This window comes from Procambarus clarkii, chromosome 92, assembly GCF_040958095.1.
Source record: "Procambarus clarkii isolate CNS0578487 chromosome 92, FALCON_Pclarkii_2.0, whole genome shotgun sequence".
Taxonomy (NCBI): Eukaryota; Metazoa; Arthropoda; class Malacostraca; order Decapoda; family Cambaridae; genus Procambarus; species Procambarus clarkii.
The window spans coordinates 9371936-9516114 of NC_091241.1; the positions used below are offsets into that span (position 1 = coordinate 9371936).

Consider the following 144179-nt stretch of genomic DNA (forward strand, 5'->3'; position numbering starts at 1 on the left):
CTCTCTCTCTCTCTCTCTCTCTCTCTCTCTCTCTCATCTTCTCCTATTCATTTACAGTTAGTGACTGATAATCTCTCCTCTACAGTTTTCAAGAATTTTCCATTATGATACTTGATATTGGTTTCCTGTCTTATTTTGACAATGGAAGACAAAATATATACAGTATATATATATATATGTTGTCTGCCTGTCACCGGCAAGTCAGTTACATCTCATCAACAAGTTAGGTTAATGGGGGAAAATGTGCTCCGTCCTTTTGCAAATAATTTTTGCACCACACAGCTTATTCATTTTTTTTTTTTTTAAAAAAAAAGCTTATTCATTGCTAGTGCTTAACACCAGCCAATTGTTATATAGTTGTTACTGTTGCAGGAGTATTGATTAACATGTGATATAACTTGAGTGCTTCCTGCATACCCTTAAGCACGGGTGTCATCAACTTGTTGATGCTGGCAGCTTTCATCAACTTGCTTCTTTCTGAAGACGCTCCATGCAGTACTTAAATTATTTTCTCATTTCCCTGTGGTCTGCTAGCAGCCACACACACAGCCACTCCGTGACTGTCTCTTCACCGTCGTCCATGTCATCTGGCCGCGCCAGCAGGAAATCGACGGTAAAAAATGAGGGTTCCTGTCACGGTTGATGCGTTCTGCGGCAGATTTTCTTGGAGCGGAGGACGGACTGGCGAGGTAATGTGTCACCAGGTACACTCTCTCACATCTCCCTACACACACACACACACACTCCCTGCTGCTCTACTCCCACATATATGCCTCCCCACATCTGTATACACACACACACACACCACACACACACACACACACACACACACACACACACACACACACACACACACACACACACACACACACACACACACACACACACACACACACATATATATACACATACCAAAAGTCAGTCAGCACTGTATCCGACTCGCTGAAACCAAATCAGTTTGGTTTGATGGTCTCTCGTAGGGTCCAGGAGCAGCCAGCCGCTCAAGCAGCACGGGCGTACATTGCCAACATCTCTCATCAAAAGTCTCTGATCAAACTGGACTTTAAAAAGGCCTGTTAGATGGTCAGAAAAGGTGCAGTGCTTCGTGTTATATCACTTCCGTCCTCTTGACTCATTCGTGCTCGCATGCTACAGTGCCGACTCTGGTACTTTTTGGTGTATAGGAAATCACGTGAAATTGTCCAGCAAGATGATCCCAGAATTCATCTTCTTTTTCGTTTAGTCATGAAAGAAATCCCCCGAGAGTTTGTCCAGTGACTTCCTCATCTGCTTTTTGGACGATGGCACCATAGTTCACTGTAAAGATTCTATCTTGGAGGAAATCAGGAAAAGACTTTATCTTGAGGTTATCTTGAGATGATTTCAGGGATTTGTAGTGTCACCGCGGCCCGGTCCTCGACCAGGCCTCCACCCCCAGGAAGCAGCCCGTGACAGCTGACTAACACCCAGGTACCTATTTTACTGTTACGTAACAGGGGCATAGGGTGAAAGAAACTGCCCATTGTTTCTCGCCGGCGCCCGGGATCGAACCCGGGACCACAGGATCACAAGCCCAGCGTGCTGTCCGCTCGGCCGACCGGCTCCCGGTTTACGTAAAGAAAGATGGAACACATAATTCGTGACATTGATGCTGATAATGTATTTGTCTTCTCAATAGATGCCTACGCCACAATAGGCTAACTTGGCTAACCTGGCGCCTGACAGCTGGGTGGACAGCGCTTCGGATTCGTAGTCCTGAGGTTCCGGGTTCGATCCCCGGTGGAGGCGGAGACAAATGAGCAATAATCTTTCTTTCGCCCTGATGCTCCTGTTCACCTAGCAGTAAATAGGTAAATGGTAGCTAGACAGTAGCAGCTTCCTGGGGGATGTGTAACAAAAAGGAGGCCAGGTCGAGGACCGGGTCGCGGGGACGCTAAGCCCCGAAATCATTTCAAGATAACCTACTTTTTGAGATGGGCCCCATCTTACAAAATCCCAAAGCTTCAGGAATATGCCCTTTGTCTGAAGACTATGTTAGAAATCATTGTGAACCTTCCACTCAATACGCCCAACCACTTGGGCTGAACGGTAGAGCGACGGTCTCGCGTCATGCAGGTCAGCGTTCAATCTCCCGACCGTCCAAGTGGTTGGGCACCATTCCTTTCCCCTATCCCATCCCAAATCCTTGTCCTGACCCCTTCCAAGTGCTATATAGTCGTAATGGCTTGGCGCTTTTCCCTGATAATTCCATCTTCCCTTCCATCTTCCACTCAATACTTGAGGTGGAAGAAGACCCTACCGATCAGACTCGGTGGCTTTGGTGTTGAGGCTGCTACCCGGATTGCTGTTAATGAAATGATTATACATTGGTTAAGTTTAGATTTAGAAAAGCAAAAACTGGTCCGGAAATAGGATTGGAGATGAAGGGATCAAGTTACCTAACAGCTTCAAAGACTCTGGAGAGTTTGAAGCATCAGTTAGACAGTAAGATGAGTGGTTGAGTACGTGTGTGTAAATAGGAGCTGCTACACGGGAGCCACCAACATCTTTCCCGGAGAGTCCTGTATTCTAAGGTTCAGCTTCAACACCATCTGGATGTTCTCTTTTTAACAGTAAATGTCCTTCCTGCACTGACTATAGCTGCTACAACTGGATTTACACAGCAGCTGTGTTATGCTACAGCTGTATTTACACAGCAGCTGTGTTATGCTACAGTTGCACTCTCACATCAGCAATATTTTTGGTTTTCTCTTGGTTCAAATGGTTGAATATACAATTAGGGTTTTGCTACACTGTTACTGAACCAATACTTATATACCACCATCGACGACAATGTTACCCTGTTTATATGTTATAGGCCTAGTAGTAGTAGTAGTAGTAGTAGTAGTAGTAGAAGCAGCAGCAGCAGCAGCAGTAGCAAGACGATTGGTAATGCCTGTGAGTGTGTACCTGAGCGCCAGAAAGCCAACCTGTCACCCCAAAACACGCCCACGTGTCGTCTAGGTCTCCAGGGGCAGGTGATGTTTACATTTATTTTCGCGCGTTACCGTGAATTTTGATGATGTGGCGGGAGAGTCACGTGACCCCTGGAGGGGGTGGGAGAGACGGAGGGAAGGTATATAAGGCCCGCGGCGGCAGTCAGCTGATCACTCTGGTTGGAGCATCGGTGGCGTACACGTCGATCTGCGCTCTCAGCTACCACACCCGGGCAACACCTATTTCAATTGTACAATTAGTTTAATCACGTTTACTTTGAGTTAAACTTGTGATTATATCTGCGTACTACAGAAGGAGACCGGCTGCTGTGCTTAAGATCAATATATACAACTGCTGATCATTTATTTTGACGTTTGAAAGCCACTTTCTTCATCAACATGGTAAGTACATGTTTTTATTTTTATGGGTAGGTCTTGACGCGATAAACCTCACACACACCTCGCGGCTGAGTGGATAGCCCTCGGGGGTCGTAGTCTTAAGGGCCCGGGTTCGAATCCAGGCCGAGGCAGAAACAAATGGGCAGTTTCTTTCATCCTGATGTACCTGTTCATCTAGAAGTACCTGGGAGTTAACCAGCTGCTACGGGCTGCTTCCTGGGGATGTGTGTGTTAGAAATATATGTAGCAGACAGCAGACATTTTTTTTAGAGGAAAATAGATTGGTTAGAAAGGCGGGGTCCAAGAGCTAATAGCTCGATTCTGCAGACACAAATAGTAAACACATACAGGTTACGTATATATATGTGGACATTACGAGAAACTTCAAGGATATTTAACTAGCAGACATTTAAATGTGTTATCAGGAATGTTGAGCAGTGTTAAAGAGAGTAGGGAGAGCCATCCGGTGGCGTTGTGGACAGCTCCCCTCATCCCTCCCTACCCATACTGGCCCAGGTTTGACCCCCGGGGCACGGAGGCACAACTGGGCACCCATCCTAAATTGGATCGTTACCTGGCTGTAGCCTGATTGACGGGGCCTTGCTACAGGGAGAGTTACTAGGATATAAGGTTGCTACAGGGAGAGTTACTAGGATATAAGGTTGCTACAGGGAGAGTTACTAGGATATAAGGTTGCTACAGGGAGAGTTACTAGGATATAAGGCTTAAAATGAGCTGTATGGAAGAGATACCTCAAAGCATGATTGCGATGATTTCGGGGATCAATGTCCCCGGGGCCCGGTCCTCGATGTTAATTTAAGAGGACGCAGAGGTCATCTCCGTTCCTCATCTGTATAAAAATAAATGTATATATATTACCTGTCCACGCAATGCTGAGAAACTTGATAATTTATGTAATATACATTCATATATTTTGTTTACAATATAAACGTTGAAGTGAGAGAAGAATACAGTTGCGTGGAAAGTGATATGAAATGGGAATTACATCACAGGCCTGAATGAACTTCGAAAAGATGGTAATCTAGAATGAAATTGAATTCTGACGGTAGAAAGGCCAAGAGGTTGTTGATTTAGCGAAGGAACTTGTTAAATCAAGCTGGTTGAAGGGAAGGTGTGTGAAGGCTGGGTACAGAGACCGTAGAGTGGGCGTCCCATCCGGCCACCACCACCGGCTCCAACCGGCCACGCCCCGGGGAAAATGTAGCATCCTCCAAAAAAGACGAATCACCAACGGATTTTAAAACCTACCTAACATATCCTAACAACAACCTAACATAAATCTTGCGCAAACTAACATAAACATCAGCTCAGCTAAACCCAACCCAGCCTATCATCAGCTAACCGAAACGCTATACGTATTAGTGGCTTTAGGTATTCTATGTACTAGCTCCATCTATAAATCCAACAGTATGTTTGAAACTCATCTTCTATATATATGTACTTTTTACCTGAATAAAAATTTGAATTTGAATCCACCCTAACGTAACGGTATATCGGTTCTGACCATCAGAAAATGAGCTTTGTCGGACTGTGCGAATTGACCAAACCACTTTCTCCATGAATATACAGTAACTATGAATACTTGAGAGTATATTTTAATCTTGGATTGTGTTGAGGTTTAAAGTATCCTTGCTATTGTTGTGGTCTTAATAACCCTGCCATGGTTGATAAGGCTCAAGCCCAACCATGAATCAGACCACGCCCTCGTGGGGGTAGTGTTGTTACAGTGTTACTGGTAGTGTTAGTGTGTTACTGGTAGTGTTACAGTGTTACTGGTAGTGTTGTTAGTGTGTTACTGGTAGTGTTACAGTGTTACTGGTAGTGTTGTTAGTGTGTTACTGGTAGTGTTGTTGCAGTGTTACTGGTAGTGTTACAGTGTTACTGGTAGTGTTGTTAGTGTGTTACTGGTAGTGTTGTTGCAGTGTTACTGGTAGTGTTGTTAGTGTGTTACTGGTAGTGTTGTTAGTGTGTTACTGGTAGTGTTGTTGCAGTGTTACTGGTAGTGTTACAGTGTTACTGGTAGTGTTGTTAGTGTGTTACTGGTAGTGTTGTTGCAGTGTTACTGGTAGTGTTACAGTGTTACTGGTAGTGTTGTTAGTGTGTTACTGGTAGTGTTGTTGCAGTGTTACTGGTAGTGTTACAGTGTTACTGGTAGTGTTGTTAGTGTGTTACTGGTAGTGTTGTTGCAGTGTTACTGGTAGTGTTACAGTGTTACTGGTAGTGTTGTTAGTGTGTTACTGGTAGTGTTGTTGCAGTGTTACTGGTAGTGTTACAGTGTTACTGGTAGTGTTGTTAGTGTGTTACTGGTAGTGTTGTTGCAGTGTTACTGGTAGTGTTGTTAGTGTGTTACTGGTAGTGTTGTTAGTGTGTTACTGGTAGTGTTGTTGCAGTGTTACTGGTAGTGTTGTTAGTGTGTTACTGGTAATGTTGTTACAGTGTTACTGGTAGTGTTGTTAGTGTGTTACTGGTAATGTTGTTACAGTGTTACTGGTAGGTTAGTGTGTTACTGGTAGTGTTACTGTAGTGTTGTTAGTGTGTTACTGGTAATGTTGTTAGTGTGTTACGGTAGTGTTGTTAGTGTGTTACTGGTAATGTTGTTACAGTGTTACTGGTAGTGTTAGTGTTGTACTGGTAGTGTTAGTGTGTTACTGGTAGTGTTGTTAGTGTGTTACTGGTAAGTGTTGTTCCAGTGTTACTGGTAGTGTTGTTACAGTGGTTACTGGTAGTGTTGTTTACAGTGTTACTGGTAGTGTTGTTAGTGTGTTACTGGTAGTGTTGTTAGTGTGTTACTGGTAGTGTTACTGGTAGTGTGTTAGTGTGTTACTGTAGTGTTGTTAGTGTGTTACTGGTAGTGTTGTCTACAGTGTTACGTGGTAGGGTTAGTGTGTACTGGTTAAGTGTTGTTACAGTGTTACTGGTAGTGTTGTTAGTGTGTTACTGGTAATGTTGTTACAGTGTTACTGGTAGTGTTGTTAGTGTGTTACTGGTAGTGTTGTTAGGTGTTACTGGTATGTTGTTACAGTGTTTACTGGTAGTGTTGTTAGTGTGTTTACTGGTAGTGTTGTTAGTGTGTTACTGGTAGTGTTGTTACAGTGTTACTGGTAGTGTTGTTAGTGTGTTACTGGTAATGTTGTTACAGTGTTACTGGTAGTGTTGTTACAGTGTTACTGGTAGTGTTGTTACAGTGTTACTGGTAATGTTGTTACAGTGTTACTGGTAGTGTTGTTAGTGTGTTACTGGTAGTGTTGTTACAGTGTTACTGGTAGTGTGTTACAGTGTTACTGGTAGTGTTGTTAGTGTGTTACTGGTAGTGTTGTTACAGTGTTACTGGTAGTGTTGTTACAGTGTTACTGGTAGTGTTATGGTTTAGTGTGTTACTGGTAGTGTTGTTACAGTGTTACTGGTAGTGTTACAGTGTTACTGGTAGTGTTACAGTGTTACTGGTAGTGTTACAGTGTTACTGGTAGTGTTACAGTGTTACTGGTAGTGTTGTTAGTGTGTTACTGGTAGTGTTGTTAGTGTGTTACTGGTAGTGTTGTTAGTGTGTTACTGGTAGTGTTGTTACAGTGTTACTGGTAGTGTTGTTACAGTGTTACTGGTAGTGTTGTTACAGTGTTACTGGTAGTGTTGTTACAGTGTTACTGGTAGTGTTGTTACAGTGTTACTGGTAGTGTTACAGTGTTACTGGTAGTATTGTTAGTGTTACTGGTAGTGTTACAGTGTTACTGGTAGTATTGTTAGTGTTACTGGTAGTGTTACTGGTAGTCTCTCCCTCAGGCAAGAGGATGCCCAACATGGCCGCCTCTCCCTGCACTTCTAGGAATAACTGCTTCATAATTTGTTCAAAATTCTTCCCTGTCTAGACTTGTGTGTGTGTGTACTCACCTAGTTGTACTCACCCAGTTGTGCTTACGGGGGTTGAGCTTTGGCTCCTTGGTCCCGCCTCTCAACTGTTAATCAACAGGTGTAGAGGTTCCTGAGGCTACTGGGCTCTATCATATCTGCACTTGAAACTGTGTATGGAGTCAGCCTCCACCACATCACTGCCTAATGCATTCCACCTGTTAACTACTCTGACACTGAAAAAGTTCTTTTTAACGTCCCTGTGGCTCATTTGGGGACTCAGTGTGTAAGTGTTCGATCTGTGAGTGTACTTACCGTGATGCACTCAGCTAGATGGGCTTGTTTACTCTTGCTCGTGGCTTTAACAACTCGCGAGGTATTATCAAGAGTGTAAGGCAAGAGTTGTGGCCCCAAGAGTCACGTGGCTCCAAGAGTCACGTGGCCCTAAGAGTCACGTGGCTCCAAGAGTCACGTGGCTCCAAGAGTCACGTGGCTCCAAGAGTCACGTGGCTCCAAGAGTCACGTGGTCCTAAGAGTCACGTGGCTCCAAGAGTCACGTGGCCCCCAAGAGTCACGTGGCCCCCAAGAGTCACGTGGCCCTAAGAGTCACGAGGCTCACGAGGGCTCATCCCACCCAGGATTTAAGCCCAGTTTTTCGACCATTAGTTGTCCAGTGTAAAGACTTCTTATAGTATAATAATTTAAGACTATCGAATTAGCCTCGATCAGTTTCCCTGATCGAGGAAACACTGTAACAACACTACCAGTAACACTGTAACAACACTACCAGTAACACACTAACAACACTACCAATACAGCCTACGTTACCCGAAGTAAAGAAGTTCCTTTTGACCAGACCACACACTAGAAGGTGAAGGGACGACGACGTTTCGGTCCGTCCTGGACCATTCTCAAGTCGATTGTGACCGCACAATAAAGAAGTTCCTCTTGACTTCTCTTAGTCCCAATTGTATCTCCTCTTTCCATATGTTGTTTCCATATATATATACCTTGCCCTAAACGCTATACATATTAGTGGCTTTAGGTATTGTATGTACTACCTCTACCTATAAATCCAACATTATGTTTGTAACTCTGCATCTATGTATGAACTTTTACCTGAGTAACATTTTGAAATTTGGATATATATGCCACAAGCATATATGCAAATGAAAACTCCACACCCCAGAAGTGACTCGAACCCGGACCTCCAGGAGCACATTGCAACTGGTGTCACGGTGCCTTAATCCACTCGACCATCAGTGACCGCACAATAATTTAAGACCACTGATGGTCGAGTGGATTAAGGCACCGTGACACCAGTTGCAATGTGCTTCTGGAGGTCCGGGTTCGAGTCACTTCTGGGGTGTGGAGTTTTCATTTACATTATATATATATATATATATATATATATATATATATATATATATATATATATATATATATATATATATATATATATATATATTTGTCCAAATTTCAGGCAGTTCCCCAAATCTAGGTATAAATTAAAGACTAACGCAAGGGGACCACACAGTGGTGGAAGTGGGTCTTCTAGTACCCATGGAGAGATCTTGACAGGATCTGCGGCTTTCAACACATCCAGTTCCTCTAATTGTTTGCTTCCTTCTTCCTGTGTCACGTCTACTTCGATCTGGGGCAACGTTGATTCTAGCTTTTAAACTTCCTGGAAGCTTTTATTGAGTTCTTCGCACACTTCCTCGTGGTCTTATACATATATTATACATAATATCTTCTCTATATTTATTAACTTTTCTTCACTTGAGAAAGAAGTTGTAAAATTAACTCTAAAAGTTTCGTTGACCGGTTTTCGGTTCGAAAAGTTTCGAGGGAGCCGGTCGGCCGATCGGACAGCACACTGGACTTGTGATCCTGTGATCCTGGGTTCGATCCCAGGCGCCGGCCAGAAACCATGAGCAGGGTTTCTTTCACCCTATGCCCCTGTTACCTAGCAGTAAAATAGGTACCTGGGTGTTAGTCAGCTGTCACTGGCTGCTTTCTGGGGGTGGAGGCCTGGTCGAGGACCGGGCCGCGGGGACACTAAAGCCCCGAAATCATATCAAGATAACCTCAAGATAACCTGACCCAATCGTCATTTTCCCAGCTTCAAAGGAAGAGTTCAGGCGAATAAAATTTGGCTGTTGTTTTAGATTTAGCTAATTAGAACAAAATGTTATGTAGCACGGGCTATGGTGAGCCCGTAAACTATTTTGGCTGGAAGAGCCGAATATATAACCAAGATTGAGGTGAAGTATCACGCGAGCCAACAGGTCCAGTGCAGCTTACCAGACTGTTGTGTCCCCATGATGGCTGGGGCAGTATGTCGGGTGTTGTCTGACTGTGGGTGTGTGTGACGTGTCTCCTCCATCCCCCATCTTCTATTGTCGCTCTCTCTCTCTAATGTTTTAGTGTTGTTTGTGAGGGGTTATCTTGAGATGATTTCAGGGCTTTAGTGTCCCCGCGGCCCGGTCCTCGACCAGGCCTCCACCCCCAGGAAGCAGCCCGTGACAGCTGACTAACACCCAGGTACCTATTTACTGCTAGGTAACAGGGGCATAGGGTGAAAGAAACTCTGCCCGTTGTTTCTCGCCGTCGCCTGGGATCGAACCCAGGACCACAGGATCATAAGTCCAGTGTGCTGTCCGCTCGGCCGACCGGCTCCCTATCTCTGGTGATGATCTGATTGTGTGTATACAGACCTTAATGGGGCCTTGTTGTTTGTGCATTGTCCAACCCGTTCTCGCAAATTTAATAAGTCAATATTGACTTATTAAATATGTGCATAGGTGACATACTTAACATAATAGATGCCCTTAAAAAGATTCATAGAAAACACCGACCTTACCTAACCTTGTTAGTATTTTAAGATAAGCATCTTATTACTTCGTAATTACAATTATTACCTAACCTATAATAGGTATAGGTTAAGTAATAATTGTAATTACGAAGCAATAAGATGCTTATCTTAAGATACTAACAAGGTTAGGCAAGGTTGGTGTTTTCTATGAATCTTTTTAGGGGTATCTATTATGTTTAGTATATCACCTATGCACGTAGTTAATAAGTCAATATTGACTTTACGAATTTGCGAGAACGGGTTGCATTGTCACACGCCTTGAAGGAAATGTTGTCTTGTCTATATATTGAGATCTTTGGTACTGGCAGTCCCCAAGCGGGCATGTGTTGACATAGACGACCTTCGTCTTGTGCGAGGTGTTTGTTGTCAGCAGAGTTCTTCCTGGGGCCAGATTCACGAAGAAGTTACGCAAACACTTACGAACCTGTACATCTTTTCTCAATCTCTGGCGGCTTTGTTTACAATTATTAAACAGTTAATGAGCTTGAAGCACCAGGAGGCTGTTTATAACAATAACAACAATTGATTGGCAAGTTTTCATGTTTGTAAACTGTTTAATAAATGTAACCAAAGCCGTCAAAGATTGAGGAAAGATGTACACGTTCGTAAGTGCTTGCGTAACTGCTTCGTGAATCTGGCTCCTGGTCACGTTGGGGGCCGTCTTGCTCTTACAGTATATTATTAACTCAATCTTCTGGTTGGTGTCGTAGGAGCTACTTTTCTATCAGTAGTGTCTTTCAGGACTCTTTGTTTTGCGGGCCGCGGGAAAAGGAAGTTCCTGATGAATGTTTTAATAGGCCAGCATGGCGGCTGGCCTTCCTTTTAATGATCTCTTCGACATATCCGGTAGACTATCCTTTATTAATCACGACCTACGCTACCGAGCACCTCGTCAACCTGCTTGCAACTGGAGCTGTGTGAGAACACTGTTGACACAGGCACCGACAACACTCCACTTGTGTCACTACTAGCATTAAGGCACATTTTTAAGTTGGTTTCCTGAGACAGCCTATAGTCCCTTCCGAGACTTATCTCAGTAAGCTACCCACCTTCACTCGCCACTCGTAAGTGATTCTTAATAGTAGTTATAACAACACCAGTAATTATTAAGTTTATTCATAAATGTACAGACAATTTGCCATAATAATTTGTTCATGTAGACTATGTTACATGAACAAAAATTACAATTATGAGATGCATAATTATCCACCTTCACCGCCTCTCTTTCTTGCGGAAGAGAAAGTAAAGAGGGAGAAGAGAAATGGATAGATAAAGATAAGATTGGGAGGTAGAGAAAAAACAGAGAGAGCGTCCTTCCTCTATCGCAAGCAACACGCGTACATTTCTACATACATACATACATACATACATACAAGTGCAGATATGGGCTCAGGAATCTGTACACCTGTTGATTGACGGTTGAGAGGCGGGACCAAAGAGCCAGAGCTCAACCCCCGCAAACACAACTAGGTGAGTACATACATACACACATACATATATATATATATATATATATATATATATATATATATATATATATATATATATATATATATATATAAGAAAAAAGGAAACTGCAACTCCAATTTTAGCCAACCACAGTCACTCATATACATGTCTAACCTACGCTGGAAACAATGTAGCAACCCTGTGTATATTATGTTACCTTGGCTGCAATCAATACAAAGTTGATAACATAGAAATAGATGATAGGAGCCCTTCTTCAACCATTAATACTAATAATTATGTATAGTAATAATGAGACACAATTATTAACGCAATGCTAAGCTATGAAACGACAACGTTGTCAGAATTTGGCACAGGAGTCTAGACCGATGAGAGATAAGGTGTGGAGATAAGGTCATAGTGAGTGTGGTCATGTATGGGGTGATAATATGCAGGGTGTTGGTGGTAGTTGTTGTGGTGATGGTGGTAGTTGTGGAGTGACTGGTACTGATGATGTGTTATACATATATACTTACATACGTAACAATACATACACCCATAACAAATACGACAAGTTCAGCAACACCTGACAATTCCAAAGCTTCTATAAATGAATTAATACAAATTTTGATAGAGACACAGAGGCTGCAAGAACCCACACCACCTGGCAGATAATTACTAGTTAATTAGCAGTCCTTACTGCTAATTTCTTTTATAATGACGAAGGCGTCTGGAGAGGAAGAGCGTTGTTATTGTCATTAAATCCGCGTTGCACTTTCCCATTATACCTCAAAGTATCGCCATGGAGAGTATATTATTGCTATTTTGTTATTTGCAATAAACATTATATACCTATTTCTTACAAGGAAGAGGAGGAGGTGGTTGTGGAAAATAATCTGTGTCGTGAGAATGTATATACTTTTGTTAAAATGTTAAGGTTACGTGAGGTGGAAATAGTGAGTTAGCGACACGTCGATTCAAATTCACGCTCTGGGGAACCCCACTGTACTAATTTTTTTCCGTCCCCTCCTCTTCCTGCAACTTTCTTTGGGTTTCCATGTTCCGTGTTGCGCTCTGCTGGCTTATAACATGGCTGGAGGTTCAGTGGCATCTCTCGGGTGTAGCTTAACCTAAGAATGTTTGCTAATGAGAGAAACTCTAGCGGCTTTTGCTTCCTCGCTCTAGGTAAACAGTTGGTTGGGTGGCCCGGACTGGGAGCAGGAGTCAGGAGAGGGTGTGAAGTGTGTCAGTGATGTGTCTAGCAGCTGGATCTGCCATGCTTCTGGGGGGGAATGTGCACCGCTGTTACACTCCTCTGTGCAATGATGGTGTTTCTTGGTTTTGCTATTAAATAGGTTTCTGTGTAAATAAAATATAAATAAATAAATATAAATGTTTATTCAGGTAAGGTACATACATACAAGTGATGTTACATTAATGGATTGATATATAGATAGAGCTAGTACATACAATGCCTAAAGCCACTATTACGCAATGCGTTTCGGGCAAGAAATCAGAAATCTGTGTCGTCCATATTTCTTTATGGCTAAAAAAGGTTGCCTTTTTGTTTTAAACTAAGACTGTGGGTCAATAGAAATGTTGATTTCTTAATGAAATTGCAAGCTAAGAGCTTGAATAGTGTCAGCTCATCTTAAGTCTGACCCTAGAAACTAGTTTATTCTCTCTCTCTCTCTCTCTCTCTCTCTCTCTCTCTCTCTCTCTCTCTCTCTCTCTCTCTCTCTCTCTCTCTCTCTCTCTCTCTCTCTCTCTCTAACAAAGGTATTAAATCGCATATGACATAATTGAGAAAAATTATCTTTGCATCTGCAATAAAATATATTTTAAAATTAGGCAAATGCTATATCTAACATTCGTATTGAAGATATCAAATGTCGAAGGAAATGCCAAGTTTATCTCTTGAAAATTGTAATACTACTAAAAACACTAGTTTGTTTTGAGTTGCAATCTTCATATTGTTTTTTTATGAGTTACAATCTTCATATTGTTTTTATGAGTTACAATCTTCATATTGTTTTTTTATGAGTTACAATCTTCATATTGTTTTTTATGAGTTACAATCTTCATATTGTTTTTTTATGAGTTACAATCTTCATATTGTTTTTATGAGTTACAATCTTCATATTGTTTTTTATGAGTTACAATCTTCATATTGTTTTTATGAGTTACAATCTTCATATTGTTTTTATGAGTTACAATCTTCATATTGTTTTTTATGAGTTACAATCTTCATATTGTTTTTTATGAGTTACAATCTTCATATTGTTTTTATGAGTTACAATCTTCATATTGTTTTTTATGAGTTACAATCTTCATATTGTTTTTTTATGAGTTACAATCTTCATATTGTTTTTTATGAGTTACAATCTTCATATTGTTTTTTATGAGTTACAATCTTCATATTGTTTTTTATGAGTTACAATCTTCATATTGTTTTTTATGAGTTACAATCTTCATATTGTTTTTTATGAGTTACAATCTTCATATTGTTTTTTATGAGTTGCAATCTTCATATTGTTTTTTATGAGTTACAATCTTCATATCGGTGATTTTGCTATTGTCAGCCACAATAAAAGTAATATCAATAGATTTTAGATTTTCGTTTTGCCAAAGATGGGTTCAAATTAACAATTTTCTTTGCGTGGATATCTATAACATTCTTTATTTTGCTTTCCTCAATAACTTTCAAGAAGCAAAAGCTATTGAACAAAATCTTTTGTTCAGCTGGACATGTTAATACAGTTACAGCGACAAGAGTGATACTCTTAGGCAATTACACGCTCCAGGAGGTTATCTTGAGGTTATCTCAATTGAGATGATTTCGGGGCTTGGCGTCCCCGCGGCCCGGTCCTTGACCAGGCCTCATTGTTACACACCCCCAGGAAGCAGCACGTAGCAACTGTCTAACTCCCAGGTACCTATTTACTGCTAGGTAACAGGGGCACCAGGGTAAAAGAAACATTTTGCCCATTTGTTTCCGCCTCCACCGGGGATCGAACCCGGAAACTCAGGGACTACGAATCCGAAGCGCTGTCCACCCAGCTGTCAGGCGCAGGAGGAGGACGGTCTGTTCCCGCGCTTGATACAAGTATTGTATTTATGGAATCCGTCAGTCCGTCAAAAATTTGACGCATTAATGATGGAGTACCGTATTATTAACGTTTTCTATTCATCAACGTCGATAGGTTAGATGGGTTGCTTGGGTTCGTGTGTTTCTAGTTAGGTAAAATAGTTTTATTTTTACGGAGTGATAATAGGAGAGAACGTTTTGAGTTGATACGGAAGATAGGGTAGACCTGTATGAAACAAGTTATCAGTCTCCCTGTAGCTCGATCTGGCTATAGTTGTTAATCAAACTATGTTGTGTTGAACAAATCATCAAGGGCCGTGACGAGGGTTCGAACCTACGTCCAAGAGGCTCCCAGACGCTGCCTTAATCGACTGAGCTACGACATGGAAAGGAATGCTATGCTGTGTTGACTTGTAATAGTGTCATCCCAAGTATGCCTAAATCTTCCTTAGCGAGGCAGTATGAAACAGAATTTTCCCCGTCATTCTTCCCTTTCCTCACCTTCCCTACTTCCCTCTCCCCCTTCCCTCACACTGCCCCGCCCCTGGCAAGTGTTAGGTGGCGTTCCCAAGGTGGTAACCTGCCGCCACCTCCAACTCTTACCATTTAACATGTATCGAAAATACATTTTCTTAACTCAGATTCTCCCTCAGTCATTCTTCCCACACTCTCTTCCATTTCCCTCATTATCCCAGTCTCCCTCCCTCCCTCTCCGCTATTGGGATGGATAGGGAGGGAGGAAAGGGAAGGATAGGGGGGGGGAAGGGGTTTTTATGTAGCTATTTGATGACTTGGTAGAAGTCTAGCGAGACGTGTGGTGACAATGTCTAGGTGGGGAGAGTGGGTGTAGTGATGGGAAGCTGTGGTGATGGTGATGGGGAGGGTGCTGCGGGGTGATGGGGGGGGGGAGTGATGGAGGGGGGGGGGGTGCTGCGGGGTGATGGGGCGCCTTTCTCTGGGCAGCCAATGGTGGCCAAAATTTAGGATCTCTAGTTGAACCAGTGTTAAATGGCTGGCTGCATGAACAGCCATGAACAAATGGCTGGCTGTTGCCTTTTATTATTGATAGTTTTCCTCGAAGTGAACATTGTAACTGGGTGGTCCCATATTTCTGGGAGCCCATGAGGCGAGTGTGGGGGGCCCCACACCCCCGCCACGGCTGCCCGGGGCCCTAATAAACATATTAATCTAACGGCAAAAAAAGAGAGTGGTGGTAGGGAGCTTTTAGGAGAGCATAGGTGGATAGTGACCGCGCCACACAGGCTGGCGGATAGGGTGGGATTGATATATAGGTTGATATATATGTAGGGGGGGATATATGTCAGGGGAATAGGGTAGCAATGTGAACCATATTGCAAGCGAGTCTTATATTGTTTTATAGTTGCAAGATGGGCCAAAAAAACGGTAATTTATTCGAGCTCCCAAAAAGCCAGCATAGGCTCTCTTATCAGCTTCGAACTCCTCGCTGGTTGGCTGATATTTCACCTCTTGACCAATCACATAGCTTGGTATTTTTGTCACCTTTCCCTATTGGTTGAAACACGTCACGTGATGACACGAAGAAGTTACGTCCAAATGCAGTTAAACGCAACATTTCTTGCCATAGACCAGTCATTTTCCACACTTGAAATACATTATTCTTATTTCAAAGACTAATTACATGTAAGTCTAAATGAAATAGTGTCTTTACATTGGACTTTAAAATGTAAAGAGTTTGTTTTTTACTCTCACAAGTACTAGCCTAGCTAGTTATACACGTATATGATCACTCCAGTACTAGCCTAGCTAGTTATACACGTATATGATCACTCCAGTACTAGCCTAGCTAGTTATACACGTATATGATCACTCCAGTACTAGCCTAGCTAGTTATACACGTATAACTAGCTAGGCTAGTTATACGTGTATAACTATGATCACTCCAGTACTAGCCTAGCTAGTTATATTGGTATATGATCACTCCAGCACTAGCCTAGCTAGTTATACACGTATATGATCACTCCAGCACTAGCCTAGCTAGTTATACACGTATATGATCACTCCAGCACTAGCCTAGCTAGTTATACACGTATATGATCACTCCAGCACTAGCCTAGCTAGTTATACACGTATATAATCACTCCAGCACTACCCTAGCTAGTTATACAGGTATATAATCACTCCAGTACTAGCCTAGCTAGTTATACAGGTAAGGTAACTCGGTGCACAACGGTCTAGCAATACCGGTTGTACAAACTGCATTTTAGTTATTACTGCGTTAGTGCTGCCGTTAGTGAGGTTAGGCAGGCCGTGTCCACCCACGGAGACCCGCCCATCCCCACACGCCCACATCCACACGCCCACACCCACACGCCCACACGCACACCCACGCACGCCCACACCCACACGCACACACGCAGCGTGCATGGTTTATGCCCTTCGGCTCGAAATATAATTTCCGCTCTTCACGTTATTTTCTGGATAGTTTAAGAAAACTATCAACTGTTTTACTGAACTGTTCTGCTGGTTTAACATCAACTACCACTACACACATATATATATATATATATATATATATATATATATATATATATATATATATATATATATATATATATATATATATATATATATATATGTAGGTATATGTATATATGTATGTAGGTACAAGTGTATCTACCTACACTTAAGTGTAGGTAGGGAGCCGGTCGGCCGAGCGGACAGCACGCTGGACTTGTGATCCTGTGGTCCCGGGGTCGATCCCGGGCGCCGGCGAGAAACAATGGGCAGGTTTTTTTTCACTCTATGCCCCTGTTACCTAGCAGTAAAATAGGTACCTGGGTGTTAGTCAGCTGTCACGGGCTGCTTCCTGGGGGTGGAGGCCTGGTGGAGGACCGGACTGCGGGGACACTAAGGCCCCGAAGTCATCTCAAGATAACCTCAAGATAGGTACAAGTGAGCCTTAACAGCCTCTAGTTAACATATTGTCAAACTAAGGTATGATAATTAGCCAATTGCGAATCTTATATTGTCTTGTGTGTGCAGAATGAGAATCATTTTAGGCCACAATCTGTATTGTACCTAGATGAAGTTGATTTGCATATAGTGGAGAGTCTTGTAGAGCAATAGGCTTCGTTCTTGACTCATAATCTGGGATCCTGTGCTCGAGTCCCGGGAGAAACAGAAAGGGTTGGGCACGCTTCTTTTTCACCTTATGTGTATGTTTACTTTGCGTCAACAGGTACCCGGGAGTCAGGCAAGTGTTGCAAAGTTGCATCCCGGGTAAAGTCACTAATTCGACCTTGGGAAGGGGGGGACCTCGATACAAGCCTAAAGTATAATATACATAGCCTTCCTGTCCCCGAACCCAACCACTTGGGTTGGGCGGTAGAGCGACGGTCTCGCTTCATGCAGGTCGGCGTTCAATCCCCTACCGTCTACAAGTGGTTGGGGCACCATTCTTTCAACCCCCCGTCCCATCCCTATTATCCTGACCCCTTCCAAGTGCTATATAGTCGTAATGGCTTGGCGCTCTCTCCTGATCCCTTCCTGACCCCGACAAAAAATAGACGGGAGACATCTCCCGTCACGCAGGGAGCAGTCGCACCTCCACAGATCTCCAGTATCAGCTCTTGATACTGGTAATGGCTCAAAAGGGCCACCACTTACGGGCTATTCATGCCCGTGCCACCTTTTGGGTGGCTTATTCTTCATCAATCAATCATCAATCAACAAAAAATAATAATTATGATATTTCTGAGACAGGAGAGTCTCTGAGGTAGTGTCGGGGACGGGGTGCGCCTCAGTGGCTGAAACTACAATTCCTCTCCTGAATCTCTGTGGGATAGTTGCACCCAAGATGCATCTTGGTGCTACCATACTCTACTACTTCCTCGCCCCAATAATGGTTGGCGTTACCGGCGGTAGTTACCATGTAACCAGGCTCTTACTATTTAGAATTCGCGTTCCGCCACAGGCACCATTGCTTGTTAAGAGATCATTGAGATTGAGATCATTTGGGATTCATTTGGGATCATTTGAGATTGTTCTGAGATCATTTGGAGAATGTTGGCTCAAGCACCGTCCTCCTCGGCACCTGCAAGCTGAGGCAGCAAACTACCTGGGGCCAGATTCACTAAGCAGTTACGCAAGCACTTACGAACGTGTACATCTTTTCTCAATCTTTGACGGCTTTAGTTACATTTATTAAACAGTTTACAAGCATGAAAACTTGCCAATCAACTGTTGTTATTGTTATAAACAGCCTCCTGGTGCTTCGGAGCTCATTAACTGCTTAATAATTGTAAACAAAGCCGCCAAAGATAGAGAAAAGATGTACAGGTTCGTAAGTGCTTGCGTAACGGCTTCGTGAATCTGGGCCCTGACCACGAGGCTCCATAGTTGTTGTTACACACAGAAATCACAACAGTGTGATGCATCAAATGAACAAATCCACAAGGACCGTGACGAGGATTCGAACTTACGCCTGGGATGATCCCAGACGCTGCCTTAGTCGACTAGGCCACATGGTCCACGACTAGGCCACGACATAGTCCACGACTAGGCCACGTAAGTTCGAATCCTCATCACGGCCCTTGTGGATTTGTTCATTTGTTGTTTTAGATTTAGCTACTCAGAACGAAATGTCGAAGTAGCACGGGCTATGGTGAGCCCGTAGTTGAGTTCGGTTATAACCTTGTTACTGTCATGTTCCGCAGTAGCAACATAGAGTTATATACCGTGAGAGAGGATAATTTAGCCAGTTGTTCTCAAATTAGAGATTCTCCGGAAGTGAGAATTATTTTAACCGCTTCAATTATTTAATTATCCCAGTGATAATTTCCAAGAAATTGCATTTCTGTTATGTCCCATGGAAGCACTTCTAACTTGTATATGTTTGATTGTGTACAGGCGATGAGTCACAATAACGTGGCTGAAGTATGTTGACCAGACCACACACTAGAAGGTGAAGGGACGACGACGTTTCGGTCCGTCCTGGACCATTCTCAAGTCGATTGTGAATGGTCCAGGACGGACCGAAACGTCGTCGTCCCTTCAACTTGTAGTGTGTGGTCTGGTCAACATTTGATTGTGTATTACAGCAACAGCGTCTTATAAACTACCTCGTCATCCCATTACCAATAAATTTTAAAAATAAAAAAATTGGCACAGATTTGTTTTAACTACTTGACTTAACTTGAATTTTTCTAGAATAATTTTAGACTTAACTAGATTGGACTTGTGATCCTGTGGTCCTGGGTTCGATCCCAGGCGCCGGCGAGAAACAATGGGCAGAGTTTCTTTCACCCTATGCCCCTGTTACCTAGCGGTAAAATAGGTACCTGGGTGTTAGTCAGCTGTCACGGGCATGCTTCTGGGGGTGGAGGCCTTGTCGAGGACTAGGCCGCGGGGACACTAAAGCCCCGAAATCATCTCAAGATAACCTCAAGATAACTAGGCTGCTGGCCATTGTCTAAATAATTGGAATGGTAATACTTCTTTTAAAGAAGAAGATGATGAGGCTTCCAGGGCTGAATGAGGTTGTTCCAACATCTTGAGGGAGAGTACTGGTCAATACAGTGTTGCTAGATGGTGGTAGTCAACATGTTGAGACAGAGTACTGGTCAATACAGTGTTGCTAGATGGAGGTAGTCAGCATCTTGAGACAGAGTACTGGTCAACACAGTGTTGCTAGATGGAGGTAGTCAACATGTTGAGACAGAGTACTGGTCAACACAGTGTTGCTAGATGGAGGTAGTCAGCATCTTGAGACAGAGTACTGGTCAATACAGTGTTGACAGATGGAGGTAGTCAACATCTTGAGACAGAGTACTGGTCAACACAGTGTTGCTAGATAGTGCTAGTCAACATCTTGATGGAGAGGTCGGTGGTGTGTGCAGGCTTCCACAACTACCCAGACAATATATAATATAGCGTGTGTAAGCTTCTGCAACCACAGTGTAACTACTTTTTAAAACGATTTGGCGAGCGTTATGCCCTTGTTAGTGGGAAATGGACTCGACCTAGACTAGTAAGTTAGGGAACTAGCTTTCACTAGAGCCCTGGGGGGAGGTTGTGTGTGTGTGTGATTACCTAAGTGTAGTTACAGGATGAGAGCTATGCTCGTGGCGTCCCGTCTTCCCAGTACTCTTTGTCATATAACGCTTTGAAACTACTGTCGGTTTTGGCCTCCACAAACAAATGTTTTTTTTCGTACCTTTGTTTGCTTAGTCTGAATCTGTCTTCTTGTTCCTGAAGTTGCCGGTCTCATGCAATTCCTTTGTGAATTTGGTCGATTCCTTTGATCATTTTGTAAGTGGTGATCAGGAGACCTAGAGCCAGGAGAGTATAAGATACTAGAAGACGAGACATGAGATGAGGGGAGACTACGAGAGAATGTTGTTGTTGTTAAAGATTCGCTAACTGGAACAGAGTTCCAAGTAGCACGGGCTATGGTGAGCCCGTAGAACGAGAGAAGGTTGGCGTGATCTTCAGTCCTTGAAGGCTTTGATTGGTTGAAGAAATACCGAGAAGATCGCCTTAACTTTTCCTTGCTTGGGGGTCATTCTGAAGGCTGTTGTTGAAATGTGTGTAATCATCTATTTGTGCTTGCGGGGATTGAGCCCTGGCTCTTTGGTCCCGCCTCTCAACTGTCAATCAACTGGTGTACAGGTTCCTGAGCCTTCTGGGCTCTATCATATCTACACTTGAAACTGTGTATGGAGTCAGCCTCCACCGTGTGTGTGTGTGTATACTCACCTAGCTGTGCTTGCGGGGTTGAGCTCTGGCTCTTTGGTCCCGCCTCAACCGTCAATCAACAGGTGTACAGATTCCTGAGCCTATTGGGCTCTTATCATATCTACACTTGAAACTGTGTATGGAGTCAGCCTCCACCACATCACTTCCTAATGTGTGCTGTGTGTGTGTGTGTGTGTGTGTGTGTGTGTGTGTGTGTGTGTGTGTGTGTGTGTGTGTGTGTGTGTGTGTGTGATGTGTGTGATGTGTGTGTGTGTGTGTGTGTGTGTGTGTGTGTGTGTGTGTGTGTGTGTGTGTGTGTGTGTGTGTGTGTGTGTGTGTGTGTGTGAGAGAGAGAGAGAGAGAGAGAGGTAGTGGCGTTGTGGGCGATGTAAGTATAAGCCTCGCTTGGTCAGTCATGTTAAGAGCAATCTGAACTTGCCAGTAACTGGATGGGTGATCAAGTGGAGACCTCAGCCTTGGTCAGGAGAGCCTGTACCACCAACTCATGGACTGCTTGCCCTCTTGTGAGGGAGGAGTGAAGGTGCGGATATGGTCAGAGATAGTCGTGGCTTCCTGTCCCCGACACACACACACACACACACACACACACACACACACACACACACACACACACACACACACACACACACACACACACACACACACACACACACATATATATATAACATGGTTAATATCAACTACGTTACACTATACATGTTTTAATTTACGAATTTGTAAATGCAACTTTGTATTGTGCGCGGCCACACAAGGGCGGGGATGGCTTCATTAGAGTCCAGCTTAACAATACAATAAATAACATTCCCGTATAGAAGGAACACTTGAGGCAGAGATCAGACCTGCATTAACGACTGTCAGTGTTACTTACGAGTTCCGTGGCACCGTGGCACTGTGCTCCCATCAGACGCTGGCACGGCAGGAAGGTGGAGAGTCAGTAATTAGAGCAATGCTACTGGACAAATCCACAAGGGCCGCGACGAGGATTCGAACCTGCGTCCGGGAGCATCCCAGACACTGCCTTAATCGACTGATTAAGGCAGTATAAGTGTGCTACTGGACAGTATAAGTGTGAGGAGAATGTAGTAGACTTGAGTGTGACGAAGGTAAGGAAGGGTAGGCAGAGGGTAGGCAAGTGGTGACCAGTTGTGGGTCCCAGTGTGACTTGTGAGGCGGGGCGGGGGAGAGGAGGGGGAGGCGCTGGAATGTACACAACCTGGGCAATGTTGAAGGTCCTCTGGTGGCTGCCACACACACTGCTGCCGTGTGTGTGTTGTTAACACACAGCCTCTGATATACCTCTTCCTCCGCCCTGGTAGGGTTGATCTGGGCGCCACCTTTCACTGTGGTTCAGGTCCCTCAGCGCCAGGAGAAGTCTTCCTGTGTAGGCGATGAGTCACAATAACGTGGCTGAAGTATGTTGACCAGACCACACACTAGAAGGTGAAGGGACGATCACGACGTTTCGGTCCGTCCTGGACCATTCTCAAGTCGAAAGAGATTTGAGAATGGTCCAGGACGGACCGAAACGTTGTCATCCCTTCACTTTTTAGTGTGTGGTCTGGTCAACAAAGTTTTGCTGCCTACGTCTCTACTTTCCTCGTGTTCTATTCTAAGAATATTTCAGTTTTTGTTCTTCACCTATATTAAGAATACCAGCGGGTCCAAGAACACTAGCGGACCCAAAACTGGGAGAAAATACACATTGAAATCACAATAACCTGATCGATCTGTGAGAAAATCTTTGGAGCAGGAAGATGGGCTCGAACCTGCCAGACTTTGTATAGTTTGCTGCTGATGTTATACTTTTGATGTGAGCAACACTTATACATGCTCCTAAATCCTCCCACCTCTCTTGATTCATAATACTACCAACCGTTTATATATTAGTGCTCTTCTCGTCTCACTCTTCCTCTCTCCATTTTCTTTACCTTGCACTTACTAGGGGGTGAACTCTAGAAGCCATTTGTCTGTGGGGTCAACCGCTGGATGGAATGGACTGATCTGAGGCCGAATTGGGATGAAATGAACATAACCTGAGAACGAATTGGTGTAACACACACTTAAATCTTAAACTACTGGAACACCTGTTACATTAAATGACGTACTTGTCATCATCTAGAGTATGGGGTAATGGCATTAAGCGCAGGTTGAGTGATCCCCGGCGCTTATTGACCTCATTAGTCGGGGTGAGCATTGTGGCTTTACCACGGTAATGCTCCCCACGACGCCTCCAGCCTCGGGAGCATTGGTCTCTACCACCACCACCGCCGCTGGCGGAGATTCGATTCACTGCTTCGAAACACTAGCGTGGCACGCTGTTCAAAGTCACGTCGGAGTGCTTGACCTCTGTGTGGCTGTCTGTGCTGTTGAGGTGCTGCGTTGTGGCTGTCTTCTGTGATGGAGTTCTGCTGTCTGTTTAGATCTCCGTGTTGTGGAGTATTGCTTTGTCTGTGTTGTCGAGTGCTGTTGTCTGTCTTGTCTGTTTAGATTTCTGTGATGTAGAGTGATGCTGCCTGTCTGTTTGGCTGTGTTCTGGAATGCTGCGTTCTGTCTGTGATGTGGAGTGCTGCTGTCTGTCTGCTAGGATGTCTGTGTTGTGAAGCGATGCTGTGTGCTTATGTCTGTGTTGTAGAGCGCTATTGTCTGCTTGGCTGTCTGCATTTGTTGTGGAGTGATGTCTGCCTGTGTGTCTGTGATGGAACACTGCTCTCTATTCTTGCTCAGCAGTGTAAAACAACAGTTTTAAACATAAATTTAAAATCATATATCATGCTAAATACTTGATAGGTGATTCCAACCTGTCCTCACGCTAGGCTCGCTAAAGCGGCGGCCGACCAGGAAGACGCATTCATCAGTTTTACAGCCCGTCCACAATGGCCATATGGTCGTTAATCCAGCAGCCAAACCCCCAGCTGTTTATGAATGAAAAACAGTTTACACACGACTCACAACTGATGACGTTCGAACACTTCCGGAACAAGTGCTTCGCTGACGACTTTTGTTCGAACCACAACGCTGTAAATGCTTCACCCATGTACTACAAATACAAATAATCGCCAACAGAACCTAAACACCTAACCTAATCAGTGCCTAAATGTATGCTATTATATAACAATATTAATTTATATTTGAGAAAATTACTATTTTCAATGAAGTGGATGCTAATGTTGATGAATGCGTCTATGGAGTCGAGAGATGGATGGAATGGACTTGGCCTTAGGACGGGTGTGTGGGGGGGGGGGGGGATGCTGCCGGGAGGAGCAGAGCCTGAAGATGGGTTGAGAGGTGTGTTGACAGGTGTGATGGTGACGTGTGATGGTGACGTTTTTACGTCACCATCACACGTCTGGTGATGGTGACGGTGGTGTTGGTGGTGGCACAACCATCACAGCATATTGAGATAAAGCATCAATTTTGGTAATTGGCTTCTATAAGAAGAACTCTTACCTTCGGTACGGTACTTGTGTCGTCTGTCGTAAGCGGAGGTTTTGTGAATACCATCTGCGTGTCGTTTGTAGGTATTTAGGCACAGTCGGCGTGTCCCAGACAATGTGTTTAAATGTTTTATTATATATTATTCACTGGAGTCGTCACAAGTTGCCCCAGATAATGATAGATGATGTGGATGGCCCGGGTGATTACGGGGCGGCGTTCGAGGCCCGGAACCCACCATGACTGTAGCGACTAGTGGCTTTTGGCCCCTCACAGATTCCCGCCGGGGTGAGGTGTCTCTTGTAGGTGTGGAGGGCGGTGTGTGTGTGTTGTGTGTGTGTGTGTGTGTGTGTGTGTGTGTGTGTGTGTGTGTGTGTGTGTGTGTGTGTGTGTGTGTCTGTCTGTGTGTGTGTGTGTGTGTGTGTGTGTGTGAGTGTGAGTGAGTGAGTGTGAGTGTGGTTAAGACCTGTGGTCTAGACTAGACCTCACTAGTGTGACGTCACGCCTTCCTCCATGACTCACGCTTACACTCATGTCTTCGTCTGTACTTAAGACGCACTCGCCTAGACGCACTCACCTAGATGCACTCACCTAGATGGCCTTGCAGAGGGTCGAGTGTGTGTTCTTACCGTGGGTTAAGCCTCTCTTGTCAACTATCAGCAATTCAATGCAGTAACTTAGTCTCTGCTTGCATATTGCAAGGGATTCCGACCCTTATGTTTGTCATCATGCATCTGTGTATGGCGTTAGTCTTAACTATCTCCTCTTTTAGCTGGTTCCAGTTGCTCACTATTCTTACACTCAACACCTCCTTTCTTTTGAACAAATCCACGAGGGCCGTGACGAGGATTCGAACCTGCGTCCGAGAGCATCCCAGACGCTGCCTTAATCGACTGAGCTACGACATGGTCAAAAGGAGTTGAAACCGAAGTTCTACTGAACTTACTGGAACTCCCTTTTGTTGTTTTCATTCATGTCCTCTCTGTCTGCAGCTGTCCACCCACGTCCCCTCTGTCCTGAACCTGTCCACTCATGTCCTCTCTGTCCTGAACCTGTCCACCCACGTCCCCTCTGTCCTGAACCTGTCCACTCATGTCCTCTCTGTCCTGAACCTGTCCACCCACGTCCCCTCTGTCCTGAACCTGTCCACTCATGTCCTCTCTGTCCTGAACCTGTCCACCCACGTCCCCTCTGTCCTGAACCTGTCCACCCACGTCCCCTCTGTCCTGAACCTGTCCACCCATGTCCCCTCTGTCCTGAACCTGTCCACCCATGTCCCCTCTGTCCTGAACCTGTCCACCCACGTCCCCTCTGTCCTGAACCTGTCCACCCACGTCCCCTCTGTCCTGAACCTGTCCACCCACGTCCCCTCTGTCCTGAACCTGTCCACCCACGTCCCCTCTGTCCTGAACCTGTCCACCCATGTCCCCTCTGTCCTGAACCTGTCCACCCACGTCCCCTCTGTCCTGAACCTGTCCACCCATGTCCCCTCTGTCCTGAACCTGTCCACCCATGTCCCCTCTGTCCTGAACCTGTCCACCCACGTCCCCTCTGTCCTGAACCTGTCCACCCACGTCCCCTCTGTCCTGAACCTGTCCACCCACGTCCCCTCTGTCCTGAACCTGTCCACCCACGTCCCCTCTGTCCTGAACCTGTCCACCCACGTCCCCTCTGTCCTGAACCTGTCCACCCACGTCCCCTCTGTCCTGAACCTGTCCACCCATGTCCCCTCTGTCCTGAACCTGTCCAGTGTACATCCACGTTCTTGCCAAACACTTCGGTTCTGTCCGCTTCGTCAGCGTCTCCCAAGAATGTGATGTGTCACTAATGACGAGGTGTAATTATCTCAGCCTTTCCAAGGATGGTAGTCCTCGTAAGTTCAAGGACCAGAGATGTTGCAGACCTTTTGGACTCTCAGGTTTTACACACTGAAATCACAATACCATGTCGTAGCTCAGTCGATTAAGGCAGCGTCTGGGATGCTCTCGGACGCAGGTTCGAATCCTCGTCACGGCCCTTGTGGATTTGCTCTCTGGTTTTGCTTAGTGATATGTTTTGGGAGGTATTCCGTGGCGGGGCTTCATATTCTAGTACAGGTCTGACGTACGTCACACACAACACTGTGAAAGCTTCCTTCTCTAAGGCTGTTGAAGGCTGAGCGAAGAATTTTTGCCTGTGGTGCATATGCCGCTGATGTTATTATGTTATTATGTGGCTCCTGTTTAAGGCGAATGTTTTCCTTTGATAACTCAATTATTTGTCTTCCTAAGATCATGCTGTCCTCATAGCTTGCTCACACCAGTACAAATCTCATCACCTTGCATTTGCTTGAATTTAGGTCGAATTGCCATTTCTCAAATCGTGTGTGTGTAATTTTGTGCGGTGGGTAAAGATTACCATAAATGGTACTGCTTAGTCTTGTCAGTGACACGTATCAACAGCAGTGTGTATGGTTGCTGGTACAGCTGACCGTACACACTGCCATTTCCCCGTGGTGCTCAATACTTCTATATGCAGGCGATCAGTCACAATAACGTGGCTGAAGTATGTTGACCAGACCACACACTAGAAGGTGAAGGGACGACGACGTTTCGGTCCGTCCTGGACCATTCTCAAGTCGATGTGACCATACCTTGAGGTTACCTTGAGGTGCTTCCGGGGCTTAGCGTCCCCGCGGCCCGGTCGTCGACCAGGCCTCCTGGTTGCCGGACTGATCAACCAGGCTGTTGGACGCGGCTACTCGCAGCCTGACGTATGAGTCACAGCCTGGTTCATCAGGTATCCTTTGGAGGTGCTTATCCAGTTCTCTCTTGAACACTGTGAGGGATCGGCCAGTTATGCCTCATTCTCACAATCGACTTGAGAATGGTCCAGGACGGACCGAAACGTCGTCGTCCCTTCACCTTCTAGTGTGTGGTCTGGTCAACAATACTTCTATACTTTCTATACAATACTGTTGCTTTTGGCTTCCTGTTGGACAGGTATTTTTCTATGTTCTTGTCTCTGTCTTTATAACTGCGCTTGGACAGCGCTTCGGATTCGTAGTCCTGAGGTTCCGGGTTCGATCCCCGGTGGAGGCGGAGACAAATAGGCAAAAAGTTTTTTTCACCCTGATGGCCCTGTTCACCTAGCAGTAAATGGGTACATGGGTGTTAGTCAGCTGTCACGGGCTGCTTCCTGGGGGTGTGTAACAACAAGGAGGACTGGGCCGCGGGGACGCTAAGCCCCGAAATCATCTCAAGATAACCTCAACTGTGCCTTAAAGATAAAACTTTTGCCTCTTGGTCAAAACTTTTTTTGCTCAGAAAAAACTTTTTTCCCTCAGAAAAAACTTTTTTCCCTCAGTTAAATTTTTTTGTTCTCGCGTTGAAACTTTCCCTCACGCTAAAAAAATGTTTTCACAAAATTACAAAAGCCACCTCGGTCGCAACTTTTCTCTCGTGGCTTGAATGTTTTCATGACAGTCAAGACGTTTCTTGCAGATTTGTAGGACAAGTTTGTAGCTAAAGTTACCTATTTATTTATATACAAGAAGGTACATTGTGTTTGTGAGAATACATAGGACACCTGTAGGACTCACAGCCCCGCTCCTGTGCCAGGTAAGTCCACTACGGGCTCACCATAGCCCGTGCTACTTGGAACTTGTTCCGAGTAGCTGAATCTATAACAACAATAACCTGTAGGATAATCTTGGAGCTGTAAGTCCCGCATCAAGATCTGAACAATCTTGGTTATCTTGAGATGATTTCGGTGCTTTAGTGTTCCCGCGGCCCGGTCCTCGACCAGGCCTCCACCCCCAGGAAGCAGCCCGTGACAGCTGACTAACACCCAGGTACCTATTTTACTGCTAGGTAACAGGGGCATAGGGTGAAAGAAACTCTGCCCATTGTTTCTCGCCGGCGCCTGGGATCGAACCCAGGACCACAGGATCACAAGTCCCGCGTGCTGTCCGCTCAGCCGACAAGCTCAACTCTTTTGACAGATTTATATCAATTTAGGTTGTTTCTGTAATTAATTCAATTAGCCGGTCAAATGCGCTCTCTAGAGTGGTTACATTTGCCTGTGTTGAAGTCTCCTGGCCACTAAGACTTTCCCTGGGTTACTTTCAGAGTTAATGGGGGCCAGCTTGCCAGCGCTGAATTATTTGTTCAGATCTTCGGTCAAGTGTTTCCTGACTATTTGTGCTTGTAATCCTTCGGTGTTTTTCATGTTTTGACAGGAAGAGCGACGCTAAGCTATAGGTTTCATGTTAAAACCTTCGTTTCCGTGTTAAAATCCTTGTTTCCTCGGGGATGTATGTGCGTGCATGGACGTGTGCGTGCGTGTGTGAGTGCGTGGGTGGGTGTGAGTGCGTGGGTGTGCGTGCGTGAGTGCGTGCATGCGTGCGTGAGGAAGGAGCTGTGGTGGAGGGAGGCACGCACGGGCAGGCTTCACGGGTCACGGCCCACACGTCTCCCGCGCTCCCGTGCTGGCCTACACCCCCGCCCACGCCCGCCCACGCCCTCACACCCCCGCCCACGCCCTCACATCCCCGCCCATGCCCTCACACCCCCGCCCACGCCCTCACATCCCCGCCCACGCCCTCACACCCCCGCCCATGCCCTCACATCCCCGCCCCCGCCCTCACACCACCGCCCCCGCCCTCACACCCCCGCCCCCGCCCTCACACCACCGCCCCCGCCCTCACACCACCGCCCCCGCCCTCACACCACCGCCCCCGCCCTCACACCACCGCCCATCACAGCCTCATCACACCCTCGCTACCTGTCTACTTTCACGTCTAATTAATTGAGGAAAAAAAAACAATTTCTTATGACTGTCTTGAAGTAGAGGAGATAATAAGGACAAGGGGAGAGGCTGGGTGTAATCACCTAGCTGTATCTGCAGGGGGATGGGCTACGGCTCTTGGGTCCCGCCTCTCAACCATTTAATGCCATGGTGTCTGTCTCTACTTCACTTTTAAACTCTTTACATTTCCTGAGGTTCATATGGGTACCGTGTTTCCATTTGTATCTTTATTGTTCGTGAGCTGCTCCGGGTATCTTCGTCTGTCCTGCATATTCCCCTCATTATTTTGTATGTGGTGATCATGTCTCTTTCTTTTTTTCTCCCACTGACACGAGGTTTACCGTTGCCAGTTTTCCCCTAGTAACTCATACCTTTCAACTCTGGGACTATAGTGTGGTGGCGTACCTCTAAATACCACTCACCTGGGCTGAAGAAGACTCGAACCCTGGTACGCACATGTGTGAGGTCGAAGCTCCAGCGACCGAGCTATTGTTTATACCTGTGAACTTTGTCGACCTTCGTCGTGGGGTTAAAGAGTTAGGGGCTCCAGGCTAGTGCCGCATATTCCACAACTGGTCCCACATAAATGATATACAAGCTTCTGGTCGAGTTATTCTTCGTGTTGGTAAAGGCAGTTGTTATATTTAGTCAACCTTCCGGATACAGCTGATGATACTCACTTGATGTGGATGTCTGGTGACAGGTTGGGTCTAATATCAACCCCTTAACTCTTTCTCTTCCTGATTTCAGGAGTATTTTCTTCTTATGTGATGCATTTTGTCCCGCTTCTTGTGCTCAGTAGCCGGCTTCCTGACTGTGAACTTGTTAGAGCTGACCCCTAGTAGCAACATCCGGGAGCTTACCGTCATGGAACTACTGTGTATAGTGTCATATAGTCTTCCTGGGTATTTATTCCCTCTATAATGTCAGCATCATTGAGAGGAAGGAATGTATCCTCTCTGGTAGGTCCTTCACGTAGATTAGCAATAACAACCGCTCCAGAACTTGATCTTATGAAAGCAACTCGTAAAATCCCACTACTTTGAGGTCTCTCTCTGCGACTTTTTGTTTCCTGTTAGAGAGGTACTCCTTTATCCACTGGAGTACCGTCCCCTGGCACTCCTGTCTGTTTCCCCATTGTGTGCCCGTGTCCACTGTGGGGTACTGTGTCGAAGGCTTTCTCACAGTCAAACAATTATAAATTCCGCCCACCCTTCTCTATCTTGTCTGATCTCAAATGACCATTTATAGAACTCTATCAAGTTTGTGAGGCAAGACTTGCCATCTCTGAACCCATGTTGGTGTTGTGTTATATGAGTCTGTCAGGTTATAGTGACTGAGTATGATGGGGACACTGTGGGTGGGGAGTTTTGCTCAATCCTAACATTTACCACATTTCCCTAATGTTCGATACCTCGTCGTAGATCTCCTTCCAGAACCTCAGGTATACTGAAGGAAAATAAGAGTCGTGTGTTGGTGGGGAGAGCAAGTACCTTTTTCTTGATAACTCACGCCCTCAGCCAGAGAGAGAGAGAGAGAGAGAGAGAGAGAGAGAGAGAGAGAGAGAGAGAGAGAGAGAGAGAGAGAGAGAGAGAGAGAGAGAGAGAGAGAGAGAGACAGACAGAGAGAGAGAGAGAGACAGAGAGAGAGAGAGAGAGACAGAGCGGACGTAGGGAGATAAGACAGTACCAGCTGGGTTAATCTCAACACCAGCAACTAAATACTTTCGCACTTTCGCAGCGTTTGACAGGCTCAGGTCCTCACTACCAACAACACTAACTAAAGCCTCCACCTTAGCCAACACAACATCACTGTACTAACCATCCATAACTCCACAACATCACAAGACAAAACAGTCAGTTGTAAGGCTGCTAACAAGAGGTGCAAGTGGACTCCTCTGGCATCCACCTGTGTAGAACAAAACAGGATCACCATAATGTACAAGCTAATGTACAATAACAGGCGGCACCATACTGCCACCTGTATGGTGCCTCGCCTCCACATGCACATCACTATCACCACCCATAGTGCAGACGAGTCACAATAACGTGGCTGGAGATGTGATGACCAACCCCACACATCACAAGATGGAGAAGCGACTTAGTAATGCTCCAGGACGGACCGAGACGTCGTCGTCTTCCCATCTTATGATGTGCGGGTTGGTCACCGCCATATAGTGCCACATGTGCCACACGGTAGTACAGTGATAGTAACATACTGCGGTCGTTATCCTCTAAATGAAATATTATGTGACGTGTCTTTTTGGGTAGTTACTGCTTGTGTTGTCTCCTGTTGGAGGAGACAGCATCTATATGCCCGAAACGCTTTGCGTAATAGTGGCTTTAGGCATTGTATGTACTAGCCCTATCTATAAATCCATCACTCTTTGTAAAATCTCTTGTATGTATGTACCTTACCTAAATAAACATTTGATTTGATTTACTGAGTGGAGACAGTTGCCGCCAGCTTTCTACTACGGCTCTTGCAGTAAAATTATGTTTGCAACAAGCCTGGTTATGCTTGACATGAAGGATGAGGCTGAAAGGTGACTGACTGGGCGGTTCATTCCGTGTGGGCGGTGTACCATGGGTGGGCGGGTTGTGTGGGTGGTTCACGGTGGGTGGGCAGGCTGTGTGGGCGGTGTACCATGGGTGGGCGGGTTGTGTGGGTGGTTCACGGTGGGTGGGCAGGTTGTGTGGGCGGTTTACACTGGGTGGGCAGGTTGTGTGGGCGGTTCATGGTGGACGGGCGTGCTGTGAGGGCGGTTCAGAATGGGTGGGCGGTGTGTATGGGCGGTAGTTCATGGTGGGCGGGCTCACACAAAAGTGGTCGCGGAAGAATACACTCCGCCATTCAGTCGAGGACCGCACGACGCAGCCAGAGCGAAGACCGCCACAGAAACCAGAACCCAAACACCTGGGTCGGGGGTTTCATCTGCGATCGCTAATGTGTGTGTCTGCGTCTCCCTCTCATAATAACGTGGCTACAGGGCTGAGGAAGGAAGGAGGAAGGACGCCGACCCTTCTCTACGCTGCCTTACCCCCGCCTTCCTGTTTCCATTGACAGATTTTTCTGACTAAAGAATTTCCCCTCCATGCTTCTTTGCTCCAGGATGTCGAGTGGTTAGTTTTAGTTTACCTACATTTTGTCTTTAAATAATAATACGTGCATTGCCGCCCACCAGAGGGATATATGAAATAAAAATGTGACTAAAATTAAATGTCGTCCCGTACTGAGAGGCGAGCGTGCAGGCTGTTCACGCTTACAAGCTCAACGTGCCATGTGTTATATATCTATGTTTAGTCTATATTTAAATTGAATATACTTTTTGTTCTGGTGCTCCAACTGATACTAATACATCTTTGGTCTCAGTCTCGGGCTTAAAGTCTTGTGCTGTCAGACCCACACCTTCTGTGTGGGTCTGCCTTGAGAAGGCCTTAGTCTTAACGTGACAGTTAACACTGAGGCTAACGACCATTAACACTGAGGCTAACGACCATTAACACGGAGGCTAACGACCATTAACACGGAGGCTAACGACCATTAACACTGAGGCTAACGACCATTAACACGGAGGCTAACGACCATTAACACGGAGGCTAACGACCATTAACACGGAGGCTAACGACCATTAACACGGAGGCTAACGACCATTAACACTGAGGCTAACGACCATTAACACTGAGGCTAACGACCATTAACACTGAGGCTAACGACCATTAACACGGAGGCTAACGACTATTAACACGGAGGCTAACGACCATTAACACTGAGGCTAACGACCGTTAACACTGAGGCTAACGACCATTAACACTGAGGCTAACGACCATTAACACGGAGGCTAACGACCATTAACACTGAGGCTAACGACCATTAACACGGAGGCTAACGACCATTAACACGGAGGCTAACGACCATTAACACTGAGGCTAACGACCATTAACACGGAGGCTAACGACCATTAACACGGAGGCTAACGACCATTAACACTGAGGCTAACGACCATTAACACTGAGGCTAACGACCATTAACACGGAGGCTAACGACCATTAACACTGAGGCTAACGACCATTAACACTGAGGCTAACGACCATTAACACTGAGGCTAACGACCATTAACACTGAGGCTAACGACCATTAACACTGAGGCTAACAACCATTAACACTGAGGCTAACGACCGTTAACACGGAGGCTAACAACCATTAACACTGAGGCTAACGACCATTAACACTGAGGCTAACGACCGTTAACACGGAGGCTAACGACCATTAACACTGAGGCTAACGACCATTAACACTGAGGCTAACGACCATTAACACTGAGAATAGGAACCGTTAACATTCCCGAGACAAAGCTCTTGTAACCCTGAAACACCCGCTAATAAATGTGAAGAAATGTAATCATTTTCTCCAACGTATCGGACGTGTTTTCCAGAATATGAAGATATCGGTGAGAATTATTTCGACCACATTATTTTTGGTACAGGGTTTGGTAAAAGGCATTGTTGGCGCGTGTGAAAGTCGCTACGGTTTTTTTGGTAATTATCTGGCACCAATTGATGTTGCCAGTACTTAAAAATATATTGTATTTTGCTGATACATAAACTAGTACAGTACTTTGATATGAGTGGATATCTGGTTGTCAGGACTGGCTTAGCTATGACTGTCACCTCTCTCCGTCATCCAGTTACTGTATTCTGTCTATACTGTCAGTCATGGCGACCCTGATAGCCTCTCAGGGGAGCAGTGAATCACCTGTCTCTCTCAGGGGACCAGTGAATCACCTGTCTCTCTCAGGGGACCAGTGAATCACCTGTCTCTCTCAGGGGACCAGTGAATCACCTGTCTCTCTCAGGGGACCAGTGGATCACCTGTCTCTCTCTCAGGGGACCAGTGAATCACCTGTCTCTCTCTCAGGGGACCAGTGAATCACCTGTCTCTCTCTCAGGGGACCAGTGAATCACCTGTCTCTCTCAGGGGACCAGTGGATCACCTGTCTCTCTCTCAGGGGACCAGTGAATCACCTGTCTCTCTCTCAGGGGACCAGTGAATCACCTGTCTCTCTCAGGGGACGAGTGGATCACCTGTCTCTCTCAGGGGACCAATGGATCACCTGTCTCTCTCAGGGGACCAGTGGATCACCTGTCTCTCTCTCAGGGGACCAGTGAATCACCTGTCTCTCTCAGGGGACCAGTGAATCACCTGTCTCTCTCAGGGGACCAGTGAATCACCTGTCTCTCTCAGGGGACCAGTGAATCACCTGTCTCTCTCTCAGGGGACCAGTGAATCGCTTGTCTCTCTCAGGGGACCAGTGAATCACCTGTCTCTCTCTCAGGGGATCAGTGAATCACCTGTCTCTCTCAGGGGACCAGTGAATCACCTGTCTCTCTCTCAGGGGACCAGTGAATCACCTGTCTCTCTCAGGGGACCAGTGAATCACCTGTCTCTCTCTCAGGGGACCAGTGAATCACCTGTCTCTCTCTCAGGGGACCAGTGAATCACCTGTCTCTCTCTCAGGGGACCAGTGAATCACCTGTCTCTCTCTCAGGGGACCAGTGAATCACCTGTCTCTCTCTCAGGGGACCAGTGAATCACCTGTCTCTCTCAGGGGACCAGTGAATCACCTGTCTCTCTCTCAGGGGACCAGTGAATCACCTGTCTCTCTCAGGGGACCAGTGAATCACCTGTCTCTCTCAGGGGACCAGTGGATCACCTGTCTCTCTCAGGGGACCAGTGGATCACCTGTCTCTCTCAGGGGACCAGTGAATCACCTGTCTCTCTCAGGGGACCAGTGAATCACCTGTCTCTCTCTCAGGGGACCAGTGAATCACCTGTCTCTCTCTCAGGGGACCAGTGAATCACCTGTCTCTCTCTCAGGGGACCAGTGAATCACCTGTCTCTCTCAGGGGACCAGTGGATCACCTGTCTCTCTCAGGGGATCACCTGTCTCTCTCAGGGGACCAGTGAATCACCTGTCTCTCAGGGGATCAGTGAATCACCTGTCTCTCTCTCAGGGGATCAGTGAATCACCTGTCTCTCTCAGGGGATCAGTGAATCACCTGTCTCTCTCTCTCAGGGGACCAGTGAATCACCTGTCTCTCTCTCTCAGGGGACCAGTGAATCACCTGTCTCTCTCTCAGGGGACCAGAAAAAGTCACCTGTCTCAATGTCACGCCTGTCCTTTCCAAGCCCCTTAGGAGGGGCGTTCCAGTTGAGAGTGGTCGCAGCTGTTGGCAAGCCCTTTCTGTTGGTCACGGGTGTTGGGTCGGTCGTCCAGGAGACATCCTGTGTGTGTGACTTCCACACACACACACACACACACACACACACACACACACACACACACACACACACACACACACACACACACACACACACACACACACACACACACACCAGCCACCTTGGGTATTTAATGTCTGGGAAAGTCTGTCACGCCTTTCCCCCCTCCTTTCTCTTTCTCCCTCTTCCTTGTCACTTTTGTCATCTTCCCCCCCCCCTCCTTCCTCTCTCCTGAAACCTCTATCACTCCTTTCTTGGCGTTTCCTGTTTATCTTCCTGTGTTTAAATAGCTGACCCTTTTTTGTGTATTATCACTGTTTTATTCTTCCCCTTCACTACCTGTCAATCTGCTCCATCCCCCCAGAGTCTCACTTACATACTGGGAGAGTACGGCGGCACCCACGTGTATGGAGCGCTGTTATTGTTTACCAGAATCAGCTGACTACAATCAGCTGACTGGTTGTCCTTCACGGGGAAGACACTGCTACTCCCCCTAGCTGCTGTTATTCTCAGTCACGTGTCTGCCTCCATTCATGTTTATTTCATCTCATTCTTCCCATCTTTGTTGTGATTTAATTATATTTTATTCTTTATGTGCATTCTGTCCGAGAGACTTGTGTATATCCTGGATATTGACCGCTTATTCCTGTTATTTTGTGATCTTGTTTTCCTAGATAATTATGGATCGGGTCGACGTGTAGAAATTCCATTATCACAGAATTGTTAATTTGTTTAACTTTTTACGTCTTGTGTTAGGTGAAGCATTTGCTAGTGTGTACTCACCTAGTTGTGCTTGCGGGGGTTGAGATTTGGCTCTTTGGTCCCGCCTCTCAACTGTCAGTCAACTGGTGTACAGATTCCTGAGCCTACTGGGCTCTATCATACCTACATTTGAAACTGTGTATGGAGTCAGCCTCCACCACATCACTTCCTAGTGCATTCCATTTATTAACTACTCTGACACTGAAAAAATTCTTTCTAACGTCTCTGTGGCTCATCTGGGTACTAAGTTTCCACCTGTGTCCCCTTGTTCGTGTCCCACCCGTGCTGAAGAGTTTGTCTTTGTCCACCCTGTCAATTCCCCTGAGAATTTTGTAGGTGGTTATCATGTCTCCCCTTACTCTTCTGTTTTCCAGGGATGTGAGGTTCAGCTCCTTTAGCCTTTCCTCGTAGCTCAATCCTCTCAGTTCCGGGACGAGCCTGGTGGCATACCGCTGAATCTTCTCTAACTTTGTCTTGTGTTTAACTAGGTATGGACTCCAGGCTGGAGCTGCATACTCCAGGATTGGTCTTACATAAGTGGTATACAGGGTTCTGAAAGATTCCTTACACAAGTTTCTGAAGGCAGTTCTTATGTTGGCCAGTCTAGCATATGCCGCTGATGATATTCTTTTGATGTGGGCCTCTGGGGACAGGTTCGGTGTGATATCAACCCCCAGATCCTTCTCTCTATTTGATTCTTGCAGGATTTCCCCTCCCAGATGATACCTTGTGTTCAGCCTCCTGCTCCCTTCGCCTAATTTCATCACCTTACACTTTCCAGAGTTGAACTTCAGCAGCCATTTTCTAGACCATTCCTCCAGTTTATCCAGGTCATCCTGTAGTCTCTGTCTATCTTCATCCGTCTTGATTCTTCTCATAATTTTTGCATCATCAGCAAACATCGAGAGGAATGAGTCTATACCCTCTGGAAGATCGTTCACATATATTAGAAACAGGATGGGTCCAAGTACTGAGCCCTGTGGGACTCCGCTGGTGACATCTCGCCACTCTTCCCCCTCACCGTTACTCGCTGTTTCCTGTTGCTTAAGTACTCCCTTATCCACTGGAGTGTGTGTGTGTGTGTGTGTGTGTGTGTGTGTGTGTGTGTGTGTGTGTGTGTGTGTGTGTGTGTGTATGTGTGTGTAAAATAATGTCTCCACTCGACGTTTCGATGTCTTCTACTTCCGGTCATTACTTGCTCAGGTGCCTCCCTCGATACACCTGCTTCACTCACTCCTTCACTCTCTCTCTCCTATCACCCTGATACCTTCCAAGTGCTATATAGTCATAATGGCTTGAAGATTTCTCCTGATAGTTCCCACCTCCCCCCCTCCCTCCCTCCCCCCCTCACCTCCCCCCCCCTCCCTCCCCCCCTCACCCCCCCCCCCTCCCTCACCCCCTCACCCCCCCCCCCTCCACAATACCACACTACCATATGCACCAATAATTCGAGTCGAACACTTACGATGAACAAGTAATTTGGTGTCCCATTGCCGGACAGGAAGCCTGTTAGGTTTATCCCGGTCCCCCCCCCCCCCGGGGGCCAACTATTGGCCTTCCCCAGGATGACACCCACAACAGTCCCCTAGCTCCCGGGTACCTGTATGCTGCCAGGTGAACAGGTGCATTAGGTAAAAAGAAACGTGCTCAAATATGTCTGTTCCGACATGTATGTGTGTATACGTTATGGAATATAACTGAAAAAGTTAGGTTACGAATATTTTGTTAGGTTTTTCACATGAATACTGATGTAAAGTTATTAAACATTCATTTTACACATTTCCGGGTCTAATGGGTAATGTTGACCTCGTTATGTCATTGTCACCAATAGAAACTTAGAAAAATATACTTTCTTATCTTGAGGTTATCTTGAGATGATTTCGGGGCTTTTTAGTGTCCCCGCGACCCGGTCCTCGACCAGGCCTCCACCCCCAGGAAGCAGCCCGTGACAGCTGACTAACACCCAGGTACCTATTTTACTGCTAGGTAACAGGGGCATAGGATGAAAGAAACTCTGCCCATTGTTTCTCGCCGGCGCCTGGGATCGAACCCGGGACCACAGGATCACAAGTCCAGCGTGCTGTCCGCTCGGCCGACCGGCTCTCACTTTGCATAATATAAGTTACAACTTGCTGGCCAGGCGTGTAACATCCACATAACCAGATGTGTCACCAGCCGGCACGGAGTCTTGAGCTGCCACTCTGTAAAAATTCAACCTTTAAGTCTGCCCAGTAAGGTAGGCACCCAAGCAACCCCTCTAACCTGGGTGGGAAAGCCTATGGTGCTACTAACACTAAGTCGTGAATTTCAAGATGAATACTTGTCCATTACATTTTTCAATGTATACGCTGTATTAAATGTACAGACTGTATTACACCAATAATAAATGTACAACTGTTAAATGTACACCAGTACTGTATTACACTGAATTATATCATTTGAGGAGAGTTGTGCAAGTAGCAGTTGAATACTCTACCCTCACTCGTCTACCCGAATTTACCTGAGGGGTAGACGAGGCCATACTATCTCTTAATTGGTCTCGACGGGGACGGGAAGCCGGCGGCTTCTCAAAGGTCCCACCACTATGCGAGCTACGAGCGTTACACAGTTTATTTAGATCGTTCTCTCCCTTTCCTCTCCGTAAAAAATGGAGTGGTTTTACCTCCCCACAAGCGCCTGAACCTGGACAATCCACCTAACCTGTCGCATACCATACCCTGGAAACACAAACCGTAACTGTCTTTATTTTCCGCTTGTTACAACTTGTAATAAAGTTGTTACATCTTGGCTTAACGTGTTTATGACGTATTAGAACGTTGTTACAACTTGCTATATTGGTTGTTATAACTGGTTAGGAGGTGTTAAAACTTGTTCGAACGTTGTACCAACGTCGTTGTTTCGATGTGTGTTTGGCGGGTACTCACCGCCGTCAATATTGTCGTAGAATTAATTTCCCTATATCACCGGAAGGGACATACGGTCCCAGTCACTGGTGTCACGGCGTCCCCCCAGCCACACTTGTCACGGCGTCCCCCCAGCCACACTTGTCACGGCGTCCCCCCAGCCACACTTGTCACGGCGTCCCCCCAGTCACTGGTGTCACGGCGTCCCCCCAGCCACACTTGTCACGGCGTCCCCCCAGCCACACTTGTCACGGCGTCCCCCCAGCCACACTTGTCACGGCGTCCCCCCAGCCACACTTGTCACGGCGTCCCCCCAGCCACACTTGTCACGGCGTCCCCCCAGCCACACTTGTCACGGCGTCCCCCCAGCCACACTTGTCACGGCGTCCCCCCAGCCACACTTGTCACGGCGTCCCCCCAGCCACACTTGTCACGGCGTCCCCCCAGCCACACTTGTCACGGCGTCCCCCCAGCCACACTTGTCACGGCGTCCCCCCAGCCACACTTGTCACGGCGTACCGGGACGTCATAGCCATATACCCGAGTCACTGGTCACATATTATTGACTAAATACTTAGTCCTCCTCCTGCCCGCCGGGCGGAGACCAAGCACCGGACCCGGGAGACCAAGCACCGGGCCCAGGAGACCAAACACCGGGCCCAGGAGACCAAGCACCGGGCCGAGGGAGACCAAGCACCGGACCCGGGAGACCAAGCACCGGGCCCAGGAGACCAAACACCGGGCCGAGGGAGACCAAGCACCGGGCCCAGGAGACCAAGCACCGGGCCCAGGAGACCAAACACCGGGCCGAGGGAGACCAAACACCGGGCCGAGGGAGACCAACCACGTCGACAAAAGACAATCGTCGCAGATTGTCTAAACCCGCTCACCGTAAATGAAGGCCAAGTTTTTGTGGTCCTCTCGGTTTGACACTCCGTAAAAAACACAACTATTTTGCCTAACTGAAATCGTACGAACCCAAGCAACCCACTCGAGCGAAAATCGTTGGAGCAGGACGCTGAGATCGAGCCCGTGTCACCCCAGACGAGGCGTCGAGAAAGTTAATATTACGGTGCTTTAATGTGTATTAAAACGTCGCATTTGAGTGATTTGGTGGATTCTGTGACAAGCACGATGTACTAAGAGGATTGCTTGTGTGTGTGTGGGTGTGGGTATGGGTGTGGGTGTGGGTGTGGGTGTGTGTGTGGGTGTGGGTGTGTGGGTGTGGGTGTGGGTGTGGGTGTGTGTGTGGGTGTGGGTATGGGTGTGTGTGTGGGTGTGGGTGTGGGTATGGGTGTGGGTGTGGGTGTGGGTGTGGGTGTGAAGAGGAGCTGGAGGAGGGTGAGGGTTGTCCAAGATGGCGGCTCTCTCCTTGCTACGGGGCGGGTTTATATTCTTGTTTAATTAATGTATAGTGGGAGTGGTACCCGGCGGTGCCCGGGACAGTCTGTCTCTTCCTCCACCACAATTCCAGTCCTGTTCTTTACCTTTCCTCCACACATCTCCTCTTTCTACACTTCTCTCCCCCTTTTCCCCCTCCCATTTCTCTCCCCCTTCCCCTCTTCCATCTCCCATATTTTCCCAATTCCCTCCCCTCTCACCCTATTTTCCTACCCTTTCCCATCTCTCTCTTCCACTTTCCTGTTTGGCTCCACCTTCGAAGAGACAGACATTTCAATTTATATATATGTAGAAGGTGTACCCTGCAGCACCCGGGTCTCTTCCCCCCATGTCCCCTTCTGCCCCGCCATACCCCCTTCCCTTGGTCTCTTTCTGCCCTCCTCTTACCCCCCCCCCCCTCCCTTCCCCTCCCATCTTCCCTCTCTCCCATTTTCTCAAAAAAGTTATTATTAAGCACTAAAACAACTCTATGAGTGTCTCAGAAAATATATTATGATCACTAAAACAATCTAGGGTGAACACGCCTAATATTTCACACTTGACTCCTGGAAATCGCCTTGAGGGGGGAGGGGGGTCTCCATTTCTTAAAGCATTTATTAACTTAGAGCTATTCCAAACAGCCTGTGTTTGTACCATACCCCAGACCATTCTCCTTGCAAAAGAGTCTAGCTCCTAACATCTGGTCTCCTACTTTGGTCAAACAGACATTCTCTCTCTCTCTCTCTCTCTCTCTCTCTCTCTCTCTCTCTCTCTCTCTCTCTCTCTCTCTCTCTCTCTCTCTCTCTCTCTCTCTTATAGATAAAGATTGTGTGTATTTAACGCATACACAGAATTCCGTACATGTAACTACACAACAATTCCGTACACACAATCACAAACTCTATACACACACACACACACACAGGTTTCAAACACTTAACGCACACACATACACAAACAAAACACAGAGGCACCTAAATGGTGGGGGGGGGGGGGGCAACCCACATGACCGTCAATAGATTGATGTAATGCAAGCACTTAGGAACTATTGTGTGTGGGGGACAGCTTATAATAAGGGTGCCTCTGGCTGTCAGAGACCGTTCTGAGTGTATACTTGTCTATCACTTCACACACACACACACACACTCCCGCACCAGGCAGAAACAAATGGGCAAAGTTTATTTCGCCTTGAATGCCCCTGTTACCTAGCAGTAAATAGGTTCCTGGGAGTTAGTCAGCTGTCACGGGCTACTTCCTGGGATGTGTGTGTGTGTGTGGTGTGGAAAAAAAAGTAGTTAGTAAACAGTTGATTGACAGTTGAGAGGCGGGCCGAAAGAGCAAAGCTCAACCCCCGCAAACACAACTAGGTGAATACACACACACACACACACACACACACACACACACACACACACACACACACACACACACACACACACACACACACACACACACACACACACACACACACACATACACACACACACACACAATTGGGTGTTTCAAGTGACAGAGGGACCATCAACAGGACAAAGATAACAAGTTATGAGCATGGAGTCAACAGTTTGTTTAGTGTGTGGTCAGGTCCCGTGGTCTGATATCCCAGTACTCGAGGCCTAGGTCATTATTGATTTAAGTGATGACTTTGTTTAATTAGGTCGTAAATACTGATTAAGGAGAGTGGTAAGTGGTGAGATATCTCAAGTTACCCGACTCCGCTTAATTTGGATTTGAAAATATTTTGACAGTGTACTAAGCCAGTTCTGTTTGATCATGAGGCTACTAATGTTAGGAGGAATTATTTGATTAATTATCTCTCTCTCTCCTCTCTCTCTCTCTCTCTCTCTCTCTCTCTCTTCAGGAGAGGGTCTGAAGTCTTCACTATAATAACTTGAGACACAAAGATCAGCCGAGCAACGAAGCGGTGAATCACCTAAATTTATGGATGTCGTTGGCCAATTTAGTTTCCTCCCCCCAAACCCTCTCTCAGTATTTGCTGCTCCCTCTTTATCTTCACCTCTTTGTTATTCTCATTTATCTACTTCTTCTCGTGTTATTGTTTCATCCTGAAACATTTTATTATCGTCTTCAACTTGGTTTTATTAAACGTTAATAATGTGTTAGTTTATGTTTCAAAGTATCGTGTGTGTGTGTGTGTATTCACCTAGTTGTGTTTGCGGGGGTTGAGCTTTGCTCTTTGGTCCCGCCTCTCAACCGTCAATCAACTGGTGTACAGATTCCTGAGCCTATTGGGCTTTATCATATCTACATTTGAAACTGTGTATGGAGTCAGCCTCCACCACATCACTTCCTAATGCATTCCATTTGTCAACCACTCTGACACTAAAAAAGTTCTTTCTAATATCTCTGTGGCTCATTTGGGCACTCAGTTTCCACCTGTGTCCCCTTGTGCGTGTTCCCCTTGTGTGTGTGTGTGTGTGTGTGTGTGTGTGTGTGTGTGTGTGTGTGTGTGTGTGTGTGTGTGTGTGTGTGTGTGTGTGTGTGTGTGTGGTGTAGGCTTCTGTTCCATTGGTCTCTGTTAATTACACTTTCTGTGTAAACTCTGTGTATTGACACGGGCTTCTCACCACCTGTTGCATTTGTGTATTCAAGTTCTCTAAACGTTTTCCATTGTTTAACACTATCTCACACTCGTTTCTAATACCTCACACTATTTCATTATCTCATTTTATATCTGGCCTTATCTCTCTTCCTCTCTCCCTCCCCCCATCCTCTCTCTCTCTCTCTCTCTCTCTCTCTCTCTCTCTCTCTCTCTCTCTCTCTCTCTCTCTCTCTCTCTCTCTCTCCTTTGTCCTTCCTTCCACTATTCTCTACGTCAGTGTCTACCATTGACCGTCACTTGTTTCTAAAATCCTTCAGTAGTACTGACAAATGTAAGTGTGGTATCTTGAAGAGTTAAGTATTAAGTTTAAGATGTAATGTCATGTTTTTTTGTGCGTCTTGCATAGCTTTATACTTTCTTATCTCCTTCTTTTGGGTACAGTTTTTTTTGAGGTGGAGAGTTTGAGAATTGCTTGAGTCGTAAATGTGTCAACATTCTCCCGCCACTGACCGTCGCTCGCTAGGTTTAGAAGTCGTACCATTATTTCGAATTCCTTTCTGTGCTCGTCATTATCCCTCGTGTTCCCCTTTGCCTTGCTTTTTGTCGTCTCTTCTTACGCATTTCCTCTCGTTATTTACTGTTTCCGACCTGCGCTTGTAACAGGTCGCTTCTTGCAGACGTTTAACTTCCCATTTTCTAATCTCACCTTGGCCCTGAGGGGGAGCTCTTTTATTTTGTAATGGATGTTTTTATTATTATTACTGCTATTACAATCGTTATTATTAGGATTATTATTGGCATTTTAGGTGTTGCGGCTATTGTTGTCTTCTTCTATTATGTTCTTTTTTGTTCGTTCACCTTTTAACTGATGTTAATTGCGCTGTTATTGTTTTCTCGTATAGCGTCTGTGTTCACATCTTAGTGTTCATTCTCGTGTGCTTGTGTCCCAGATGCACGGAACATTATGACAGTAACGACGATGTAGACCTCCAGTTCTCATTCTCACACACACACACACACACACACACACACACACACACACACACACACACACACACACACACACACACACACACACACACACACACACACACAGGAAGTTATGTGGTGGAGGCTGACTCCATACAGTTTCAAGTGTAGATATGATAGAGCCCAATAGGCTCAGGAATCTGTACACCTGTTGATTGACAGTTGAGAGGCGGGGCCAAAGAGCCAGAGCTCAACCCCCGCAAGCACAACTAGGTGAGTACACACACACACACACACACACACACACACAGGGGGGCCTCGTAGCCTGGTGGATAGTGGGGAGGCCTCGTAGCCTGGTGGATAGCGCGCAGGACTCGTAATTCTGTGGCGCGGGTTCGATTCCCGCACGAGGCAGAAACAAATGGGCAAAGTTTCTTTCACCCTAAGTGCCCCTGTTACCTAGCAGTAAATAGGTACCTGGGAGTTAGTCAGCTGTCACGGGCTGCTTCCTGGGGTGTGTGTGTGGTGTGGAAAAAAAAGAAAAAAAAAAGAAAAAAAAGAATAGTAGTTAGTTAACAGTTGATTGACAGTTGAGAGGCGGGCCGAAAGAGCAAAGCTCAACCCCCGCAAAAACACAACTAGTAAACACAACTAGTAAACACACACACACACACACACACAGGGAGGTTCAGGGAGGGTAAATCTTGCCTTACAGGATTGATAGAATTCTACGATCAGGTGACAAAGATTAAACAAGAAAGAGAAGGGTGGGCGGACTGCATTTTTTTGGACTGTCGGAAAGCCTTTGACACAGTACCCCATAAAAGGTTGATGCATAAGCTAGAGAAACAGGCAGGAGTAACTGGTAGGGCGCTCCAGTGGATAAGGGAGTACCTAAACAATAGGAAGCAGAGAGTTACAGTGAGGGGTGAGACCTCAGACTGGCGTGAAGTCACCAGTGGAGTCCCACAGGGCTCTGTACTTGGACCTATCCTGTTTCCCAGAGAGTATAGACTCATTCCTCTCAATGTTTGCTGACGACGCCAAAATTATGAGAAGGATTAAGACAGAGGAGGACAGCTTGAGGCTTCAAGAAGACCTGGACAAGCTGCAGGAATGGTCGAACAAATGGCTGTTAGAGTTTAATCCAAGCAAATGTAATGTAATGAAGATAGGGGTAGGAAGCAGGAGACCAGATACAAGATATCACTTGGGAGATGAAATACTTCAAGAGTCCGAGAGAGAGAAAGACCTGGGGGTTGATATCACGCCAGACCTGCCCCCTGATGCTCATATCAAGAGGATAACAGCAGCAGCATATGCCAGGTTGACTAACATAAGAACGGCCTTTAGAAACTTGTGTAAGGAATCTTTCAGAACATTATATACCACATATGTCAGACCAATCCTGGAGTATGCGGCACCAGCATGGAGTCCATATCTAGTCAAGCATAAGACTAAAATGGAAAAGGTTCAAAGGTTTGCCACCAGACTAGTACCCGAGCTGAGAGGTATGAGCTACGAGGAGAGACTACGGGAATTAAGCCTCACTTCGTTGGAAGACAGAAGAGTTAGGGGGGACATGATCACCACATTCAAGATCCTCAAGGGAATTGACAGGGTTGATAAAGACAGGCTGTTTAACACAAGGGGCACACGCACTAGGGGACACAGGTGGAAACTGAGTGCCCAAATGAGCCACAGAGATATTAGAAAGAACTTTTTTAGTGTCAGAGTGGTGGACAAATGGAATGCATTAGGAAGTGATGTAGTGGAGACTGACTCCATACACAGTTTCAAGTGTAGATATGATAGAGCCCAATAGGCTCAGGAACCTGTACACCTGTTGATTGACAGTTGAGAGGCGGGACCAAAGAGCCAGAGCTCAACCCCCGCAAGCACAACTAGGTGAATACAACTAGGTGAGTACACACACACACACACACACACACACACACACACACACACACACACACACACACACACACACACATACACACACACACACACACACACACACAAACTGACAGTGAACTACGCACAGGAACTAGCTCTCAACCCTGAAAACACATTTAGGTGAGAACACGCGGAAATGTATAAGGGGTGACTAATGTAAGATCCTCGTTAAAGGACTTAAAGTGTACTCATACCGCTTACGAGGCGTCGGATGAGTCTGGCATCGTTATTTTGCGTGCGTCCCCTCCCTCCCCGTGCCCGGGGGTGGGTAATTTGCGTGCACTGCTGCCTTAGAGTGGGAGCAGTCCCTCACGCTCTCTCCGGAACCCGACCCTGAATCTCCGCTACCCGTTATAAATTATAGAGGGAGAGTATGATAATTGAAGTGATATAGAGGAGAGTGCGTTGATGGGAGTGTTCTTGAGGAAGGGAGGATGATGATGTTTTAGATTCAGCTACATAGAACAAAAGTTCCAAAGTAGCACGGGCTATGGTGAGCCCGTAGTGGAGGTACCTGGCACAGGAGCGGGGCAAGTAGCACGGGCTATGGTGAGCCCGTAGTGGAGGTACCTGGCACAGGAGCGGGGCAAGTAGCACGGGCTATGGTGAGCCCGTAGTGGAGGTACCTGGCACAGGAGCGGGGCAAGTAGCACGGGCTATGGTGAGCCCGTAGTGGAGGTACCTGGCACAGGAGCGGGGCAAGTAGCACGGGCTATGGTGAGCCCGTAGTGGAGGTACCTGGCACAGGAGCGGGGCAAGTAGCACGGGCTATGGTGAGCCCGTAGTGGAGGTACCTGGCACAGGAGCGGGGCAAGTAGCACGGGCTATGGTGAGCCCGTAGTGGAGGTACCTGGCACAGGAGCGGGGCAAGTAGCACGGGCTATGGTGAGCCCGTAGTGGAGTTACCTGGCACAGGAGCAGGGCAAGTAGCACGGGCTATGGTGAGCCCGTAGTGGAGTTACCTGGCACAAGAGCGGGGCTGTAACTCGGAAGGGAGGAGGTATAGTGAGCTGAAGAACTAAGGCAAGGAAATGGAGGGAGCGAGGAGAGCAACCCGTCCTCCTAAAAAGAACGTCACTTTTGGCTGGTATGCGCGATATGGCCAAATTTGGACGTAATTTGAAATGAAATCGACTCACAAAAGTGACGTTCTGTTCCGTTTTCTATTTGAGTCGTCCCGCCTACGCGCAGACGTTATGAGAGGACACTTTACATTAACGTTTTTCATAACGTTTTGAAACTTTATGAGAATTTCCTGCCCACCTAACCTATCAGAGGACCCTTAACTTACTGTTGGTGAAAAAAAAAATCCCACATTTATTTTAATTTTTTTTTCAATTTCAAATTACGTCCAAATTCGGCCATACGGGCAAACGGCCAAAAGCGACGTTCTTTTTAAGAGGACAGGTCCCTGAGAGGTAGGGAAGGAGAGTAGACGACAGATGGCGGCCAGGCGGGAAAGAGGGAGCAAGGAAGGAACGTTCTTATAGATTCAGCTACTCGGAACAAGTTCCAAGTAGCACGGGCTATGGGGAGCCCGTAACTTACCTGGCACAGGAGCGGGGCAAGAAGCACGGGCTATGGTGAGCCCGTGACCAAAAAAAAAGGAAGGAAGAGTGAGGGAGGGAAGATAAAGGAGAGGGAGAGGTGAAGGGCTACAATGATGCGTCACCCGCTAAGTATTCCGCTTATTATAGCCCTTCTCGCTTGACAAAGAAATGACCAAACTTACATCACCAGGATATTCTTCCGCTCCAGTTAACGCACGTACTCACTAATTTATATAATCTACTTAAATTTATATAATCCCTTGTTAGTTTTATTTGTATACCTGTTAATTTACATCATTTCATATTCAATAGTTTTTAGATTTGTTTTATTCAAATATATATTTATTTCATATAAAAACTACGTTTGTTACTTTCAAATGATAAAGGATTCAAATAAATGTTTTGTCTGAAGATGTGAGGTGTTGGTACTTCTATATAACTTTTTATTACCAAGCTTTGGGTACACAGCCGTGTTCTGCTCACCCTATTCTACGTGAGGGAGTACACAGTACAAGTCAAGAGCCAACTGTAAGTTTGTCTAATACTGTATCCCCATCTCTCAGGAATTTCCATGGACTCAAGAGAATGCACGATGTGTGAGTCCAATAGCCTGTGCTAGCAAACTCTAGGATGCAAAAGCACGATGATATTTTTCAATATCCGTGAGTGGTATGAAGTAGTTACAAAGTTTTAAAGTAACTCATGCCATTTGGACTAGAATTATTGATATCAGGGCATTGTTCTAGCTCTTTCATATAGTTTATAATTTGAGTAGTCACTATCGGGAGCGTCCATTATAACTGTAGTTACCTCCCAACAGTAACGATATCTCAGCTAAATTCTGGCAATTATGTCACACTGTGTGGTGGTTATTTTGTTCTTTTCCTTTTATATAGTTCTCGGTTCTAAAAAGATATCATATGTTTTTATGTCAGCGCTCTCTGCCCTTTGAGTATTAGTGATTGCTCTTGTGTCAACCCTAGTTTCTTGAAACTGTGATCGGAATACCTAAGTCATGTTTTTATTCATTCAAATACATTCATGTTTATTACGTGAAGCTTCAGCTGTCTAACCCGTGTCACCATGTTGCATAATACCTGTGTGAGACGGTAGCCACACAAAGGACATTCTGAAACTTGCTCCGTGCATCAAGCCTGGTCTCTGAGAGCCTCGCCTCCCGCCGCTGCCAGACAAAGTCTGTAACAAAGAAAGCGGAAATTACATTTGTAGGAGGCTAGGAGAAGACACATGCTCGGCTAGGGGTTCACAAAGGGCCACAAGAGTATAGTCATTTTACGTCATCGTTACTCATTTAGACAAACCTAACCAATTGAAAATCAATGTTAAATTGTCGAGAGAGTAAGAGAGAAATAGACGTTATTTATGAACTTTTAAATAAATAAATAAATGTTTATTCAGGTAAAGTACATACATACAAGAGGTTATACAATAATTGATAGATTTATAGATAGAGCTAGTACATACAATGCCTAAAGCTCATATAGCGTCATATAGCCTAAATTGTAATTGAAATTCAATAAACTTATTTCAATTTCAATTTCAATTTCAAATGCCTAAAGCCACTATTACGCAAAGCGTTTCGGGCAGGAATTTTTATAATTAAGTTTTGCAAGTTAGATAAACAACAATTAAAACAAAGTTGTTCTGAGTCAAGATGTCGGGGGAAAATGTGGAAATGTGAATACACACGGCAAGTAAACGAGAAAAAAAAGCAAGCCGGGGAAGATAAATGAGGTGTAGGAAGATGGCGTCAACGCAAGAGAGGGGGAAGCCCTCCTGCCTCTATGCGCTAGTCTGGCCCCTGTTTCTAAAACGGGAACCGCCTCGCCGTGGTAAATTGTCGCGTCTGGCCGCCAGCTTCCAAACATCTCGTATTTCCCGCCAATGGTACTTGACACTGATTTCACTTTTGGCACAGTTCCCCAGCACTTTCCTGCGCCTTGTTAGGTGATAAGATTCCCCTCAAAAAATCAACAATTCGTTTGAATCTTTTTTTTATATTTGGTTATACGTAAACTGGTTATTTTTATTTCAACTTTTTTAAAATTTCATCAAATGTTTTCTTGTGTTCTTTTATAAGTTTCTTCGCTAGATGTATTTGTTAGTGTTCAGTAGATGTGTTTGTTCGTTATGTGTTTAGTTGTTAAGCAATTGTTTACTTAGAACATTTGTTCTTAAAAGTGTTTGTTCGTTACAAGTGTTCGATTATTTGTTCTCGCCTCTCAGAGGTGTTTGCTTGTCATAGTATTTATTCATTATTTCATTAAGATTTTGAGCCTAATCGACTACCAAGAGTTGTAAGGCCGTAATCTAAACAGGAACTTGAAAATGTAATTTAACATTGTCAGTGGACAGGAAGCCTCTTACTGGCTTCTTTTTTATTTCCCAAACCAAATGTTGACCTTCCCCAGGATGCAACCCCCAACAGTTGCCTAACTCCCAGGTATCTAGTTACTTCAAAAGGCATCAGGTGTAAGGAAACACTCTCTATGCATCTTGTTCTGTGCGGTAATCGAACCCTGGTCCAGTCGGCTGTGAGTCGACTGTGCTGACGTGAGAGATCAGAATTTAAATAAACTTTCAGTGTATATAAATGTATAAATACATGTCTCGATGGACAAGTATTGATGAGAACTATGCACTATGAACTGTGCACTGGGAACTATGCACCGCGAACTATGGTTTAAAAACTCCATTTTCTTATGGTTACGATCTTGAAGAGAAATCATTTTTGTGACATTGGTTCGGTAACTCAACGTTGTTGCACGAGTCCCCCCAAGAATGTCTTAGAGAACACACCATTTCACAACCATAATGACCCAAACAACCTTGTTCAACACACAAAAAATGGTGGCAGAGAATGCTGCGGCAGACTAGCCTAACCTTGGTATCAAATGGCGGACACGAGGACGATATTGAATGTCATTCTTCTCCTTCAAATTTTTATTTTTGTACGAATGTGTTTCACTTTAAAGTTAAAACTTGTTGTTGTTTTTATAAATGTCAAGAACGTACACTTGGGTGTTTGCGGGCTGCCAGAGATGGTGTAAAATGAGGTGGTAAGCATCATGTGTGTGTAAGAGGCACACACAGGTTGGGGCCGCGAGGTTTACTGCTGCCGTAACTTAAGCTTACAGGTAATATGAACGGTAATTGTGTTTTTTGTTTGTCATTTCATCACGTGGCAAGATGGTAATGATCGCAGAAACTTTACACAAGCACACACTCTTCCACTGGAACATGTATTTATTCTGTTGTTTACATTGTCATCACTATTCTATTGTTAATGTCTACACATTTACTCTATTGGTCATATTATCTATACATCTGCTCTATTGGTCAATACAGTCGGGTTCGTTCTCGATTCACAATAGAGAATTCCAGGTTCGAATCAGAGGCAGGTCAGAAATGCCTTTGCGCGTTTCCTATCACCTAATGCACCTGTTCACCTTGCAGTAAATATGTAGTAGTAGGCATCCTTCAGTCTCGGGAGACTATGGAGTTGCAGTAAATATGTACCCAGGAGTTAATTAACTTGTTAAGGGGGTTGAAACCTATGGGGGGGGAGGCCTTGATATATGCCAAACATGTACATACATATTTACTCCGGCTTCCTGTCCCCCGACACAATGAATTATTATAATAATATTGAGTTATTGTTTACATTGTCTAATCTGCTGTATCGGTCACATTGTCTACACAATGTTTAATACGTTTACAATTCTAAAAAAAAATTATCATAATTATCAGGAAATATTGATTTTACAGAATTTGTTTATAAGGTTTTTGAGATATAATATTAAGTAGTACTCGCCCTGTTATTGGTGATTATTTTATATCCTATATCAAATGTGGATTATTCAATATACTATTTAACAATGTTATGTATTTTAATAATCATGCGTTATATAATGATTCATAAAATATATAATTATTCGATAGTATATTTACAATAAGTATAAAGCAGCGCCATAACAGTGTAATACAATTCTCCTTACATTCATGTTTAACAAAATTAATATAACCGTATATTTGGATATATTAGATCATTCCTTAATACATTGACCATGTGAACAAGCCTGAATGGTCCCTAGGACTATATGCAACTGAAATTCACACCCCAGAAGTGACTCGAACCCATACTGCCAGCAGCAACGCAACTGGTATGTATAGGACGCCTTAATCCACTTGACCATCACGACCGGACAAAAACTGATGGTAGCCGAGGCTATTTAACCCATCAGCCCGCCGGCACTCTGATGGTAATCTTGGGCATAGCATTGTATCAGATCACCTCATTCTTTGGGGCACACGTGAGGAACACTAATGCGAACAAGCCTGAATGGTCCACAGGAATATATGCAACTGAAAATTGACCATATATAGTTTTATTTTGTTGGACGTGCATAAATAAAGTCTTAAGGAGAATTAACTCATTGTATAATATTTGAAACTGTGTATGTTAGCACAAGAGCATGAAGGATCACATGGCATCGTGTCAGTTTAACAAGTTTGAGTCACTAAGGTTGCCTCGCGTGCAACTAAGTCTTGGGAATTCCGCATTTGGGTCAAGTCTGTGTGTGAGGAGATATTCGTGATAAACATGTGACCGGTTCATTACTTGTGACACATTTCCCACACCGTACTAGTCAGGCGAGATAAAGTAGTTTGATCAGTAACTGTCAACTGTTAGCCTTAGTGTGTAAGTTGTTAATATAAAGGTTATAATTTAATTTTAGTATACTCAATGGCTGTTAACTCTTTATATTAATCTAACGATCAGTGTTTTCCGTAAACAATGCAAGTCACTTCATATGTCTGGCCGTTTGCCATTGTATTTCTGTATTAATACCTTGCAATCTAAGCTAACATAACCCACTAGCCTAACTCAACCCAGCCAAACCCAGTCTATCCCAACGTAACCTAACATATTATTACCTACAGTTGACCAGACCACACACTAGAAAGTGAAGGGACGACGATATTTCGGTCCGTCCTGGATCATTCTCAAGTCGATTATTACCTACAATGTTAACAGCGAGACAACGAACCGTTTGCAACAAAAAAAAAAAGAATACAATTTGACTTCCATTGATAAGACGTTTATGGGCCGAATATATTTAATGATAGAGGGTGCTTCCTAACCTGTCCCATCACCTTGCGGGTCTAGAGAACAGGCCACTGCTCTATTATTTGATCCTAGAAGGTTCTTAGTAGGTCATTAGTTTAGTTCATTTATTATGCACCCCATACCCATCTTGTGGGGGTAGTGGAAAGGGTTTCAGAGGCACATAATGGGCTCAGGGACTGAACCCCACAATTCATTTAAGGTCAATAGGGAAGAAATAACTGGATAGTCTAAATCAGTAGTAACTGTAATTATTGTTCTAGGTAAGAACTCACAATACTGTGAGACATAGAATGGAGACAGGAGATGGATAAGCGAGTGAGGTTCTAGAAGGATTTGTAAATCTCAAGATAGAGAATAGGTGGATAGAGGTGTGTTGGTTTGGTCGTCTATCCAGAGGCACAAACCACCCTGTGGGAGTGATTCCGTCACGCCGGCTGGCTGTGAAGCACGGGCTGACTGGATTGGTCAACCTGTCCTTCGAAGAACGTCGCATTTCTCTCGTATGCGTTACAGAGACCAAAAATTGTCGTACTAGAAAATGGAAACGGGTCGCGAAAGTTAAGTACTGTCCCGTTTTCTGTTTTGGGTCCTCTGGTAGGTTAGGAGAGAACACTTTAAATTGACCGTTTTCTTGACTTGACTTTTCTTGACTTTCTTGACTATATGCTTGGGGACCATTTAAGCTTGTTCGGATATATATATATATATATATATATATATATATATATATATATATATATATATATATATATATATTGAACCAGTTGTAATAAAAATTTCTTCCGCGCTATTTTAATAGCCGATGGTGTGATGTGAGTCAGGCTTGTGTTCACTGGAGCGAGGTACACGATGTACAGCAGTTGGACTGACTCAGTGAGTGTACACTTCCCCCAGCCCGCCCCCAGCACGCTCTCACCCTCCCTCCCTTCCCCCTTCACCCGCACTCAACCCCACATTCTGTGTGTGTCTCATCCCTCACGCTACTACTGTGGACCTTTAAATGGCGGTGTGACCTTAGCCAGCCTCCCGTGAGGGTGCCCTCGGGGGGGATGCTGCTGACCTTTGAGACAGTCGCTTCATCTTAGATTATTTATGGCGCCGCATCTACTTGACAAACATTATGTGGGAATACGCGTCACACAACCCTCACCTCATTGTACAACAATGCCCACCCATTTTAAGGTATTTAATAACATGTTTTATTTATTTATTTTATTGTTAATATAGTCTTATATTATTTTGTAAGGTGAGTGCTGGTATAGGTTAGGTAGACGCACAACCTTATAGTTACATCGATCAGCTCTGTGTGGGTCGAAATGGGTACATATTTTATATAGTTTAGTATGAATCATGTGTGTGCACCCGCTTCCTCACAAAGTTTGCATGTTTGAGCTTTAGCTCATGGGGCCCGCCTTTACAATTGTCCTTTGCTAATGCATTGACTGCCGGTAACTTTATATCTTGTTATATCTGCTTTTGAAACTGTGAATGGAGTTGACCTCTACTGTCTCTTCTGCTTCGTTCCACTTGCTGTCCTCGCACAGTGCTTGCCTCCATGTCTGTCATCTCGCTCTGCTCTTGCTCAACTTAAACATTATATCATTGTCAACTGTGTATCTGTGTGGTTTCTTGGTTGTGTTTACGGCCAAGAGCCCCAACGTCTGCATGGTCTCTCATCTTGTTAACTATTGTAGTTCAGCCTCCACTATACACAAGAAATTCTAATAACCCATATATATATAATATAACATGATATATCTATGGAGTATCTGGTGGAGAACTCCGTCACCGACACCACTGTATGCGGATTATATGTAAAACTTGAATTAGCTCTGATCTCTGTGCCTCCAGACTCCTTCTGGATACGGCCAGATCCCGGGTGGAGAAATCTTTAGCATATTGTGCTCCATGGATTAAAATACGTGTCTGGCGTTACCCGGGAAGCTGGTTACCAAGCTGGTGGTCAGCTGAGGATAGGTTGCTGGTGCTTCATGTTTATTGACGAGCATATTGGCTATCCTTATGTCTACCAACACTTCATACGCTTCTGATGTTAATTGGTCAAATTGTCCTCATGGAGGAAATCCGATCACGGGAGGCTCCTGATATTGACAGGTGTGTGAGGCGAGACGTCGCCCTCCTCCCGCCACAGGGGCGGTTCTCCGCTCCCGTCTATTGTCTATTTTTACGTCTCGCATATCTGTCCCATGTCTGTCTGTTTGTCTTGGGTTTTCCCTGTCTATATTTGCATTTAATGTTAGCTTCAACTGTCTAATGTGTCATTCTACTCATCTATGTCTATCAAGTCGGGGGCCCGGTAATACAGTCGGGGGCCCGGTAATACAGTCGGGGGCCCGGTAATACAGTCGGGTTCGTTCTCGATTCAAAATCGAGAATCTCGGGCGGGACACAAATAGATGAGCGCATTTTCTATCACCTAATGGGCCTGTTCACCTAGCAGTAAGTAGGTACCCAGGCGTTAGTTAGCTTGCTGTGGGGGTTGCAGCCTGGGCGGGGTCAGTAATTCGACCTTGTGGGGCAAGGGGGGGGGGGGTTAACGATAGGCTCTTGATATAAGCCTAACGTGTATGAAGACACTCTGGCTGCCTGTCCCCCGACACAGTGAATTATTATTATTATTATTATTACGTCATATGATTCTCTTTTCTGTCTCTATTTTACGCAAATAAAATTCACAAATACTCAATATGATTTCGAACTTCTAAATAAATTTATTTAACTGCCTAGTTAATTGCTAGTTGTGTAAGCAAGCATTCCTAATTTTAAGACAAATTATAAATCATAGATAGCAAAGCTTGTGATCTAACAGTACAAGTGAAATATTATATCAACTAACCACTATAATTAAACATTGTGTATCATAACAATTCCATTAAGACAACTTAACCACAATAATGAAACACTAGATCAATAGGCTTCCAAGTTGGCAAAGATGGGATGAAAGGCTCATAATGACCTACACAACTGGTGAAAAGACTACATACATACCAACTGGGTGCCAAGTCATGTAGGAATACCAGGAAATGACGTTGCAGATGAAGTTGCAAAACTTGCACCTAAGAGGAGGAATGCAGACATTTGCATTCCACAGAGGAGACTAGCACAGGTAAAGAACATAATTAGAGCAACTCCGAGGTACAGCGACCATAACGCAGTAGCTACGACCTCACCATATCAGAATGTTTGGTAATATGTTTATTGTTTGTGATGTGTGTATATGTATGTATTAACACGATGTACTGAACGGGGTGAGAATAGCTTGAGCTACCTCATCCCTTTGTGTGTATTTTACCTCAATAAACTTATTTCAATTTCAATATGCGGGTTAGTACAAGAATTCAACTATCAACCATTTATTTTGGTGAAAGGGAATAACAAAGAAGAGCACTTGCATCACACGAGGCTTGGATACAAAGGTGCATGGGAAATGGGTGTACAAGTTCCAGAAGAAGAGAAAATATCAACAGTATGGAGAAATGTCAACCAAACCGCTGGAATATTATCAATCTAACACAGTGCAGCAATGCAAACCAAACAAGATTTCCACTTAAATTTAACAGCACAGAAGTTAAACACATTGGACATAACGTTACTGAAGCCAATATAAGAGAATGAGTAACAGCGGGCCAGACTACTTTTAGGGGGTTTGGGGTTTACGCATAGACATAGTTTTGACTTGGGCACGATTCGCTAGTGAATATGTACAAAAAGGGAATCATTTTACATTCTAGTTACCAACTATAATTCTAGGTGTAAAGTGGTGGAAAGGCGCTCAATTGTTGCACCTTGCCCAGGATTCGAACCTGGGTGTGGCGGGTGTGCTAACCGCTACATCACAGGGCGGCCCACTTCTTCAAGAGGTCTGACGTGACTCACAAGAGCAACAATGCAGAACTGTTGTTCTGCACTGGAAAATTTCTACAGGAGAAATTCTTCTGTATTTAGGAAGGAAATTTTTCTCTCAGACAGCAACATACTTCTGGAACAGTTTTCCTGGCCAAGCCGCCCGTACCAATAGTGATGGTGACAAATTTTTCTGGTAAACACAAGAGAAAGACTTAGGGCACCGTTAATTCTCAAGCCGCAAGCTTCCTGTCTTTATACAGGTAGATGTAAACTTGCCCTTTGCTTATTTAAACCAATATGCAGTAAATGGAAATGAGTGAAAGTTTTATTTTGAGTTACAGAGATGTTATTATCGTGTTCATATACACGATCAAAATTTGCATAACAATTTTATCGTGTGCATCGGTTTGACTCCCGTTCCAATATCGTTTTTGCTATGAGGATGACAGGCAACATTTTCTTAAATTATGCGTGATCTGTTTTCTCCGGCTCACTCACTTTCATCAAGTGTGATGTATGTGTATGTATGTGTGCCGGTCTCTTGCCATTATCGTTCTTGCAACGTGTCACACAGGCGCGGGTATTGTCACGCATGCACGCACGCAACACCCGCCACACCCACTTAGGGTTATTGGTCTGATATGGAAGCATTAATTTATCTTGTTAACACGCGCACGCCCAGGTACACACACTTACACTCGCCTGTTCAAGTGTTCATCAAGAAATAAGAAGTGAGCTTTTTATTGTAACAATATGTATACCAATAATTAGTAATGTGAGCTGCCTATTTTCTCTCCAAAATAAAGTGAATTACCTTTTCTCTCCTATTATTAAAGAAGAATATCTACGCTCTCTTTATTATAGCCCAGTTATCCATATTTTCCTTTGCTTAAGGTTTAACCAAAGCAAAGGATTATGTATTTGGGCATTATTTATTTGTTCTGTTCAAGTATGTTTATTGAGATAAGAAAGAAATACATCTCAAAGGGATAGAGTAGCTTAGGCTATTTCTACCCCCCATATATTTGTTCTGTTTGTAAGTCATTCGCTTATGCACTTCACCGTCTCACTGTGTTTATTGTTTGGTTTGCAGCGGGAGTGTATCAGTGTCCACATCGGCCAGGCCGGTGTCCAGATGGGCAACGCTTGCTGGGAGCTGTACTGCCTGGAACACGGCATCCAGCCCGACGGCCACTTGTGTGAGTACACCACCACAGTACATACACCACACCACAAATACACTCTATCATATACCTGTTTCATGTTCCATAATACTTTAATGAACACTCGGTAACCTATCATAATGTTCAGATGTTTCATTGTACACTACTAGTTATTTTCTCACGTTTAGGTAAACTTATACAACTTGTCTGCACGCTTCAGTAAACATTCCTAGCTACCATGTTTGTAAATCTCGGTAAACACTTCCAGCTACCATGTTTGAACACCGCTTTAGACATTCTGTTGCTATGTTTACAATCCTCAACATTTCTAATTTTTTTAACGCTCAAGAAAACCCTCCCAGATGGGCCGAAGCTCATAATTACGGCTAATTGACCTTATGAACTCTGTGAACAATCTTGTAGCCCGTTTTTGTTCATCTCTATCACACTTTTTTTATTAATCCCTTTTATATTATATAACTCCAAAGTGCGTCCTAAAATTTAAAGACAATTAAGAATTCTTAAGGTAATACCTTCCCCCATTTAGTCTGGGTTATCATCAGTTGTAGTTCACAGTTGGCTTATGATAATTACTGTTTACGGCTTTTTCGGATTGTTTATTTCCGTAGAAATAAATTAAATTATAATCTAAATCATAATTAAACACTAGTTATTATTATGCTGTAATAGTCCCCTAAGAATAATACCATTGAATATCAATATGCATGTATTATCTCTATAATATTTACTAATATCTTATACCAGATCTTAATGTTATACCGACTTAGTGCCTTTTTCTTAATCAGTATCATCAGTACAATGGATTAAAATTGATCTATTCAGTCAATCCTTTCAACACCAAATTGTATGACTGTATGATAAGTTGGTCCTTTTCACTTCTAAGGCATCATATTAAAGTGATCAATAACTTACAATCAATTGATCAATAAATTGATACGAACGTAGGTTCGTATCCTGGCCGGGGAGGATTGACTAGGCACCAATTCTTAACTGCACGCATCTGTTCATCCAGCAGTGATTGTTTACCTGGTTGTTAAACGATTGGCGGGTCGTACTCCAGGGAAACTAGTGTGTAAGGCTTACCATGAGCCAAGGGATGGGAAAGTTCTCAGTCTGCTAACAGGAGTCAGACCTCGTTTGTTCCTGTATCAACCTGTGTAAAAAATATTCACACACACACACACACATATATATATATATATATATATATATATGTCGTACCTAATAGCCAGAACTCACTTCTCAGCCTACTATGCAAGGCCCGATTTGCCTAATAAGCCAAGTTTTCCTGAATTAATATATTTTCTCAATTTTTTTTCTTATGAAATGATACAGCTACCCATTTCATTATGTATGAGGTAAATTTTTTTTTATTGGAGTTAAAATTAACGTAGTTATATGACCGAACCTAACCAACCCTACCTAACCTAACCTAACCTATCTTTATAGGTTAGGTTCGGTTAGGTAGCCGAAAAAGGTAGGTTAGGTTAGGTTAACCTAACCTAACTTTTTCTGCTACCTAACCTAACCTAACCTATAAAGATAGGTTAGGTTAGGTAGGGTTGGTTAGGTTCGGTCATATATCTACGTTAATTTTAACTCCAATAAAAAAAAGTGACCTCATACATAATCAAATGGGTAGCTTTATCATTTCATAAGAAAAAAATTAGAGAAAATATATTAATTCAGGAAAACTTGGCTTATTAGGCAAATCGGGCCTTGCATAGTAGGCTGAGAAGTGAGTTCTGGCTACTAGGTACGACATATATATATATATATATATATATATATATATATATATATATATATATATATATATATATATATATATATATATATATATATATATATATATATGATACCATGAGCTGAGTAAATTTAAATGTTAGATTAGCAGAGCATCCTCGCGGTTAATGCTAAGCTTCTTATCAGATAGTGTGATGTCGGGCCTTTGTTCCCAAAGATAACACATATGCCAATCAGTGGGAGGAGCCTAGCTCCAGGATTTCAGCTGTTTGAATGCATAATATAAATATATACAAGCCATATATGGAGTTTCAATAAGACAAAGTTAGGTGAATCAAAAGGTCAAGGAAATGGGGGGAGGGGAGCATACACAGCCGCTAGCTTCCTGTCCTCGTCGAGGCCACTAGTGTTAGTGGCTCTCAGGTAAATTCAGGTAAAACACAAATATATTTATGAATAATATCTGGTTCTGACAAATAAGCACACATTAATTAATATATATATATATATATATATATATATATATATATATATATATATATATATATATATATATATATATATATATATATATGTATATATATATGTATATGTATATATATATATGTGTATATATATATATATATATATATATATATATATATATATGTATATATATATATATATATATATAGTGTGTAAAATGTGTATGTTTGTATATATTGCCTTTTAATATGTTATTTAGAACTACAATATATATAATTGACAGTTACTTTTCCAGCAAAACCCTTATAGGGAGAGGTGGTAAATGTGTGTACACATGGATGAGTCAGGGAGCATGATCTCTCACATGTTTGATCTAACTTTCCCTTCCTGCAGCTGAAGATGCTCCTCACGAGGAGAACATGTACACCACCTTCTTCCAGGAGACCGGGCGAGGCAAATATGTTCCCAGAGCCATATACGTCGACCTGGAGCCCACCGTAGTAGGTCAGTACTTGGCTCGTGTCTCTGTATACAGTATATATATATATATATATATATATATATATATATATATATATATATATATATATATATATATATATATATATATATATATATATATATATATATATATATATATATATATATATATAAATTATATATATCAGTATATATTTATTCATATATATTTATTCTGCTCTTTCTGCCTCTTTTGAAAATATGGATGACATTTGCATATTTCCAATCTAGGGGGACTATCTCGTCCAGAGATTTTGTGAAAAGTAATTTCAGAGGTAGGCATAGTTCTTCCTTCAGTTCTTCAGGGACATTAGAAACAATTTTTTCAGTGTCAAGAGTAGTTAACAAGTGGAATGCATTAGGCAGTGATGTGGTGGAGGCTGACTCCAGACACAGTTTCAAATGTAGATATGATAAGAGCCCAGTAGGCTTAGGAATATGTACATCAGTTGATTGATGGTTGAGAGGCAGGACCATAGAGCCAGAGCTCAACCCCGCGCAAGCACAACTAGGGGAGTACACACCCTAGATCTACCTCCCCCTCCCCCACCCTGCAAGCCCTATACCCACCCTGTATACTACCACCATACACCTGCTCCATAACCTATATCCTCCTATTGTTTATGGGGTTTCAAATGGGCACTGGTCATAGGTGGTGGTATGTCACAGTGCCCTGATAATATATACCCTGCCCAACAATGCAACATTGACCTGTAACTAATCTTTGTCTCAATGGATGCACTCTATATTCCTGTCTGCAGTATTGATCCTGATGAGAGTTGTATTTATTTGTATTAGCCATGTTATAATAGGTAGGGAATTGTTTGTTCTCAAGGGAAGAATGATGATGAATAGGTTGGTGATGGGGCAGTTTTAGTTGTCCACATTCTCAAGATGGAGGAGACAGAGTGTGTGATCCTGGAGACATTTCTGCCACAACTGTGTTCATTAAGCAAGGATTTCTGAGTTTATGTAGGTGCTGTTGTATCTTTACCAGTGTAGTCACCTCTGTCAATTTATATTGTTGTTATTTTATTATATAAAACCCTTGCTTTAATGTACCTTTTCACCTTACCTGATATGTTAGATTAAGGACCTGCCCGAAATGCTATGGGTGTTAATGGCTTTGCAAGAATGTACAAATACCAATCTTATGTAATCTCACGAACACATTGTACCTTCTTGTGAATAAATTATTATTATTATTATTATTATTATTATTATTATTATTATTATTATTAATTATGTGTAGAGTAATTCCAACTTCAGTTTACAACACTTAAGTAATTTGGGCAAAGTCCTATAAACTACATGCAGTAATTCATAAATGTCTACAATTTTCTTTTATGAAAATTTAAAAATCCCAAATTACTGTATGAAGATTGCTGCAATAAAATTATTTGCCTTGCTTAACTGTGCAGACGTGGTACGCACTGGACCTTACCGTCAACTCTTCCACCCGGAGCAGCTCATCAATGGGAAAGAGGACGCTGCCAACAACTATGCCCGGGGCCACTACACCATTGGCAAGGAGCAAGTTGACCTTGTACTTGACAAAATGCGGAAGATGGCAGATGCCTGCTCTGGTCTCCAGGTGAGGCAGTCATAATATTAATACCGGTAGTGGACCAGGGTGGCAGATGTATGGTATACCTGCTTGCTAAAATGATTCTTTGGGTAGGATTAAAGATGTGGAATTCGTCTACAAATGAGGTCTGTCTGGGTGTGCTTGGTTTGACCATTGCTTGCTATGGCAAAATTCATTCATTCACTGATACAGTTTGTGTGTAAATGCAGAGAACTTGTCAAGAGGTAAATTAATTTGTTATAATACTTTATTAATATAATTGAATGCATTTTGGAAAAGGAGTGATTCAATATCATTACCATGTAGATACAGTAATATCAAACACGATTTCTTTAAGTATACAAAAACGCTTGTGTAGTGCTTTGGACTGATATAATTTCAGATTCTAGGTTTAACTGTAGGGCATGATATCCAATTGTGTGTTCTTTATTCATTATTTGAGTACTTCCCATAGGGCTTCCTTGTGTTCCACTCCTTCGGTGGAGGTACTGGATCAGGATTCACCTCCCTCCTCATGGAAAGACTCTCGGTGGACTATGGAAAGAAGAGCAAACTTCAGTTTACTGTCTATCCTGCCCCCCAGGTATGTCTCAGATAAACTAGCCACTTCTGAGTTTTAATGTCTATATATGAAGGGAAGAAATATGCAACTCGCACATGCAGGTTTTTTTTAAGCCTGATCGCTTTCATTTCCATGCCTCAGATTTGCACAGCAGTGGTTGAACCTTATAATTCCATCTTGACAACACACACTACTCTGGAGCATTCTGACTGTGCCTTCATGGTTGACAATGAGGCCATCTATGACATCTGCCGCAGAAACCTGGGCATCGAGCGCCCCTCATATGAGAACCTCAACCGTTTGATCGGCCAGATTGTGTCTTCCATAACTGCCTCTCTCAGGTACACTTAGGAGTTACTGTCAATATCTATATACAGTATATAATTATGAATTATATATATATATAATTCATAATTATATATATAAATATATTGTATATACAGTACATGTTTTTTGTATTTCAAAAATATATTCTTGCAAAGCCTCTGACATATAGATAAACATAAAAAAATTGATGCATATGATATTGAACATAATCCAGAGAACCTTAGCTGTTATCCTAAACACAAATGATTCAGCTGATGGTGTGGGTAATGCCAACAGATTCGACGGTGCTCTTAACGTCGACTTGACAGAGTTCCAGACCAACTTGGTGCCCTACCCTCGCATCCACTTCCCCTTGGTCACTTACGCTCCCGTCCTCAGTGTCGAGAAGGTCAGCCAAAGACCTATTCTATTTCCAAGATAACACTCTAATGGATGATGATTTACTATTAGCTGACAATTATCTTTCAAGCTGACAACACAATATATCACACATTATCATTGTTTATTTAGTTTCAATACGTGCAGTGAGTCTCTGATTATGCAGTTAATACGCTTTTATTGGTAAATAGTAATTAACGAGGCATCACGTGTACGTAAGATTTAGCTATCAAAGGACAAATTAAACAATAAGTATACTGAATAATGCCATTTTGCACAATGGCTGATCAAGGCTGGTATGATGAACCATTAGACATAATATAAATTCTATATTTTATTAATATGAGTAAGATAATAATGATCATTGTATACAGACATTGACCACACCTCCTCCCATAGGCCTACCATGAACAACTGTCTGTTGCGGAGATTACAAATGCTTGCTTTGAGCCCAACAACCAGATGGTCAAGTGTGACCCCAGGCGAGGTCAGTCATCCCATTCCTTTTTGACAGAAATAAAAACTGCAATATTCTATCATAAATTGTTTTGCCATTTGAATACATCTAAAGAAGACATAATTTTTTTTAATAATTATACTGTATTTTATAAGCTTATATGTAGCATCATTTACTGAAATTGTATTAACTGTGCATTTTGTGCCAATAAAATGTAATTTAATAATACATAATTTAAATGGTTCATATGTACATCTTATCATTAAACATATGGAAAGTAAAGTTCCCCAAATTCAGTACATTATCTCTAAACAATGCATAAATCTTTTTTAATACGAAAAATGGTCTGAAGCAAAATGTGACTTTCAGTTATAATATTCTTATTACTGCACTTCAAAATTAGAATTTTGATAAATTAGGGAAAATGCTGAACACAATGATGTCATTGTATGGTTATTGTATGTGTTCTAGCACCTGTTAAACTGCATGTGACATTTATTTTGTATTAAGTATTTACCCCATTATATCTTGAAATCATTTTTATTTGAAGTACAGTATTCTAAATTTTGTCCGAAATGCTTTGTGTAGTAATGACTTGATTTTATGTGCAACCCCTTTACCTACAATTATACCAGTGTCTCATGTTCAACGTATGAATATTATCATAAATTATCATAAATTATCATGAATTATTATTATTATTATAACATAGTAGGTTTTGTGTTTTTGGGGATGTATAGGAAGTGGTGTATAAGATCACAGTAATCTTTATCTTGTATGCTGTACTTGTGGTAATTACAGTACTTCTTACAGGAAAGTACATGGCCTGCTGTCTACTGTATCGTGGAGATGTAGTACCCAAAGACGTCAACTCTGCTATCGCTGCCATAAAGACTAAGCGACAGATTCAGTTTGTTGACTGGTGTCCAACAGGATTCAAGGTAAGAAGATTGGCAGCCTTGACAGGTTGAAAGTGATTTTAGTGTTATAATTGGTACAGGATGCATTACAACCACCAAAAGATTGTCACTTTAATCAATTAATTTTTTCCATTTCCAGTTTTGTCAACAGCAAGTTCTGACATTATAATTTATGCTCTCTTTCTTACAGATTGCTTGTTGCTAGGCCAGTTCATTATTGTCCCTTCCAAAATTTACTTCCTCCAATTTCCTCCCAATAATTTGGGATCAATTAATAGACTTTTTAAGGTACTGTATCTCCACTCCTCACTTTCTCTTGACCCATTTTCTCCATAAAATGGAATGAACTACCTAGCTCCCCATACCCTAATATCTCATATTGACTTCTCTCTGTCCAACAGGTTGGTATTAACTACCAGGCCCCCACAGTGATCCCCAATGGAGACATGGCCCCAACCCAGCGAGCGGTGTGTATGATCTCCAACACAACAGCCATAGCCGAAGCCTGGGCCAGACTGAACCATAAGTTTGATCTTATGTACTCCAAGCGAGCCTTTGTTCACTGGTCAGTACTCAAAGTTTCCACATCAGTCAAAGATGGTTATCTGAATGGAAAAGTGAGTGAAAGTATTAATGCATGAATGGATGATTATGATTGGATGGTTTTGATTAGAAAGTGGATGAATATATTAACTTATGAGTGCATAAATATATACAAAAATTTATTTATCTGTAGTTCTGACACCATATTCCAGTGTGTAAGCTACCCATTGGGATGGCCATTGCAGATTTTTCAGGAGATTGTCACCACACAAACCCTTCACTCTTTCAATATCTCTATCCCTTTTTCCCAAACCTTCCATTCTTCCCTTTCAAGATGCTAGTCATCTGCCCCTACTGTATGACCCCTTTATTTCACCCTTGTACACCTTTTTCTTTAAGCCACTCAAGCATGCTACTAAAATGTCTAGTTGTCCATACTACCTCAGTGTATTGTGCTTCATCCACTCCACATTTCATCTCCTCAATCCTTTCACTCATACCACATTTCTCATAAACATTCCCTTTGCTGTATCATTCCTACATCTTTAAACCAGCTGATTCTCTCATAAAACTTATTTTCACTGCTTGTACTCTTAAGCACTTTGCTACTTTCCATACAGATGTGTCACTTCCATATCAGGGCTGGGAGTAATGTACTAATCTCAATCCTTTCTTAACCTGTATACTGTACTAACATTTCTTCATTTCATTATGCTCCTGTACTTATAAAAGCCACAATACTAGTATATCATTATAATCTCTCGAACACCATAACTTTTTCCAACAATAATCATCAGCTTTCTTCTATGCACACTGTATCAGGCTCACAATCTATTGCAATTCTTCCTTACTTTCAACAAAAAACTTGGTATCATTTGTATACACATGTTATTTCAATAATATAAATTTGTCATCACAGTCAACAATGATTTCTATTCCAGGTGTTTTTTAATTTTAACATTCTTTCTTATTGTTTCCTCTATGCTCACATAAGCTCTGATGTACATACAAAAGGATTTTACTGTAATTAATAAGCTCTTTACAGCTTTATAAACTTACAAAGTCTCCATCCATGCTTCAAGATCAATCTAATCCTTCACCTTTTTCTAGATCCACCTAGTCATACTTTTTCTGTATCCATAAAAGCAGCATACAATTTTCTCCTTCTTACTAGAACATTTTCAACTATTCTCGTAATACAAATCTGGGGCCAGATTCAGGAAAGCACTTATGCAAGCACTTACGAACCTATACATCTTTTTTCAATCTTTGGCGGCTTTGTTTCCAATTAATAAACAGTTAATGAGCAATAAGAATTGTTATTTAATTCAGTTAATAATGAATTCAGTTAATAATAACAATAAGAACAGTTGAATGGGAAGTTTTCATGCTTGTAAACTGTTAATAAATGTAACCAAAGCCGTCAAAGATTGAGGAAAGATGTGCACGTTCGTAAGTGCTTGCGTAAGTGCTTTCGTGAATCTGGCCCCTGATCTATAATGCCCCCTTCTAAAAGTGTCATGTCTTTCATAGGTATGTTGGGGAGGGCATGGAAGAAGGAGAGTTTGCTGAGGCTCGTGAAGACTTGGCAGCGCTGGAGCACGACTATGAAGAGGTAGCCCAGGACTCAAACCAGGATGAGGAAGATAACGAGTATTAGCAAGACATGGGGACCATAGAGATAATATGATAAGAAGAGGGAATACAAAGATAATGCAGTAACCAACCAGAGGAAATAAAAAGGTAATACAGTAACCAGAGGGAATACAGAGATTCTGTACTGTAATACAGTAACCAGCGGAAATGTAGAGATATTGTATTACGTTAATCAGAGGGAGTACAAAGATAATATGGGCACCAGAGAGAATACACAGATAATAAAGTAACCAGATGGAATACAACAATAATAAACTTTCAAGAGAGACTACAAAGATAATATAATAACAGGATGGAATATGAAGATAATTCAGTAACCAGACAGAATACAATGATAACATAGTAACTAGTGGGAATATGGAACAAAGTTGATCTGAAATAATGAACTGAAGTTGCCCAGTATAAAGTCTTAGCAATATAAGTAAATATTACAAACACAAGAAAAACAGTAGGAAGAAACCCAAATAAAAACTGTTATATAAAATAGAAGCCACAGTCTGCTGGCTCTGAGACTGAAGGAGGAACAGCAACAGTCAAAATGTGTGTAAGAAACGAAAGCAAAGTGAAAGAATTGCTTTCAGTCCCTACATTAAGTTAATGATTAATTCACTAACTGAAATATTAGGGCCACGAAAGTTACAGCTTGAACACTGACTGTTGAGGGCACCCAGTTGGGAAGTCACAGGGTAATTCTCTAGCTTTAGCCAAAGAAATCTTTACTTCTACTTTTATTATTATTATAAATGCCTGAGATACAGAAGGAAATCACAAGAATATGATGTATATGAGAAAATACTAAGGCCATACGATGAGATTCATTCCCATTGTATAGCCTCAATATTTTCTTGATGCTTGAGATCTTTCATTACCATATTCTTAAACCTCACTTGAGTAACAGTGTTGAATCTCACTAGAGATGTGACCAATCAGGTGTCAACCACTGACACCCACTCAAGTTTGGGTATTAAGAAACTGGTAAGATCACCCCCCAAAGAGTTGGAAAGACACACAGCTGAGGACCACCACAATGTATTAGCTTGCTGGTTTAAGCTTACTAAGATGAAAATGGTAACATAGTATTAAGCTTATCTTCCAGAATATATAAGGTATTAGGTATGGCAAGAGAGTGAAGTTCTTGACTGTTTTGATAACTTTTGGCAAAGATAATGATACAAGTTTCCATCATTTGTTTGGCTGGCAAACTTTTCACTTGGACAACGGTTATTAAAAGCACATTATCATTGCTTTAGGTTTTTGTCTTGAGGTACGACTTGCCTAACATAAATAAAGAGTATACTGTATGTTGCAAGATTACTTCATGAAACTTGTGATACCTTGATAGTACTTGGTACAGTATCTCCAAGTAAAGTACAACCCAGAAAGTCATTAGGGAGTCAAATAGTCTAAAACTCATCTCTTCTGCCATGCCTCCAACTTAGGATCATGACAATTAAATGCTCAATTAAGTGAAATGTTCACTTTAATTGCTTTTAATATGACAAGCAAGTGCATTTATCAATTTTATATAAAAGCCACTTAAAAGAGGCTGGCATTTATTTAAATTAATTGTTGATAAAACCTAGTTTAGTATTATTGATGCTTTTAATATATAAAATATACCTGAAATCAGTTCCTTTTATTGCACAAAACTAATAATTCACACTGTGTCTTATTTACTGTATACGTGCAGATATAAAAATGATGACAACATTTCTCAAGCCCCAGATGTTTATGGTAAGGAATGTTTTCTATTCATTTTGTACATTTCTTCAATAAATTTATATGAATTAACCATGCATGTTTTATTAAAATACCATAAAATCATTAATCATACAGTCTTTACCTGAGGGTTACAAACACTAGTGGTCTCGATGAGTACAGGAAGCCAATGTCTGAACAGTTTTAAATTTTTTTATAACATTGCATTTTGTGAGAGAGAGAGATGACCAATTGGTATTCTACCTAGTAATTTAAGAAGAATTTTTATTTATACCTGTTTACTATATGTACATACATTAAAAGAAATGACACTGTGAAGCATTTATAGGCACATAGCCTATCAAGATTGTTACTTAGCTAAATGAATTAGGGGGGGTTCAGTTCATGAGCTCATTATGTACCTCTGTCCATTATCATGTATAGGATAGATATGGGGTACATTATAAATGAAAAAATCATCTCGGTAATGTTAAAAATAAAATCTGATTAACTTAACATTGCTAACTAGACAAGATAGTGCTGATCTCATCAAAAACTATAAAACACTGAACAAGTTGGGGGATATTAATCCAGACCATATCTTTAAAATATCCAATTTAATGCACACAAGGGGTACCAGCTCCAAACTCAACATACTACAATGTAGGACAGAAAACAGGCGAATCTTTTTTTTTTTTTAACCCAGAGGATCTCTTAGTACAATTGGTATCATTCTTAGCTCCCTATCAGAGATCCTAGAGTTCAATTTTCTGGTGGGCCGAAAATGGTCGGGAACGTTTCCTTTCTCCTAATGCCTCTGTTTACCACGCAGTAACTAGGGACCCGGGAGTTAGGCAACTGTTGTGGGGCTGCACCCTGGGGAGAGTCATTAGTTTGACCTTGGGAAGATCTCCATACAAACATAAAATATATAGAGTACTGTATACTATACACAGGCTTCATGTCCTCAATAAAACAAATTACAGTAAACCCCTTGGAACTGCCTATTCGTCGAAGTTATAAATGCTAAGACATTCCAGAGTTTCAAAAATTCTACTTAAAAACTCATGAATAATGGTATGGAAAATATTTGACAAGTTGCCCGTTTCCTGGCCCTGTCGAGGCCACTATAGATGGTGACCCTCAGGTATATTCAGGTAAAATGCAGACACCTCATCGAACCCAGGAGAGTTGTTTGCAAACATGCACAATTAATGGTTTCCATAGAATTACCCAAATCTACCAAAAACCCCTAGGAAATACGAAAAAAAATAGAATCTAACATATTTTCTGATTATAATGGTGTAGAAACAAGCACCTGTATTTTGACAAGTGACATACTCCAGATATATTGTTGCTGAGGCTGTATAAACGGTAATACAGCATTGTTACAGGATAAGAAGGAAGCATGGATTAGACACCATAAGACACAACTAAGGAGGTCTTTAAGTTTATAATTACAGCATATAATTACAATACGTATATAAACAGACCTGAAAGTATATACAGTAATTTATTAGCTGTGGTAAAATTAGCATTTATAATTTGATAATAATATTAATATTTCAAGAATGTGACTTAACCAAAGTAGAAATGCTCCGCAAATCAAGGGTCCCAAAATGTGGAATGATCTTCCCAATCACTTTAAAAGACTGCCCCTCTCTACACCATTTTAAGATAAAAACTAAGTACTGTACTGTACAGTACTACCTTATCAACTCCATGTAACATACCTTAACTCCTAAATGTTAACATATGTCTTGCTATTATCAAACATTAATGATTAATGACTAACTTGTAAAACTGCTGGTATATGCCATGTATAAACTTAAAAATAAAATTGTAGTCCCTCTATTTAGCTAAAATTACTATCCTGTTGCAATTTCTGTTGTTCCATTCGACATGTAATTATTGCCATTCTTTTTTGCTACTTCAGTTCAATTCATGCTTTTGTTCTCATTTACTTTAAGTTTTGTACCCCCCCCCCCCAACACACCTTGCCCGAAACGCTGTGTATATTAGTGGCTTTTGGCATAGTACAGTATATACTAGCTCTATCTAGAAATCCAACATTCTGCTTGTAACTTATTGTATGTATGTACTTTTTCCTAAATAAACATTATCATTATCAATTGTCTCAGAATGGATACCTTTTGTGCACCAGACGTGATAAACAACTGATACTGCATTTGTATTAATTTGCTCTCTGTGAAAGACAGGACCTTAAACTTCTGTTGGTAATGAACAGGTACATTACGCATGAGAAAACCTGGAGTGAATCAACGCCCTCATTAGAGAACCACATTTGACTATCCACCATGATTAAAATATCACTTTGTTGTCCTTATATATTTCAGCAAAAATGTAAACAGAAACCTCAACGCTGCTGGCATAACGATCCAGCCCAGCCTCTCCAGTGGTCACAACGATACAAAAATGATGTACTAAATTGCCCGAACCTAACCTAATCGAGGACCCACGAATAGAACACGAGACAGCCCGCCAGTTTTGTTGGCCGCTATAATTTATAGTACAGCATATTTTGACGTTGGGGATTTACCCAAGGGCCACTAATACTAGTGGCCTCGACGAGGACAGGAAGCCGGCAACTTGTCAAAGGTTTCCAACGTCTAAATGAGAGGACGGGTTGAAGCAACATACACACATTATAAGAAATTGGCAGATAATTTCCTCATAAAAAATCAAGAATATTAATGATTATTTGCACTAATAGTATGTTAGGCTTAAAAACACTACTCATAAATTGACTGACATTGTCTGTATATACCATGAATATACTTAATTACTGAAATAATAATAATACCCAACTACTGTACTTCCTTGCACCCCCAGTGCCTGTTGCACAGGAAGCAGAAGGCCACCCAAACCGAAGCATTTTGCCGTAACTTTACCTAAGACCAACAAAACTATCCTACTAGAAAATGATAGTGGTTCACGAAATTGACATACTGTCCCGTTTTCTATTGGTAGGTCCCCTGGGAGGTTAGGATATGGACACTTTAGTTAGACAAGTTTCTTGACGTTGGGAACGTTGGCGAGAACAGCCTGCCTGATCACCTACGTGTCGCCACCAGCACACTTGTACACCTCGCATGATGCCACTACAGTGAGGACCAGCTGCCTCACCACCTGCTGTAGGTACAGCATGTGTTGCCTCTGTATGAACTTGTTTGTGACCTGCCAATGATTCTCAACTATCCAGCACCTGCAACAGGTGAATTCTGAGATAACATTCTTAAGGACTCACTTTGGAGAATGATGATTATGCTGTTTTACTTCAACATTATTTACCTGAATTTACCAGAGAGCCACCATCTTTAGCGGCCTCGACGGGGTCAGGAAGATTTATTCCAAATTCTGAGCTTTCGAACTGTCTTGGTATTTACAGCTTCAGCAGGTATAGGTGATTCCAGAGGATCGTTATATTACGAATGACAAATTAACACAGCTGAATAACCACAGATTTCTTTTTAAGCCAAAGGCTCATCTGAGACTACTGTCTATTATTATTATTTTGTTGATTGCATTTCCTACTTGCTAAACAGCTCAATGACTATAGCTGTTTATCATCTGCTGAATGATCATGTTCTTGTCATGGTAGTTATGAGGGGTATTGTTATGCCGTACATGCAGAGTCGTGCAATTTTTAATATTTGCAACACATTTGCCAGTCTTCTGACCATTTGTGGAGTTTATGTAGACCGTTTTGCACAACCGTAATGTCGTTTTCGCTTCCAACTTTCCCCACATGTCTGTGTCATCCACATTATCATCACTCCCCCCCTCCCCCCACCCCCGCCCCTCTCCAGTATTTCCTGCCACCTCCTCCAATATTTCTTGTCAACCCCTTCCACTTTCCTATTAATGCCTTTAATCTAACTTTGACTTTAATGAAAAAGAGGCCGTGGTGGTGGTGGTGTCATCAGGCAGGTGTTTTTTGTGTGTGGCAGGATAGGTGGGTGGTATCAGGTGTTTGAGATCCCAAGACCTGCGTTGTCTCAGCGTATCAGAGCAGCTATCGCAACCCTGCTGCGTCAACACGTGTCTATATGGCAGTGTGACATGAGTGTGGCGGCGGCGTTTGAGCTCTGACATACCTACCATATATCTACAGGTGTGTGTACCCCTGGGACCCGACAACTGATGCAGGGGGCGGTTGGGAAGAAGGATGTGGCTTGAATGGGTGATATGAGGAGGATGTGGCTTGAATGGGTGATATGAGGAGGATGTGGCTTAGGTGGATATGAGTAAAGAGATGTATATGGGCGTGTAACAATGAACTAGGTTAAAAGCTTTATTATGTGAACGATAAAAAATGGGTAATGACGGAGGGAGGGAGAATTGGGTGACACAGGGGAGGGGAGTGAATACAACTAAAGATAACAGATGTTATCATATCTGTTATAATTACATAAATGATTAATTCCCCGCCCCCCCCCAAAAAAAAATAGATATTCCACAGGATGTGACGTAATTATGACATCATCTCATGACCGTAAGTCCAATAATTTCCGATTCAACATTACTAATTTATCTTAATCATTTTTATGACCAATCGCATCATTAATTTTGTACATATTATAAAATACACACATACCAGAAGCAGACACGAGTAACGCACTAGATAATCATCGCATATAACAACTGACTTTACTCACAGCCGACACTAGACATATTTAAATTAACACTGTACTCACAGCTGACACTGTACATTATGCACACATCTAACACTATCCTCACAGTTGACACTGTACACAACTAACAGTGTACTCATAGCTGACACTAAAAAATAAATGTCTGTCCAGAATTGGAAGTCACACACTTCGGGGTAACCGCATTAAACTTTGCAGGGTAACTGGTGGGTGTTACCGGACTATCATAAACGGGTCGGGGTCCAACCCGTCCTCCTAAAATTACGCTCGCATGCGCGGTATGGCCAAAAGTGGACGTAATTCAAAATGAGGTGGGCCCAGTGTTCTCTCTAAGGGGTGTCGGCTATTATGGCAAACTCCATGAAGTCCATAGAGATGAAATGTGGCTGTCAGGTCCATAGAGTTTCAACATCTCATAATACTACGCAACCCGTTCTCGCAAATTTAATAAGTCAATATTGACTTATTAAATATGTGCATAGGTGACATACTTAACATAATAGATACCCTTAAAAAGATTCATAGAAAACACCGACCTTACCTAACCTTGTTAGTATCTTAAGATAAGCATCTAATTGCTTCGTAATTACAATTATTACCTAACCTATAATAGGTATAGGTTAAGTAATAATTGTAATTACGAAGCAATAAGATGCTTATCTTAAGATACTAACAAGGTTAGGTAAGGTCGGTGTTTTCTATGAATCTTTTTAAGGGTATCTATTATGTTTAGTATATCACCTATGCACGTAGTTAATAAGTCAATATTGACTTTACGAATTTGCGAGAACGGGTTGCACTACAAAATTCTGATATTGACATTCGAGACTCATTTTCTGTCAGCATGATTTGCGTTCTGGGAGGCTCCGAGCACTTGATTGGTGCAATATTTTATGGTCGACCCAGGCATAGCTGACTTGTAATATTCATCGTTCTGAAGATGTGTTGATTATTACGAAATATTGGTATAGTGGTTCTAGTACCTGTATGTTAGGGAGTGATCCTGGTCGACGGAGTTCCAGTCAAGAGAGATCTTGGTGATTGATGACTCGCGCGTTCATGCAGCCTTTGTGTAATATACATATATGATATACGCCTTGGTGCACATAAGGACCACATGATTCATCCCTATAGGAGGAGGTCCCGGCACCATATAGTCAAGGGGATAAAACACTTTTAGCCTGTTTCCTATCTTTTGTCCCTACGACTGACCTCAATGAAACACTCAACTGTTCCCTGGGTCGTCGAAGCAATAATGCCCTCCGTCAAAACTGGTGTCCCACATGGGTGAAGGGAGTAGATCACTATCGTCGCCCGCTACATTAATTATAGTGCCCCATCATCCTCCCCCCACCCTCAGGTGGGTGTGATGAGCAGCCATTTAAGTGGGTGACCACTCTCGCCCGCCTCCCAGAGATGGACGTCACCACCCACCTCCCACACATGGCGCCCTCCCACACGCCTGGGAACCTTCCACTCCTCACTCTTTGTTTTTCCTTATTTTTGTCATCTAATTTAGTATTTTGAAAACTTACTAAATAATAATGATAAATATGGCGTTAGTAATTAACATGGGATGTGGGGTCCCCGTAGTACAGTCGGGTTCGTTCTCGACTCAATCGGGAACTCGGAGTTCGAATCCCAGAGGGGGCAGAAATGGGTAGGCACGTTCCTATTACCTAATGCACCTGTTCACCTAGTTACCCAGGAGTTAACTTGTTGGGTGGTATGATAGGAAAGGGACAGTATTTCGACGTGGAGGGGGGGGGGGAGGTCCACGATATAAGCCTAACATGTCCCCCCCCTCCTCCACTCCCAACAAAATGAATTACGATGGTGATGTTAGTAATAAAAATTATATATAAATATTATGAACGGGGAAGTTTATCTAAAATATGTGACCAAACTAACAAAATCTTGAAAAAGAATTAAGAAGAGCCAAAATAAATTATGGTATTCGTATAGCAGCAAAGACAAATATAGTACAGAACTAGTTTTTTCAGACATCAAACAAAGATTAGGAAGAAAACTGGGCCATTAAACATTGAGATGGGTCAGGCAGCTGATAATGACAATGGACTTAGTGGTATTCTAAAAAAGTACTTTCTCTGTATTTATTAAAAAACTATGTTATACTTGCAGCTAAATTCCAGTCTATGGAGATGGTGAAGAGGACAAGCTGACTTGCTTAGAGGTTATCAGAGAGGAAATTATTAAATAATAGAAAAATTAAAGCCCAACAAGTCACTAGGACCAATCAAAATATTTGAGAATGTATAGGAGAGCTTAGTAAGCCCTTTTGCATATTGTTAATAAAATTATTAGTCAAACAAACTGCCGGACTCATGGAAGGTTGTGAATGTGATGCCAATTTTAAACAGATGTATCAATTCAAATAAATATATATCTTGAATTTTTTTATAAAAACTAATGTGTGTGTCAAAGTTCAGAGGCCAGACGCCCGAGGCTAGCCTCACCCAACTTTCACACATGGTGAGCATGTGAGTATTCAGCCCATCCTCCTGTTTTGGTAGTACAGTACTTATAGTAACGACAAGGACCATAGTATATATACCGACGTACAACGAAATTAGAAAGTAGAAATCTGAACTATTGAGTTGGACAAACCGGAAAACTAGTTTTTACTTTTGTTGCTTTGACAAATTAACTAAACTAACCTAACCTTCCTAGGCCTAACACACGATATCTGAGGCCTAATATGGTATATGTGTGTGCTATACCTGGGAATATTTAAGTTTGTTTTTAGCTTCATTTATTTCAAAAGTCCTTACTAGTTCTTATACTACTATCTAAAAGCTAATAACGTATGGATTCGTGACTATTAACGACCGTCACAACAGTAACTATCTAAACAGGAGGATGGGTTGGAGTACCATAGGCCAGTCGGGGTCGGCCTAAGTGTAATGCTTAAAGAAATATCGGAATCTAGATCAAACCCTCTACGATTTTCATGACGTCTGAAATGTCAGGTAGTGTTTACCGCACAGTTTTGATGCTGAAGACCATTGTTTACCAGCATATTTTTCATGCTTTATTTCAAAACAATGAACGGGAATTAGTTTAGGTTACAGTATTACTACTTCTGAGATCGAGACAGAAGGAGAGACAAACCCAGGCACTGCCGGGTTCAACCTTTTTCTTGTGTTTAAAAAATTACTATTATTCTTTCCCATCATATATGAAGTAGTCGATAAAGAAAAAGATTGCAACATAATACATTTTGACATTACAAAACCTTTGAAGTTATTCTTCATTAAATAACTAATTGAAAAGTAGAAGAACAAGGTGTAAAGGGTGGCTTATCTTAACATGGATCAGAGTATGGTTATTTTAAAGGAAACAATGGGTAAGCATAAACGAATTTAATGTTTGAGTAAGTGCATTGTCCCTGGACTCTGTCGTGTTGCTTACCATATATTTAAACGATTTAATCCCATGATTAAACAGCAAATTACCAAATTTGTTGACGATGCCAAAATAAGGCTGTTAGTAAATTCAAAGACAAAATCGAATCGCTGTGAGACGACTTAGGTTTTCAAAATGGGCGAAATATTGAAAGACGGAGTTTATTGCTGACAAATGTAGGGTCGAATCCTAGCATGTGATGAGTGAGGGACCACATAGCTGGATAACGCTATAATGGTCAAAACCTAAATGCCAAATGGTTTAAGTGTCATGATTAAGTAATCTTAACCAAATAAATCCATGTAAATGTTGAAAATAAGGCAAATAGGATACCCAAGATTTGTAATACGGTTTTAGAAATAAGATATCTAATGTAATTCTTCAGTTTTATCATGCCTTTATAAGGCTTATTTTAGGTTATGGAGCTGGTGCCATACCATAGAATGTACAAGTTCTTCGCAATGTGTACAGAGATGGAGATCTACTCCTATATCCACCTTTGTAAATAATTTCTGATACTGAATACAATCGAACAACAAAATAAAATAATATAATTCTAAAAATAATAATATTATAATTATCATCTGTAGACCATATTCATCTCTCAATCCTCAGTAGTTCACTGTGTCAGGTTTTCCGGGAGTAAACAATGCCATAGATATCGCAAACTTTTATGTCGCACTTGATACTGAAGGGATTTTTTTTTCAAGACAAATGATATGTTGGGAGTAGAAGGAAGTTACTGCCATCACTCTCCTCCCCGTGTTTTGCCTTGTATCGAGGTCACCCCAAGATCAAACTACTGACCCTCCCTAGGATGCAACTCCACAGCAGTTTGATGAATTTATACATGATACATATATCATGGTGACATTGAAGCTGTGTTCGAAACAATAACTGTCCTGCGTCAGTTTGGAAATAAGAAGCCGACTTTATCAGTGTTTCTTAAAAATATCCACTCTCTTCCTGTCAAGGCAGCTGTTGTCATGGTGACACCCGCCATTGCTCAACCCAAGTCTGCGAATCATTTGAGTTAACACATATGGTTAATAATATACGTATTGGTGGAAATAATTGAGATTGTCATATATTCCTTATTAAATTCAGGACCACTGCACTTATTAAACACAGGACACCTGCACCTATAAATGGATGCCGCTAGTGCATCTGCTAGTCTGCGTCACGACTAAATATTTTCAGAATAAAATTTCACTCCATGAAGGAACTAGTGAGCAAGAGAGAGATAAGCGACGGGGTATATATGTCGTCCCTTCACCTTCCCGCCACACTCCACACACAATACCAGTCATGACAAGATTACGAATTTGTTTAGTGTTGTGGTTACCCGCGCTCCTCGCTACCTATGTCTCCTCAGGTAAGGCTGCAAATGGTGATAACTGTGTTAATTATTGGTGATAATCGTGCCATAGTTCTTTTTAAGTTATGCTCGTCATGTCTGATGTACCTCCATGCAGCATATCAATAATGGAGTGGGAGAGGTAATTAATGAATTTATAAATAAATAAATAAATTTGGTGACAGCATTTCGGTGCCATATTAGAAATTGCAATGAGCATAAATGATATATTTATGAATGGTACAGTTTCTCAAGAGGCCTTATAGACATTAATATGATATATTGACTAAAACTCTATTATATAAACCCTAATTTTAATCTCACGAGAAGAGTCGCAATAACGTGGTTGTAGAGTTGATAGAAATGCGGAACAATAATCAAGCAGTCGGGTCTCACGCGATATAAGTCCCGGTTCGAATCCCTTCGGTAGGAGAGAAGCATTTTGGAAAAAAAATTACTCCTTTCATATGATGCCTTTTGTTTACCTAGCAGTAATAGGTACCTACTGTAGATGATTAATGGAGGCTGACAGGTGACTAGATGATTAAAGAAGTTTGACAGATGATTCTAGATGATTAAGGAAGTTTGACAGATGATTCTAGATAACTAAAGGAGGTAGACAGATGACTGTCGATGATTAAGGAGACTGCCAATCAGGTGACCAGATAACTCGTTTCCTCAATCATAACACAATGTAGAAACACCACCTTTATGGCTAGTGTGTTTTTATCACATATTTGTTTATATTTTGTATTGGGCTAACAATAACAGCCTAATATCTAGCTAGCGATAATTATGATTGGTAGTGCGTGTTTAGCCAGGTGGTGTTGTACCCGCACCAGCTGCAGCCTCTTCCACCAGTACCCAGGCACCGAGGTGACGGGAGAGGGAGGGATAGGAGTTGATAAGGTTTGGTATGACAGCGTTTTTGCTAGGCATGGGAAATCATTTGTAATTTTTCCTAAGGTCAAGATAAGTGGTAATATTAGTTATAATGTTATAAATAATGTTAATTAGTAACAGGAATAATAAATTTTCATATTCGCGTTTATTTACTTCGTTATCAGCAGTTTGTGGCCTATACTACGAACAACAGCAATACAAAATATTAAAATAATATTGAGTGGATTAGATTATGGTTTGTGGGTCACACTGGGTGTTGGTGTGACAAACACATTACACCCCCTCCCTATAAGGAGCTTACCCCCCGCCCATATAACGAATTCACAGCACTGCTCCTGTGCCAGGTAAGTTACGGGCTCACCATAGCCCGTGCTACTTGGAACTTGTTCCGAGTAGCTGAATCTATAACAACAACAACAACAACAGCCCATATATCATACACACCCCCACCATACTTGACCACCATGTTGTATCCCTCAGAGATGATGGTGTGCTACTTCTCCTCGTGGGCGGTATACCGGCCTGGCAACGGGAGGTTCGACGTGGATGACATAGACCCCAACCTCTGTACCCACCTCATCTTTGGCTTCGCCGGCCTCAGCAACCTTACCTGGGAGATTGAGGTGAGTCGAGCCATCTTTAACTACTTGTACGCCGCGGCGTGACCACACTCACTTCTAACACCTTAAATACACAAATGGCCAAAGCCTATGTAATACGTTACGTAGTTTATCAGTTGCGAGGTCAAAAAAACAGCGGTAGTTGTCTTGAAAAAGGCTATTTAGCCTTTAGGCAGCTACTGCAGGGCGTGATATGTCTGCCGCTGGGTTTGTTTATATCCAAAATGGCGAGCCACCTATCTACCTTTTAGTCAGGGGTTAATAATTATTTACGAGTGGTCGTTAAATTATAATTGATTAAGAAATCGAGTTAATGTTGTTAGGTCGATAAATTAATAAAGTATTGAGTTTAATTTCCTCACCTCAGTTTCTCAGTTGTCTTGTGGTAGGAACAGCTGACGACGCCTTCAAGAAGTTCAGGGTAGAAATAGCCTAAGCTACTCTATCTCTTTTAGATGCATTTCCTTGTCTCAATATACATATTTGAACTTGAACTCAAGAAGTATTGCATCAGCCCACAACGTATATTACTACGTATTATTATTTATAAATTTAAACAGAGGACGAATCCCCTTGCGAATTTAATTTAATATTTAAGTGTTAATTGGGTTGAAAATGGATATAATTTAAATGTGGAAATTATTTACCACACCAGTTCTACACACCTGTCCACACCAGCAGCTGATATCAACATTATATACGGCAAATTGATACCACTACACAGCATGAGAAATGGAACATCTCAATTTCTTGCCCTAGGATTTTGTTATACTATTTTCAACGTTAAATGAAGCTGTAGGTCATGCTGCACCAGCTGCTGTAGTTCAGTTATTAGAGTAATGTTATATTTTCTGTTTAAAACTAAAACCTCTAAATGGGAAATACTACTTACTGTGTTAACAATAACCCCACCTCTCTATCTTCCCAAAAACATTAATATCCTAATTAATTGCTCTATGCATCTCGCATTATCCATAGATGTTTACATATAATTTAGCCATATAATTAATCTATATATAGTTAATCTATACTGTATATAATTAATTCATATTTACTTTTTGTAATCTTCCAAGGTCTTGGACCCGTGGAACGAGCTATGTCCTCCAGAGCCTGGCAATAACTGTGCCTATGACCGCTTCGTCGCCCTCAAGGAACAAAACCCTAGTTTGATTACCCTGCTGGCCGTTGGCGGCTGGAATGAGGGCTCTTCAGACTTTTCTGAGGTAAGTCGCAACTCTGGAGAATCAAGATGGAGGAGGGTAGGCTACTTTTCTTTACGGAAGTCTAGGATTGGATTTTACGGGTTATTCCTGCCCGTGCCAGCTCTCGGGTGGCTTAATCTTCATCAATCTGGAATTGGATATAAAATTCCACATCACATTTAGGGCTTGGACTAATCTTCATGAGATTATTTCATGGTAAATCAGGGATGAGGTTAAATTGTAACTTAAGAGTAGAGTAAGTCCATGGTAGATTTGAGATATTGCAGCTGAATGGTAGATTAGGGAGGGAGCAGCTCAGTGGTAGATTATGGATAGGGTAGCTCAGTGGTAGATTATGGATAGGGCAGCTCGTGACAGGTTAGGGATAGGACACCTCAGTAGTACGTTAGGGCTAAAACATCACCATTGTACATACTCGAGTATTCTCTCATAAAAGGTAAACATTTGTCTACCTCATAACACAATGTTAAACTATATAGTTCCCGTAAAGAGCGTAGTTCAAGTGCAAAGTTAAACTAGGTATGTAGTTCGTGTAAAGTTACTAGCATAACGTGTTAAACGAGTTACACGTTAAACCAGTTCGTCACAAGCATCAATAAAAATTAAACTATCTAGGTCTCGTAAAAACATAGTTAGCTGTATGTTAAACTTGCTAATATTTTTAATAACATTAGTGAATGATGTGTTTAGTGTAGTGGTGCATCCATTTATTGCTACAGTGATACCAGTTAATTAATGTAGTTTACCTTACCTGAATGCTCCTTCCTTCCTGTAGATGGCCAGGGACCCGGCCAAGAGAAGGACCTTCATCGACAGCTCCGTCAGTCTCGTGCTTGAGCACAACTTCGACGGCCTCGACGTCGACTGGGAATACCCGACCACCCGAGGTGGTGCTCCGGACGACAAGGTGTGTATACCCAGGGCAAGGTGTGGTGGGTGTTGGGTATACCCAGTAGACTCCAACAAACATGGTGGACGGCACACTAACTAGAGAAGAGACACATGACATTAGCTATACCACCAAGCAATAACTCCAGAGAGACTGATAAATAGCATAACGTCAGCTGCATACACTAAACGAGACATCTAGATCATTGTACACCACGTATGTGAGTCATCAGGCTAATACTCCACCCTCGTCCTACCTCAGGAGAACTTTGTGACGCTGTTGACGGAGTTCCGAAGCGTGTTCAGCCAGTTCACACCGCCGCTGCTGCTGTCGGCTGCGTTGTCGCCCGGCAAGCCCACCATCGACGCCTCCTACGACGTGCCAGCCCTGGCCCAGGCCTTGGACTTCATGAACGTGATGGGCTACGACTATCACGGCGCTTGGGACAACTTCACCCACCACAACGCCCCTATTTGTGGCTACTACCTCGACTGGGGCGAGTATATCGACTTTAATGTGGTAAGTGTACTCACCTATTTGTGCTTGCGGGGTTTGAGCTTCGGCTCTTTGGTCCCGCCTCTCAAGTGTCAATCAACTAGTGTGTGTGTGTGTGTGGCGAAGACGGAAGGATGGTAGTATGTGAAGACAGCTCCACCTTACCTTCATCTTCTCCGCTTTGGAAAATGGCAGTCCCATCCATCTTCACTTTGGAAGATGGCAGTCAGTTGAAGACAGCTCCAGCTACCCTCAACTGTCTGAAATCTTCCAAACTCCTGTTGGAAATATTCTGGAATCAAATGTTTGAGTTAGGATATCTACATATTTAATCAGGGATAGGACAGTTCCATTAAAATGAAAAATAATAATAATAATAAATTAGGGCTTGAGTAACTCAGTGATAGGTTATGGCTTGCACAATTCCATGGTTAATCATGGCCTCCTCTCTCTCTACTCCCGTATCCTCTTCCAGAATTTCACCTCCCCATCCCTCTACCTTCCCCCATCCTTTCCAAACCCTTTGGACATCAAAGCAAAAAGTATGGCTTGCGGATTACGGAGGCAGAAACGTGTATCTATTCCTCTTGGCAGGAATTTACTGTGGACTACTACCTGTCACTGGGCCTTCCTCGGGAGAAGATGGTGCTGGGGATCCCCGCTTACGGCCGGTGCTGGACTCTGGATGACATCAGTCAACACGGTATACTGGCTCCAGCTCACAAACCCGGCAAAGCTGGACCTTACATTCGCATCCCTGGCAGCTTGGGAGCTAACGAAGTAAGTGTGTGTTGATCTAACTAGTTACAGCTGCTGGTATAAGAGCATCAGTAGATGACAACCTCTTCGGGCATCTTAATGTCATAGAAACCTGTACTATACCTCACAAGTTTCTGCTGCCAGTGGCGACATCCTCGTCCTCCCTACAACACATTTATATTGTGAGAAGGCCACTGTTGCTGACAGGAATGAGTTTAACTGGCTGTTAATCCGAGAATTTGATAATAATCCAGTTCCAATAAACGCAATTGTGTTAATGAGTTATGGTGGCTGTTATTTGAGTCGGATTATCGAAAAGTATATGAAAGGCATGAGATAATGTCTCACCTCCTCTGGTAGATCTGTGAGCGTCTGTCGGAGGACCAGCGAGGAGACTGTACAGTGGTGCACGACCCGGCGCTCCACGAGCCCTACTTCTACTGCATCAGCGACAGGATCTGGTGCGGCTACGACGACGCCGACTCCGCCTACCTCAAGGTCTCGTCCAGATAAACGTTCACTTCTACACAATGAAATCCCAGTAACGTGATGTATCTATGAGACAATCTTTGGAGCAGAGCGGCTGGTTTGATCCTGCCGTCCTGCAGCAATGATTGTTCTCAGCCACGTCTAAGTTGGCTGACTCACATCATATAATCATGTAAAATATAACTTTTGGGACTTTTAAAACTAACTCATTACCTGTGCCTTATACATGTCTCCATACCTGTCCCCGCGACAAGGCTGACCTGGACCATTACACACAGGCTCGCCTGGCCAAGAACAAGGGTCTGGCTGGGGTGATGGTGTGGACCATCGACACCGACGACTTCCACAGCTTCTGCTACAACGAGCCCTTCCACCTCATCAAGGCTATGAAGAGGGCGCTCAGCAAGCCGGCTGGTGGAGACGAGTTGGTCAGTACTGAAACTTCCAGCCTTTGGCTCACTAGTTGAGTAAATAAGTCTAGACCCCAATTCTGAGAAAGCTCATGGCACACTTATTCCAGGGGCCAAGAGTCTAAGGGGAGGGAGGGAGGGCATGTGGACCTACGGCTCAGGGGCTAGATTCACGAAGCAGTTACACAAGTTCTTACGAACGTGTACATCTTTCCTCAATATTTGACGACTTTGGTTACATTTATTAAACAGTTTACAACCATGAGGTAGGTATTTTTGTTTATTTCTAAAATGAATTCCAATATTAGATATTACAGGATAGTAGAAGAGTTATTGTGTGTTTTTCTCGACACAGCCTCATGACATATCAAAAAATGCGATTTTAGGAGCTAAAATTTTAGGAGCGACTTCTATTAGGAGCTAACTATGGATACTTTGCAAAAATTTCCAATATTTTTTCATTTATAATAAGATTTCCATTTCATGTAACGTAAGTTTACATTATTATCGAAATTGCTCAATTTATATACTGTACAATATAAAACAATGCTTGTTGTGTGTGTCCCTGTCTTGATACACACACTTTATGTACTCTAATCCCCTATATGCCAAACTGAGATACTTACCTGAATTTACTTGATGGCCCCAATATCTCTAGTGGCCTCGATAAGAACAGGAAAGCGGCAGCTTGTCATTTGACCCCCCTCCCCCCATCTCCTATGGTTCCTGAGGATATTTTCCAGTTGAAATTTAAATTAAAGTAATGTCTTAGGTAACACAATCGAGTCGTATTCGAGCTGTGAGCTGTTGACTTTAGCTACGCTTTGGGCAGGATAGAGCGAGGCCTCGGCTATTTTCTCCAGCATGAGGCTATCCAAGCTGGACTGTTTTTGTTTTTTGTCTGGCCTGGGTTGAGAGGCTAGGCGACCATGCAGGTGGTTGGCGAGGCTTGTGTTTATCTCTAGCCATTTATTCTTTTACAGGAATGTGCCGCCGTAACTTCTACTTGGGAAGTAACCACATCGACTGAGGTATTTATCACCACAACTACTGAGCCACCTACCACAACTACTACTACCACCACTACTACTACTGAGCCACCTACCACAACTACTACCACCACTACTACTACTACTGAGCCACCTACCACAACTACTACTGAACCACCTACTACTACTGAACCACCTACCACTACTGAGCCACCTACCACTACTGAACCACCTACCACTACTGAGCCTCCTACCACTACTGAGCCACCTACCACTACTGAGCCACCTACCACTACTGAGCCACCTACCACTACTGAGCCACCTACCACTACAACCACTGATGGTGGCTCAACCACTACTCGTCATCCAGTATTTAAGCCCAACTGCACCGGTTTAAGTGATGGAACTACGTTTTCCCACCCTGACTGCAATAAGGTTTGTTCACCCTTTATTGTGTGTGTATCTATGATATAATTTTTCTGAAAAATTATAACAAATAGCTCTGCGCGTGCGACTAAACCCAAAGTCCAGCTCACTGAGAACCGCCTATCTGTGCCCCACAGTTCTGGGAGTGCAGGAACGGGAACCCTCTGGTGATGCTGTGTGCTGGGGGCACGGTGTGGGACCAGTCCCTCCACTCCTGTAACTGGGAGGAGAACGTGGACACCTCCGGCTGTAACTTGTGGACCTGCCAGGTCGACAATGTCTATTACCCCGCTGAAGACTGCGATAAGGTGACAACAATTCTTGTATTCGTGCGATAATATTGTTAATATTTCCAAACTATCTTAACCCGCCAAACACACACCGAAACTACGACGTTGGTACAACGTTCGAACAAATTTTAACACTTCCTAACTAGTTATAACAACCAATATAGCAAGTTGTAACAATGTTCTAATACGTCATAAACACGATGTAACAACTTCATTACAAGTTGTAACAAGCGGAAAATACAGTTTCGGTTTGTGTTTCCAGGGTTGGTTTATGATTTGTTAATTGTGTTTAGTAAATTCTATACTTTATCATCGGTCTTTTAAGTAGTTTTGAAAATGTAAAATTTATTACTTTTTTGGTTTTCTGTAGATTTAAGTTGTGTTTAAGGTCTGTAATTGAGGTAAAAATTAAATTAATCTTTATTTGATCAATTTGTATTGGCCAGTAAATTCAGAAAGTTTATTTCACGTACAAATTTGAAGGGTTAAGATAAGCTAGCTGCTTTGATCTTCAGTTTAGATTTTAATCTTTCGTATTATGTTTACTTAGAGTATCAGGTACCACATACATGTGTATATTGACACTATGAGGTCCACATGTATGTGTACATTGACACTATGAAGTCCACATGCATGTGTACATTGACACTATGAGGTCCACATGAATGTGTACATTGACACTATGAGGTCCACATGAATGTGTACATTGACACTATGAGGTCCACATGAATGTGTATATTGACACTATGAGGTCCACATGTATGTGTACATTGACACTATGAAGTCCACATGCATGTGTACATTGACACTATGAGGTCCACATGAATGTGTATATTGACACTATGAGGTCCACATGCATGTGTACATTGACACTATGAGGTCCACATACATGTGTACATTGACACTATGAGGTCCACATGCGTGTGTACATTACACTATGAGGTCCACATGCATGTGTACATTGACACTATGAGGTCCACACACGTGATACAAGTTTATGAAGGCACACATAACAACTGAATTGTATTGGCAGTACTACTGGTGCTACCAAGGATCGCCCCATCTGGAGCAGTGTGCTGCTGGTCTCTTCTGGAACCAGCACATCCTTCAGTGTGACACTGCCGGCGATGTTGACACCTCTGCCTGCAACCTCTAGTCGCTCCTCATCTCCGCCACCATCTCCACATCCATCAACATCACTAGTTGTTTCACCAGCAGGCAATGAGAGGATATCGTATTTGTCGATGTATGTTAAGTTATTAACTTTGATAAAGTAATTAAGAAAATAAACTGGGACCATAAATGCGAGGAGTTCGAGATTGGCACGGTTACTGGAGCCTCATGTAAGGTAGTAAACTCTTCAAATGGAGCTTCACAAAAGGGAGTTAACTCTTCAAGTGGATTGGGATACCACTTGAAGGGATGCGCAAGGATCCAAGACGGTATTGAGATGCATGTTTTAAAAGAATTATAGTTGATGATAGTGTAAAATATATATATATATATATTGTTAAGACTTGCAGAGCGTTTCTTTACCTTATAATCGTAGGAACAGATTGGTATTGTCCCTTCCTAAGAACAGAGGAGTGTCATATCTTTCTGTCCTCTTCCCGAGGAGGATATTATAATTTTTTTACTCAGTTGATTTACTCCGTTGACACCAATCTTCAAGAAAGTTCGCAAGAGAGGACTGTAATGCTTGGGATTATTAAAGAGGACCTACAATTGCTCCTTGCACTTGTAATAGCCCACCTTGAGTTACCCAAATAACTAAGAAGAGGACACTGATACACCAGTGGCCGAGATAACGGCACAAAGGAACGAACTCCTCCACTAGGATATCGTGATCTTGTATTAAGGGTCGTCGTCCTCCCAACACAAGTTCGCTAGAGGGCTAAAGGGGTCATACACCAATATTTGTAGTTGGTGTAAGGCTGTGTAGCAGCTCTACCCTCGAAATTGTTTCAGGAATTGTAAGTGGATAAAGAAGTCGTATAACAAGTCTTAGTAAGCTGGTGGCTGAGTGGACAGAACACGGGGCGCGTGATCCTGTGGTCCCGGGTTCGGTCCCGGCGAGAAACAATGGGCAGAGTTTCTTTCACCTTGATGCCCTTGTTACCTAGCAGTAAATAGGTATCTGGGAGTTAGTCAGCTGTCACGGGCTACTTCCTGGGGGTGGAGGCCTGGTCGAGGACCGGGCCGCGGGGACACTAAGCCCCGAAATCATCTCAAGATAACCTCAAATATGTGAGAGTAGTATGGGGAAAAGGGTTTAATTGAAAACTTGTGTAACTTACTGTTGGTTTAGCAGCAATTTATTAATAAAGTAGCACTGTTACTTTACACACTAGCACACAGTACCACTAGTTCTTTACGTTAATAGAGAATATCACGGCCACAAAACTAAGCAAACAAGGAATATCAAACAGTTTGATATTTGCAAGTTTGCAAACAGCAAAGTTGCCTCCTGTCACTTTTAACGCCAACAGAGTAGTGAATTAAGTGAATGCACTCGTGATAAGCTGTCTATAGTACTGGCAACCACACGTAGGAATTCGATTAGTATACAACGGTCTACTAACACTTGTCAATCGAAACACAAGCACTGCACAGCGATAATAATATCATAACACAGAATTGTAACAAATGAAAATACACAACAATGATATATTATTAATCACAATTCCTGTAAATGAAGGCACAATAACATATGTTACCAAGGGGGCCGGTAGGACAGTCGGGTTCGTTCTCGACGCACAATTGAGTATTCTGGGTTCGAATACTGGGATGGACAGAAATGGTTGGGCATATTTCCTTTCACCTAATGCCTCTGTTCACCTAGCAGTAAGAAGGTACCCAGGAGTTAGTTAGCTCGTTGTGGGGTTGCATCCCAGGGTTGCCAGATCCAAATTGCTGAAAGTAATTTACTCACGTAAATAATATGGGCGATACAATGCCTCCGTCCTCTTATTGGTCTATATTATTCAGTTAGATGGACATTTCTGTCTTGTATAAAAAAGAAATTGTTGTTCTTTTGTACAACAACAAGGTTATTGAGCAAAAGGACGTATTTCTTATTTTGCATTTTATTCATATAAGCGTTGGCATTCCCCACAACAGCCAATCACAGGAAGGTATTTGTTGGAAACTCTGCCTTCAACAAAATTAATTCCTAATGAACTCTAACAATAAATTCGTTTAACGTAGCAACAAATTCGTAGCAACATTTGCAAATTTGCCGATGATACAAAAATCGGTAGGGAAATAAACACGGAAGAAGACTCACTATCACTTCAAGTTGATCTAAATAGGGTTTTGAAATGGTCAAAAGATTGGCAGATGCAGTTTAATGCTGATAAATGTAAAGTTTTGAGGCTAGGTAATGATGATAGAGTTACAAGATACGAGCTAGATGATGTTGAGATAGAGAAGTCGGATTGCGAAAGGGATCTGGGAGTTATAATTAGTAAGAATTTAAAACCAAAGAATCAATGCATGAATGTTCGTAATATGGCAAATAGGACAGTGGGATTTATTAATCGAAGCGTTAGTAACAAGACACCTGGTGTGGTTCTTCAGCTCTATTAATCTTGTTTAAATTACCAATCAAGCTGTCAATGTAATCAATCAGAGCTTTAATATACCAATGTGCTTTAATATACTTACTAATCTCTCTCATAATCATCTCATTTTTTTTCTTGCAATGTATTTGTTATCATTTTATTAATTCTGCTAGAATTTACCTACTTAAAATTATCTGTTAGATTAAGGATCTGCCCGAAATGCTTCGCGTACTAGTGGCCTTACAAGATTGTAAATACTATGCTATATATTCTCATAAACCTAATGTACCTTCTTGTATATAAATAAATAAATAAATAAATAAATAAATTTCTTGCTCTGGTTAGGCCCCATTTAGATTATGCAGTTCAGTTTTGGTCGCCGTACTATAGAATGGATATAAATTCACTTGAATGTGTCCAGCGTAGGATGACAAAGTTAATTCCCCAAATTAGAAACCTGTCATATGAAGAGAGATTAACAAAGCTTAAATTGCATTCACTGGAAAAGCGAATAGTTAAGGGTGACATGATAGAGGTTTTAAAGTGGATGAATGGACATAACAAAGGGGGATATTAATAAGGCATTATTAATCTAATTAATTAATTAATAATCTATTAATCTAATTAATAGGGCAATGAGTTAGGAGTGACATGTGACATTTCAAGTTAGAAAAAAAACTGAAAAGTCGCCGTTTTCCTGTCTCCGTCGATGCCGCTAGATTGATGGTGGTCCTCAGGTAAATTCTGGTAATACCAAATATGTATTTAATACATTTAAAGTAGTCTATATAGGCGTAAAACAGAAAACGTACAGTTCAAACTTTTTAGTTTTTAAGTTGAGTGCATTTATTATGCACCCCATACCCATCTTGTGAGCGGTAGTAGAACGAGTTACAGAGGTCCATAATGAGACTGAATCCCACAATTTATTTAGCTAAGCAAGTTACAGTTTTAATGAACTACAGTAGTTACAAAATTATGTGCACATCTTGCACAAACTTGCAAGAACTGAAGTAACAAATATCGTGTACAAAATAATAATAATAATAATAATAATAATAATAATAATAATAATAATAATAATAATAATAATAATAATAATAATAAAATAAATAATAAAATAATAATAATAATAATAAAATAAATAATAAAATAATAATAATAATAATAAAATAAATAATAAAATAATAATAATAATAATAAAATAAATAATAAAATAATAATAATAATAATAATAACAATGCTGTTCCTACTAAATCATTAGATTTAGCACTGTTAATAGTTTAGTTTAGTATAATTGAATTATTATGTAGTAATAGCAGAAGTAACAGTGAGGTGAGGCTATATAAGTGATCCCTGGTTACTGAAGCAAACTGACAGCTGACGGCTGCCTCAGTGACGTGTTTACTCCAACAGCTGATCCGGCCTGAGGGTCGTCGCTGCTCCTCAAGTAACAACCTCCTCCTCCATCATCTTGTAAGTGTCTACTTGACTAGTACTCGTATAACATAGTATTGTATCTGAAATATCGTTAGAGTGATGCGGATTCTCGTGCCTTGTTGTCCAGACTTATGGGAGAAAATTTCAGTTCGTGGGCGTCGCTTTCTTAAAAATTTCAGTCGACATTTCACATCACGCTTTCTCATTTACCTGTTGTATTTCACCGTAGATTAGGAGAGACACTTTCTCTGCACATCTATACTGGTAAAATGGGACAGTTGATTGTGGGAGGAAAAACGTGAAGATCATTAAAATTATGTATCGAGGGATATGATCACTGGTCGTCAAAGCTCAGCAAAGTTTATTAGTTATATTTATTAATTAAAAGGTTTTTGGAAAAACCTTTTAAACCTTTTTGCCTCCCTGATAAACAAATCCCCCAGCCTAAACACTCCAACCTAATAATGCCTTTCATATAAAAAATGCATCCCAGCTAGCAAAAGAAAGGCTTCCCAACTGTAGTGCATGGGGGGGGGGGGGTTGCAACTGATTGTATGAAACTTTTAATTCTCAGAGAAAGCGAGACGTTTAAGCAAGTGACATTGTACGGCATTGCACCTGATTGCTTCTGGTCACCTGGCAGTAAATAGGTACCTGGGTGTTAGACAGCTGTTATGGGTAGCATCCTGGGAAAAATGTCTTTTAAATATACCTAGTAAAGTTATTTATATAAAATGCACTTCAAATACGCCACATTATATTTTAAGGTACTTTAATGTTAATAATATAAAGCCACATGTATGAAAAGCATGCCTCCTGTCTAACAATCACCACCCATTAAACTGCTAGATCATACTGGTATTAAGCAGGAAAAATTGTCTGGAATTTGGTTCCAAGATAATCACCCAGTTACCATTTAATAAACTTATGCATAACTCATTGCCCATTTCTCAAGTACTGTACAAACTTTGTTTCATGTCCTTAAGAATGCATAATTTTGCTTTGAAATGATTACCAATTTCTATTTGTTAATTTATGTAAAAAATAGGTTTACCAAAATTAAACTGTATAGTTTTTGTTTATCAAAAATATATCACAGTATACACACCAATGTTCCTGTGGTTGGTTGCATAGGTTTTTGTTGTAGTTGTCTGTCTATTGCTATATGCTGGACACTTAACTTCTGGTAAACAATTTTTTTAATGAAATGTCCAGTTGGAAATAATTCAGGATTTAAATCACTAGTATGTACACGAGATATTAACATACTGTATCTACTTGACAACTAGAGAAAATGTTTGAAGTCAGACTACAGCCATTTTAATTTGAAAACAGTTAAAACTTATAACAAAATTAATTTTATTGAAATACTGTGGTATAAAATACTCTTAATGTAAAAAGTAATTATGCCTGTATTTATGTCTGTGTATACAGTACATATTTTCTAATTCCTTCCTTATTTTTCAATTTTGTATTATAACTATTTCTCCTGTTTAGAATTCCATTATTCTTCAGACCTCTACATTTCTGTCCTTAACAATTACATACCCCTAGAGCTCATGCCATTGGTGAAACCTATAACAGTTTTCCTTGTTGACAGTAGAAATGAGTTTGTCTTAGGACTTGCTTGAGCTATGTGGTGCTTTGGAAGTAGAGATGGAAAGCATGTGAAGTGATGGTTCAAAAACATGTGAAAACATGTACAGTTGTTGTGTAATTATCTAAATGTAGTTACTGGATGAGAGCTGCATATCCTTTCTTCCCAGTTCTCTTGTCAATAACACTTTGAAACTACTGACAGTTTTGGCATCCATCATTTCCACCTATTTTCACCGTCTACCACTCTGTTTGCAAAAGAGAACTTTCTAATGTTTTTTTGGGCACCTTTCATTCCTTAGTGAGGGCCACCTCACATGGCATGGGCGGGATCGCTCATGCCACCAGGAACCACATGCTCAGTCGACCCATACATGTAGCAACAAAGTCGCAAGTCAAGGCAAAAGTCTTAAGTCGCGTCGAATTTTCCGATGAAATTGGGGTCATAACTCAAAAAATTCGTAGGTAGGGGCATTCGTAAGTCGAGGTTCCACTGTACCTGCCTATGCACAAAAAAATATAAAAAATTCCAAGAAATAATTTTCATTACAGAATAATTAATTTGTATGCAGCATGTAAGAAAAACATGAAAATATGTGACTATTTATCATTCCACTGGGTGGAGGCGCTCTGCAAGGCTGCGTCTGGCACTTGTCAATGCCTTGTGCTGACGCTTCCTGCTTTATCAGCCGATGTTTCACTGATTGTTTTATCGCATTGTTTTTATTTACATCCACATAGCGCTTTATATCCACATTTACATCATACATGTAAAACCCAGACAATAAGTGTTTAAATCTTCAGATGATGACTGCATTCCCCTAGTAACATTCATGATGATAACCACATTTATACCAAGATATGATAGCACTATTGTTTTCATGGGTAAAGGTAAATTCCAATACATCCACTTAGGCTATTTATATCCTTATTTGCATCATACATGTAAAATCCAGACAATAATTTTTTAAATCTACATATAATGATTGCATTACCCTGTGAATCGACAATTGATGATAACCGCTGCCTAAGGGTTGAATGTTGCTATTTTTGTTTGAAGGTCAATTGGGGCAGAATTATTAATTTATTATACAGGTATTTTGTTTTTTTTAGGTATGGGCAAACTTGAAGCATTCAGTTTTCCCGTGCTATAAAGTTTGGCAGATGAGACATCTGCACTGACCTAGTAAGTATGAAAAATAATTTTCAAGAGCTTATTTCTTATTTTTTTAAAATTTGGTTGTACATATGGCTTCTCTAGATGTCTACTCGTGTGTGTTTTTCTTTAGTGGATGAATTATTGGTTAATGTCATTTTAACAATGCTTAAATATTTACATACTGTACTGTACATGCATATCTTTCTTCCAGAATCATGTCATCTGAAAGTGAAGAGGATTTCCAGTCTGCTGATGAAGGTTCAGATTTTGAAGGCTTCGAATCTCCAGAATCGGCAAAACAGCTGCCGAAACAATGTCGCCAACCACTGCCATCCACTCTATCCTCCAGCAATGAAGAAGCAGCAGCAGTGGTTGAATGCTACATTCCTCAATCATCACTGCCCCCTCAAACTGTTTCACTTTCTAGCGATGAGGAAAAGACAGGTTGCAGTACCAGTGATAAAAAAGATAATACTGATAAATCACCTTCTGAGTTAGAAAACGGTGGTCAGGTATGTCCAAGTATCAAATCGGCAAATTGTTCTCGATCAGAGAAAATCCAACCAGATGAGGAAAAAAAGCAGACTTTAGACAAGGAAATAGGAGCAGCTTTAAATGAGTTGAATATTCATGATACTGTGTGTGAGAATTTAAAGAGCACAGATACACCACCAAAGAAAGAAATCTCTTCTGCACTTATCAGAGATTCACAAATAAGTAATCCAGAGTGTGTTAAATTAGAAAAGGAAATTTTGTTTTCTGAAAATAGTGAACTGATCAAGTGTGCCAAGAGTGATAGAATAGAAGGTGATATTACAAAGGAAAATGAAAAAAGTTCCATTGATGAGAGAGAGAATTACAGTAAGATAAATTCTTGTGATATGCAAGAGTCCATTACACATACAGTACATGCAGAACATGATGAGGACAAGAATACAGAAAAGGATGTCCATGTTGAAAATGTAAAGCAAAGTGAAGTAAAAAATACAGAAATTAATCTGACAAAGAGAGTAGAAGTGACTCAAATTAAGGAAACGGAAGCAGCATGCCAAACAATTGCCAACCAGAGACAGACAGAAGAAAATCAACCAGATATTGATAAGGGTACTTTTGCTGTACATTCCAGTCACTGGGATGGTCGTGCAAAAGAAGAAAAAAAGACTAATTATAAGGTGTTGGATTCAGGAGAAATCTCGAAACCCAAACCAATCCGTGAATCTAAAATAGGCATGAAAAAACCTCGTGAAAAGCTTGGGGAACGACTTGGAGCAAGAAAATTAGGTTCCAGAATAGAAAAGAAGGCATTAAAGAACATCAGTTCAGACAGCATGAAAAAGATTGAAGACAGTTCAGATCAGTTTAATGAGAGATCAGACTGTGCCTTAAATAAAGAGAGAAACGAAGAGAAAAAGGAGTTCATTAGTGAAGAAAACGAAGATGAACACAAAAAACGGCAAGAAGTGGAAGAGCAGGAGCAGCTGCTGAGGTGGCAGCTGGTTCATAATCAGGGTGGAAATGCTCAAAACGTACGTACAGTACAGTATTTATATACGGCATATTGGTTGTATTGCATTTACAGTCCTCCTTATGTTATTCATGCTGATAGGTGATAGGTGCATTCTAGGTAGATTTGGTGCAATTTCATAGAGTAACAAAAATTACCTGCCACTGAACAGAAAAGCATTGAGTGACATGCAGTCCCAGTGCCTGGCGTACTTGCAAACTACCTGTACCTGTACTTGGGTCTTGGTAGTACATCTGGGTTTGCTCTTGGTTCACAGTCAGGAATCCTAAATTTGAATCATGAGTGGGACAGAAAGGGTTGAGCATGTGTTCTATTACCTAATGCCTCTGTTCACCTATCAGTAAATAGGTACCAAGGAGTTATAGTAGTTAACTTGTTGTGGAGGTGGATCCTGGGGAGGGTCAGTAGTTTGACCTTGAGGGGACCTCAATATAAGCCTAATGAATATATATACGTACAGGCTGCCTATCCCCAACAAAATTATTATATTTTTACAATAAACAATATTAGTTGACTTGTACATAACATAATTGAAACATTATACTGTGTACAAGTAGAAATCATACGGATTTCCTTCATTATCACAATATACATGTTGGTCAGTTTATTTTATATAACTAGTGTACCAATATGGAATTTGATGACGGGCATGGCCACACTCTTAGCCACTGAATGGAACACATTATTGTCTGACTGCTCTCTCTAGCAGAAAGGCACCTCCTCGTAGAATGTCCTGATTTTCAGGATGTTAAAAAATTTTACTTGTCCAATTTTCTTTATAGTCGTATGTCCCTTGATAAATTCCTTAGCGAATCTGATACTCGTCTTGTATTTTTTCTCTCCTATTAGCATCCTGAATGATGAGTTTTTAATATTATTTAAGACGGGTATAACCTTCCGAGCATGATTCATTCTTTTGATAATTGGTACTTGTTGACTGATGGCTGAAACATTGTGATTGAAAAAATATTTCTTAAGTTACAATACAGTGCATGCAGTCTGTTAATACAATTAATTTTGATGCTTATTACTGGTATATAAAAAAAGACACTGAACATTCTACTTCAATTATCAGAAATGTTAGATTTCCCACAAGCTCCAAGGTGCCCATCAAGCCAGACGAGTAAAGTCACAGGGTAATCCTCACCTTAGAATTACAGTATCGTTAGATTTTTTGCTGTCGGCATCACACTGTATGAGATAATAACTTTATAGTACTGTACTGTACTTAGAAACCTTACTGTGTACCTTGAAATCATTCACGATAATACTATTCTTTTTCTAAAAAGAGTACAGTACCTGTATATGGATTTGTCCATCTATATACCTTGATAGTTACATTCCCATGTTTAGAATATAATGTGTATTTTAAGAAATGCATTTCTTGTATAATACAAGAAAAAAATAACAAGGTTTGCAGTAATCAAATTTTGTAGAAAGTTACATTTTTTTACATATGAATATGACTGTACATTACATATGATACATTTTTTTTTTACATATGAATACTGTATTACTGTACATTACATATAAAAATAAAAATCACATTTGTGTTGCTGAAGTTTGAACGAAATATGCCTATATCAAAGCTTTATTTAGAAACAGGAAAATTTAAGGATGGTCAGAATCTGTAAATATTTTAAATTTATTTTGGGAGATGGAATGTGACCCAAGTGTAAATGGTGTTGTGCTTCTGTGAGTGGCCAATCAAACTTTCTGCCTTTATCCCTTTTTCAGTGTCTCTTACTTTGTGTATTTGTATTTATTATTCTTATAAATTCAAATCCTGCACCTTTATTTGCACCAGATACCTTGTGAAGATGATGGGGGCTGGGGAGAGTCGTGGGGTGGCTGGGGCACTACGCTTCTCTCTGCTGCCTCCACCTTCACCCGGGAGGTGGGCAAGGGTGTTGGCACTGTCATGGAGACAGTGGAAGGCACCTTGGGAGTCCCTGATCCTGAAACTCTTGCTCAGGAGATTGCAGAACGTGAAAGAAAGTTGAAAAGTGAGCAAGAGCCCTTGAAAAGCAAAGTAGAAGAGGAAATCCAAGGAGTAGACAATTCAGAAAGTAAGTGTGATCTGCTTAATACTGATACTGTTGACTTGAAGTAAATACTGTGCACTCGTGCATAAATGCTAGACTGGTCACAATTCTTTTTTTTTTTTTTTCATGGTGGGCACCACAATGCAGTAGCACCATCTGGTCAGCACTCAATAGGTATCATTCATGGTATCATCCATTTAAGGCACTAAATTTCTCTGATGGAGAGATCTAGGGGTGAATCTGGATAGTAGACTGTCACTAGAGGACCACATAAAGGACATTTTGCAAGGAGCATATGCTACGCTTTCCAGCTTCAGAATCATTCTTAAATACATGGATGGTTAAATATTTAAGAAACTGCAATTCATAAAGTTGTATGGTGCCCGTATCTCAAGACACAGAGAGAAAGGGCGGGACAGAAATGGTTGGGTGCGTTTCCTATCATCTTGTGTACCTGTCCACCTAGAAGTAAATAGGTACCCAGGAGTTGGTCAACTTGTTGAGGGGTTGCATCCTGGGGAGGGTCAGTAATTCGACCGGGGGGGGGGCTCGGCTCGGCTCGGCTCGGCTCGGCTCGATATAAGTCTTAACATGTACTATGCAGTATGCGAATACTGGCTGCTATACCCCAACATGGTGATTACTGGTTTGACTCCATGATTGTATGTCTGCTAAGGTAGCTTGAGACAGTTTTATTTTTTTATTTTTACACCAGAGATATGTATAGATGTCAGGAAAACATCCATACCTCAACTGAGGAGTGTTTACTTAATTATGTGTGAAAGTGTCAATTGATGACATTTGTTGCATAATGGTCATACCTACTGAAATACATCGATTAATGCATGCTGTACCTAGAGTAAAGTTACTATTTATTATAGTGAAAGTAGTTACTTTACCATATTCTTGCATTAACCAATAACCAAACATTTCTTCATTTACAGTAGATACTATTTAAATTGCTCCTGTTAGGCTTTTGGCTGCAAGCAATTTGATCATTATTGTACTGTATCAAAAATGCTGAGCTAGCATAATCAATTCCGATTCATTTTAAAAATAATGTAAGCAGTAAAACATTGCATACTTCTTCACTTTTCCCCAGGATTGGAAGATGCTGGTGTGAACACAGTAAGTACTGGTAGAAACAGCGAGGAATGCCAGAAGTCAGTAGTAGACTACAGCTTTGGCGGACTCTCCTCTCTTGGATCTCTCGTGTCTGGTGTCTCGGGGGCACTAGAGACTGCTAGCTCAAAGGTAATATATGTATTGGGCATCATAAATCATGTATGTACTGTGTCTGTGTGATTACAAGTGAGAACAATGAAGTTTTGAAGCTTGTGATAGTTTTGATATTCACAATCCTCCTCTAATATTTTTCATCCATTTTCCAACATGCTTGAAGATAATTTACAAATGTTTTCTTGGTTTAAATCAATGACCTCTTGTTCTCACTGTGGCAAATAAAAAAAAAATCCTTATCAATTTTCTTGTTTCCTGTCACAATTTTGTATATGATGATTGTATATCTTCTTTATATTCTATCTACCAGTTGTGGCTTTAGCTTTTGTGCTGTAGGTCTGGGAGCCATTAGTAGCATGCATTTATATATTTTTCTTATTTATATGCTTTTTGGGATAGTAGGACCAAGTAACTGCTATTTATTCTAACTTAGCTCTCATCATTAATTTAAGCATTTCTATATCCATGTTTAAGAGCATCTTTTAAATTGGCCAGAGTAGCATAGGCTACTCTTAGTATGCTTCAGACCTACTTATCTGGTGATACTTTACTATCCTATGACTATCGCTAAATCTCTCTCCTTGCACGAGTTCTTTAGTATCGTTTTTAATCATTTGTAGGTTGAATGTGGCTTGCTTTCAGCCCAGAACTGAGAAGTTCACCAGAAAATAAAAGCATAACACAAGCCACTGCTTGAATACACTTCGGTACCCTCAGTAAGCAACGTAATGTGCCTTTTTGTCGACTCCTCTTGAGTCACTCCCTTTCAGGTAGTACATGGGACTTGTTCTCCACTACGAGGCCTATCTATTAGGAGTGAAGTAGTTAGTTTGTGTGCCGTTCGAACATAATTAAATTAAATTGTCTAGCCCTACTTCTTGTGGGTGTTAGAGCCCTGTTTTTTTTGCTGAGGATATGCTTGGGTCACGTAAATGATTGTTCTGATTCATGGCTGCCTGTGTCTTTTGCACCCAAAATATTTATGACATGGGTTCAGGAATTGTTCAGCCAATATGCTTCATCCTTATCCAGCAGGCTTATAGGTCTGCATGCATGATGATCCTGGTGGGTGGCTTCCCTCATTCATCAAATTCTCTTTGTCTGTTTATGCCCTTTCCCTGCCCTGGTGTGATCCTGCTGGCATCTTTGTTTGGGGTGGGGGACTTTGGTGGGCCTGTGCCTTATGGGACCTTTGTGGTGATGAGTTGGCCTTCTTTGGGATTGTGTTTGTGTTAAAAATTTAGTTATGCTCATAAATTTTTGTAAGCAGAATATTTGTCTTTGTATTTGCAATAACCCTATTAGAAAAAAATACATATTATACATATTGTATAGGCAACTAGAAAATATTTGAAGGAAAATATGTGTAGAAAGTTTTTTTTTTTTTTACTTTGTACAGTTGTTTGGTATTTTTCCTTTATACCTTTACTAACGTTTAATTTTGTCTCGTCATAAGATAAGAAAACACTGTGCTGATGTAAAATTGAGGGATAATTACTATTGTAAATCCAAAGACAGGTCCAGACATTTTCGAACATTTATTTACAATACATACTGTGAAATTCTGTAAATTCAGAGTCGGGTATGGAGCACTTGTGTAATACTTTAGAGTTCTTATTGTTCTTTCCATATACAGTATTATTATCAGTGATGACTTTCAAAGAAGGAACTCTTAAATAATATTATATATTGGTGCATTCTTCACTTATAACCATGAGTTACTTCACTGTAGGTGCTGTTGGGAGGTTTGGATACCCTGGAAGTTATTGGAAGAAAGGCAATGGATGTTATCCAAGATGGAGATCCTGGGCTACGGAAAAAGAGAGCTCTTCTCTCCAACAGAAAAACCAATTTATCCCAAGTATTATTCTATTGGTTGTACACCTTACATATATTTTGTATATTAAATATTAGTTTTTGCAAAATTATGTTCTTTCAAAAAAAAAAAAAAAAGCTTCACCAAAGTTCAGGGAGGCACGTTCGATTCCAGTGGATGATCTTGATATTTTTTCAGATACAGTATAATATCATGTTTTTGTGGTTTTCTGACGCATCATGAATACAGTTCAGTATACAGTATATTAATATACGTACATGTCATTTGTAAGAAACAGTGTATTGTGTTTCAGTTCCAGTTAAAATAAATGATACACAGTTCGTTCAGGCAGATTATTTGTGTATTGTACAGTATTAGGGAATGAGCAGCATGAAATAGCTCATTATCTGGTTATCATCAGAGAAGTCTGACTAGGCCAAACTGTGAGAATTAGAGAGTTCTCTATATCTTTTTTGATCGGATTATAATGGCATTTATTTGTAGGTCTTGCAAGAGGCACGACAACGAGCTGCTATCGAGGAAAGTGAACAGCGAGAGGGCAATGGCGATGATTGCAAGAACCTAAAAAAGATTACTTTTGATGGTGCATGGGAAGGTACTGAAGGACCTGTGCATCTTGAGGCACTGTCATTGGTTGCCAAGCAGTGTGAATCCAAGATGGCTTCCATGGTGCACAGTCTACCACATTATTTAATAGAAAAGCTTAACTCTGCAAATACTGATATTAAGGTATGAACAAATGGAGACGTGTTTGTGTGTGTGTGTGTGTGTGTGTGTGTGTGTGTGCGTGTGTGCGTGTGTGTGCGTGCGCACGTGTAATTACCTAAGTGTGTGCAGGGATAGGTGTGTGCATGTCAGTACAAACAGAGAGGACTGTCTGGGTTTGTATCACTTCTACAAGTAATGAAAATGCCATTTTGATGATAATGTTTACACACTGGATAAATTTTAGAAAGATTTAATTATAGTGACACCACCAAGACTATATACAAATAATGGTCAACAAGTCAATCTATCAGGTAGAAAGATTGACTTATAAAATTTAGTGTTCCTTTACACACAGGATGCCTGTGAACTGGAAGAGGATGCCACTTTAGAAGGAGATTTAAGAGAACTAGTAACGAATATTGTGCCACAGATTGGCCTTCCAATGCAGTCAGATAAAATAAATAAGGTAAGTTGGAGTTTTTAGACCCCCCCCCCCACCCCCATTTTTCAGTATCATTATCCTCATCATCCGATTTTGCACTTCTCGGTCTTTCCCCTCTTTTTTTATTTTTTTACTTTTTTGGGGGGAAGGTTTACTCGGTAGCTTCCCTAATCTTATGGCACTGATGCAGTTGTACCGCATTCAGTCGCCAGGCTCCTGCGACTACAGTATTTCTGCCAACTGGCTGCAAGCACTATTCTAATAATACTGTACTGTTTTTGCCTTTGAGGCATGAGGCATTTGAAGATCATAAATCAACTTGCAAACTGTTAATAACAATAAATGCAAGTCTCAAACAGTGGCACTTTCAGGAAGTGTTTTAAAAATCATTAATTTACCAAGCTGTAACAACATCAACTGGTAATTATTGAACAACTACTCTCCCGACAATGACCTTCCTTCCAATCCTGTCAGCATTTGGTACACCTCAACACCAGAGGTGGTCCCAGTGGAAGGGGTAACCTTCACTCTCACTTGGCATGGTATGTATTGCATTGCTTGTGCTGCTGTATTGATGATTCAAATAAGAGGGGACTGAACATTTTAAACACCAGTACTTGCACTTAGGATAAATGCTTTAGTATTTCACAAGGTTGTATGCTAGTATTATTGAGTATTCCTTGCAATCTACATTGCTTTGGTACCTGTTCTAGTGCTCCCTTCTCTGGCATTGCTAGTGAGGACAGTGCACCACCAGTGTTGTCATCTCTTAAGATTTTGGTTGTTCCTCTGGGGAAGAGGCCTGTGAAGGCACTGTTTCAAGTAGTTATTCAGAAACTTACATTGCCATAGCAAGGCTGTTGAGTTCAGATGTCCTGGTTGTGTGTTTTGTTTTGATCACTTCATTTTCATATGGGAGATGGATTCTTTTACCATAACTAGATGTGCACTTCAGATGTTTTAAGTATTTTACTGATTTCTGTGACTGCTCCTGTCCCCGCTCATCTCCATAGGATGAGGTTAAGTGGGTGGTAGCTGTGCACGCACACACCCGCCCGCCTGCACTCTCACTCCTGACAGTTCTGCTTAAAGGTAGGTTTGCTGTCAACAGTGCAGTTCCAATGCTTCAAGAGTTAGCTCGTAGAGGAGAAATTTGAACTCCTCAGAGCAGGTATATCTAGTGGAAGAGGGAAAATGCATGCCAACTACCTAAAAGGATGTTCTAGATGGAAATTAAAAGAAACCTAGCAAGTGATATAAATGATGTAGACAAAGATCTGGCCCAAAGGCAGACAAGAGAGAGATACTGTCACAGCCATCCAAATCAAGGCTATAAATTTAGAGTACTCTATTTTAAAACTAAACGTAACATAATTACATCAGAAAGGATATGACTACTGCAAAAGACCCAGAAGAGATTCAAAACAAGGCATAAATCAGTGGAATTCCTGCCTAACCACCTCACACTTCTGCCTCAGTGATCATGAACCTAAAATTTTTGCCACTGGCCACCAATACAGGTTTTGATGGCAAGCCATAGCCAACCTTAAAAAAAGAAAAAGAAAAAAAAAGGGGGGGAGGGGAGAGAATTGTCAGAAAATCATGCAGAAATGACCAGCCAACAATATCCTGTGAGAGATCATCTAAAAGGGCACTGATTATGGACAACTCAAAGAGGGCGACCAGAAATATGGATAAAGAGGCCATATGAGAGCAAAGATCATAATTTAGTTGCCACAGGTTCCCATGTGGATAATGCCAGAACCTAAATGTGTTCATGCCTAACTATATTGCTTGTATGTGTTCAGGCTTTACCCTTTTCCAAAGGTGCACATGGTTTGCGTTAAGACTGTTGTGGTTCCTATGCCTTTCACTCCCAGATGTTTACGGATGGACTTCGGGGTTTGTTAAACCCTTGCACCTGGCATGCCTGCCTGTCGTTGAAGAGTGTAATACAGTACTCTAGTTGTGTGTTGTCTTGCATACAGTACTGCAGGCATGCCTATCACTGCTCCTTGTTCGTGAAGGGCTTTATGCTTGGGTTGTGTAAGAAACTCTTCTTGTGTGAGGCTGCCTATGCCTTTTCCTGGAGTTTAGGGTTTTGAAAAAGACTCCTGTGCTAGTGTGCAGTGCTGTTGACCTTCCAGACTGTTGTTAATAGTACTTGAAATAGTAGGACATAGTATATTGTACACATACAGCACATATTGTACATGCAAAGCCATATTTTTTATTTTTACAGAAAATAGTGACTACAGTATTAATATTTTTGTGGTATTTATAACCCCATAGTTAATTTAGATTAAAAGTCAATAATAAAAGAATCCTTAACATTTGCATGAATTCTAACATTAGAATATATTTGGAATTAAGATGTTTTTTAGTTAAGAGTTAGCATTTTTGATCATAAAGAAAAAAATATGAACTCAAAATATTTAATCTCAACAGGCTTGGTCATCATTTGAGGAAACTGCATCACTTATCAAAGATGCTGGATCAATTGATGGCCCAACTACTGAACGGGAACTTTATGCAGAACTGGCGGTCTTAGTGGGGCAGGTCACAGCTGTGAGCCATAAAGGAGCAGAGTTGTCACTTACTAATCCTCAAGCCGATGTTCTCACACTTGCAGCATACTTTACTCAGTAAGATTGTCACCTTTTTTCCTTCAGTGTAGAATAATGGAGAGATTTGTTGCTATCATCACTGCCATCATCATCATTATTATGGCCTCTTCACATGGCCTTTAGTGAAGAAATGATTGGCCTCAATATGTTCTTTACAAATTTTGACCAAATTGATCATACTGCCATGTTCGTGTTATTATTTTGTACTTTAACATTATTTTGTGTTCATTTATTTGTAGTTCACATAGATTACACTTACATACTACAGTGTAGTGTAAATTTTAGACATTTGTATGCATATCTGCATTTTTAAATGTATAGGGTAACATTGCTGATATTTGGTCTTTGCAGCCAAAAAAAAACTGCCTTACAATGTTGGATAAAACTAGGCACAGGAAATGCTAGAAATGCTTCAAATATATTACAGTATTATTACTTGACAATATGGAATGTCTAAATATAATACGACAAGAGAGAGATCAAATAATATATACATGGAAAATACTGGAGGGCCAGGTCAAAATCTACACAGTAAAATAACAACATACTGGAGTGAACGATATGGAAGAAAATGCAGAATAGAACCAGTGAAGAGCAGAGGTGCCATAGGCACAATTAGAGAACACTATAAATATCAGAGGTCCACGGTTGTTCAACATCCTCCCAGCGACTATAAGAAATATTGCCGGAACAACCATGGACATCTTTTAAGAGAAAACTAGATAGCTTTCTCCAAGGAGTGCCAGACCAACCGGGCTGTGGTGGGTATGTGGGCCTGTGGGCCGCTCCAAGCAACAGCCTGGTGGACCAAACTCTCAAGTCAAACCTGGCCTCAGGGAGTAGAAGAACTCCTAGAACCCCATCAAGCAGGTATAATCTTAAATACAAATTTTATATTTTTGTGTGCATGCGTGTGAGCATGCATCTTACAGAAATCATAAGAATTTTTGTTTTGTTTTTGGGTGGCCACCCCTCAGTGGCTCCTCTGAGCTTATGCATTGGTACCCCAGTGCCAAATCCAACACATCCATGCATCTGTGGCCATCACAGTGCCCACTGAGAACAGGTATTGGAATCCTGCCCCTATCTCAAATATTCCACCTGGATGAAACTCCACCAAAATGGATGAAAGGGGTTCTGGAGCTCAAGCTGTGCCTAGAGAAGAAAATAGTATTTCAATATCCTCAACACTATTATTTATTGTACAGTATTTGCTACACAAATAGTTTTCTTATGTGCCCCAAAACTGGTAACTTCACCTTAACTTCACAGGGAGCTGGTCAGCTGAGCGGACAGCACGCTGGACTTGTGATCCTGTGGTCCCGGGTGCCGGCGAGAAACAATGGGCAGAGTTTCTTTCACCCTATGCCCCTGTTACCTAGCAGTAAAATAGGTACCTGGGTGTTAGTCAGCTGTCACGGGCTGCTTCCTGGGGGTGGAGGCCTGGTCGAGGACCGGGCCGCGGGGACACTAAAGCCCCGAAATCATCTCAAGATAACCTCAAGATTACATGCGTGTTGAATAGTACTGTGCATCCATGTACAGTACATATAATATTTGCATATGCATTTATGTTTGCTTATATATTATTTTAACTTGTGTTCATTGATGTTTATTCTGAAGTATGCTTCCCCAGCATTCTTACAAACTTTATTACTACTCTCCAGACTGATAAATAGTGTGTGCGGTGGCATTGAAAACATCGCAGACCAGACATGTGGAGCCATCACAGCAGGAGCCTCGGCTGCTGATGCTCAAGTTAATAACACAATCACCAACATTTATTTACAGGTGAGATGCAATAAGGCATTTAACATTGAATAACCAAACAAGGTTCAAAAGTCATTCAAATTATTAGCTTCATGAATTTCATTGTTTAATATTGTTACAAAAAATTCAGCATCCTGAATAGTCTGTTTTACTTTTTCACTTGGTTACTTAATCTACAGGTTAGTCTCCTAACCTATACTGTACTTAGTTATCTTGAGAAAAGATTTATACTGCTGTATTTCAATACAGTATACAGTGTACTTGTATACCTACCTTGAGAACAGTGTAGTAATTTTTGTGTATTCTGAATTTGAAAACTTAATTTGTTGTATGATTGGTTCACAGGCAGCAAGTGGGAAACATTACCTGCAGCAAGGTATGCGGCACCTGACATCAGTTCTCCAGTATGCCAACACCAAACAAATGGTTGCACAACTCTAGACAAGGGTTATTGTTGCTGGAATAACCAACCATTCAGTTGTATTAACCAGCCATTCCTGGTGAAATGTCATGTTACTATTTTTAATTGACATTGTTTAATGAAAATGGGAATATTGTCTGTGTAACTACCATACTTTGAAAAAATGAATATACAAATTTCCAATATTTATTTAGAGACATGCAGATATTGAATTTTGGGAAACTCTTGGATATGTACAGTATCTTATTGTTAATCATTATTGTATACTTGTACAAAATTTCTGGATAATTTAAAGTTTAATACTGTGGTTAAGGGACAAGACTCCAGAAAGTACTGGAAAGATGAAACACGAGCATAGCTCTCGTCCCATAACTACACTGGTAATTGCACTCGGACACACCACTCGGTCAGCATTTTCCCTCACATACTTCATTCTTATATATACAAAATATATATAGGGGTTATAGAGGGTGTAACTTTCACAAGGCTACAGTAAACGGGAGAATATAGATGACCAAGTATATAACATAGAAAGAGGGTGCTGTGTAACAACAAAAACTTGAGAAATTTGTCAAATTGAAGTGAAAACTCTTCACCATATCAGTAGCTGGGTGCTGCCTCTTAACTGCTTGTTATTTGCAAGCCTTTATATGTTAAAGGATCCTGGGAAAAGAGACTTCTTCATTTGTTTGGTTATCAGAAGTGGAATATTGACTAAACAATGACCGCTTCAAAATAATCGCTAATCCCTATTTTTTTTTTAAATACAGTAATTTTGTGTTTTTTTTTTTGTTAATCTCATGCCTGGATAAGTGATCAACACATGGGATTTTCTTGAAGGGAACAGCCTTAATTACTAATGTTTACTCAGTGAAGCGCTTCTGCAGGTCTAAACTCACATGCTCATCTCTCCTGAAGTGTTGCACTTAACAAAATATTGTTGTAATAAAGGCGTGTCTTTGGACCATGTTTCCATCAGTGTTTGCCAACATGTACTCTTTGAGTGTGATATCCATGTTATGTTAAATAATTTTATAAAAGAAACAAGTTTTGTGTTCTAGAGTGAAACAATGATTTTTTACTTTTGCATTTAATAAAGGATAAAACATTAATACGAATAGCTTTGACAAAAGAATTGTACACATGAAAGTGAAATGTTGTTTTTCACTTTCAGCTTCCATGACAATTACTTTTCTGACTATAACTTTTCAGAACGATTAAAGTTTCCCCAAGTTATCTTTAATCATTATTAAAATAAATTTGTAGTACAGGTAATTGTAAAAAATATGATAGATGCACAGCAATTGGTGAATTGCTGTGTGATTAAACAGGATATCACCTGCAGCTACTGTACTTTTTTACGTCGGATAAATTTTATTAAATCGCAGTGCCTTGATTATTATCCTGCCTCATATATTGAATCAGTTTCTCAATCTGTCTTGTACATTGAATTAGTACTGTACTATACTATTTTATATAATGAATCAGTATTATCCTATTTTGTACATTGAATCAATATTGTCTTGTAAATTACAGCACAGTACAGCGGTACCTTGGTTTTCAAGTTGAATCCGCTCCTACAGATGGCTCGTAAACCGAAAATTTGCAAACCAAAACAAGTTTTCCCATAAGAAATAATGTAAATTGAATTAATCCATTCCACACTCCCCAAAAAATTAACTTCAAAATATATTTCATACGTGAACAAATCCACAAGGGCTGTGACGAGGATTCGAACCAACATCCAAGAACATCCCAGACGCTGCCTTAATCGATTGAGCTACGACATGGTATAAGAATTGCAACCACAAATTCTACTCGGTTTACTTGGATCCTGCAGCCTCTCCGAGACACAAACCAGGATTTTACACAATTCCCCCCCCCCCCCCTGCACTTTAGCTATGTCAATAACTTTGATCTAAACTTAAAAATCCTCTGGGACAATTGGGGTAGGGGGAAACCTTTGATGAGCTTGTTGGCTTCCTTTTCCTTGTTGAGGCTACTAGAGAGAGAGGTAAGTTGGCCCTCAGGTAAGTTCATATAAGTATACTGTACTGTACTGTATATGTATAGGAATTAACTCTTGAGAGTTGTATTGTTATATCCATATATAGTAATAAGAGTACTGTTGTGAATTAAGGAAAATGCAGAGGCCTATTGGCCAATGAAACAGTTTACTGAGAGAAACAGAAATGGTTGGGCACATTTCCTGTTTTCTATCACCTCATGCCTCTGTCCACAGCGCAGTAAATAGGTACCCCAGGAGTCTGCTTGCTGTGTGGGGTTGCATCCTGGGAAGGGTGAGTAATTCGACCTGGGGGGGGGGGACCTCGATATAGGCCTAACATGAAGATAGACAGACCACAAGACAACCTGGATAAATTGGAGGAATGGTCTAGAAAATGGCTACTAAAGTTTAACTCGGCTAAGTGTAACGTAATTTCATTACTTACTATGGTGGAATTACTGACCCCACCCAGGATGTAACCCTACAAGCCAACTAACGTTTAGTTTAGTTCATTTATTATGCATCCCATACCCATCTTGTGGGCGGTAGCGGAAAGGGGTCCGTCTAATTACCACAAGCTACCACAAACTACACAAACTTCAGAAAGCTTCCTGGCAATACGTTAGTAATGAATAAATATGATATATTAAGTTAGGCTGACCTAACCTAACCTATCCTAACCTAACCTAACTTAACCAAACCTAACCTAACCTAACCGAAGCTTGGATCGTCGACTTGATTTGGCGTCACCAGCTTTTTATTTTCGTCTAATTTCTTTATAAAAAGATACTTTTTCAGATTAAAATTATGTTTTTTCGTGTTGTACATTCAGCACCAACATTATAATGAGTAAATATATCATATTTATTCATTACTAACGTATTGCCAGGAAGCTTTCTGAAGTTTGTGTAGTTTGTGGTAGCTTGTGGTAATTAGACGGACCGGCGGAAAGGGGTCCATAGAATTACCCAAATCGACCCAAATCAGGCCAAAACTACCCAAATCGTATTAGCATTACGTAAGTAATGAAGAAATATGGTATATTTACTTACTATAATGTTGGTGCTACACGTAGAACATGATCAAACCTATTTTTACTCTGAAATAATCTAATTTCATAACGAAATGAGACGTAAATATGTGAGAGGTGACGCCATAGGAAGTCGACGGTCCAAGCGACAATTGTGTGGAGCGACTTATCCAAGATATATGGTCGCCTGGAGAGTGTTTGCTGCCATAACAGCCTCCTGTACACAGTGATCCAGTCGTCGTATTTCATGGCTCAAATTGTCGCAAATTTAATTGGTAATATTAACAAGTAGAATGTGTATTTATAATAATATTTTTCATAAACAGCCACAAAATATTTAATATTTATTAAAAAAAAGTGTCTGGAAGTTAAATCAATTCCACATGACAATAAATTTGTTATATAGATACTAGCGTTATTCGTTGGTATGCGTTCGCTATTTAAACTACTCCAGTCCTTTTCGTTCATAGAACACCGAACCCTACACGCCCTCTGATATATTGCTTAATTAACAAATATTCACAAATAAAGATTATATTTATATATGTTATCAGAAAGGCAGATATAAAATAGTTTGTGTTAATGCATCACAGAGATTATACCTTATTAGAGAGGAAAAATATTCATATTTTAAACAAGGCTTCTTGGCCGACGCTCTCCTTACCGATATGGGAACTATGACCTTCCGAAGATCAATGTTAATTGAATCTATATATTGTAAAAAACGAAGTTTTTTATGTCATCAGAAAGACATATAAGCTGCATGTTAATACTTTGGTATAAATATAACTGAAGTGAAAGTGAAGATATATGCCTTTTTATAGTTACTTGATGGCTCGCTCAGGGAGTGTGAAGGCCTGCACACAAGCCAATCAATTTTATAATTAATGTACATATATGCAAAGTAACGTCAAAGGTTTTTATTTCAGAATAAAGACAGATGTAGACGATAATGTAAATACATTTCAAGGAAAACATATCTTAAATGAAAGCAAAGACATGGTCAAATAAATAGGCAATACCACACCATCGCCAGTGTCCGAACACATGAATATTCGCATTAGGTAGGTGAAAGGAAATGTACCCAACCATTTCCATTTACGCGACCAGTTTCCGTTCTTATGTTCTTACTTACATTTATTGAAATTTATCATCATCATCATTTACAGAAATAAATTAACATAAAAATGTAGTAATTTTAATACACAAAACAGAAGTAGATATGTATGTAAATTATGACGCAGGATAGGATCACTATTGCAGAACTATTCGCATACTTTGCGTCATTATATACAGTACTGGAATTTAAAAAAAATCGCGGAATTCAGAGATAACACCATCATTGGTGTCCAAGAAAAGTGTAAGTACTTCATTTATAATGATGTGCTGCCCGAAATCTTAGCGAAGTATCTAAAATTTGCTTACTGTAAGTAATTCATGCAAATGATTGTAAAGCCGTCGCCCAGTTGGGTGGGTGTGGAGCACATGACTGTTAAGCTGCCGCCCAGTTGGTTGGGTGTGGAGCACATGACTGTAAAGCTGCCGCCCATTTGGGTGGGTGTGGAGCACATGACTGTTAAGCTGCCGCCCAGTTGGGTGGGTGTGGAGCACATGACTGTTAAGCTGCCGCCCAGTTGGGTGGGTGTGGAGCACATGACTATAAAGCTGCCGCCCAGTTGGGTGGGTGTGGAGCACATGACTGTTAAGCTGCCGCCCAGTTGGGTGGGTGTGGAGCACATGACTGTTAAACTACCGCCCAGTTGGGTGGGTGTGGAGCACATAACTGTTAAGCTGCCGCCCAGTTGGGTGGGTGTGGAGCACATGACTGTAAAGCTGCCACCCAGTTGGGTGGGTGTGGAGCACATGACTGTTAAGCTGCCGCCCAGTTGGGTGGGTGTGGAGCACATGACTATAAAGCTGCCGCCCAGTTGGGTGGGTGTGGAGCACATGACTGTTAAGCTGCCGCCCAGTTGGGTGGGTGTGGAGCACATGACTGTTAAGCTACCGCCCAGTTGGGTGGGTGTGGAGCACATGATTGTTAAGCTGCCGCCCAGTTGGGTGGGTGTGGAGCACATGACTGTTAAGCTACCGCCCAGTTGGGTGGGTGTGGAGCACATGACTGTTAAGCTGCCGCCCAGTTGGGTGGGTGTGGAGCACATGACTGTTAAGCTGCCGCCCAGTTGGGTGGGTGTGGAGCACATGACTGTTAAGCTGCCGCCCAGTTGGGTGGGTGTGGAGCACATGACTGTTAAGCTGCCGCCCAGTTGGGTGGGTGTGGAGCACATGACTGTAAAGCTGCCACCCAGTTGGGTGGGTGTGGAGCACATGACTGTAAAGCTGCCGCCCAGTTGGGTGGGTGTGGAGCACATGACTGTAAAGCTGCCGCCCAGTTGGGTGGGTGTGGAGCACATGACTGTAAAGCTGCCGCCCAGTTGGGTGGGTGTAGAGCAAGACTAGTAATTGGACGACTCACCATAGATGTAAAGTGCCTGGTATAGTGACTTGTGAGCCTCTTGTTGAATCACTTGTGATACAAAGATTATTGATGTGTGTATTTGTGTGGGTGATTGAATATGTATGTGAATGTATATGTATGTATATGTATATATGCAATTGACGATCACGAAACAATAATCATTTGTATGCGGAAAAATCCATATTTCATTTCTCTGGATTTACCTCATATGTATATATATGTACATGTATGTATGATTATGTGTACATGTATATATAACATTAATAAGAGGAAATGAAGATGAAGAAATGATAAAAAGAATGGCAATAGTGGATAGTAGTAACACACTTAAGAATTATTCAGTAATAAATACAAACTCGTCCTTCACCTATGATAAAGGAAAGTCAACTTGGAAGGATTCAATTTACATGAGATTAAGATTAGGATACAAATATATCTGGCAATACGGAGTTGATGTCAGTGAAAAAGATAAGGAGTGTAAATTATGTAGTATGCCGCACGCCCACACCTTAGAACATTATGTATTAGAGTGTCAACTTATTGATAACTATAGAAATAAGGAAATAAGTAATGTACCACATCAAATTTTTTGTATGTGTGATAATGGTATGATAGACAGTATACTTAGGAGCTACAAAAATTTTGCCCCAAGAGTGTAACAATTGTATGCTGTACTTACTATATTAACCTGCAATGTTAAATGGGATTCTTGTAATGCTAATTGTCTATTTGTACTTACTGAATTTGTACGCCCCTTGAGGGACTTGAAGTAGAGGGGGTAGAAATAGCCTAAGTTACTCTATCCCTTTGAGATGTATTTTTTTCTTGTCTCAATAAACATACTTGAACTTGAACTGTAAATATTTGTGGCTTCCTGACCATAAAGTTACCGCCGCAGTCGAGGGTAAGAGACCGGATGTACCCAGTATACAAGCCGCACTAGCTATTAGTTCATAAAAGCTGACAACTTACCCAGATAAACATTACTTCCTAATTATATATATATATGCAAATAATAAAATTAAAATGTTTAAAACGTGATTATATATATGTATCATGTGGACAGTTTTTAATGTAATTTTTTCTCCTGATATTCGGGTTCTTTATTATGCTTCATCTTGAGGCAAAGCCCAATACCTTACGCCATATTGATGCTCTGTCTACAGATCATTCTCTCTCTCTCTCAAATCATATACATTGATGGTTTCCTACACCGCCACACGGGTGCAGCTGCAAGTGCAGTTGCCTCTACCCATCAGACAGAACTATTTGCCTTGCTTGTTACACTAAAATGTGTACAAGTGTGTGTGTCTATGTATTAACACGATGTACTGAACGGGGTGAGAATAGCTTGAGCTACCTCATCCATTTGTGTGTATTTTACCTCAATAAACTTATTTCAATTTCAATTTCAATTCAAGTCTCCAAACTTGATGCATTAATTGTAAGTGATTTTCTACCATCCTGCATTAATTGTAAGTGATTTCTATCATGCTTAATTGCGCGCAACTCTCTAAGACACAATTGTAACATGACCGTGTCTGAAGCTAGACAGAAAACACAACATTATTAGTGATGGTAACATAAGCCATTTCATGTGAATTCCATCTTCGTTGACCTCCGAAACTTGAGGAATGGTCCAGAAAATAGCTACTAAAGTTTAAGTCAAGTGTGAAGATACTTTAGTTGATACTTAGATACTTCCAATAAGTGTAAACATAAGTGCTGACGATGCTACCTTCCTCTATTCAGACCCCAACCCAAACGCACTATATAATAATAAAAATAATAGATTTAAAAAGTCCACTCATGGATGTAAACTAACAAACTCACATCAAACATAAAAAAGACCGACTACTATTTTTGTTCGAAAGTAAATCCTGAAACCAAATTCAACTTCAGATACACAATGTTAACATTAGCAATAATGATTATGGAAAGTTCCTTGACCTATACATAGACAAGAGACTGAACTTCAGCATCCACATACAACACATATGTGAGTGGTGAGAGAGAGAGAAAGAGAGAGAGAGAAAGATAGACAGACAGACAGAGAGAGAGACAGACAGAGAGACAGAGAGAGACAGAGAGAGAGAGTGAGAGAGTATTCACCTAGTTGTGCAGGCGCGGGTTGAGCTCTGCTCATTCGGCCCGCCTCTCAACTGTCAATCAACTATTACTGACTAACTAATTTTTTTCTCTCGCACACACACACACACACACACACACACACACACACACACACACACACACACACACACACACACACACACACACACACACACACACACACACACAAACAATCGACCGGGTAAACAAGGATAAACTATTCAACACTGGTGGGAAACTGAGTACCCACATGAGCCACAGAGACGTTAAAAGGAACTTTTTCAGTGTCAGAGTAGTTAACGGATAGAATGCATTAGGCAGTGATGTGGTGGAGGCTAACTCCATACACAGTTTTAAATGTAGATGTGATAGAGCCCAGTAGGCTCAGGAATCTGTACACCAGTTGATTGACAGTTGAGAGGCGGGACCAAAAAGCCAAAGCTCAACCCCCGCAAGCACAAATAGGTGAGTACACACACACCAGGAAGCAACCCGTAGCAACTGTCTAATTTCCAGGTACCTATTTACTGCTCGGTGACATCACATTAACATTTACAGAGAGTAGAGAATTAATTAGGTATCTGGGAGCTAGTTAACTGTTGTGGGATGTATATCTTGAGGTACTGTATACAATGTTCACAACAGAGCAATGTATAATCATTTCATTGTATACAACACATTGAGAAAGAATGAAGGTTAGATCCGAAAATTATTGTGTGGCTCTCTCATGACTTGTTTCCGGCGCGAAGAGTTGTGAATTTACATGAAAATGTACCAACAAAATCTTGTTACATAGCAGTAGGAGTAACATTTACTCCCTAGGTCCACGAGTCTAGAGCGCTGTCCACTCGGCCACCACCTCCCTTATGAGAGGGAGAGAGTGAGTGTGTGTGTACTCACCTAATTGTGCTTGGGGGGTTGAGCTCTGGCTCTTTGGTCCCGCCTCTCAACTGTCAATCAACTGATGTACAGATTCCTGAGCCTACTGGACTCTATCATATCTACATTTGAAACTGTGTATGGAGTCAGCCTCCACCACATTACTGCCTAATGCATTACATCTGTTAACTATTTTGACACTGAAAAAGTTCTTTCTAACGTCCCTCTGGCTCATTTGGGTACTCAGTTTCCACCTGTGTCCCCTTGTTTGCGTACCACCCGTGTTAAACAGTTTATCTTTATCTACCTTGTCAATTCCTCTGAGAATTTTGTAGGTAGTGATCATGTCTCCCATACTCTTCTGCCTTCTAGTGTCGTGAGGTGCTTTTCTCGCAGCCTTTCTCCGTAGCTCATGCCTCTTAGTTCTGGGACTAGCCTAGTGCCATATCTCTGAACTTTTTCAAGCTTCGCCTTGTGCTTGACAAGGTATACGGACTCCATGCTGGGGCCACATACTCCAGGATTGGTCTTACATATGTGGTATAGAAGGTTCTGAATGATTCCTTACACAGGTTCCTGAAGGCTGTTCTGATGTTAACCAGTCTCGCATAATCACACACTCACGTGTGTGTGTTTGTGTGTGTGTGTGTGTGTGTGTGTGTGTGTGTGTGTGTGTGTGTGTGTGTGTGTGTGTGTGTGTGTGTGTGTGTGTGTAAAATATACACTGAGGACAGGCAGCTTGTGCATGTCTATTCGTTAGGTGTATATCGAGGTCCACCTCCAAGGTCGAACTACTGACCTCCACATTCACCCTGGGCACAAGTAGTCTCGAACCACTAACCCCAGGAGCAGGAGACTGTAGTTCTATTAACTACTTTACCTACAGCATAAAGAAGAATTCCAGAAACAAGAAATGGCAGTTGTTAACTGCTTCTGGAATCCTTCCTCGAATGTAGATGTTGCAAGGTTCTTTGATTATGTAAGTTAACAATAAAGAACTAGATACAAATTAAATGTGTGCTATAAAATATGTGTATGTGACATATATTCATATAAGCACAGACGTTGCGGTATTCAGAGTAAGGACAGTTTTTCCTCAGACCCATGCTCGACTTTGTTACTTGCCCCATACACATGTTTTATTTCACACATTTCATTGTGATGAACGATGGACCTGCTAGTTCCAGTTTGCACTGTTCTACTTTCTTCAAATCCATCCAGGAGTTCTCGTCTAATGACACTTTTAAGGGACCTATTTGATAACTCAAGATTCCATTCAATACTGTCTTTATTTACTGCAGCCTTAGCAAGGGCGTCAACTTTGTCATGTTCCTGCATGCCAGTGTGAGAAGGAATCCACAACATTTTTATATTTACCCTCTTGCAAAGTATTCTTATATATCTACGTCTAGCTTCCAAGACAAGCACGTTATTACTTGATTGCAAACTGTTTATTGCTCGTAGTGAGGATAGGGAGTCAGAAATAATTAAGCTGTCTACTTCAGTGTTGTCAATAATTTCGAGTGCTACCAGTATCGCTACCAACTCGGCTTGCATTGTGGACGTCCAGTTACTAATTCGGATATTTCTTTGAATTGTGCTGCCATCGGGCTGATGAGCAATAACAGCACTTCCTGCCCTCCCTGTAGCTGTATTGAGTGATCCGTCAGTGTATATGGTCTGTGCAATGTTGTTTTCAGCTTGTATATTGTGAATGTGTTCTATGGTGCTTAATTTAGCAGCAAGCTGAGCATGAGGGTTGCTTGTGATTAGTTTCTTGGTGTGGTATGCAGGGGTCGGGATGTCAAAAGGTACTATCTGCCAGGGTGGAAGGAAGTGCTGTACTCTTTCATCTGTATATACATCGTACAGTCCCATCATTTTAATATGAGTGGCAGTTCTTTGAATCCATTTAGACTCGCTAGTTCCATTTCGTATGTGTTCTAACAGTGCAACTGACACAATGTTGTTTTTGTTATCACGCAGCAGCTTTAGTCCCATCATAAGATTAATTTCAAATATTCTATCTCTAATGCTAAGTATATTTAATTCTTTCCGCATGTTGAGAACTTTGGTAGTTATAGGACAGCCAAGTATAATTCTGAGTGCTTCATTTTGCATTTTTTCCAGTCTATCAATACTTTTGCCATTCTGCAGGACCAAAGCTGGTGCATGATAGTCTATCAGAGACCTTATATACGCTAAATACATCATTCTTGCTATTCTAATATTAACACCATATTTCGGGCTGTACCCCACTACAGTTCTGAAAGCCTTGAGTCTGTCTCTACATTGTTGATGTAACTTATTGACTGCAGTTGAGGTACAAGGGACAGAGACACCAAGGTATTTGAAAAAAGAGACATAGTCTATTGGTATGTTGTCTATCTTAAGTTTTCGTGGTCCACTTTTGCGGTTGCCAATTTGTCTGTTAAATACCTTAGTTTTAGCAGCGTTGATTACAAGACCAAGGCTCTCACAAGCTGTATGTATACAATTTAAGACTGTTTGCATTTTGCGGTGGGTTTTAGTATGCACAAGGATGTCATCTGCATAGCTGATAGTGATGTTTGCCGGACTAGTTGGGATTGATTTTAGTAAAGCATTAATTAGAACATTAAACAAGGTAGGACTAAGTACTCTTCCATGTGGGGTGCCTAGTTGCACTACTTTAGTTTCACTCTTGTAGCCTTGGAACAGCGCAGAGGACTTCCGGTTGGTAAGATAGCCTCGTATCCACTGTAATAAATGTCCCCCTATATCCATTCTCGCTAATTCATACATAATCACTTCCCTATTAGCAATATCAAAGGCATTTTTTAAATCAAGAAATGTTGTGTACTTGTGCCTTTTATCTCCATGAACAGTAAGAAAGGTTGTGATACAGTTGTGTACACTTTTACCATGTGTGAAACCATTGATATCAGGTGACATGTGCTCTTTAACTCTATACAATAATCTATTAAGCACCATTCTCTCAAAGGTTTTGCACATGCAACTGGTCAGTGAGATGGGACGGAAAGCATCAGGTTGGCCAGGCTTTGGTACAGGTACTGTAAGACTGGTGGTCCATGATACAGGCAACTGCCCAAAGACATAGCTGGCATTAAACAATTCTAATAATGGGTTACCGGGTACACGATGTAGGAGTCTTAGAATATCATAGGTGATACCGTCCTCACCAGGAGCAGTGCTACTGCCCCTGGAGAGGGCTGCATCCAATTCATAATCTGTATATGGAACATCACATTCATCATGTTGCTTGCTCAACATGAAATTTATGAGAGAATTTCTGTCTGTGGACCTCGCCTGCAATTTCTCCCTAGTGCTAGCTGGTAGCATTCCAAGGCTGGAAACCTGAGCCCATTTTGCAATTAACTGATTGGCTTTCTGTAGTGGGTTTGGGTGTGAAACTTGTCTACTATTTTTACCAATAATTTTGTTTATGCCTTTCCAGGCTTTGCCCAGGGGAGTATGCAGGTTAAGTCCACTAACAAAACCCTCCCATTCATTTTGTCTCAGTTCAGTCATTCTCTCCCTTGCCGCTGCAAGCGCGGCCTGAAACAGTTTTAACATTTGAGGAGTTCTAAGGCTCTTATATGCTTTACCTGTCTGTCTAGCAATTGATTTAAGCTCTTTCAGTTTAGCATCATCATAGTACTGGTTGTGTCTGACCTGTTTACCAGTACTTCTTTTTGTTTGGCGTGACTCACTATTTTTGATGGCCTCATAGGTATATGGGTACATCCGGTCTCTTACCCTCGACCGCGTCGGTACCTTTATGGTCAGGAAGCCACGGATATTTACAATGGGGCTCGGTCAGTCAATATGATTCCTTTGACATCACTCAACTTATGTATTCTGTTCTCGTATTGACAATTTGAATGATATCAAGAATATTTTGAATATCTTCTGACATAGATGGTGCTGTAGTTGATTGTTGTTCATGACCTGTCCAGTGGGTCGAGACTGGTCTCATTAGCATCTCTCAGATTAGTGGGAAGAAATTCTTGCTGCAAGAATGTGTGTTCTCAGAGCTAACTAGGGTAACTAAAATACTTATTTCCTAAATAAATACTTTAATTGTAAATATTTGAAAATATATGGTATGTTTCCGAATTTCTGACGATATTAAACATATTGTGGTTTATAATTAAGTTCTTAATAGTGATCCTATCCTGCATCATAATTTACATAATATCTACTTCTGTTTTGTGTATTAAAATGACTACTTTTTATGTTAATTTATTTCTGTAAATGATGATGATGATAAAGTTCAATAAATGTAAGTAAGAACATAAGAATGAAGGTAACTGCAAAAGACTTATTGGCCCATACGAGGCAGCTCCTCGTATGGAGCTGCCTTTGATAAGTAATTACCAAAGAAGGCACCAAGCCGGGAAGGCTGTGTAGCACAATAAAATAAGTCTACTGCTCCTGAAGAGGACGGTATTACTTACAGTTTACTGAGATTAGTCTCACAAGTACCAGGTAATCCACTTTTAGTGTTGTACAGAATGAGTTTAAGTGAAGGAGTATTACCTGATGATTGGACAGTGTCATTGTTCCCATCCCCAAAGCACACTCAGATAATTATAGACCCATATCTCTAACATAATTTTGTCTATTAGCACAGTTTTCGGCGTGAATGCATTTTGGTTCTACAAGGTAGCCAACTCCATCAAAATATTAAATATGTACCCAACTCAATTAACGATTAATCAACCAATTACTCCATGGGATAACTTGGATCTAGCAGTTGATTTTGTAAATGCACCCAAGAAAGATAATGTACACTCTACATTATTAAAACAGTTAACACTGTGAAGCATCACTGAAAGTACTCAGAGTATGGGTAACGATGTGTATCAGTGCTATACCGACGGTTCTGTAGAAGAAGGTGGATGATGTACCGGATGTGCATGTAATATATTTGAACAATCTTCTCTCGTACATACATGAATGAAGCGCGTCAATGATTGGGCAAGTACAACTCAAACCGAACTTGCATTCATATACCTTGCCACTGAATTTTTAAAACACAAAGGCAGTCGACTTATATACTGTGATTCGCAGAGTGCACTCCTGGTATTGAACGCACATAGTAGTGACACCCAGAAAATAGTCAGTGATATTCGAATGAATATTTTAGCTGCCAAAGAAAAGAGATTTGAAATTAAATTCCTATGGATACCATCACATGTTGGCATCTCAAGGCATGACACTGTTGATATGCTTGCAAAGACAGCCTGTAGAAAACCAGTGGTAGAAATTTATATGGGTGTTTCATTAGCAGTGACAAAGAGAATACTTAAGCAAACATCTAATGAAAATCTCACCGACCTAACAAATTCACAAAGACCTGAAAATTGTAGCATTAAATATTATGATAGATATCGTGCGGAGACATTCACATACAGGATTAATGGAACAAGAACCCAATGTGATGTTATAGTGGCCATAATACGCTTGGGATATAGACGTATCTGGCAGCTTTCTCAAAACCCAAATGTCGAGTACACAATGTGTCAACTTTGTAAAAGAGAAAATATGCACTCCCTTGAACATTATATTGTAGAATGTCCCATACTGACTGACTTTCGCCCTCCTGGGCTAAGGTATGCTGAACTGTGTAATTACTATTTGAGTACTGGAACACTTGATGATATATTGAACTTGTACCCTAGATTGACCATGTAACGTATCAATTATACAATGAATGTATGTGATGTAACTCTATAACCTGAGCTTGTGAAAGCACCTTAATCACCTTCAGTGATTAAGTGCTTAATTGCACACTAGTTTCTCTATCAGTTATCTCACCTTGTCAGAGTAAAAGAGACAAATATATGTGTATGTATGTGTGTATATATGTATGTATATATATATGTATATGTACGCATACGTCTGTGTGTGTATATGTATGTGTATAAAGTATATGTGGAAGCTGGTCAGAATTCAATTTCACCTTTGTAAATGCACGTTAATGACACTATGTAAAAGACACATCGAACACTTTATGTAGGGCATACGTAAATCTGTGTATTTATGTATTTACGTATGTAGCTTAGCCTAGCATTTTAAAAACACTACAATCACCTTATGTGGTTAATTGTTCAATAAATCCCTGACCTATATGTTTAACAAATCTCTAACCCTATCAATGGAGTTAGTTAGTTTAGTTCTTATATTATGCACCCTATACCCATCTTGTGGGCGGTAGTGGAAAGGGTTAGAGTCCATGGCGGACTGAAGAAAATGTATATATGCTGGTTAGCATTGTTAATGTGTGGCCACGTCTGTGGTAGAAAATAATACAAAAAATCAAATAAAGGTATTATTGAAACTTTATAGGAAAACATTAAATGCTAAATATATCTTTAATATTATACTTGAAATATTGTATACTTTGCTCTTTCCATCGTACTTCTGCACCTGCTGGCAAGTGGTTCGGTGCAGTGTGCAGGTGATGTTCATTACTGGGTGAGCTGGCAGGTGATGTTCATTACTGGGTGAGCTGGCAGGTGATGTTCATTACTGGGTGAGCTGGCAGGTGGTGCTCACCTGCCAGCTCACCCAACGAAAATTTGGTTTTTAATACACTTACACATTTATTGGGTCTTTCCTTCACTTTCATTCAAGCACTAGGGTATTACAGTAAGTGTTTTAATTATAATATTTATTAACGTTATTATTTTGAATTTTTATTATTATTAGTATTATTATTAACAGGAGAGGAGTGTGTGTGTGTGTGGGGGGGGGGGTATAATGGTACACATGTCCACATCCCAATGCCCGCCCTTCCAGGACTGGGGGTGCGGGGGTGTACAATAAACTATACCCACATCCGGCGGCAGCTTGTCGAAGGCGGAAGTGTAGCCTAGACTATTTGTCATGATAATTAGTGATGACTCTTATTTTGATTATGGGTCCGTAATCCAGCTAAGCTTTTATTCTTAATTTATATTACAATGCTGGTAAAATACACTTCTTGATGATGAGTATGGAGTACAAATGAACTCATTGTGTACCCAAGTTCAAGTTCAAGTGTGTTTATTGAGATAAGCAATAAATACATCTCAAAGGGATAGAGTAGCTTAGGCTATTTCAACCCCCCTCTAATTCAAGTCCCTCAAGGGGTGCACAAATACTGTGACTACAAATAGACAAATAACATTACAAGAATCCAAACAAGAATTGTGTACCCTATACTCACAGGATGAATATAGGGTACACAATAAACTACCACTCACATCATGGGTATGGGTTGCACAAGAAACTATCGCGCAGAGGATGAATATGGAGAGCAAAGTAAACAAAGATTCACACGATGAGAAAGGGTTGCGCAATGTCCTATGACTCACAGAATGAGTATTAGCTGCACAATAAACTACAGGTCACAGGATAAGTATGGGTTGCACAATAAATTACAGGTCACAGGATGGGTATGGGCTGCACAAACTACCGGTAACAGGATGAGTATGGGATGCACAATAAATTACGGGTCACAGGATGAGTATGGGTTGCACAAACTACTGGTAACAAGATGAGTATGTGGTGCACAATAAATTACCGCACAGAGGATGAGTATAGGGTGCACAAACTGGTTGGGTAAATGGAAATGGTTGGGTACATTTCCTTTCACCTAATGCGACTATTCATGTGTCCGAACACCGGCGATTGTGTGGTATTGGCTATTTATTTAACCATAACTTTGCATTCATTTAATAATTATATTAAGACATGTTTTCCTTGAAATGTAGTTACATTATCGTCTACATGGCTTTATTCTGACATAAAGACCTATGGCGTTACTTTGCATATATGCAAAGTAATTATAAAATTGATTGGCTTGTGTGGAGGCCTTCACACTCCCTGAGCGAGCCATCAAGTAACTATAAAAAGGCATATATCTTAACTTTCAATTCAGTTATATTTATGCCAAATTATTAACATGCAGCTTATATTTATGTCTTTATGATGACATAGAAAACTTCGTTTATTACAATATCTAGATTAAATTAACATTGATCTTCGGAAGGTCATAGTTCCCATATCGGTAAGGAGAGCGTCGGCCATGAAGCCTTGTTTAAAGTATGAATATTTTTCCTCTCTAATAAGGTATAATCTCTGTGATGGATTCACAAAAACTATTTTATATCTGCCTTTCTGATAACATATACAAATATAATCTTTATTTGTGAATATTTCTTAATTAAGCAATATATCAGAGGGCGTGTAGGGTTCGGTGTTCAATGAACGAAAAGGACTGGATCACTGTGTACAGGAGGCTGATATGGCAGCAAACACTCTCCTGGCGACCATATATCTTGGATAAGTCGCTCCACACAATTGTCGCTTGGACCGTCGACTTCCTATGGCGTCACCTCTCACATATTTACGTCTAATTTCGTTATGAAATTAGATTATTTCAGAGTAAAAATAGGTTTGATCATGTTCTATGTGTAGCACCAACATTATAGTAAGTAAATATACCATATTTCTTCATTACTTACGTAATGCTAAGACGATTTGGGTAGTTTTGGGCTGATTTGGGTCGATTTGGGTAATTCTATGGACCGGCGGAAAGGGTTACAGAGCTCTGCACATAATGGGCTCAGGGACTGAACCCCACCATTCATTTAGCTAAGCAAGTTACGTCTGAGTACATATTTACTACTAGATGAACAGGCCCATTAGGTGACAGGAAATGCATTTAGCAATTTCTATGCCGTCCTGGATTCGAACCAGGAATTCTCGATTGTGCGTCGAGAACGAACCGACTGTACTGCCGGGACCCTGGTATATGGTAGACCCAATAGGCTTGGGAATCTGTACATCAGTTGGTTAACAGTTGAGAGGCGGGACCAAAGAGCCGAAGCTCAACCCCCCGCAAGCACAACTAGGTGAGTACAACATGTATATATGTTCCGAACCTTAATGGAATCTGACCCATATATCAATCAGGTCAACCCATGTGTTGCGTTTCCAAAAGGGTCGCCCATGTTAGAATCGGTGAACGCCCATGTTAGAATCGGTGAATAGTGTGTAATATTGTTGAAAACATCTTAATAACTTATTAAACCAAAGGTCTTTTTATGTCAGAAGAACGCCAGAAACTGGATCTATATATGAAAACTCTTTCAGGACAAAATTTAAAGTAAAACTAAAGATATTTGTAGTTGTATAAAAGTTGCATTTTTCATCGGTCGTAGAGCCGGAAATCCGCAATATTCATCTCAGAACAATGGTTATTTCACGCAGAATCGTTAATAAACGTAAGATTTGTATACGTCTCAAGAAAGATAGAAACATAATCTTCATTTTAAATGCCTTACCATGGGCATATTTGTATTTAAAGCGAAGATACGTGTATTTTTCTAATCGGCGAGCTCCGATCCCGCACAGATCGAGCAACGGAGTAACTCTCTCTCAGAACAATGCTTATTTCACGTAAATTCGTTAATAAACGCAAATGTTTTTATATGTGTTGAGAAAGATAGAAATATAAGCTTCATTTTAAATACTTTACCATAGATATATATAAAGTTCTAATGAAGATACATGTGTTTTAATAATCGCCGAGCTCCGACCCCGCACAGACTGATCGACAGAGCAACTCTCTCTCAGAACAATGCTTATTTCACGTAAATTCGTTAATAAACACATATGTTTTATATGTCTCAAGAAAGATAGAAATATAAGCTTCATTTTAAATACTTTAACATAGACATATATAAAGCTCAAGTGAAGATACATACGTTTTTATAGTGGCATTCAGTAGCTTGTCGGTCATGGTATGCAGAAGCCTACGCACTTGCCAATATAGTGTGTAATTAACAAAGATACGCTTATAAAGCCTAAAATATTATATGCCTTCAGAAAGACAGAGATATGCTCGTTATTGTGAGTGCACCAAAGGAAATATATCTTGTTGGAGGACAAAGATATATCAATTCTAAAATAAGTTTCGACTCTCGCTCGGGCGAGAGATAGCACGACTCTCGCCCCATCTATTGATTCTATGGTCCCTGGAATACGATCCCCTGCCGCGAAGAATCGTTAAATGGTTAACGATTCGTTGAATCGTTGACGAATCGTTGTTCAACGAATCGTTGAATCGTTAATGACCCAAAGCTACTCAAAGCCTCCTAGCATTACTTAAATAATTAAGAAATATGGTATATTTATTCACTATAATGTTGGTGCTTAATGCAGAACAGGAGAAAACATATATTTACTATAAAATAATATACTTCCATTATGAAATAAGTAAATATGTGGCCTCATAGGAAGTCAACGGTCCAGGTGTCAATGTTGTGGAGCGACTTATCCAAGATATATTGTTGTCTGGAAAGTGTTTGTTGGCATATCAACCTTCTGTACACAGTGATCCAGTCGTCGCACTTCTCTCCTTAAATAATCGCAAATTTAGTTTATTATATTAACAAGTAGAATACGTATTTCTAATAATATCTAACATAACTACCCAGAAAATATTTAAGACTTATTGAAAAATACATGTCTGGAAGTTAAATCGACTTCATAGAACAATAGTGTTGGTCTATACTAATCGTTATTCGTTAGTATGCGTTCGCTACTTAAAACATTTACTGCACTGATGTAAAATCTCCCATGTCTCTTCGCACATGGAACACCGAACCTTACACACTCTCTGATATATTGTTTAATTAATAGAGATTCACTAATAAAGCTTATAATTGTATATGTTATCAAAAAGGCATAGATAAAGTCGTTCACAGTTTTATTCACAGAGATTAGATTAAAGTAAAGTTCATTTTATTCAGGAAAGTACATAAATAGTCGATTTACAAACATAATATTGGATTTATAGATAGAGCTAGTACATACAATACCTAAAGCCACTAGTACGCATAGCGTTTCGGGCATATTATTGAGAGAGGAAAGATATTTATATTTAAACAATTTTTTATTTTTTACCGACGCTCTCCCTATTGATGAGAACTACAACCTAATGAAGATAAATGTTAATTTTATGTAGATACTGTAATAAACGAAAGTTTTTAATGTCATCAGAGAAGCAGAAATATAGGCAAATTTTAAATCCCTTGTCATAAATATAACTGAAGTGAAAGCAAAGATATATGCATTTTGATAGTTACAAAGACAGCTCTTTAAAACGGGTGGAACACGAACAAGGGGAACTTAGTACCCAAATGAGCCACAGAGATATTAGAAAGAATTTTTTCAGTGTCAGAGTAGTTAACAAATGGAATGTATTAAGCAGTGATGTGGTGGAGGCTGACTCCATACACAATTTCAAATGTAGATGTGATAGAGCCCAATAGGCTCAGGAACCTGTACACCTGTTGATTGACGGCTGAGAGTCGGGACCAAAGAACCAAAGCTCAACCCCTGCAAGCACAAATTAGGTGAGTACAACTAGGTGAATACAGCTGAGGGGCGGGACCAAACAGCTGAAGCTCAATTCCCTACGCATAACTAGGCGAGTCCATAGGAATTACCGTTTGTCCTGGCGCCATCTATGTTTTGACAGCAGTACTACTAATGTTCCCACGTTATGTGATGATCGCTATACGGGTGTTACGGTCAGTTGCTCTTCTATATATGTTTATGAACAACGTAGGTGATTTGAGGCAATTTGCGGCCAGAGTGAAATAGTATCCACGCGGTGAGTGATGGAGGAGGATATATACTGCTGTGTACTCGACCAGCGGGTGAGAGGTAAGTTATATCGAACAATTATGGGGAATAGATGGGTTATTTTAAGCGTAGAATGTCAGGTAACCGGTAACTACACAGATGGGGTAGTGGTTTTTTTTAAGTCTTTATTTACTAAAGTGGAACATTACATTATGCCTTTAGCTGAACAAGTCTACTGGTGGGGGAAGTAGACGGGTTTTATGAAAGTATTTTACCTAAATATCTTTGTGGTTAACTAGTTCAGCCGTTACCAGGGAGGGTGTTCCTTTAATCTAATCTAAAAATTCTAGCCGGACAAAGTAATTAAATAAATTGAATAGAACGAAGTGGTTTGCCAGGGTGCTTAACATTTAGTTTAGTTCACTTACTATGCAGCCCATGCTTAAAGAATGCAAGTTTATCATTTAACTACGGAATTTACCGTAGTTTAACTGCATTTAATATACCGTTTAGACCCTATTTAATTATGTCGGGTAAAGGCCGGTCGTGGAAAGTTCCTAATATAGCAAGTTTTAAAGGAAAAGTTTGAGTTAACTTTAACGCTTAAGTTAGTGACCAATTAGTTTAGTCTATTGTGAGGAAAGTTACTAGAATCTAACATTGCAAGTGCCATTTCTCTACTCTTTTTGAGTAACATGACTAGATACATGAATCGCATATTTTATTACTAAATGTTCATGTATTAGGTTGCATAGTTGAGGAAATAGTGATAAGGTTTATGATTTTGTGTACCTTGACTTCAGCAGAGATTTTGATAGTGGCGCAAAATTGATAGGGGCTCGGATCATTGGGAATGCTGACTGAAGTTGATTAGGTCATGGCTATACCAAAGGAAATTAGTATAAATGGGGTTAAGTTGGGAGAAGTGTTGTAAGTAGTGCCTAAAAGCTCTCCTTGGACCTCGGTTATTCGCAAGATTATGGTTTAGACTGCAATAGTTGCAGAATTGGCAAATAAAAAATACCGATGCCCTATAGTTTTGAAATGGTTAAGACTACCAGATGCAGTTTAATGCTGACAAATGTAAGGTTTGGGGGCTAGGTAAAGATGAGATAGATGGTGTAGATTGTTAAGAGTATTAAATTTTTTGCAGGTGGTAAATTCTCCCCGAGCTGGCACTGCTCTCCAGCCTGGGATGTTGATTGGTTAGTCTTCAACTGCCTCCCAACATGGTAGTGAGGTCCTGAGCTGACATGCAGTGAGGAACGTGGAAAGCTTCCTGAATTGGCACATGGTATGCCTCCCTTTCAAACCAGCAGCTGGCACAAATGTTCCAGCTAACATCAGAATAGTGGATGAAGCCCACACTAAAATGTAAGTGGTACAGTAAATGGACACCCCCCCCCCCTCCCTTTTGACACTGAACAGTTGGGAGGAAGGGGGGGGGGGAGAAAGTGGCTTATAGTTCTATTGCTACAGAATCTTTTGCCATAAGCCAGTGGCAGTGCCTATTGCCACTTGCTATTCAGAATCTCCCCCTTACATAGTTAATTAAAAAAGAAATGCTGTAGACAAGCTTAACTTTTGAAGGGGGGGGGGGGGGGCAACATTTTCGTTGCCATCAAAGCACATCAAAGATGCTCCGAGCTAACTTCCCCTAGTCATTAGTGAATGGTGGCCAGTAACTCTCTAGTAGGAACTTTCTGCATGGATTCTATTAGCAATAAAGTGTGCACTTCTGCTGTATCTGCCAGTTTGCTAGAAATTGAAATTGGCATACTTGCTCAGCAACTACTTGCCCTCTTGTACCATGTTACTCAACCATAACATAACCACCACACCACCCATTCTTCTAAAATAACATCCCATATGATAAAAACTTCTGCTTTTAATAAATATTTCTAACTTTAATATTAGTTGGCTTGCATGGTGTGTTAATCATTCCTTTGGCGGAACTGTAGCTAAATTATTCCCACATTTAATCCATTAACAGTACTGTATCAGGTTCATAAAGAAATTTATAATAAAGACCAAGTGTGGTCATAAGTGCTGCAGATGGGGGAGATAGAACCTTACACCTGCAGAAGTGTGGTGATAACTAGAGAATATTGCCTTGTATAGTTGCTAGTGTAAAAATATTACTAAATTTAGTAAAATCACGTTGTCTTGGTAGTATAGTTGGGTTAATTATGAATTTTCAGACTAAAAAGCTTGGTACATAATTCAACAATAAATTTGTCCCCCTAGTAGTAAGCAGTGGTTGCAAAAGAATAAGAATTTGTATATACAAATTTTGTATTGCTTTTATTCAAATGTTATACATGGTTGTTAAATTAAAGTTTGTTTGCAGTGTTCCAGAAAAATGTTCTTGACTAAAGTTGTTGGAAAATAAAATTTGTATAGGATGTTGACTTGAAATGACTATAGCTTTGTTTGTAATTAAAGATGGGACAAAAAGATACTTAGTGTGCCATTTAAAATGGCAACTGTTAAACTGGTGGTACAGGTATGAACAAAATAACATCGCTATGCAAACAACTTTTTAGTAATATTTACTGTTCACATGACAGGTTGTGGAAGGTCCTGGCAACAAAGAGCTGCAGGAAAATACTTGCAGATCTACAGTAAGTAGTGTTGTGTACATTGGAATTAGAGGGTAGAAGTTAATTGCTAAAACCCTATTAAATATTAGGGTATGGAAATTGAATGGGTATGGAAGTCTAGGCTTAGGCTAGTGGGTACCATATCTGCAAGTTTAGTCCTTTCAGGAATGTATTGAATAGAATGGTATGTTGAAATTCTAATGTGGGGCATTAGATCTTAAACAGCATAGTTGAGGGTGTTTTATTAATAAAATTTTAATGAAATATAAATCTTGTTTAGTTAACATTAAATGTTTGTTAAATAAGCTTTAATCTATAAATGTATAACACTTAAGGGTAATCATGAGTCAAAGTTAATGGCAGGAAAAGTTTTGTTTTAAGTGATATTTTTCCCTTGAAAGTAAAAAAAAAATATTCTGTTTACTTTAGCTTGGTTTTAAATTTATATAGTTTTCCAGAATGTGGTTTGGGAAGTAAATTCCTTAAACAGAATCAGGTGAGTTGTAGTAAAGGTTAATCTGAATAGATTTGCATAAAAGTGAAAAAATAGTAATAACTTAAACAATATAGCATTGGCTAAAGATAAATGTAAATTGCCATTGAAGTGCAGTTGTGGATACTTGTAATGACATTTACTGAAACTTGGCAAATTGAAGCCATATATATTTATATTGCTAAATTAGATCTTTACTACTGCTACTAGAATATGTAGGAAAGGTAAATTCCTTAAAAAAAAATTTCCATCTGAATTTGTAAACTACTAAATGGTAATTTGAAAAGTAAAGAAAGAATGGCTTTAAATCTGAAATTAATTTGTTGAAATATTTTTCAGGTGAGTGATTATGATGCATGGACTGAGGCTCCTTTACTCTGCAAAAAGAAATCTACAAAAGTGGGTGAGTTTGAATTTGATGTTTTAGCTATATCAATGACCTAATCTTAATTCTCTTATCTAGTCCATTTATAGGTGTGTAACCATGTCCTACTGTTGCAACCCACAGGGGATGATGCAGTTTACTGATCCTACCCCATGTCATAAAAGGGGACCAGGCAGTCCTGCAGATTTCCCTGGCTTGGCTTTTTCAGAGCTTTGCTCTACTACCCATCTAATAGATGGACTAGATTTGCATAGGTTCAGGGACCCTTAACAATGGTTAATTCTCACAGGGCTTGTTTGCTGAATGGGTGGATGCATCTAAAACTTTAGTGCCTGGCATGCATTGTACAGTGCTTTCAGTAAAGCATATGTACAATGTGTTGATGGCACTAAAGTGGTGGATGTAATGCACCCATTCAGGGAACAAGCTCTGCATGAAAATCAGAGGAAGGGATAGGCCTTGCTGAGCCAATCTTAAAAGATTGGCTGTTAGGATTGTTTTGGCTTATTATTAGGCATTGGTGATAATAAAAGTAGTGTCCCTGTTTAATGTTTATTTCTTTTACAGGTGATTCTCTGGAGTTGTCTTGGATCTTCTGTTCATCTAGGAGCATCTGTCCCACAACCTGAAACGATAATAAATATTAGATGTTATAAATACTATATGTAAAACTTATTAAATAAAACAATTTTAATGAAACTACTTTATATACCTTATCCTGAAATTATGCTGGAAATTGTTTACTACTATTGATGCAATGTTTAAAAATTGATTTTTTTTTACATTGAAAATAAATACTTGGTAACATTTACACCTATTTGTAACTTGTTACATAGGTGCATGCAAAATGCATTGAAAAGATGTAAAAGTGGACTACCTATTCAATTTACATAAACTAACAATATTGCAAATTAGTCTGAAATATTAAAGTGGAAGAAACTTTAGTCAATATTTTAGTTTTCATATTTGAAAGTAAATTTAAAGCTATGCAACACCTAAGCTTTGAACAAATTATGATTAAATTAACTAAAGATCATTGTTAAATTTACAAAACATTAGAAAAGTGACACTGAAGCATCTATACAACATGGTTTTCACAAAGTCCCTAACTTAAATTTAATCAAAGCTCTTAAATGATTTGTCTGCCAAACTCCTCAGATATTGAAATATTTTACCTAGATTAAAACCATCATTGTTTGAAAGGGCAAAACAGATTACCATCAATTAGTTTGACCTAACATCTGCAAGGTCCTGAAGGAATGGCATTTTTTTTTTTGTAAAACTTTGATTGCTAAAAACAAACCCTGCCTACTGAACCTGCTCATTTTTTTTAGAAATGGTAATTGCAACATTACCAAAGGCCATTGTTTTAATAGCCAATGTACCAAATGAAAGACCAAGAAGCAACAAACAGGTACATGGTAGAAAGGACAAAAGAGTGGTTACGAGGACCCTTTCATTTGTTAAAGAAATGACTGGGGAAAAATGCTGTCATACCACAAGGGGTCTTAACCCTTGTCATATACATCACTGACATTAATCTAAATATTACCAACCACAAAAATTGCTGATAACATGTTATAAATTTTTTTTATAATATTGAGGCCTTAATGCAGATCTCTAACTACAAATAGTAACAAGACTGGCAATTTCTTAATATAAAACAAAAAAATCCAAGACCTTGCACGTGAGCCAGAACAATCCATATCACAACTACCACATTAAAATGAAACAACAATGAAGGTAAGGTAATTACCAAAAGAAAGCACCAAACCGGGAAGGCCATGTAGCACCATCAAAGTGCAAAATAATCAGAGGGCGCTAAATATCACGAGGAATGCCAATACGAGAACAAAAACGCATAAGGCGAACGATATCAAAAGTATCTGATTCACCTAGAATTCTATCGAGGGACAAGTGACTGCGAGGGACGGTCGGAAAGCAAGACACACGCTCGTCCTGGAAGTCAGGACATTCAACAAGGATATGCACAACTGTAAGAGGGACAACGCAATTCGGACAATAAGGATCAGGGCGGCGCTCCATTAAGTGACCGTGGGTTAAGCGGGTATGACCAACCCACAGCCGTGCCAAAGCAGTGTCCCACCGCCGGTTACGGTGGTAGGAGGAAGGCCACGGGGACACACTAAGTTTGAGAGTACGCAGCTTGTTACCAACCATAGAGGACCAACAACCCTGCCAACGGGCAAGAATGAATAACAGGATAAAAGTCGGAATAAGGAATACCTTTACGGGAGATGGGACAAGAACGGATAGCTTCCTTAGCGGCAGCATCCGCACGCTCATTGAAACACCAATATGGCTGGGAACCCAGCAAAACTCTACTGATTTAAATTTACTAGAAATAAGAAACAGCCAATGTTGAATCTCAATGACCACCGGATGGACAGGATTAAAGGACCCTAGAGCCATGAGGGCACTACGAGAATCAACTACAACCACAAAGGAGGAATGAGAATGAGAAAGCAAGAGACAAAGAGCATAGAGAATAGCATAAAGTTCTGCCGTAAAGACGCTAGCCTCCGAAGGGAGGCGACACATGTAAGTACGGTCAGGAAAAACAACAGAGTAGCCCACACCATCCGCAGACTTAGACCCATCAGGGAAGATGGAAATAGAGAGGGAGTGCGAAGAAAAGTGCTCAAGGAAGAGGCTTTTCAGAATTGTAGGAGGGGTAAAGGCTTTAGTAATACAAGTCAAGGACGTACAAAACTTGGGAACGGGGACTCTCCACGGAGGTAATGAAGGAACAATACGAGGAGAAACATTAGAAATATGAACAGAAAGAGAATCCTGTAAGCGAGATAACTGGACAGAAAGTGGGAGACAATGAAGAGGAACAGGAACCACAGGAGGAGGAAAAGTCAATGCACGACAGAGGCGAGAGGAAGGATGTTGGAAGGACCGCGCAAGATAGCGAAGACAGTAGCGATCACGGCAGTCCTGAAGAGAGAGAAAGCCAGTGTCAACATACAAACTAAGGGCGGGAGTCGAACGAAAGGCACCAGAGCCGAGACGCAACCCAGTATGGTGCAAAGCATCAAGACGGCGAAGAGTAGAAGGAGAAGCAGAAGAGTATGCAGGGCAACCATAATCGAGTTTAGACAGGACGAGAGAGGAGTGCAAATAGAGGAGAGTGCGCCTATCCGCTCCCCAAGAAGTATGGGACAAAACCTTAAGGAGGTTAAGGGCCTTAGAACATTCAACTCGGAGGCAAGAGATATGGGCTGACCAAGACAAACGAGTGTCAAAGACTAACCCCAAAAGCTTCGCGGAATCCCTGTACACAATGAGATGACCATAAAGCAACAACAATGAAGTAAAGGTCCTTTCAGTAAGAATCTATCATTCACTGAAAGTTGCTGCAGTTAAAAATAAAAGAAAATACAAGTCCCTAGAAATAAACAACCAACCTTTTTGACTAAGGAAAAGAAGGTAGTTATTCTACTGTATAAATCTAAGTATTCACTTAGATAACTGTATCCAAGCATAGAGGTTCCCCCCCCCCCCCCCGTTCCCTTTCAGAAAAACATCTACTTTCGAAAAAGTTTAACATTGGCCAACAAAAATGATTCCAGAACTAAATTGCCTAATACCAGGAACAACTGAGAGCCATGACAAACACTGCAACCCTCTCCTACCCCCAAGTCTTATGCTATTTATGATCCAAGGTAATTTGAGATACTATACTGTACTTCCTACAGACGAGTCTAGTGAGAGGGTGATCTCCTGGCGATTAAATTGAAGCACGATACAGGTGTCAACGAACATCAGTCAGCCCACTTGTCAGCACAGTGGATAACTAATGACATCATAATCTGCAGTGTTGTATGCCTCCCTGTGGCCATTGAAATCAATAAAACACAGGGTTGTGGCAATGTTTACAGCACAAGGCAAGGTATAGAGGAATCCTGGAATGCCATGTAATGTGTAGTCCTTGAATGTGCTTTAGGCAACCAAATTGAATAACAACATTTCTGGTGTTCGGCTATATAATCCGAGTTTCTCATTCGGTATAATGTTTTAAACCTAAATAGGAATTCACTTTAAAGGTCAATTTATTTGGAAAGTGCTAACCACATTCCAAATTACTGAGCTCTGAAAGTACTACAAGGCAAGTTTAACCGAATTAGTGTTTGCCTATCCATACCCCCATGAGGTATGTGACAACACTGAATAAAGAAAGGGTCTTTGAGCATTCACCGTGCAGGTATTTGACATGACCAATATAGCCAAGTGTTAAAGATCATTCTAAGCAGTTCTGCACAATCCATATACTATCAATTAATATAATTGTACAATGGTGCTTGGTGGATGATATTTCCTATTAAAACTCATTGGACAACTGTTTGTATTAGACATTTTAAACCTACAAATGGTAGCCCTAGATATCGCACTACAGTATTAATTACAAGATGAACAATGTAAAATCAATACCACAACAGCAGAGGATGACGGCTTTTCAACAACCGACAAACACGCAGGTCTAACACCAGCCATCCCGAGAGAGGACGTCCCAAGCATGTACACCCCACAACTTTACATCACCTTTGCTACCTCACGCGAGCACGCAACAGCATGAGGATGCCATACTCCCAAACCAACTCCATGCACTTTGAGGCTTTAACAACTCAACATTTAAAAAGTTGATTTAAAAAATCAAACACCTGAATTTTTCCCTAATTAAATTTACTAGGGAAATGCACACCAAGCCATGAAACTTACAATGAAGATGAACAAACTACACACAACTGTCACCAAACTTCCACATACCACCCCCCTCTCACTCCTGCCCTCCCTCCTTAGGTGCTCTGATTGGCTGAGCACCTGAGCCACCACCACTCACCTCTTGTTGTGAGAGCCGAAAGCATGTTTGGTTGCACTTTAAAAGTTCCCGAGTGTATTCGCCTAATTGTGAGTACCGCCTGCCCGGTTCACCATTTTGTTTTTCAATCTACCTCAATTTACCCCTTTACAGTCAAATATTATGCAAAATTCTGTTTAAGACTTGTCCCTTCTTAACTTAAATAACTGCTTTGGCCATCTGCAATCTTTCTAGGTGGGTAACAATGACTCTTGAGGCCAGAAAGGACTTATCAGATGGCGATCATAACAATACGGTACACACACAAAATCACAACCCGATATACACCAAGCAGAAAATCCACTGGAGCTGTGAGGCAACGTAAACCCTTGCCCAAGGCACTGGCAGCTGCATACTCTACCACAGTATATTACTGACTTTGTAAAAGTCTTACAACCGGATTTCCCCATAAATCACAGCAAGTTTTGAGGCCACTCCTTGAGTCAACGTCTTACGTAAGACCTACAAGCACTCGGGTGAAGGCTGAAGCAGTTCAACACCATACGCCCCAACTTCAAATACACAGTTGAGAGGCGGGACCAAAACGTGATTTTCTGTGTGTGCCTGAAGTTGGGGCATACGGTCTTGCTTCACCCTTCACCGGCGTACTTCAGGGGTTTTATTTAATACTTGGACTGGCTTCAGTAGGGCCTCCAGACTTTCTGTGGCTTCACAAGTGTCACGTGAATCCCCTGCATAGCAGTGGAACTGCCTTTTCCCTTCACCTTCAATGCCTCTGCACTGGAAGTATTATACATCTACACCAGCCCAGAAGAGTCATCAGTCCTGCCACCTCTCCATACCCCCCAGGGCCTGGCATGGCCTGGTACGACTCAGAGGCAAGCCGGGCGCCACTCCTAACTGGCAGTTTGTCCCCACAAACAAGCAGTTAGCCGCCTTCAACTGACAGTGGTACAGCTCAACACAAAGGCACCGCCAGCCACAACAAGCAGTTTGCTAGTTGACCAAATGTCCACCTCGTGTTGACACTGGATGAGTCATCACCGCCGGACTATATAAAGAGCGCTGCCTCCCTGGAGAGCCAATCTCTCCCTTAGTGCTCTAGGATCACCTTCGTGTCTCTAACCCGTCGTCCGCTTCCAGCCAACGTCGTGTGACTGATGCCATGGTGGTATGGTAGCTGTCTTCAGAACACCAGTATATCTTCATACTTTTATTTATTGCTTATAGTTTATTTTTTGCATTTAAGGTCATACTAACTTGTTCACCTTTGCATTACATGATAGTCAAGTATTGTCATGTGTTATTTTTGTTCATTACTATTTCAATAAATTGTTTAATTATTTATTTGATAATTTTAATTTGTTTCCACCTGCAACTTACACACTGCAAGGCCAATAGCAGCATTTCTTTCATTTATGTGAGGGAGAGCCATACCATCTTGGTTCAGTATAGCTGTGATACCATAACCCGTCACACAAGATATCCAGTTGTAAGACTTTTACCATCAGTGGTGGTAGAGTATGCAACTGGCAATGCCTTTGTTACAGGTTCGCTTCATCTCACAGCCCCAGTGGATTTTCTCACACATTTGAATACATGAAACAACTTTATTTGATACATTCCAAACCAAAGTACTGTACAGTACAGTAATTATCAAACCATCAAATGTGTGGGATAATCATAGTGCGCTAAATATCACTAACGTCGCCAATACAAGAACAAAAACGCATACGGCGAACAATATCAAAGGTATTGAATTTACCAAGAATTTTATCGAGGGACAATTGACAGTGAGGGATGGTCGGGAAGCAAGACACGTAAGTCCTGGAAGTCAGGACATGTAGAGACAACGGTTTGGACAATAAGAAGCAGGGCAGCGCTCCATTAAGTGCCCGTGAGTTAAACGTGTATGACCGATATACAACCTCGCCAGAGCCGTTTCCCACCACCGGTTACGGTGGTAGGAGGAAGGCCACGGGAACACGCTACTCTTAAGAGCACGCAGTTTGTTACCAGTAACAGAAGACCAACAACCCTGACAACGGGCAAGAATGGGGAAATGAATAACTGGGTAAAAGTCATAATAAGGAATACCTTTACGGGAGATGGGACAGGTGCGGATAGCTTCCTTAGCGGCAGTGTCCGCACGCTCATTTAAGAACACACCAATATGGGTGGGAATCCAGCGAAATTCCACTGTCTTAAATCTACTGGAGATAAGAAACAGCCAATGTTGAATTTCAACTACCAAAGGATGGACTGGATTAAAGGATTCTAGAGCCATGAGGGCACTGCAAGTGTCAACTACAAACACAGAGGAGGATTGACAGCGAGAAAAGAGTTGATGAAGAGCATAGAGAATAGCATAAAGTTCTGCCATGAAGATGCTAGTCTCCGGAGGCAGGAGACACAAAGGTGCAGTCAGGAAAAACAACAGAGTAGCCTACACCGTCTGCAGACTTGAGACCCATTGGTGAAGACGGAAATAGAGTGGAAGTGTGAAGAAAAGTGTTCAAGGAAAAGGTGATTTAGAACTGTAGGAGGGGTAAAAGTTTTAGTCATGTGGGTCAAGGCTTACAGAATTTAGGAACGGGGACCCCTCCATAGGGGCAAAGACGGAATGACACGAGGGGAAATATTGGTAACACAAACTGAAAGAGCATTTTGTAAGAGAGGCAACCGTACAGAAAGAGATAGGTGGTGAAGGGGAACAGGAACCACAGGATGGGTAAAGGTCAAGGCATGACATAAGCAAGAGTGAGGGTGCTGTAAGGACCGTGCAAGGTGGAGAAGACAGTAGCGATCATGGCGATCCTGTAGAAACAGGACGCCAGTTTCAACATACAGGCTTAGGGTAGGTGTCGAAGGAAAGGTACCAGAGCTGAGCCGTAACCCAGTATGATGCAGTGTGTCCAGATGGTGAAGGGTAGAAGGAGAAGCAGACGAGTAAACAGGGCCATAATCGAGTTTAGACAGAACGAGAGAGGAATGTAAAGAGAGGAGCAGTGTCGATTAGCTCCCCAAGAAGTATGGGACATGACCTAAAGTTAGTTAAGGGCCTTAGAGCATTCAACTCGGACGTAAAAAATATGGGGCGACAAAGACAAACGAGTGTCAAAGATTAGCCCTAAAAGCTTTAGCAGATTCTTTGTACAAAAGGGGATGATCCCTGTTACCTAACAGTAAATAGGTATCTGGGAGTTAGCTCTTACAGGCTGCTTCCTAGGGGGGTGCGTGTGTGGGAGAAAAAAAAATTTAGTAGTTAACCACTGAACTGCTCTGTCTCCAAATAACACCCTGGTGCACAAGAAATAAATTCTTTCCAAAATTTTTTTTTCTCTTCTTATATTGTTAAAATGCAGAGTCTGATCACGGGGAAACTAAACAAAAAATATTGTATGTGACTTACTTTAGCTGCGATGGAGCTGGGAAGTTGAGTAATTTATGGGCGCTAAGATTTGGAGCGACGGGGGTCTGTCGGCCCCGCCACCCAGTGCGACGGCAGTTGCTGCGAATAAAATGTTGCGCAATTATTTTGAAGTTTCTCATTCATTTCTTCCTTTTTTTTGCTGTAATATTATTTAAAAGTGTGTAATTTGTGGAATTTATATAATTCAAAGTATAGAACATCGCTATGCTCAAAATTATGGGCCTCATATATGCAACATATTCTACAATCAAACAGTGTTTTTGCTGTTATTACACTATATACACACATTGTATATACCCATCTACGTATGTATTCACCATAACGATCTACTGTGTTGGTATGGTGAGCCCAAAAAACATGAGTGAGTTACCACACCCTGCCAGTCCTCCCTCCCTCCTCCAACACATTACTCGCCAACATTCCTCCTCCCAAAATACTGTTATTGTGTTTATTACACTATTTACACACGTTATGTATAAGTATGTACATGTTTTATTCATGTACATACGTACATACTTGCCATCTCCTCACCTCTCTCTCTTGCCTACTTAATGCTCTTGCTTCCCTCATCTCATCACAATCGACTTTATAATGGTCCAGGACGGATCGAAATGTCGTCGTCTATTCAATTTCCAGTGTGTGGTTTGGTCAACAATGAAATCTTCATGCAAGATCTTATAAAGAAAACCCCTAGAACGAGTTTTGCAGATACGAAAGAGTTTAAGGTGAGTAGGGGATGGTTTGAGAAATTTTGAAAAAAAGACGTGGTATTCATAGTGTTGTGAGGCATGGTGAGGGTGCCAGCTCAGACAAAGTAGGGGCTGAAAGATTTGTTCGTGATTTTAAAGATTTTGTAGATACTGTATTGATGGATATATTCCACAACAAGTGTTTAATTGTGAGGAGACATGGCTATTCTGGAAAAAATTGCCGAAGAGGACATACATTACCAAAGAGGAGACATCACTGCCCGGACACAAGCTAATTTGGGCTAACTTGTGTCAGGATAGGCTAACTCTTGTGCTGTGTGGCAATTTGAAAATTAAACCCTTGCTCGTGTATCATTCCGAAAATCCAAGAGTTTTAAAAAATATATAACGTGCAGAAAAACTGTGATGTAGAGTGGTTTGCCCTGCCATCAAAAAATATCTGCAAGAGAAAAGTTTGACACTAAAGGGCCTGCTTCTCGACAATGCTCCTGCTCATCCTCCAGACTTGGAGGATGCATTGTTGGGGCCACTTTTTTTTTTTTTAGGGATATTCCTGCATGGGCCCTAAGTTTCTGGCTAATGAACCAATGACATGAAGGAGGAGTTTTCAACCTACCTTGTGTTAGGTGTGCAGGGGTCAATAGGCTGAACATAATGTCAGGAGCAAAGGGGGGCGTTTGCCTCTTCAAACACAATTGTGACCATCTTCATCTCTTCGAACTATCCTAAATGCTCTCTTCACCCGTCTGACCAAATTGGGTGTCCAGACCACCTTTGAATCTGAAATTGTAAAATTAATAGTGATTTCAGAATATTCAGTCCATTTATACTAACAAAATTATATACAGTATACTGTAATTGAAATTTTACAGAATGATAATGGCAATTTAGTAACTTTGTTAAAATGCACATGGGGGAAATACATGAAAATAGGTTAATATGGTTTGTAAGGTTGATGGGAAATGTTTATTACTTTTATGATTTAAAAGATGTATAGCCCTGATACTCCATCCTGGGTGCATTCCACCAGGTAATGACCACAGCAAAAGTTTTCCACGAGGCTCTATTGTCACACAAACTTTTCACATTTTCAAACTTGATTCATCTTCTTCCCCCTCGTTCCAGGGGTTTTCTTTAAAAGGTCTTCATGCAAATGCCTTGGTTTCTCACAAATGAAGTTAGTTGAAGGCAGGGGCCAGGCCAACTGGTCGTGCCGATCGGTACTAATGCTTAAGTACAGTGGTACCTCGGAATGCGAGTGTCCCTGTATGCGAGTTTTTCGGAATACGAGCAGGATTTCCTCGAAAAATATGTCTCGGAACGCGAGGGTTACCTCGGGACACAAGTTTGTTGATACGCGTACAGGCCGACCCAGCGCGTGGTGGTTCGGCGATCGTCGCCCCTCCACCCCTCGGTTTACCATTGTCTCGCGCCCAGTGACTACCCCACATCAATTCTTCTCGCGGATTTTCAGTGTTTTGTTGGATTTTTGGTGATTTGACTATACAATTTGTTATTATATATCTCTCCATGGATCCCAAGAAAGCCAGTGGTAAGGATAAAGGCCAGAAAGCCCATGTGAGGATGACAATAGAGGAGAAACAAGAGATCATTCGGAAGCATGAGAACGGTACACGTGTTGTTGAACTTTGTAGGCAGTACAACAAAGCCACATCAACAATATGCACTATACTTAAGAAGAAAAATGAGATTATGAGTGCTAAAGTGGCAAAAGGAGTCAGAACAATAACGAAACAAAGACCACAAATACTTGAAGAAGTGGAAAAGTTGCTATTAATTTGGATACACGACAAGGAGTTAAGGGGTGACAGTGTTTCGGAGGCCATTATTTGTGAGAAAGCCAGGGTTTAGACAGATTTGTGGTGAGGAAATCGAGCAGAGCCTCAACCAGGACCTAGTGGCACTCGGATAAAACATCCCAGGGAGAGCACACCAGAAAGGTCTTCACTGCCTGATGTGATAATGGAAGGGGACTCCCCTTCCAAACAGTAACTCCTCTCCTTCTCCCCCCTCCTCACCATCTTCCATACGCCTACAGCATTCAACAGCAAGGTAAGTAATAACTTGAACATAGTTTTGTAGGTTTATTTAGATGAATTAGGTATAAAAATTTAGTTTGATGTGGGGTTTTTGGGGTAGTCAGGAACGGATTAATTCATTTCCCTTTATTTCTTTTAGGGAAATTAGCTTCGGATTACGAGTTTTCGGAATACGAGGCATCTCCAGGAACCAATTAAACTCTTAAACTGAGGTATGCCTGTACAAGCCAGCTTAAGTGAACCTCAAAAAATATTCATAGCTCATAATGTGAAGCAGCATATTACAAACCATTAAAATTGGCAAATGGTATCTAAATACATATCTGAACAAGCTAAAGAAAAATTCTAGAAACCAAACTGAAAAGCATAACAAATTAAAACATTAGAAGCACTTACACTTACAGTACTTTCAAAAACTAAGACACATTCTCAAATATTAACTGTAAAGCTTAGCCTTGCACTTTTATTTGCTTACCAGGTGTATTGTTCCCAGGTCGTACGCCATCCTTAACATGCACGCCATCAGTCTGCAGATGGCGACGAAGATTGCTCCAGCTACTATCCGTTCTGGGATCAATGGTTACAACAACGTGGTGGACAGTCTCGGGCACAGCATCTTCCCCTTTAAGATCTACCCAGGTCGGGAAGTGCATCAAACGTTCCTATGTAAAGTTTTTCTATAGTAAAATTCACTGGTCGGAGCAAAATTATTTTAAGGTATTGAAATATCTGTACTCTATTTGGAATTCAGAGGCTCTAATATCAAGAAAATATTCTTGGTAAAATTATTATTTTTTTCTTCTTTTTACAAATTTTTTGTACATCTCTTATTTATAGACACTAAATTAAAAACCAAAATTAAAAAAAATATTATACGATAAAAGTTTTGGCTTCAACATGTACACCCTTATTTAACAGACTAGTAGCTACCAATTCTTTCAAATAATCTGCTATAAGAACTGACATAACAATAATTAGCAATACAGTACATTATATTCATACTGTACCATTTACAGACAATTCTATTTTATCAGTTAATAATAACATTTAAATACAAAATATAGCAAGTACTGTACTTCTGTTCATTTTTTAAGTAATCTGCTTTAAATACATTTTCCATCTCCTTAATACAATCAAGCAGAATTTCAACATTTTTCTACATATTTCTGGAATAAATAATTTAAATTGACTTAAATAGTGCATTGCAAGTGCATCGTTAGGTGCAATGCACTTGCACCATCCACACACAGGATTCTTAAGTTCAGTGTCTAATATCAGACAAGCTTGCTCCACTACCACTATGTTCCACTTTCACGAGGTTGGAAGGCATCAACACCAAGAAAACATGGAGGCGTATATGAAGAGATAAAACTTGTTACACATATTACACAATAAATTAACCATACTTTTCACAAAACACAATCACAGAACATGAATGACCACACACACCAGTAAATCAATAGCAGCAATGATCCACAGTAGTGCTTAAGTAGGTATACAGAGCTCCTTGTGAGATGCCAATTACTGCAGAAATACAACAACACAAACTTCCTCTTCACAGGAAGATGATGGGATGACATGCAACCCGTCCTCTTAAAAATAACGTCACTTTTCGCTCGTATACGCGCTATGGCCAAAAGTGGACGTAATTTGAAATGAAATTAACTCACAAAAGTGACGTACTGTCCTGTTTTCTGTTTGAGTCGTCCGGCTTACTCGGTAAGGTTAGAAGAGGAGACTTTCAATTAACGTTTTTCATAACGTTTTGAAACTTTATGAGAATTTCCTGCCCACCTAACCTACCAGAGGACCCTTAACTTACTGTTGTTGAAAAAAAAAAAAAATCCCAAATTTTCATTTTTTTTTTCATTTTCATATAACTGTACGTCCACTTTCGGCCATACGGGCAAACGGCCAAAAGCGACATTTTTAAGAGGACAGGTTGTGAAATGAGGGAAGAGAGGGAAGGAAGTAGCTGCACTGATGCCTTAAAGTCCTCAAGTGAAATCTGCATGGAAAATTGGTAATGATGCTGCTCCTCTGTGAAAGGTTCTCAAAATTAAGTTTCTATAGCTCTTAATGACAGCTTTAAAGCAGGTGGATGAAATGTAACATGCCAGAGTTTTGTCATCATCATCCTACAGGCTCACCATAGCCCGTGCTGCTTGGGACTTTTTGTTCCAAGTAGCGAATCTTGAACATCAACATCATCATCCATACTTGGGTGAAACATGGAGTTGTAGCAGTGTGCGAGGGCTGAGATATTGTGCAGCTGAAAGCTTTACTGTGGATAGTAGAAGACTTGAAAATGAGTAAACTGAAGCAAACTGTAGTAGAAAGGATGACGAGTGTGTGATGTAGGAAGTACAGTACTAGAATCTGTCGTTTAAATATTTGATGCGTGTAATTGGAAAAAAGTTTCATGCAAATAAGATTGAGCAAAGACAGAACTGAGGGAAGGAAATTGACGGGTGGAATGTAAACCGTGCCTATAGTAAAAGCAACATACTAAATATTGTACTATATTTACTATGATATTATCTTTTCTTCTATTTCTTTCAGGTAACACATTTTCAGCAGCCTTCCAACATGAATAGCAAAGCTTTAAACTACTGAATCTCTCACCTTCACCACTTCTGCAATTACATTCATAAAGTCTGATACACAAATTCCTAACATGCACTTATGATTCAATCTACAGTATTTCCACATTGAAAAAGAGAGCATTAAGTAACTTTGAAGTATTAAAGACACAATGTCATATTATATATATAAAATATGTATACCTAACCATTAATAAAATGTCACCCTTGTACAAAATATTCTTTATGGAAACTAATTGATACATTAGACAACATTCTTTCCACTCCATATATGCTTGGAACACACTAGTCATGCTATTCACTTTGTTAATTTTCACTTGATTATTATATAGTATACCATAATCTAAGATAATTCATAATCCTTAGTCTTAAGACATTGCACCGTTGAGAAGGCACAATTTTCCTTAGCAAACAAGTGTTACCAAATAAGGGTTCAGAAACTTACTGCCATGCGCTTCACTTCAAAGGAATGTAGGGTGGCAGAACAGACCACCATCTGGAGTCTCTTGCCTTCAGATGTGATTTTGGGTATGGAGTTGTAG

At 41.2% G+C, this 144179-nt stretch overlaps 4 protein-coding genes across 8 annotated transcripts in view; 3 read left to right on the plus strand and 1 right to left on the minus strand.

Annotated features, from left to right (window-relative positions):
• The first annotated feature begins 3144 nt into the window (after positions 1-3144).
• LOC123775084 (tubulin alpha-2 chain) lies at positions 3145-69129 on the plus strand. 4 transcript variants are annotated; one of them, XM_069319307.1, is made up of 12 exons: positions 3149-3377; positions 53925-54307; positions 58086-58191; positions 60781-60891; positions 62328-62500; positions 62949-63077; positions 63198-63397; positions 63660-63771; positions 64161-64248; positions 65032-65159; positions 65540-65703; positions 67215-69129. In XM_069319307.1, the coding sequence occupies exons 2-12, from the start codon at positions 54218-54220 to the stop codon at positions 67339-67341; spliced, it is 1428 nt and encodes a 475-aa protein (XP_069175408.1). In that variant the 5' UTR covers positions 3149-3377; positions 53925-54217; the 3' UTR covers positions 67342-69129. The 4 variants fall into 4 exon arrangements, with proteins under 4 accessions (XP_045625887.1, XP_069175408.1, XP_045625886.1 ...); XM_045769931.2 differs by lacking the exon at positions 53925-54307 and having other exon boundaries at positions 3145-3377; XM_045769930.2 differs by lacking the exon at positions 3149-3377 and having other exon boundaries at positions 54275-54307.
• Positions 69130-78351: 9222 nt separating this feature from the next.
• Positions 78352-87503, plus strand: LOC123775083 (chitinase-3-like protein 1). The gene is made up of 11 exons (XM_045769929.2): positions 78352-78509; positions 79875-80017; positions 81088-81237; positions 82013-82144; positions 82388-82645; positions 83216-83401; positions 83741-83878; positions 84148-84297; positions 85263-85703; positions 85832-86002; positions 87018-87503. Exons 1-11 carry the CDS (start codon positions 78443-78445, stop codon positions 87138-87140), a joined length of 1959 nt encoding a protein of 652 aa, XP_045625885.2. The 5' UTR covers positions 78352-78442; the 3' UTR covers positions 87141-87503.
• A 3382-nt stretch (positions 87504-90885) lies between these two features.
• On the plus strand, positions 90886-107743 carry LOC123775082 (myosin-2 heavy chain). Of its 2 annotated transcripts, XM_045769927.2 has the most exons (11): positions 90886-91023; positions 93697-93769; positions 93954-95268; positions 97075-97336; positions 98415-98566; positions 100284-100412; positions 100872-101117; positions 101452-101562; positions 103987-104183; positions 105833-105956; positions 106281-107743. In XM_045769927.2, exons 3-11 carry the CDS (start codon positions 93958-93960, stop codon positions 106374-106376), a joined length of 2628 nt encoding a protein of 875 aa, XP_045625883.1. In that variant the 5' UTR covers positions 90886-91023; positions 93697-93769; positions 93954-93957; the 3' UTR covers positions 106377-107743. The 2 variants fall into 2 exon arrangements, with proteins under 2 accessions (XP_045625883.1, XP_045625884.1); XM_045769928.2 differs by lacking the exon at positions 93697-93769 and having other exon boundaries at positions 90888-91023.
• Positions 107744-130523: 22780 nt separating this feature from the next.
• LOC123775081 (ATP-dependent RNA helicase DDX1-like) overlaps positions 130524-144179 on the minus strand; it is a 15523-nt gene continuing 1867 nt past the window's right edge. Inside the window, exons 4-8 of the mRNA XM_069319309.1 lie at positions 144083-144179; positions 141510-141696; positions 139591-139754; positions 138244-138342; positions 130524-130610 (exon numbers count right to left, since the gene is read on the minus strand). The exon at positions 144083-144179 is cut by the window's right edge and continues 26 nt beyond it. Coding sequence (XP_069175410.1) covers positions 139660-139754; positions 141510-141696; positions 144083-144179 — 379 coding nt within the window. The 3' untranslated portion in view covers positions 130524-130610; positions 138244-138342; positions 139591-139659. The remainder of the gene's footprint in view (positions 130611-138243; positions 138343-139590; positions 139755-141509; positions 141697-144082) is intronic.

Bases quoted from the DNA above. Each gene is read 5' to 3' on its own strand.
- LOC123775084 (XM_069319307.1), top strand. From the start codon at position 54,218: ATGGCGCCGCATCTACTTGACAAACATTATGTGGGAATACGCGTCACA. The intron at 63,772-64,160 runs GTCAGCCAAAGA...CTCCTCCCATAG, and splicing joins CCGTCCTCAGTGTCGAGAAG to GCCTACCATGAACAACTGTC. The intron at 64,249-65,031 runs GTCAGTCATCCC...TACTTCTTACAG, and splicing joins CAAGTGTGACCCCAGGCGAG to GAAAGTACATGGCCTGCTGT.
- LOC123775083 (XM_045769929.2), top strand. From the start codon at position 78,443: ATGACAAGATTACGAATTTGTTTAGTGTTGTGGTTACCCGCGCTCCTC. The intron at 83,879-84,147 runs GTCTCGTCCAGA...CATTACACACAG, and splicing joins CCGACTCCGCCTACCTCAAG to GCTCGCCTGGCCAAGAACAA. The intron at 85,704-85,831 runs GTTTGTTCACCC...TGTGCCCCACAG, and splicing joins CCCACCCTGACTGCAATAAG to TTCTGGGAGTGCAGGAACGG.
- LOC123775082 (XM_045769927.2), top strand. From the start codon at position 93,958: ATGTCATCTGAAAGTGAAGAGGATTTCCAGTCTGCTGATGAAGGTTCA. The intron at 98,567-100,283 runs GTAATATATGTA...ACTTCACTGTAG, and splicing joins TAGAGACTGCTAGCTCAAAG to GTGCTGTTGGGAGGTTTGGA. The intron at 105,957-106,280 runs GTGAGATGCAAT...ATTGGTTCACAG, and splicing joins TCACCAACATTTATTTACAG to GCAGCAAGTGGGAAACATTA.